This window comes from Nothobranchius furzeri, chromosome 6, assembly GCF_043380555.1.
Source record: "Nothobranchius furzeri strain GRZ-AD chromosome 6, NfurGRZ-RIMD1, whole genome shotgun sequence".
Classification (NCBI taxonomy): Eukaryota; Metazoa; Chordata; class Actinopteri; order Cyprinodontiformes; family Nothobranchiidae; genus Nothobranchius; species Nothobranchius furzeri.
In genome coordinates, this window is record NC_091746.1 from 57,526,983 (window position 1) to 57,671,161 (window position 144,179).

At 43.0% G+C, this 144,179-nt stretch overlaps 3 protein-coding genes across 7 annotated transcripts; 2 read left to right on the forward strand and 1 right to left on the reverse strand.

The window, feature by feature from the left end:
- Positions 1-13,823: 13,823 nt before the first annotated feature.
- On the forward strand, positions 13,824-84,359 carry znf462 (zinc finger protein 462). 4 transcript variants are annotated; one of them, XM_015942831.3, is made up of 13 exons: positions 13,824-13,985; positions 58,437-58,688; positions 58,845-64,036; positions 69,743-69,877; positions 71,275-71,684; positions 72,226-72,344; positions 72,837-73,034; positions 78,777-79,032; positions 79,117-79,289; positions 80,203-80,426; positions 80,659-81,061; positions 81,144-81,273; positions 83,724-84,359. In XM_015942831.3, the coding sequence occupies exons 2-13, from the start codon at positions 58,478-58,480 to the stop codon at positions 83,941-83,943; spliced, it is 7,671 nt and encodes a 2,556-aa protein (XP_015798317.3). In that variant the 5' UTR covers positions 13,824-13,985; positions 58,437-58,477; the 3' UTR covers positions 83,944-84,359. The 4 variants fall into 4 exon arrangements, with proteins under 4 accessions (XP_015798317.3, XP_015798318.3, XP_054600389.2 ...); XM_015942832.3 differs by having other exon boundaries at positions 79,117-79,256; XM_054744414.2 differs by lacking the exon at positions 13,824-13,985 and adding an exon at positions 22,343-22,551.
- Positions 84,360-91,589: 7,230 nt separating this feature from the next.
- Positions 91,590-103,110, forward strand: rad23b (RAD23 homolog B, nucleotide excision repair protein). Its single transcript, XM_015942834.3, has 10 exons — positions 91,590-91,795; positions 92,360-92,441; positions 93,793-93,872; positions 94,555-94,739; positions 94,816-94,871; positions 98,830-98,957; positions 99,204-99,360; positions 99,473-99,600; positions 102,474-102,635; positions 102,774-103,110. Exons 1-10 carry the CDS (start codon positions 91,730-91,732, stop codon positions 102,885-102,887), a joined length of 1,158 nt encoding a protein of 385 aa, XP_015798320.1. The 5' UTR covers positions 91,590-91,729; the 3' UTR covers positions 102,888-103,110.
- A 2,585-nt stretch (positions 103,111-105,695) lies between these two features.
- klf4 (Kruppel like factor 4) lies at positions 105,696-108,357 on the reverse strand. 2 transcript variants are annotated; one of them, XM_015942833.3, is made up of 5 exons: positions 108,147-108,357; positions 107,959-108,067; positions 106,802-107,660; positions 106,450-106,620; positions 105,696-106,099 (listed from the first exon to the last, which is right to left on the reverse strand). In XM_015942833.3, exons 1-5 carry the CDS (start codon positions 108,149-108,151, stop codon positions 105,924-105,926), a joined length of 1,320 nt encoding a protein of 439 aa, XP_015798319.3. In that variant the 5' UTR covers positions 108,152-108,357; the 3' UTR covers positions 105,696-105,923. The 2 variants fall into 2 exon arrangements, with proteins under 2 accessions (XP_015798319.3, XP_054600390.2); XM_054744415.2 differs by lacking the exons at positions 107,959-108,067; positions 108,147-108,357 and adding an exon at positions 107,799-107,918.
- Between the last annotated feature and the right edge of the window lie 35,822 nt (positions 108,358-144,179).

Sequence of the window (144,179 nt, forward strand, 5' to 3'; positions counted from 1 at the left end):
CTTTTTTATTAGGCTGTTGAGCCTTTTCAGGTCCCTGCTTCTGATGCTACTACCCCAACAGACGATGGCTGAAGAGATTACACTCTCAACAACAGACTTGTAGAAGATCTGCAGCATTTTGCTACAGACATTGTAGGACCTAAGCGTCCTCAAGAAGTGCAGTCTGCTGTGTCCCTTCTTGTAAACAGCTTCGCTGTTCTTTCTCCAGTCCAGTCTGTTGTCCAGGTGAACTCCAAGGTATTTGTATTCCTCAACCACCTCCACTTCTTCTCCCATGATGGAAACAGTGTTTGACTCCACCCTGTTTCTTCTGAAGTCTAAAATCACCTCCTTTGTTTTGTTCACGTTCAAGGTCAGATGATTGTTTCCACACCATGCCACAAAGCGCTCCACTGTACTCAGCTTCCTGTCCATCTCTGATACACCCGACAACTGCAGAGTCATCTGAGTATTTCTGTAGATGACAGGTCTCTGACTTGTACTGGAAGTCTGAGGTGTACAGGGTGAAAAGGAATGGTGAGAGTACAGTCCCCTGTGGTGCTCCAATGTTACTGATTGCCTGGTTTGATGTTCAGTTCTTCAGCCTCACAAACTGTGGTCTGTTTGTCAGGTAGTCTTTAATCCAGGCGATAATTGAGGCCCCCACCTGTGTCTTCTGGAGTTTCTGGCAAAGTACATCAGGCTGGACTGAGTTAAATGCACTGGAGAAATCAAAGAACATGACCCTCACAGTGCTGCCTGCTTTGTGCAGATGACAGTGGGTTGGTTGAAGCAGCTGGATGATGGCATCTTCAACTCCAACTCCATGGCGATAAGCAAACCTGCAGCGGGTCCTGATATGTCCTGTTAGCTTATTCAGGTGGACCAACAGGAGTCTTTCCCGGACCTTCATGATGTGGGATGTCAGAGCAACTGGTCTGTAGTCGTCTTTGACTAATGGGCGAGTTTTCTTTGGAACTGGAACAAGGCAGGATGTCTTCCACAGGACTGGAACCTTCTCCTGGGCCAGGCTGAGGTTGAAGAGGTGCTGCAGAATCCCACAGAGCTGCTCTGCACAGGCCTTCAGTACCCTTAGGCTGACACCATCTGGACCTGCAGCCTTGTTCCTGTTCAGTCCCTCCAGCTGCCTCTTCACCTGACTTCTAGAGACAGATAGGTGGGAGGGGGAGGTAAATGGGGCAGCAGCATCTCCTAACTTGGTTGAAGACAGATTTATAGAACCAGAAGAGTCCATGACTGTGTTAGAAGACAAAAGAGGTGGCGTGCGACAGGAAAATGTTGAATCAGAGGAGGATGGGATGTCTGATTGGCTGGGGACAGGCGAGGAGGATGCTGGGTTTGTTCCTGAACTGAACCTATTGAAGAACTTGTTCAGTTCATTGGCTGTGTCCAGGCTGCCATCTGTGCAATCCTTCCTCTGCTTGACGCCTGTGATCTTCTTCATCCCTGAACAGACATCTCTGATATCGTCCCTCTGTAGTTTGTTCTCTAGCTTCTTCCTGTATGCCTCCTTGCTGTCTCTGATCTTGATCTTCAGTTGCTTCTGTATACTCCTCAATAATTTCCTGTCTCCCTCCTTGAAGGGTCTTTTTTTTCTCATTTAGCAGATTCTTCAGTTCGCTGGTGATCCAGGGTTTGTTGTTAGCGAAACATCTCACTGTTCTGGTGGGTATGATGTTGTCCACACAGAAGTTTATATAGTCAGTGACACATCCAGTCATGACATTGATGTCCTTTTCATATGCTTGGCAGAGATCCATCCAATCTGTGGTCTCAAAACAACCCTGCAGGGCTTCTTCAGCATCCTGTGACCATTTTCTCACAGTTCTTCTTGTCACAGGTTGCCTCTGAACAAGTGGTTTGTATTCTGAGCAGAGAAAAACAAGATTGTGATCTGATTGTCCCAGAGGAGGTCTTGTTTTGGACATGTATGCATTCTTTACATTTGCATAACACAAATCCAATGTCTTGTTTTCTCTGGTGGAGCAGCTGACAAACTGTTGAAATGTTGGAGGTGTAGCAGAGAGCGAGGCATGGTTAAAATCACCAGATATAGCCACAAATGCATTGGGGTGCTGGCACTTAGTGGCAATGGAACTGATGGCATCACATGCACTTTCAGCAATGGCTGAAGGTGGAATATAAACGGTTGCTAAGACAACACTTTTAAACTATCTTGGCAATAATATGGGCAACAACTTACTGCCAAGAGTTCAACATCTGGGCTGCAGAGACGACATTTCACTGAAACATGACCTGGATGGCACCATCTGTTGTTGACAAGCACTGCCACTTCACCTCCTTTTCTTTTCCCACTCCTCTTCAGATCTCTGTCTGCTCATACAGTCAGGAATCCTGGCAGAGAGACGCTGGAATCAGGGATATGGTCCTGCAGCCACGTCTCAGTTAAACACATATGCCGATACTCTGGCTGAGTCCTTGAAAGGGCTTGGAGTTCATCCATCTTGTTGGCCAATGATCTCACATTGCCCATTATGATCGATGGAAGAGATGGTTTGAATTTCCTCTTTTTCTGTCTCCGTTTTGCTCCCGCTCTGCACCCACGCTTCTTGCGTTTCAGCTCATTTGGGATATGTGGCTTCAGTTGAGGTATTATTTCAGCCTTTCCAATGTTAATCAGCTGCTCCTGAGTGCAAACCAGCTTGTTGCCATGGTTAAGCATCATAACAAATGCTCAAAAAGTGAAAAAATAACAGTAAAAATCCTCTAAGCTTCACAGCACCAGAAACAGAAAAGTAAAATGTCTAAAAAATACTGTTTTTCTTGAGAAACTAGAAGAAAAAATGTCAAAAAATGTTGTGCTGCTGTTATCCAATCAGATGCAAGATGTTTATATATCAAGACTCCAAATCTCACTGATTGTCCCTCAGCTGACATCTACGTCCTCAAACTGGTGCACCGGAGCTTTTTTCCCCACAGAAAGACTTACACTGCATTCATTCCTACTATAGACCACTGCAAATGTATTAAAATATGAATGAAGTTGACCTTTCAGAATAAGCCACATCTTTGGCAAAATCTGGCAAGATATTGCCTTTTTTTCTGCTAATGACAAGACAAACGTGTACAGTACAGAAATTCATCCCCACTCTTGCATGGATGTGTGAATGACTTTGTTGTAAAGCGCCTTGGGGGGTGTAGAACCCTAAGGCGTCGTCGTCGTCGTCGTCGTCGTCTTCTTCCTCCGCTTATCCGGGTCCGGGTCGCGGGGGCAGCATCCCAATTAGGGAGCTCCAGGCCGTCCTCTCCCCGGCCTTGTCCACCAGCTCCTCCGGCAGGACCCCAAGGCGTTCCCGGACCAGATTGGAGATGTAACCTCTCCAACGTGTCCTGGGTCGACCCGGGGGCCTTCTGCCAGCAGGACATGCCCGAAACACCTCCCCGGGGAGGCGTCCAGGAGGCATCCTGACCAGATGCCCAAACCACCTCAACTGGCTCCTTTCGATCCGGAGGAGCAGCGGCTCTACTCCGAGTCCCTCCCGAATATCCGAGCTCCTCACCCTATCTCTAAGGCTGAGCCCGGCCACCCTACGGAGGAAACTCATTTCGGCCGCTTGTATCCGCGATCTCGTTCTTTCGGTCATTACCCAAAGCTCATGACCATAGGTGAGGATTGGGACGTAGATCGACCGGTAAATCGAGAGCCTGGCTTTCTGGCTCAGCTCCCTCTTCCCCACGACAGATCGGCTCAGCGTCCGCATCACTGCAGATGCCGAACCAATCCGCCTGTCGATCTCCCGATCCCTCCTACCCTCACTCGTGAACAAGACCCCGAGATACTTAAACTCCTCCACTTGAGGTAGGACCTCTCCCCCGACCCGGAGGTGGCAAGCCACCCTTTTCCGGTCGAGAACCATGGTCTCAGATTTGGAGGTGCTGATCCTCATCCCAGCCGCTTCACATTCGGCCGCGAACCTACCCAGCAAGAGCTGAAGGTCAGAGCTGGATGAAGCTAGGAGGACCACATCATCCGCAAAAAGCAGAGACGACATTCTCCTGCCACCAAACTCGACACACTCCACACCACGGCTGCGTCTAGAAATTCTGTCCATAAAAGTGATGAACAGAACCGGTGACAAAGGGCAGCCCTGGCGGAGTCCAACCCTCACTGGGAACAGGTCCGACTTACTACCGGCTATGCGGACCAAACTCACGCTCCTCTGGTAAAGGGACTGAATGGCCCTTAACAGAAAGCCACCCACCCCATACTCCTGGAGCGTCCCCCACAGGGTGCCCCTGGGGACACGGTCATAAGCCTTCTCCAAATCCACAAAGCACAAGTGGATTGGTTGGGCAAACTCCCATGCCCCCTCCATCACCCTTGCAAGGGTTTAGAGCTGGTCCACAGTTCCACGGCCAGGACGAAAACCACATTGCTCCTCCTCTATCTGAGATTCAACTATCGATCGGACCCTCCTCTCCAGTACCTTGGCGTAGACCTTTCCAGGGAAGCTGAGGAGTGTGATCCCCCTATAGTTGGAACACACCCTCAGGTCACCCTTCTTAAAGATGGGGACCACCACCCCGGTCTGCCACTCCCTAGGAACTGCCCCCGATGACCACGCAATTTTGCAGAGACGTGTCAACCATGACAGCCCTACAACATCCATAGCCTTAAGATAGCCAGGACGAACCTCATCCGCCCCCGGGGCTCCGCCGCTGTGTAGTTGTTTGACTACCTCAGCAACTTCTGCCCCTGAGATCGGACAGTCCATCCCCAGGCCTCCCAGCTCTGGTTCCTCCTCGGAATGCGCATTGGTGGGATTGAGGAGCTCCTCAAAGTATTCCTTCCACCGTCCGACTATAGCCTCAGTTGACGTCAGCAGCTCCCCATCCCCACTGTAAACAGTGTGAGCGAGTTGCTGCCTTCCTCTCCTGAGGCGCCGGACAGTTTGCCAGAACCTCTTTGGAGCCGATCGATAGTCTTTCTCCATGGCCTCACCAAACTCCTCCCACGCCCGAGATTTTGCCTCGGCAACTGCCACTGCTGCACCCCGCTTGGCTATCCGGTACCTGTCTGCTGCCTCCGGAGACCCACAGACCAGCCACGCCCTGTAGGCCTCCTTCTTCAGCCTGACGGCTCCCCGAACCTCTGGTGTCCACCAGCGGGTACGGGGGTTGCCACCACGACTGGCACCGGCCACCTTACGACCACAGCTAGCAACAGCCGCCTCGACAATCGCAGAGTGGAACAAGGCCCACTCGGACTCAATGTCCCCCACTGCTCTCGGGACGTGGTCAAAGCTCTGCCGGAGGTGGGAGTTGAAGACCGTCTTGACAGGTTCTTCTGCCAGGCTTTCCCAGCAGACCCTCACTATGCGTTTGGGTCTGCCAGGTCTACGCGGCATGTTCCCTTGCCATCTGATCCAACTCACCACCAGGTGGTGATCAGTTGACAGCTCCGCCCCTCTCTTCACTCGGGTGTCCAAAACATACGGCCGCAGGTCAGATGATACGACTACAAAATCTATCATCGACCTGTGACCTAGGCTGCCCTGGTACCAAGTGTACCGGTGGGCATCCTTATGTTCGAACATGGTGTTCGTTATGGCCAAACTGCGGCTTGCACAGAAGTCCAATAACAAAACACCGCTCGAGTTCAGATTAGGTGGGCCGTTCCTCCCAATCACACCCCTCCAGGTCAAGCTATCATTGCCCACGTGAGCATTGAAGTCCCCCAGCAGGACAATGGAGTCCCCTGATGGAGCACTATCTAGCACTCGTCCCAGGGACTCCAAAAAGGGTGGGTACTCTGAACTGATATTTGGCCCATAAGCACAAACAACAGTCAGGACCCGTTCCCCGACCCGAAGGCGCAAGGAAGCTACCCTCTTGTCCCCCGGGGTAAACCCCAACACACAGGCAGAGAGTCTCGGGGCTAACAAAAGGCCAACCCCAGCCCTCCGCCTCTCACCCGGAGCAACTCCAGCAAAGTAGAGTGTCCAACCCCTCTCCAGGTCTCGGGTTCCAGATCCAATGCAATGTGTCGAGGTGAGTCCGACTATATCTAGCCGGTACCGCTCAACCTCTGCCACAAGCTCCGGCTCCTTCCCCGCCAGCGAGGTGACGTTCCATGTCCCAAAAACTAGTTTTCTTGTCCGGGGATTGGACCGCCAAGGCTCCCGCCTTGGTCTGCCACCCGATTCGCATTGCACCGGACCCTTCATGTTCCTCCTGCGGGTGGTGGGTCCACAGTTGGACGAGCCCATGTATCCGGTTCGGGCTGGGCCCGGCCGGGCCCCATGGGCGAAGGCCCGGCCACCAGGCGCTCGCTCACGGGCCCCAACCCCAGGCCTGGCTCCAGGGTGGGACCCCGGTAACCCTCCGGGCCGGGTACTCCGACTCTTCGTTTTAACCGCCATGAAAGATCCTTCGAACCGTTCTTTGTCTCACCCTTCACCTAAGACCAATTTGTCATGGGAGACCCTACCAGGGGCACTAAGTGCCCCAGACAACATAGCTCCTAGGATCATTAGGGCACTCAAACTCCTCCACCACGATAAGGTGACGGTTCAAGGAGGAGAGAACCCTAAGGCACTATATCAAATACAAGCCATGTATATTTTACTTCTCATGAGACAAATTGACCTTGTTAAAAAAATCTTCATGTATTATGAAGGTACTTTATATTTGACGATGGCAATGGAAGCCAACACTCTGTGTTATCTTGTTATTTTCTATTAATTCATTTCTGACCACTGTTGTATTCACCATCATGGATTCAACACTCTTCTACCACTTCACAATGTCACTTTTTGGACCGTTTGCATTGAAGAAGGAATTGCTTGATTACATTCACATCGGACCAGCTTTCCAAGGATGGATGGATGGATGGGTGAAAGATTCCCAGGTCTGAGAGGAGTTGCAGAGTAGTTGTGGAACCATCGACGCCTGGAGTCAGAACTGTGATATTAGAGGAAGTCGGGAGGAGTTTATTTATTTTATTTATTGAACCTTTTTTTAACGAGATGAGTCGATAGAGAACTCATTCTCATTTGCAACGACGATCTGGCCAAGAGGCAGCAGCAACACACACACATAATTAGCTTTACATCAAATAAAAACAGTTAGACAAGATAAAAACAAACAAGATCAAAGTAAGATAAAACAGACATAAAGACAAAGGGCTGTTCTGATATAAAATATGTACAAGCAACCAAAAAAGGCCTCAAGCAGTCTTTAAGTACTCAGAAGCACATTGATCAGACACTATTGATTTCAATGAATTATTGAAGGTAGATAATTGGATGTAGGTGGTGAGCTTTAGTGAATTTTGAAGCTCATTTCAGTCGTTGGGAGCAGCAAACTGGAATTAGGAGCAACCAAAGGAGGTGTGAGCTTTGGGAATAACCATAGAGAAACTGGAACGTAAATCGCGCTGGTTGTTGGAAGTGACGAGGAATGAGTGAAGTGATGACAATATTCTACTGACGATTGTTTGTATCTAAATTGATACCCATGTAACAACCTGCGGGGATGGAGAGATGGCCAGAGAACGAGTGAGTACAGATCACAATGATGAGTAGTGAAAGGGGCACCAGTGATGAAGCAGATCGCTGAGTAATAAATTAAATAGAGTTTATGAAGAAGTTTTTTGGAAGCAGTCCTATAAATTATGTCACTGTTATCTAAGATGGGAAGGATTGTCATTTTGACCAAGGTTTGCTTTTGTGGGAGGGTGAAGAAACGAGGGCCCGGGCGGGATTTGATCCCCGGACTCCAGGGTGAGAGTCACACGTGCGTAGGGATGGGTACCGAATTCTGTACTTTTTAAGGTACCGACCGAATTCCACAGTACCAACCGAGCACCAATTCACTTCATTTGAAACGGTGCCTCGTTTCGGTACCCGTCCTTCACAACAAGAACTTGCCTAGACAGCTGCGCATGCGCAAGAGCGTTAAGTCATCGGTTGCTGCGAGCGAGTTGTAAACAGAGCAGCATGGTAGAAAGAACGCACGCTAACTCTTGGTTCCACTTCACTAAATGTGATGGGTAACTGGGTGATAACCAGCGACAACTATCTAAGTGAGACATCCTCATCTTAATCTGCTCCGGTAGGTAAATAAAATGTAAGATAACGTTAGCTTGATTTGTTAGCTTCCGTTTCACTAATGGTGCGTTCGCTTTCTCCTCGGAACTCCGAAATTCCGACTAGAAGAACATGAACGCGCACTAAAGTTTGGCTTCACTTTACTAAATGCGACGGGTGATTGGGTGAAGATGAAACCAGTGACAACGATCTAAGTGTGAGGCATCATCGTTTAAATCTGCTCCAGCAGTTAAATAAACTGTTTAAGATAACGTAGCTTGATATGTTAGCTTCCTATGCCACCATTGTTATCATCTAATGGTGCGTTTGCTTTCTCCTCGGAAATTCTAACTTCCCAGTAGGAAAAATCAATTGAAAAAGGACGGTAAAAGGAATGAAGATACACAGTAAATTTAGTTCACAGTAAAGATGTTTGCTTCAGTTTAATTATCAGCTTATAAAACTACAAGGACGATGTTAAAATACAAACAGTTGTATGTTATTTATCGTGATATTTATCAAATATTGTTATATATTGAGAAAAATATATATCTAATTATAAAAGAGAATTAAAATATTAAACACTCAAAAGTAACGATAATTGGTACCGTTAAGTACCGGTATCGATTCGTAGGTACCGGGAATTAGTACCGGATCAAGTCAAATGTCTAAGGTACCCATCTCTATGTGACGCGCGGACCAGACAGCCAAAGGCACATCCCCGTGGCCAAGCAGGGTGCGTGATCGATCGAGATACAGTGACGGGCCTGTCACACTTTGCAGAATGAGTAAAGGATGACCTGTTGCGGTATAGAAACCCAATTATTGACTTGACTTTAGAAAGTAATGAATTAATGTGAGTGTCAAACCAAAGTTGTTGTGAGTGCAGAGCTGGGACAAGAGGAAAAACAAACAATAGATTAAAACCCCTCATCTCATCTGGCAAATAAATTGTATGATTCTCTGGCTCTGTTTAAGACTCACAGGAAGTGCTGTGAGAGCAGCGTTTTGTACTTCGCTGACACATGCCTGCATGTAGACTTCCTGAACCTGCCTCCAAACCTGGTGTTGAGACAGTTTGTGTGCACAAGAACATCAGGCTAGGTAGTATGAGGGGTGGTGGTCGGGGGGAGGTGGAACAATCCTAGATGCTACCGTGAAGAACCATCTATGCTCACCAGACATTGAACCTTCAGTTGTGATTTTGCATCCATAATATTTTCTAAATAAGCTCTCCTATTCCACACACTTCTTTTTGTGTATCAACATCAGCTGATGGGGCTGAGCCATGCAAAAGAAGTTCTTTGTTAAGTTCCAGGGTTTTCATAGCTGTTACTGGCAATTTCAGCCAAACCAGCTTGAATTCCACCCTCCCTACTTCTAACCAGCTTGTTGACAGCACAACATGGGACAACAGAACTTTGGACCTTCTGTATGCAAATGCTACAAACAAAAGTGATCACCAGGCGTCCATTTGGTCATTTGGAGAACAACCTGGTCCTATTACCACCTGAATATCTCCCTACTGTTTAAAGTCTCTCCATCTCCACAAAGTATGTGCTGAAGCGGGGTCAGGAAGCCGGTGAGGCTGTCCAGGGCTGCTTCAGCTCCGCAGACTGGAATGTGCTCTGCATGCCACATGTAGAGGGGTGAGGGGTGGAGGGTTGATGTCAATACATGACTGCTAAATGGACTCCCCCCATCCTAACCAGGAATGTTTGCTGTTTCCCCAAGAACAAGTCTTGGATTACCAATCACCTGAAGCTCTTAAATGAGAAATCATGAAATTCCTTCAGATCTAGCAGGGTTCAGAAGCCCCCCCACACACACACACACACGCACACACACACACACACACACACACACACACACACACACACACACACACCCTGTGACCTTTATGGGCCACTCCCAACCAACCTTCTCGGCCTGCTAACCGTCATACACCCTTCCCCCTCTCTACCTAGCTGGTTTCTGGTGTTCACAACCCCCAGCTCCCATCTCCGCAGCCAGTGACCATGCCTCCTGCCTGACTCGAGCCCCTTTCTCCAAACAGGTTTAAACCAGGTCTGAGAGGAGTTGCAGAGTAGTTGTGGAGTGGGTGGTACTGGTTCTACGAAACTGACTTCTTTTGTCTAAACATGCATTGTTCTGTAAAACTGCGTTATCTTTGGTTTATTTCAGACTCAACTGAGGAAATTGGAACAAAGTGTGTCTTTGTGACAGGCTGGTTGTTTGCTACATTGTAATGTTTAGAAACAAGACTGGATCATCCCTTGAGTTTAGCGACTGTTTTACATCTGGAAGTATCAGAGGCTAAGGTACCTAAAGTAATAGATAAAATATAACTCCTCCAAATATGATCAGTTTTACAAAGACGTCAAGCTGTTTACAAGCAGAATATTTTAGAAAGTGGTTTGATTTCAGATATTTGAACAGCTCCATACATGATAATGATACACATTAATGTGTATCATACCAATATTCTGTATTGAAAAGGACACAGGATGTTTCTTTGACTTCACCCTGAATGTTTTTAGCAGCAAGACCCATAAAAACACAGCCAAGCTCCTGCAGAACGTTCTTCAGCAGCAAGAGGACGAAGAGGTCCTGAAACAGATGGCATTTCCCCCCATCCATCCACCCCCCCCAGGGCCCTCAGAACAACAACAAAGTCAGTGTGGGAATACATGAAGAGGCAGGAGCTGTTGAGGCGGCCTAAATTCACAGAGGGACTGTGGCAACGGCCTTGGTGGTTACCAGAAGAACCGACCAAGCACCCCAAGCAACTGTGTGTTCATAAATACACGAAGAGTCAATGCTCTAAATGCTGATCTTGTTAACGCTGGTGAATAGAATAGAATAGAAAATCCCTTTATTCTCCCTCAGTAGGGCAATTTTCAGCAATTGCATTTACAACAGGAGCAAAAAAGGGAAAAAAAATAGAGAATAAAGATATGTGTGCTCTTCCGAATTTAATGAAACTCATCCATCTATTGTCAATACCTGTTTATGCACGCAGGCTCACAGGGGGGCTGGTGCCTATCGCCAGCGGTCTCCGGGCATGCAGGCGGGTAAAACCTGGACAAGTTGCCAGTCCATTGAAGGGCAACACAGAGACACACAGGACCAAAAACCACACACACACACACACACACACACACACACACACACACACACACACACACACACACACACACACACACACCTAGGGACAATTTAGAGAGATCAGCACTAGTCATGTTTTTTGACTGTGGGAGGAAGTCGGAGTACCCTGAGAGAACCCACGCATGCACACAGGAAGAACTTCCAAACTCCATGCAGAGAGATCCCGGGTTGGAATGCAAAACCGGGACATCCCTACTTCAAGGCAGCAGCGCTTACCACCATGCCATTATGCAGCCATTTTAGTGTAACCCATTATATTCAAAATGCAAATTTGAATGGTTGCTGACATAAATGTTATTTAATTAATATAATCTATTTTCTTTTACTAGTCTTGATTTGATTATAGTCTTACTAAATGCAGCCATTTTTCTTTTGGGGCGATGGGGGCAGAGGAGTTAAGTACTAGTCCCGTTATCGGAAGGTTGCAGGTTCAAGCCCCGCACAGTCTGTCACTGGCGTTGTGTCCTTGAGCAAGACAATTAACCCACCTTGTCTGCTGGTGGTGCTCAGAGGGACCGGTGGCGGCTGTGCATGGCAGACTCGCTCCTGTCAGTGTGCCCCAGGGCAGCTGTGGCCACATTGTACCTCATCCCCACCAGGGTGTGAATGTGTGTGTGAATGGGTGAATGGCTGATTGTGTTGTATCTGTGTTGTAACATCAACTGCCTGATGCATTGTTGTAACTGAGAATTTTAAGAAGCTACATTGGCAAAGAAAACGCAAAATAAGGTCCACTTATTAAAAAGAATAATAAAGGAAGTGACTACACCATCACCGGCGAACTCTGAGGATGGCTAGAGCTACTAGCTGACACATGTAAGGTAAGTAAAACATTTTTACTAAACTGTGTAAGACTAAAAACTGGATTAGGGACAAAACACAGTATGAACACTAAAAAGAGGTCTACTTATTATTCCATCATGTTTCTAGAATTAAATCTGGAATGCAGTGTTTTCCTCAGTCCAAATATGGTCTTATTTAAATCAAAACTTTCTAAATTAGTGAAACATGTCCCCAAAGAATGTGTGTTTGCTTTGTCCATGTTTACAAACTGCAGATGGGTGCAGAACTCTTTTTTTACATGTTGCTTTTCCCTGTCCTCCTGATGTTGGACTCATTATGTTTATTATGTTTATTCGCTTAGCAGACGCTTTTATCCAAATTTATGCTGTAACCTATAGGGCGTGTTGTGATCTGTGGGGGAAACCGGAGTACCCGGAGGAAACCCGCGCATGCACGGGGAGAACACGCAACTCCACGCAGAAAGGCCGCAGCCGAGTTTTGAACCTGTGACCTTCGTGCTGCGAGGAAATACAGTGCTAACCACTGTGCCACCATGCAGCCCATTAGCATGATGAAAAAGGCCTTTAAATGATAATAAATCACAGCTGGTCTCACTGACTCATAAAGTGTTTCACTTGGGAGGTCTTTAGTGAAATTGTCTATTAATTGGTCCACCATTAGAATCCAATATGGCTGCCTTGAAACTGAAAAGAAATTTGGTGAGCTTTTCCAGTTTGGAGACCATCCTTAACAATCGTCTTTGGGTATCTATTTTTATTTACTACCCTAAAAATATACAATTAAATCCACAATAATAGGTTATACAGAGGGTATAATAAAACATTTCTTCATATGTCAGTCGTCAATCATTGAATGTTTGTATAAACTGCCATAAAACACTCTCCCACTACATCTGTAGGCTCTATGACGTAATTTAAGGAAAACAGCATGTAAAGTAATCTAAACACGTGTTATTGCTGGTAATAAATGCTGCCAGATGACATATTAGTGGCTTAATCCTGCAGGCAGGTATGGCTGTTTCTCCTCCACCCACCCATGCATGCCCTCTTCCTGCAGCTCAGCCCCCACCTCCAGGCACCAAATCCTTTACTGACATCCATCTGAGCAGGACCCCCACACCTTTTGTGTTGGGCTCCCCCTTTGTTAGCTGCTGCTGGTCAGAGCAATAGCCTGCAGCAGATAGATGTGGAATGACAACACATCAGCCATGTTTTTTCCTGATTAGAGCAAGAAGGATGAATAAATGAGGAGAGGGAATTTATTTGAATAAATCTTGTTTTGGGGGAACGTGATAAGTGGTTGTGGACTTTTTATTTTTACATGGGAGTAAATATCTATCTATCTATCTATCTATCTATCTATCTATCTATCTATCTATCTATCTATCTATCTATCTATCTATCTATCTATCTATCTATCTATCATCTATCTATCTATCTATCTATCTATCTATCTATCTATCTATCTATCTATCTATCTATCTATCTATCTATCTATCTATCTATGAGAGGTGAAGCAGCATCATCACCTCCAAAGTGAACTGCAGATAACCTCATGACGTGGCACACATAGTATTGAAGCCTATATAAAATTCACAGAGGATCTGCTGGTGCTTCGAGTCCCAGATCATCTGACTTCAGTCCAGATGAAGGATGAGCTTCTCAGGCGTAGACATTGTCCATCCTGCTGATGCTCCCTCGTCTCGTGGTAAACTCTTGTGCACCCTCTGGTGCTTGCTAGTCTCCCAAACTTCTTTGTGTAGAGCCTGCTTTGCAGATTGTCTTCCTTGTCTGTGTGGTTGCTCATTATTCAGAGACAGACGGATCTCAGGTCATCTGCAGCTGCAGCAAAGGAGAAGCAGGAAAGATGGCGATCATCCATTAGACCGAGCGACCGACCGGGAGCACGCATGAAATACGAGGATAACTTCTGGGAGGATCGCTTGAGGAGAACATTGTACCTGTGAGTGGTTTTGGTGCAATATAATATTTACAGTTTCGTTAAGATTGTGTCGGCTGGACTTTCAAAGGGGGGTCCGCGAGAACGTCGGTTGTGGTCGATCATGGGATATAATTTGGAGAGCGCCTCGTGAAGGACCTGGGAAGAGCTGGATTTTCTCAGTCCAGGTCCAGACGAGGAAGTCGGGCGAAATTTTTTTTCATATTAGTGACTTGAACTGGAGCAGCCCAAAGTCAAGTGGGTCTTCTCGCTTCCCACTTAATATCCCAAGCGACCATTCGGGCTTCCTCGCTTTAGCAATGTCGCCTTTCGGTTTGTTGTGAGAATGACACAAGGAAATGGACGGTGGCGGAGCTAGTGGGCTCGCCTGTTTCTAGCGGCACCGAGGCGGAGGGGGGGTTGTTGTCGCCGGTCAGGAGGGGAGCTGGTGGCCGCCGCGCCGCGCGCGTGCCCTCCTCCGGCCGTTAGCTTCATGAAGAAGCCATAGCTCTCCTCCATTAGCGACAGAGGAGCTGACTTAGCCGCAGGTCCACACACACACATTGTCTTCCACACATGAAAGCCATGTCCAGTCTGAGGACCCCCCCCCCATTCTAACATGCATTTATTTATTTTTTGAGGAACCTCATCAAGCTAGCAATTTTGTTCTCAACGTTGGAGCTAGACCCTCAAAGGTTCGTGGCATTGACACATAAACCCGCAGCTTGTTCATAGTTCTATTTAAATCACGCTTTTTTTGGTTATTTCTGCTACATTCATCGTTGTGTTATTTTTTGCTGCCTGTCACACTGGTCTCCAGTCAGGTATGTCAGGAGCTCCACGGTAAAATGGAGGAAAGCAGATGAGTCTCCTAGGAGAGCCCTGGAGGAGTAAGACAGGCAGATCCCTCACGCCGGAACAAAGGTTGTGTTTCAAAAAAATAAAAAAAAACTAGCTCGGCCACCTCTTCCTCCTCCTCCTCCTTCTGCTTCTGCCTTTACAGCTCGGGAGTTTGTCTGCTGAAGGAAGGAGAACTCCTAAAATAGTCAGCTTAGATCTTTTAGTGGACCTTTACCGAAGTGTTAGAACTCCATTGCCTTTAAAAATAAAAACAACAGTCTAGCAACTTTGCTTGGAAGACCTGCAGCTGAAACAGTCAGTGGAGAAAGATCTTGATAACTGAAGGACATGGAGATGAGATAGGAATTTTAATGCAGAATAGTGCAGTGTTTTCTACCCATGCAGGTAGTTAATGTTCAACAAAGTGGTGTCAACACACACACACACACACACACACGCGCGCACACACATCTTGTTTGTGTGTAGGTGAAGCAATGACTGTTTCTTGTAGGAAGTTCTCATGGTGGTTCTCACTTTGTTTTGAATCTGTTTTTTCTTACTTCAGTGGCTTTAAATTTCAAAATAAAAGCATTTATTTACAGCTTTTATCAGTTGAAAACCTGGTTTGTGGACATCTGGACTTCTTTATGTTAATTAAGCTTTGTGTGGAATTGATCACATGGATTCAGGTGACTTGTCCTGAAGGCATCCAGCCTTCTGGGAATGTGAAGGATACGTGAGCTGCTTCTTCTTTGAGTGTGTGTGTGGTTGTTCTCTGCTCTGCAGTTCCCCATGGCCACTGTGCGAAATCTTGCTGACAAGGAGAGTGTGAGCTTGACACACTGTGCTGCGACAATGCTGGGGCTGAGAAGAGCAATCAAAATGGTGGCGGAACTCTTTCTCCCCCGGCGTGGCAGGCAGGGCAGACAGGTTCTCAAGGAGGAGCAGATAGAGGACGACCGGGCAGGAATCTGCTGCGCTCGACACATTTCGTCTGGCAGATGGGCGCAGTTGGATCCAGTCTGTTGGATGTTGTGCAAATGAGCTCAGGGAGTTCAAACCTATAAGTGATCGGGATGTTTTGGTGGAGAAATCTCCCGATTGTCTTGGTGATACCGCAGGTTCTGTTAGCTCTTTCACCTCCGGCATTAACTTTCACAAGTCTTCAACACATTCTTTATCTGCTCCTCTATTTTTCTGCACAAGCAGGTGATTGAGATGATCCCACTGAGGGGAGGGGGTTCTGTCTGAAGCCCCTAAGGTCTGCTGGTTCTCTGTGTGTCCCTCTCTGTTGTAACCTGATGAACTGCAGATCAGCATGGGGATACACAAACCTTTTATGTATTGGGTCAAAAGCTGCTTTTTACACAGTCTGGAAACTTTTGTGTCTTAATTGTAATCTCGATCATCAGTTATTCAATAATCTGATCATCTAAGAAGATTTTGAAACGCTTATAATCGATTTGTGTTTAAAAACCAGTAAGTTACAGATGGACCTGGAGGTCTTTATCAATCAATTTTTATTCTTTGTTTATTTCATTCAAAATAAAAACAAATAAAACATATAAACAATAAGAAATACATAGCAAAAATGCAATTTGAACGAAAAGGAGCAGAATGAAGAAAAACGTCTTATAATTTCTGCCCCATTTTCCAGTAGAAATAATCAATTTATATGTAAATACCATTTGTCAGATACATACAGATTCGTTTAAAACTTTTTCCTGTTCTAAATTCCAGTGCGATCATTCATGATCATTGATTTAATTTACATTTTCTTAATTATTTAGTACACTCAATTTGGTACATTTTTTGAATATATTAAATGACAAGAGTTTTTTAATTTCCCTTTTAAGGTTATTCCATAATTTAACACCATTTACAGATATATTCCACTCCTTAATTTAGCTCTAAGTCTAGGTTTTGTAAACACATCAGTTTCTTTCAGCATGTAATTACTAGTTCTCTTTTCAAATATCCCCTGAATGTTTGGTTCCAGTTAACATAAAAACCCAAAAGATGCGTTAAAAAAATCTATACCCCCGATTAGGGCTGCAACTAACGATTATTTTAATAATCGATTAATCTGTCGATTATTTTTTCGATTAATCGATTAATCGGTTTGTTACTGTTTAGCTATTTAACCTATACAAGTGATGGATGCATTTCAGTTAAGAAAAAAAAACATAAGAGAATTGTGCAGTTGACTGCAATCTATTTTATTGCACATGAACACAGTCAGCAGTATAAAATGAGCTAAACAGTGCAAAATATCAGTCCAGAATAATTTTTTAGCATTAGCTGGAAGCCTGCTCCTTCCACCATGGATAGTGGCCTCATGTCTTTTACCAGCATGTTTAGAATAGAGTTTGTAAGTGGTATGAATTGCTGGGGGGTGAGTGTCTTGTTCCCCACGTAGTTGTCCATCGTTGCTTGCTTTTTTTCTGCATAAGAAACACAAATAGACTGAAATAAGTACACATATAAAATAAAGCAGCACACACACTACAACACTAAATCAATATTATATTATTTGAATTAATTAACAATATACAGTGATCATTTATTTTGAGGGTTACGTTCTACAAAATAGCCCGCAACAGGAGATATTCAGAAAAGTCTAATTTTTTACTATTAAAAAGCTCTGAGTAAGGAGCTCATGAGGTTTTTACTTTGAGTCGGGAGTGTTTAAATTAGCTAGAGAAATGTGAAAAATGTTTATTTTGTGTAATGCTGTTTAAGAAACATGATAAAAATGTGTTGTGAGGCGTTTTACAGCGTTAGATAGTAAAACAGCCTTTTAATAGTAAAAAAGTGACTTTTTCTGAATTTCTCCTGTATTTAAAAATTGAAAGCGTACAACTATGCTGCGTTATATTCACCTGGACACAGCTCGTCTGTATATTTTTCACCGCGGAGTTGTCCTTTTTTGAATGAGGAACATAGTTATGGGTTTGTGCTGTTTTTCTCTTAACGAGAACATTCTTATAAACAGACGTGCTAAATTTGGCAAGCGCATGATACACAACACGGAGGAGATTCACGATTGCATCTAGTCAATCAGAAGTAGAACACCGTAGACTGACGCGGCAAAAAAACATGTTTAACATCCACTATAACAAACTCAGCTAAAACACTAAGTCCAGCTTGTGTATTTTCTGTTACTTACCGGGCTGGCTCTTCCAAATGACGGCTCACTTGACCGCGGTGCTCTTCCTCTGCTGCATCAGCCCCCACATGCTTTCGTCTCAAATGTTCACTTAGGGACGTCGTGCTTCCGTGCCATGCTAGATGGTTTTTGCATATTTTGCAGGTCACCCGTCTTTTCAAGGCATCTAGAGTGAAGTGCTCCCATACTCGTGAGGTTTTTGTCCGGGGTTTCTCTTCAGTTTTGTCGCTTCTATTTTTCTTCCGTATTTCCTCTTGTTCCGCCATCTCTCACAGCAAGATGAGCGTCAGTAACGTGATACGTCATGAAAACCGAGGGCACTCATTGGCTCATTTCTTTTTCTACGGCTCCACTGGTAGATCAGTGGCTCATTACTGCCACACACTGGCGGCAAATTTAACAGCTTGTAACCGATGTCAGATTGTGGTAAAAATAGACTTTATGCGGTAAAATATGATTATTAAACAACTAATCGATGACTAAAAAAGTTGTTAACTATTTTAATAATCAATTATAATCGATTAAATCGATTAGTTGTTTCAGCTCTACCCCCGATCAGAAGCTAGATAATTCTAGTTCATTTAGATCCAGTTCAGTATTTGACACTAGAGGTCAACTGATATTGGTTTTTCTATTGCCGATACCAACGCCTATAGGTAAAGGTCACGGTCAGCCGATGGCCGATTTGTGCTGCCGATATTTAGGGCAGATTTTCATCGATTTAGACATTTTCCACCTCATTTTCATGCTAAATGTCACTAATAACATCAGTTGATTCACATAATCTTAGAAACTGAATCTGTTTATTAAACACTTAGTTTAACCAGTTGTTAAATCTAGATTTTGTGCACTGCTCAGTCTTAAAATCAGACATCTACCTGTAGTTAATCAAACAAATTAGTAAACTGACCAAGTATCAAATATTAAAAACTGGTAAGTTATAAGATATTTTAGTTGAAAATAATAGTTTTTGAGCTTTTATTAAGCAGATGTTATTCAGGAATGTAAAAATCCTTTTAAATTCAATTCTGCAGCAGCACCGGGCTGCCCAGGTGCCTGACATTTAATCAACATTGATATATACAGGTGCTGGCCAGTAAATTAGAATATCATCAAAAGGTTGAAAATATTTCAGTAATTCCATTCAAAACGTGAAACTTGTACATTATATTCATGCAATGCACACAGACCAATGTATTTCCAATGTTCATTACATTTAAATTTGATATTCATAAGTGACAACTAATGAAAACTCCAAATTTGGTATCTCAAAAAATTAGAATATTCTGAAAAGGCTGAATATAGAAGACACCTGCTGCCACTCTAATCAGCTGATTTACTCAAAACACCTGCAAAGGCCTTTAAAAGGTCCCTCAGTCTTGTTTTGAAGGCACCACAATCATGGGGAAGACTTCTGACTTAACAGCTGTCCAAAAGACAATCATTGACACCTTGCACAAGGAGGGCAAGACACAAAAGGTGATTGCTAAAGAAGCTGGCTGTTCGCAGAGCTCTGTGTCCAAGCACATTAACAGACAGGCGAAGGGACGGAAAAAATGTGGTAGAAAAAAGTGTACAAGCTCTAGGGATAACCGCACCCTGCAGAGAATTGTGACGACAAACCCATTCAAAAATGTGGGGGAGATCCACAAAGAGTGGACTGCAGCTGGAGTCAGCGCTTCAAGAACCACCACGAGGAGACTCATGAAAGACATGGGATTCAGGTGTCGCATTCCGTGTGTCAAGCCACTCTTGAACAAGAAACAGCGCAAGAAGCGTCTCGCCTGGGCCAAGGACAAAAAGGACTGGACTGATGCTGAGTGGTCCAAAGTTATGTTTTCTGATGAAAGCAAGTTCTGCATTTCCTTTGGAAATCAAGGACCCAGAGTCTGGAGGAAGAGCGGAGAAGCACAGAATCCACGTTGCATGACGTCCAGTGTAAAGTTTCCACCGTCAGTGATGGTGTGGGGTGCCATGTCATCTGCCGGTGTTGGCCCACTCTGTTTCCTGAGGTCCAGGGTCAATGCAGCCGTCTACCAGGAAGTTTTAGAGCACTTCATGCTTCCTGCTGCTGACCAACTTTATGGGGATGCAGACTTCACCTTTCAACAGGACTTGGCACCTGCACACAGTGCCAAAACCACCAGCACCTGGTTCAAGGACCATGGTATCCCTGTCCTTGATTGGCCAGCAAACTCGCCTGACCTTAACCCCATAGAAAATCTATGGGGTATTGTGAAGCGGAGGATGCAATACGCTAGACCCAACAATGCAGAGGAGCTGAAGACGACTATCAGAGCAACCTGGGCTCTCATAACACCTGAGCAGTGCCACAGACTGATCGAGTCCATGCCACGCCGCATTACTGCAGTTATTGAGGCAAAAGGAGCCCCGACTAAGTATTGAGTGCTATACATGCACATTCTTTTCATGTTCATTCTTTTCAGTTGGCCAACATTAGAGAAACAAACATTTTTTCATTGGCCTTTAGAATATTCTAATTTTCTGAGATACCAGATTTGATGTTTTCATTGGTTGTCCCCTATAAATATCAAATTTAAATGTAATGAACATTGGAAATACATTGGTCTGTGTGCATTGCATGAATATAATGTACAAGTTTCACGTTTTGAATGGAATTACTGAAATATTTTCAACCTTTTGATGATATTCTAATTTACTGGCCAGCACCTGTAGGCTGATGTTGATATACAAAAATGGTAAATATCGGTCTACCCTATTTGACATGATACATAGTTGGGCTTATTGTGTAATATTTTGATGACTATATGTTGATACATTTTCTTTGTGCTTGAAGATCTCAGCAGCTTTTTGGGCATCGAGAATCCATCTGATTGGCCAAATGCTTCATTAGCCTGATTAGCACAACATCCCACTGTAGCTCAAGGAGTTGAGTTCTTCACAATACTGATGCACTTATAGAACATATTGAGACCTTTACCAAGTATTTCACACAGCCGTTTTTAATATCCTGTTAGAAAATCAGTTTCAGATAAAAACATAAACATCTTTATTTCCATTCATAATGAACATCAAAAAGTATTATCGGTTTTCTGTCACTGAGAAAATCTAAAGTAGAAGTCAAGAAAAGGAGAGTTCAGAGGCGAAAATATGAATTAATTTACAAAAGGAAACATTCAAGACCTAATGGTTTTGAACTCGTTAAAGACACTCCAGCTCTCAAGTGCTGCCTAATTCAAAGGCACAATCTACTCGAGTCGTCTCCATTTATGTATTTACTAACTTTCCCTTTTTAAACACTCATCAAAATTAATAATGCATCGGTATAAACACACAGTCATGTAAAAAGTAGAAATCAAACAAGCTCATAATAAATACATCATTAAATTCATACATTTTACTAAATAAAATATATGTTTAGTACTTTTCCAAAACAAGATATGATGTTAACATTTCTGGTGATTTGTCTCACATATAAAAACAATTTACCCAAATAAGATTGAAGATGATTTGTTGTCATTGCACGTGTACTACAAAAGCTTTTGGGTAGAAATGATTTCAAAGTAAAATCAGAACAGGGAACTTGATGGAGGATCAAACAAGAGGATGGTCTGGATGTAGAGAGGAAATGGTCGCCCAGCTCATCGCTCGCCCTATTTAGCTGCCTCACATACGCCGGCTCCCCCTTCTCTCCCTTCTTCCTTACCTCCCCTCCTCCTTCACTTGCTCACACTGGGTGATGCACTTCTCCATTCTCCTCTACCTGGGGCAGTGAAGGAGGCCGGGGAGACACACAAAAGCAAATTGAAATGCTCCAGTGAGTGCTTTCTTGACATGATGCATGGCTCATGAGATGCAACCTGGCCGGCCCTGCTGCTACACTCACAAGAGCGCTGAAACACACAGACCCAAAGCTTCGGCCATCACCATGGCTCCACAGCTTCCTGCTGTCTGTTGTTCTCTGTTTCATATGACCTCAGAACTTCCTCTCTTTCTTCAGAGATTGTGTCATGGTGTGGAGGACAGCTTTAGGCTCCTTTGGAGAGCTCTGGGTTTTAAGTAGAACAAGGAAGTGGCTTGTAGAGGTGTCATTCCAGTTTCTGTTGACGGTTGCCACGTTACACTGCTGCAGAACTGGTTCCTCCTCTTTGCTTTCCACCAGAACATCGACAGCTGAACCTTTCCCCTCCTGGAAAAAAATAAAGGCTTGTAGCTTAGAGGAGCTCTCAGTAGTGTCTCCTTTCAATGCACATTTACTGAAAACATAAAACAGTTTAATTTAAAGTGGCTTTACTAATGAGATGGTTAGACTTCTGAGATCATTCAGGTGTTCTCAGGTTTCCTAATTTTTACATCCTTCTGCCGTAAAGCTCCCTAAACCTCTGTAAGCCTCAAGCTGCCTGTGGTGGGGGAAAAAAAAATTCTTTGGAGACGCCCGTTCCTTAGGCAGCGTGGTGCTGCCGGACAAGGCCCTCATTGAGCAGGAACAGGAGTGGTCTTGCAGACGGGAGAAGGGATCCACACCGGCTCGGCCTCTGAAACAACAGAGCTGTCCAACCACCATCAAATATTTAAGAACGTGGAAAGGAGGTCTCAGTGGTAAGTTAATATTGATGGGTCTCGTCTTTCCTTTCTTAAACCTGTTGAGTTGCCTCAAGAGGTCAGTTTGGTGGATCTTGAAGAAGAAGAAGCTCACCTCCTCACTTTTTAAATAATCGCTGCAGCGTTAAAAGGCAGATGCTTCAACGGGTTTTCTGCAAGTAGTCTAAACGTTGCACCTTGTTTCTTGTCCCTTCTCGTCTTCCTTGTTTTTCTCATGGTTGCTTTGAAATGCTCCATCCTGATGAGCTTGTAACCTCACCCACCCCCTGTAACCAAAGCAACTGCCATGTCAGGCTTACAAGGAAGTCGGCATTGCAGTGTTTTCTGGCAGTTGTCCACTGAGAACAAATTACATTAAAAACGGCCTTCTAGTCCATCTCGCTGCTCTTTATTTGGAGGAGAAGGGAGACAGTTTGGAGGAAGTAGATCTGGTTTTGACATTTGAGCCTCCAAGGAACGCTCTGGATAATATTTAGACATAATTGGACTTGCTTTGATTGAGAAGCTTTTTAGTGAGACATGGAGGGTTATATTACAGGATTGGACACATTGGGTGGAGAAGCTGACCTTGTTTGGTTTGTTCTGTTTTCTGGGATGAAGCAGATTGATTCATGTCCGGAAATGGCTGCCTAGGAGAAACGAACTTCAAGGCTACGTGTAATGCAAGGTTTCCTGGAGTAATTGTCCTCATGGAAACTAACTTCCTGGTTCTTCTGTCCGTCACTCGTCCTTGGTGATGTTCTACAAGCTCTCTCGAACAGACTCTGACTCAGCTCACATGTCTGATGCGTTTGGTTTAGTCTTGCATGTCGTCAAACATTTCTGGCCTATGTATGCCCGCTACTTAATAGAATTTCCTTCTTTTGAAGCTCAAGGGGAATATCCTCATGAGAAAACCAAATATATCCACCTTTCCTTCTCTTCTTAAATTGTAAAAATAATCACGCCTGAGGCAGTTCATTACATTTTGCACTTAATCATTTTTTGGTGGAATATTTAATGGTGTTGCTTAGGGTTGTCCTGGCTCTAATAATCCCTCACCGGGCTTTGTCCTCGCAGAAGCATTTGATCTCGTTAGGTCGCCTCTACCCTACAGAGATCTTCAGATGTTTTGGCTTTAAACAAAGCTGTGCTTCAGCTGGTGAGAGAACAGCAAGCCTCAGTCAGAGGTATCAGTCTTTGCTGTGAGCCAAACCACACATCTCAGTTCTGCTTTCTGCAGCTCGCCATGACAGTCTGCAGAGGAACCGTCAGGAGGGGAAGCTGCTTGCTCAGGTCTGCGCTCTTTAAAGTTAAACACTTCCATCTGTGTAACAAGATAGCCGAGCAGCTCCACTCTGCTGAGCAGGACAGTCAAAGACCTTGAGGAGCACAAAATGGTGGATGGTCATGCTGCTGCTGACACTCCAGCGTGATTGGCTGCATCTCCTTGGCCACTGTGGGGCCAGCTGTATGAAATGGAGTCCTCTGTGTGGAGCATTGGCCCAGCCTCAGCTCGGATGCAGAAGATAATTCTGTCAGCCCCGAGAGGGAGAGACGACAGAGCAGCCAAGTGAGGTGACTATGCTAAAAGAAGGCTGAGCAGAAGACTTTCGGATTGCTGCTCAGTAGACGTTCACGCACCTCTGATCAGGATTTCTGTAGCTATTTTTATTTGCAATAGACACAACGTAGACGGAGCAGAAAAAGATCAGCTGAGATGAAAAGGTTCATGTTTTGTGAAAGAAGCAAACAGAGAGATGTATAATAGAATTTATTATCTAACCTTCGCACCCAGGAGGCTTTAACAAAGTGATTCACCAGCCTCTTGTTTCTGCTGCTTAGTGAACATTTCATCTTCGAAGGTCACACGAATGATTCTCTGCGGACGATGCCTGAATGCAGGAGATGTAAAAGAGTGTCAGCAACAAATTTAAAGGTTTTTTTGGGGGGGGGGGGGGGGGGTGAGTTTGCACCATGACAACCTGAAGACAGCAACCACACAGAAGATAGCCCTTAATGCCTGCCCTTCCTGTAATCTGCTCAGTCATTATCATCTTCAAAAGAAGCCAAATGTTGTTACTGAGGGCTCTATGTTGCACTCGTCCCCCTTTTTCAGAAGGAACAATCCGAGCCCTTTGCTGAGCACAAAGGCTACCCTTGGAGCAAGGTTACTTGCACCGGAGTGACTGGTTTTGCTCTTCTTTTTTCTCTCTTTAAGAGAAAAACATGAAATAGGTGATTTGAGTGTCTTTGGTTGAGAAAGAAATGTCCTGGTTTGTAATGATAGACTTAAAAAAAGCAAAGAGGAGTGAGTGCAATGATCTCACTGCATGGCTAATGCCAGGTAACCCAGACTCTGTTTGACTTTGCAGTACGGATGACCCAGAAGTTGAATAGAAAATGATCTCCTTCTGAACATTATATCAACTCCAGGCCATGTTGTCTGCTCTCTTGTTCTGTTTTTGATGTGAGGACTTGCCTGAAGGCCCTAGTCAGCAGAATATTTTAAGGTCCAAAGATCAAACTCCTTCTCTGCTAGTTGTCCTCCTTTACAGAGGTAACAAGTGTTCACGTGGTGCTATGCATTAACTGATCTAAAAATGAAAATGTTTGGAGCACACCAAGACATCGCGGCCTTCTCTTCTTACCTTGAATGTTTTTAGCCTGCTGTCATAAGATGTTTATTTTTCCTACGTCTTCTGAATGAGACACGAGTGGAGGTCAGGCAGGAGACAGATCAGCGAAGCTTGCAGGACTGCATTGTCTGAAAGGCTCAGCTCCTCTAAAACAAAGTGGGATCACTGAGCTGATCTCTTGGGTATTCAAAAAAACTCCCACTTTCTACAAAGTCATTCAGTGAAACGAACATAAACGTGTAGTATAAAGAGTGGGCAGATGTTTAAGTTGTAATTAGGATTGAAATTTAATTTATACAAGATGGAAATATCCAGCGATCATGTTTTTTGGCTGGAAGTGTAAAATAGTGAACAAAAACAGCAAGATTAGTTTACCGATGGCACTAATTTTAAAATGAGAGGATTTAGAGAACTCACGTTTACCTTGTTGTTGATTATAGGCAGCTTAGGGTGTCAACTGTACTAAAAGCCTGTATCTCTGACTTGCTTTCCTATGTAATTTAGTAGGGATGTGTGTTGGTGAAATTCTGGCGATACAATATGTATCACGATAAAGGGGAGATGATACGATATATCACGATATATTGCGATACATTCACCAATATTAGCAATTTTTTTATAAACTGAATTTTTGTAGGAAAATTCAATAAACAGTTCACTGATACATAACATGTTTAACATGAGGTATCTAAACCATAATAAAGGGATTTACATTTCAATGGTGGAAACAAAACCACCAAAGAAAAGAAAATACAAAGATGTTGCATGTAAATTCTTCCAAAAATTCGATATATGACTTTTAACTATCAATATAATATCATGGGGGAAAAAATCACGATATATTGCCATATCGATTATTTCTTACATCCCTATAATTTAATAATGGCCACGTGACCAGTTCGTTCTGAGAAACGCTGCTTTAACACATCAAAAGCTTACATAGACCACCTTACATTTGCATGTTCAAGTCCACTTCAACATCTGCAATATACAAATGTTAGTGGCGGTAAGGCTAAGTGTAGAACAGCTTTTGTTCACGCTAGCCTGAGAAACTTAACATCTTTGTTAGACAAGAAGAAGACAATAAAGAAAACTGTCAGAGCACACAAGTAACATTCTAGGATCTACTGGAAATATCCAGACTAATGAATGCCAGATAGATCCATAGGTCACATGGCTGTACACAGAGTTTCTAGCTTCAGCATCATAACATTGGTGTCCTGGCCAAGTGGGCGGGGCAAACTAGTCTTTCCATTGTAGAACTTTATTATGGGGTCGTATTTGATAATTTACCGCGTCTTGTGGGCCATTTAGAGCTTTAACAAAGTTTCTATATGGAGGCCCAAAGAGCAGTTAACCCCCCCCCCCCCCAAATATATTCTTATTTATTTTGATCTATTATCTATTATTTATTTTGATAGATGGCCATCGAAAAATTTAAAGGAAAAACTATGGAGCGAACAGCAAAGCTAAAAACATCCAAAGGCTTGTATGGTAGGAGTATTTTGAAATTATGTATTAGTTAAAAGAAAAAGAAAGAAAACATTCTTTTATATATTTTTTATATAGTTCCTTAAAGTAGGTTAAAGTGTCTATGTGTATTTTTCCTTGCAACAGGGGGCAGTACATACCTAAATCATTGAAAGCAAGTGTTATTTTTGTGTTCAAGTAAGACCTTACCAACGGATGTCCATTAGGGTCAAAATCTCTGGGAGCACAACCTCCAGCAAAATGACAAGCACATCAGACTCCCTTTCATAACTGGCAACGAGCAAAGAGGTAAATGTGTAAAACAACAATGTTAATGAATGTGTGGCAAATGGCTAATGCCAGGTAACCGTCTGCCACAGGTAAATGTTTTGTAACCATTTTTTACAAATGAGTAAATGCAGTTTGTCCTCACGGGCTCCCATAGAAAGAAACATGGCATCTAATGGCATCACCCAGAGACTTAGACTAGGGCTGGGCGATATGACGATTTTGGACCGTTTTACGATCTACACATCTGACGGTCTGTCATTTTTGAGAGACCTTTTTATCACGATTCACAGCTCTGCTGTTGAAATTCTGCCTCTGAATGAAAAGGGAACTTACCCCAGGCGAATGACACGCCTTTGTTTGACCCTTAACCAATCAGAGTGAGTCATAGTAATATATTAGTGCCCCGCTTGTTTTCACCTGTGTGTGAACAAACATGGCTTCAGCCGCGGCTGAGAGCGACAGCGAGGTTTTCGTTCCGAAGAGGAACGCCTCGTCCATTATATGAAACTGGTTTGGTTTTTCACCAGATAACAAAGAGCAGTGAAACGTCATTTACAAGGAGAGCGTCAAGGCAAGACATGGCAACACCACAAACTTGTTTAATCACTTGAAAAGAAGGCATCCCAAACAATACAATGAGAGCCAGCTGGCAGCTAAAGCTAAAAAGCCTGCGGCGGCAGCGGCTAGTGCTTCTTTCTGGCAGCAAACGCTAACAAACACTCACAAAACTCACTCCCTACGACAGAGACAGCAGACGATGGAACAGCGTGACAGATGCAGTGACGTACCACTTGGTTAAAGATTTGTGTCCCGTGCAAACAGTAGGAACATGATAAAAACATTGGGTCCGCGCTACGAGTTTTCCAGCCGCAAGTATTTTTCGAACACCACCATTCCACGCTTGTACGCTGAATGCAAAGTGAGAGTTGCAGAAAATATTCTGAATGCGCAGTTATTTGCTACCACAAGCGATCTCTGGTCCAGCCGCACATCAGAGCCGTATTTGAGCTTAACTATCCACTACATGAGCAACTGGGAGCTACATAGTATTTTGAACAAGTTAATGTTTGCACAATACGTTTGCAATTGACATGTTTGCACTTTAAATATGTTTATGATTTTAATTTATGTTAAGTTACTTGAAAAACGAGAAAAACTGATTTTTGTAATTGTTTCTCTCAGGGCTTTTATCATCTCTGGTGTGAGTTTAAAATATAAGTGTGTTAGCACTGTTTTGATTATCCCTAATATGAATAAATGTTTATTTATTCAATGTTTCTCTTCTTTAATACGCAATTGAAGTTGTGCTATTCATGGATAAAAAATCGTGATAAAATCGAAATCGTGATAAAATATTGGAAAAATCGTGATATTCTATTTTTGCCATATCGCCCAGCCCTACCTTAGACCCACTCCCATGTATTTTAGACTCAATGTTTATGGTTATATGTTACAAAGCTGACAGTACCTTTTAAAATCTTGGCATCATCTAATTCATATTCAACAACATTTTGATGGATACTTACAGAGATTAACAGTAAAAACCACACATTGTCTCTTTAATGTCCTAAAAGTCCAGATTTTCAGACTTTGAAGTTCTAAACTGAGTAAAGGTGTTCATTGACCTGAGAAAGCTTGTGTGATTTTCCTTTCAGAATTTGCATGGTGTTGATCAATTGAAAATGTTTTGCATGATATCACACATTTGGATTTTTGATCTAGAGGAATCTTTCTAGTCACTGCTGTGTATCCTGGCTAATAGCTGGCCTGCTGTTTGCCTCTTGAGAAGTAGTTGTTGTCAGGTTTCTGATTGGTGGCAAGCCTCGAACGTTTTTGGCTATTCAGAGTTGGTTGACTTGTGGGCAGATCATGAATACAGAATTGCTGATAATCCCTAAGACTCCACAGCTGCAGAACTGGATTAACTCTTGTTTATTTTACACATGTGTAATAACAGCCATGTAATTATCCCAGTGAATGAGAAGGAAATTAGGGTTAGACTTGTGTTTGATTGATAAAATACACAAGCTTAAATATTTTCCAACAAATTTCAAGTGTGTTGGAATTATTGATGCATTTCAATCTCTATCATGCCCTTTTCCTTTTGGTTTTATATTGTTTTATGCTATTCTAGTCCTTTTTATTCAATCCCAGCAGCTGTCTGATGAATGTTATGACAAAACGTTCATACTGAACATTATTGATTCCTCACATCTCTGACGAAAAGACCCCGCTCATTGATCGGGCAGGTGGGATCAATGTTTCATCTCTGTGTATTCAGACTTCCTCAAATGAGCAGCATCATGTGATAATTTGTGGGAGCTCTCTGTTCTGATCGCAGGCTGAGAGGAATGAGGTCAGCGTCCATCTATCTAGTCTTATCTCACAAGGGCGCTCGTTAGGAGACAGATATGCTCATCAGTGATTCACCAACAAGATAAATATGTCAGATTCAGGTTAGTTTATTAGAATACTGGAATGATCGAGGCCTTTCAAGCCCTTCCCTTTGAGTGTACAGTCATTTGAACATTTCTGTTGAACGCTTTGGGCACTCCATCACATGCACCAATAAGACAAACCTCTTGTTGGTTCCAAATCCAGTCTGCACAATAACAACCCTGAACATGCACAGCCACAACAAAGTATCTTCAGCAGCTAGAATAAGTCCTGCAACAGATGGTATTGCCCGTCCACCCCCACCCCCACTCCATCGGGGTCCAGATCTCAACAACGTTGAGCCAGTTTGGGATTATGAAGTGAAAAACATTCAGAAACAGCCTAAATCTACTGAAGATCCTCTGAAAGACTGAATCCGATTTCTTAGCCACTGTTCCCACTACCAACACCATACATTAAACAAATCATCACTGTAGCATTTATGCCTTTGAAATGTTCTGAATGGCATTTTTTTCTCAGTTTTGTAAGGTGTTTGTAAAAGCCTGACCCATCCACCTTTACTGTACGCTGAAAAAGATTTAGGATATTAATTTCTTTGTGAATTGAATGAGTAAAGTCATGAGTATTTATTGAATTTTTTGTTTCATATTTAGATTAGTTTATTTTTGTCATTTAACAACATGTTAAGAGACATAGGAACACGGTGTTATGCCTAGTTTATACTTCTTGGTTATCCATTATAGCTCTCCAACAGGTCGGACGGAGTAGAGCCCGATTTTTCAACTTTTCGTCGAAAGCGACAGAGACTGCAAGCCTGTGATTGGTCAGGATGCCACTTCCTTTAACTTTGTCAACAGCTCCACCATCCCCTCTGAAATAAATAAAATGCTGTCCTAGTGGAGAATTTCTTCACTACCGGAGAAGTTTAAACAGAAAATGTGTGTGTGTGTGTGCACGCGCGTGCGTGCGTGCGTGAGCGCATGCGTTCTGATGGAGAAGTATAAACTTGGCTTTACTCGGGCCTGCCTTAATCATTATATTGTTGTAAGTAAACTGTGAAATACAGCTTAAGGGTCAGAGTTCATGAGCCTCACAGCTTCATGGAAGAAGCTTTGATACAGTTCAGAGTTTTGCCTGAAGGAAGAAGGGTGAATCATTCATGTGCTAGATGGGTGGCATCTGTCATTGTACTTTTGCTCTGATTCTGCATGTGTTGGTGTAAACATCTACAGAAGGCAGTGGCTGCTAATTGTTTAAGCAGATCAAAAGACTTTTTGCAGTAGGGATGCACAATATATCGGCTGATGTTAGTACATTTTTAACATATCGGTATCGGTCTAATAAGTAGCAACCAAAATTTTTCCAATTTTGTTTCCATTTGTGTGTCTGTTTCATAGGGTGAGATGGTGATGATGTGTAATTGTTTAGTCATGTGACAGTGATAGTAATCATCTCAGAAACGTAAATGTGTGTGTGTGTGTGTGTGTGTGTGTGTGTGTAATAACACATTGCACTTTATAGAAATACTTCTGTCACTTAGTTTATGATGATTAACTCTGCCATCTTACTCATTTGTTGTATTGTAGGAGAATCTGCTTGTAAATGAGATGTCACATCTTAAGTAGTTTATCCTCCTGAAAAAAGTACAAGTCATATAAATAAATAAATACTTCAGGTTGCATAATTTTTGGATAGTGTGTTGCTCATCACCGCCAGCATGTGAATCTGTTTGTGATTGGGTGAATGACTGTTGTGTTGTAAAGTGCCTTGGGGGGTTTTAGGACTCTAGAGTGGACAATAGAAGTACAGAACATTTACATAAATGAAATAAATAGATGAATAAAACATATTGACGGCAGTATATCTGTGACAGAACAACCAACATTTAGTAAATATCTGGCTTTGGAAACATCATGTCAACAGTTATTGAGTAGCTTAGCTAAAACACCCAAATTTAGGGTTTATAGTGGCTGTGTATGCAAATAAACAATTAGGAAAACACCTTCGTTAATAGGGATGTAAGAAAATATCAATATGGCATTATATCATGACATTTTTTCCTGCAATAATAAACCGATATTCAAAAGCCGTATATCAAATTTTTGGAAGAATTTACATGCAAACATTTGTGTATTTTTTTCTTTTGGTGTAATTCAAACACCAACCATTAGTTGGCAGCAGTGTGCAATGGGTTTTGTTTCCACCACAGAAATGGAAATCCCTCTATAATGGTTCAGATACCTCATATTAAACATGTTACAAATCAGTTTGGACTGTTTGTTGAATTTTCCTACAATAAAGTCAGTCTAACAAATCGCTAATATTGTCCAGCTTGATGTATCACAATATATCTTGATACATCGTAACGTCTCCCCTGTATCATGATACGTATCGTATTGTCAGAATTTCACCAATACACATTCCTAGTAGTTATACAGGTGAAACTAAAAAAGCTAGAATATGGTGCAGAAGTTAATTTGTTTCTGTAATTCAGCTTAGACTGAGAGACCATTTAAAGGCTCAGGAACCCTTTGCGAACAAACTTTGTCACCATATTCTAATTGTTTGAGTTTCACCTTTAGTGCCACATTCATTTATACCACATTTTGTCTGCCACATTCATGATAGAATACAGCTAATCTATTTTGATGAAACATAAAGACATTCATTGACTCACAACATCTACATTCATTATTTTAAAAGAAAACTTAATTACAACAAAGGCAGCATTACACTTGCTTCTTCCATCATTATTCCTTTGTGATTGGTTGAGGAAAACTATCATCATACTAAGGTCAGTCTGGTTGAAGAAACTTTGTTTAGCTGCGAACCAGAATCAGTCACAGTGAAAAGATAAAAAAACAAACCACGAGTCAACAAAAGTGTAAGCCGCACACAAGATGATGAACTGAAGCAAACCTTTTGTTTTATTTTCAGAATAGTTTCTCTTTATGGGAACGGTTTCTAAATCTGCACTCAGAAAATTCTTCATCCCACTGCTTTAGTTACATTCTCAGAAACGTCCAGCTACTAAAAGTCTAAAACAATCAGACTAAAACCTTGTATTTGATTTAGGGTTGTCACGGTATGAAAATTTAACCTCACGGTTATTGTGACCAAAATTATCACGGTTTTCGGTATTATCGCAGTATTTTTTAAACGGTATTGCATATGTTCAGAAAGCATTGATAGTCCTGTTCTACACAAACTGAAATAGTTTTGAAAAGGTTTACCAGTGTTTATTAAACCTAAAATAACACAAAGCCTTAGCAAAAGTGCAACTTTTCACAAGTAAAGGAACAAATAGCTTATTTTTCTGGAACATGTTACAGTAGTCAGTGCAGGTTTAAATGATACAAATCCAAACATTCAAAACATAAACAATATGTAAACAAATCAAAGAAACACCACTTGTTTTCTTCATTATCAAAATGAAAATCTAAAACTCCAGTCCACACTTGACTTGAGCACTGTACAAGTCCACCTTAAAAAAATATGTATTTAAAATAAATAGCCACTTTAAACAAATTACTAAAATAACTACTACACTATGTAATCAGTTCCAAATGTTCAAGTATAAATGGCATTGAATAAGTAAACAAATCAATGACAAGGAACTAATTGTATATTTCTCTTCATCATCAACAAATAAGATGCTTCATCCAGCAACAGGGTGTCCGTGACACGGTTTAAATGCTGGCAGAGGACGCTGCGGCTGCAGTATATAGTGACTCGTTGCGTTCTCCCTCAACCAAAAGTCCTCACGTCATGCATTTAAGCTAAAATGCTAATGTCAACTTACCTTGCACTGGCTGTAGAGACGTGGGTGATGGTCACTCAGATGTGCCATTAGATTCGAAGTGTTGCTGCCTTTTGCAGACACTTGTTTCCTGCACGTTCTGCAAACGGGATAGCAGTCTTCTATTAACTGTCCCTCAGCATTTTTCAGAAATCCAAAATATGCCCATACTTCCGATTAAGTCTTCTTTGAGGGCTGATGGATGTCCTGGGCGCTGCCGTCTCCTCCTTCGGCCATTATTTCAGCTTCAAAGTTTTGGTGCCGTTGCAAACTAAAAAGTGCGTGTGCGCGCCGCGGGAACTTCAGCTGAAGCGACGGTGGCTGGTAAGGGTCACCGCGCCAAAACCGCGGCCACGGTAAACCCACCGAGATAATTTAGTTTTTTAAAAACTGGACGGTTATTTTTATTGTCAACTTTTTTACCGGGGTTTACCGCTATACCGGTTACCGTGACAACCCTAATTTGATTGTGTGTGTGTGTGTGTGTGTGTGTGTGTGTGTGTATTCTCACTGGTGTGCTTGCAGTTCATTTTGGCCCATATAGGTGCGTTAGCTGATGGTACATACGTTAATTATGCTTGCTGGCTTCCATTTGGCTGTGGTTTCAGGCGCTGTAGCACCCCGTGCCTGCTCACCATAAAAATATTAAGACATCATAAATGTGAGGCACTACCACCGTGTTAACACACCCTCATTTAATTTTATCATATTATTATTTAAGCCTCCCAGCGAGGACGCGCAATGAACACAACACTGCCATATTCTCACCTTTTAAGTTGACATGACAAACTGTTGGCAAACTGTTGCTTATTTGCACATCTAGCAGCTGCAGACCAACAGTATCGCCACTTTGGAGTCATATTTTTGGGTGCCTAGTAACTCCAGTCCTTCAGGCAGTTTCTTTGAACTCCCTTTTCCAAAACCTAAAACTTATGTCTCTTTAAAGAGCAAGTCACTCTAACTCAACCTTATTTTTTTTGCTGATGAACAATAAAATGAGTGTCTAACCGTGCTGAAGAAATGTGTAGTCAATAATTTGGCACTTTAGTGCATCTTAGTTAACATTTAAATAGTCTGCCTAAAACTGTCAGTGTTGCACCGTCGTCAGGTAAAAACTCAGCACTACATTTGAATTGAAATCTGCCACATCTATTGGCTAAGAGGTACACAATGACATTAGATGGTACATTATGATGTCACAGTGCCTGTCTGTGTGCATTTGTTGGAGGCTCCGCCCTGCCAGGCAACAGCGTTTGTTGCATTTTTCAAACATGAAATGGGAGTGGAGTAATTTCTTGCAGGGGGTGACTTGCTCTTTAAGTACAAAATACCTGACAATACTCATTTTGGACATGTTCCTCATCGTTAATCTCATACCAGTTGAATGTCTCGTCCTAATGTCTTACTGAGCGCCCCAGCCTCTCTTATGTAAAATCGTCTAATCATATTTATCATCATCATCATCATCTTCATCATCATCATCATCATCATCATCATCTTTATTTTGGACACAAAAAATAGTCCATAGAAAGGATAAAAGAGAAAGATACAAACACATAAAATGCATAAAAACACGAAATAAACACAATATTCATACGTACAGACAACTCCTCCACTGTTTCCACAATTTAGATAAAAACCGAACCGAGCTCTGTTTTATATTGGTCAGGCTGACAATGATACGGTTTTCAGAGACTGATAGTCTGTACATGCATCTGTATATATGATTACGACCCACTGCAGCAAAACGAGGAATATACATAGCATACATAAACATCTGGCTTGCACTACTCGAACATGGAATCCTCAACAGAAACCTCAGCCCGTTACTGTATGCTACTTGTAGTTTTTGTAGACTGCTTTTTCTGTAATTCCACCATAAATGGGCGGTATACATGGGAGTACAAAATGCTTTAAACAGTGTTAATTTAACAGGAATGGAGCACATAGAGAATTTTCGTATGAGCATGTTGACCTGCACATATCGCTGGCAGCACTGCCTATATATATATCCCTATCATCGGACAGGTCCGCAGCCAAATAGTGCCCCAAGTATTTAACTTCATCACATACTGAAAGAATACCATCTGATAAAAGAAAGTCAGGGAAGGCGAGTTTTTTATCTTCTCTGCTCCTGACAATCATAACACTGCTTTTTATTGGAGTAAACTTGATGTCAAACTCAGAACCATATTGTGAGCATATTCTTAGCAGTTGTTGCAAGCCAGCACTGTATGGGCTGAAGATTACCAAACCGTCCGCATACATCAGGTGATTCACAGTAGTATTCCCAACATTACAACCAGCCCTACAGCTATTCAGCAACGTGGACAGGTCATCCACATACACGTTAAAAAGACAAGGAGACAAAATGCTACCTTGCCGTACTCCCATTACTCACAGAGAAGGCATCAGATACAGTATTCCCCCATTTAACTAGCATGCTCTGGTGGGAATACCAATATATTAAAATCCTAATCAGATAGTTTAGGACTTTTCTACAAAGCAGTTCATGGAACAGCTTTTCATGATTAACTCTGTCAAATGCTTTGGAAGCATCAACAAAACATGTAAAAATAGTTGTGTTGTGCGTATTATACAAGTCCAATATTTCTTTCAGTGCTAAAATACACATATCTGTGCCTAACTTAGACTTAAAAGCAAACTGATTGTAAGATGTTATAATAAATTGCTCCAGCCTTAACAGGAGGGCTGTCTCCAGCACCTTGGACAGAGTGCTGGCCAAGGCAATGGGCCGATAGTTATCCTTATTATTAATTTTACCTGTTTTATCCTTAATTACAGGGACTAAAATAACTGACAGCATAGAGTTAGGTAGAATACCATGAACTAGGAATCCTGTAATGCAAATAGCCAAAAGTGGGTACAATTTCTTGCTTGCTAACTTTAAATGTTCCACAGAGATATTGTCTGCACCACATGACCTATTTCTTTTGAGTTTTGTCACAGTATCATGAACTTCTTGCGTGGAGATAGTTGCACCCTCATGATCTTCTACATAATCTATCTGTGGGGGATTACATCCAACACAGTTGAACAATTCAAAGAAATGTTTAAACCATAACTGAGTTTTCTCCTCTGATCCATTTGCCCCATCTATATTTGTTGGCAAGGGTACTTTGCATACATCAAATGTCCTTATTTCCTTCCAGAACTCATTGGGGCACTTATCCTGAAGTTTTCTTGCCATTGGGTCATTCCTAAGCACATCTTCATTCCTTTTCACAAATCGCAGAGCCCTTTTTACATTAGTACCAGTACGTTGTGTGTGTTCAAAAATTGGGCCCCATTTAGGTTTACCTGCTTCAGCCCATAGTCTAAAAGCTCTTCTAGCCTCCACATAAAGCTCCTCTACATGTTCATTCCATCCTGGCTTTACTTTCTGCTTCACCTTTTTTATAGAGGGGCCTACTTGCAATAAGTAGATAATTTATAATTTCTTCATAAAGAATACAAATATCTAGACCATGTTGTGCATTTTTACAATTTACATCACAGCAAGTGATAACCTCTTTTGGCAACTTAATTTTGCTTAGCAAGCCATCAGTCCTACTACAATACCGATCTAGGTCCTGTCTGGTTAAATAATCCCAATTCAAGTTCTCTCCTTGCGGTACATTATCCGTGGACACAAGGGTTGGTATATTACCCACATTGATCTTGATGCAAAATGGTATATGATCCGATAAAACAAGATCAGCCTTCATACTAATATTTTCCAAAGACTCATGAGCATCTTTAGAACAGATACAGTGGTCCTGCCAGGATGTTGTTTGCCAAGCTTCCCTAATATAAGTGTAGCTATCCACAGGTAATAGTACTTCACTGGAGAGTATCAGACCATTTTCTGTACAGAACTGCTTCAGATATTGACCAAAAGTAGAATTGTTGTTTGACACATCCGCATTGATATCACCTACAATAAACAGACAGCTATGAGGGTTGTCCTGGACATAACATGTAATATAAGCCAACTTACTCAAATATTCATCTTCATTGTGTGGGCATTCATAGGGTGCATAAATGTTCAGTATGAGAAATTCCTTATCCTCACATTTAAACTCAAGATCTGTAGCCCAATCTACCCCCAGCCTGATTACTTTGATCAGCTGGTCAAACTTTTTATGCTGCAAAGAAGGAAACCTCTTTCTGGAGTTGACAACTACACTTGTAAATGCAGCTACAGTAAAAGAAGAAGCCCAAGTTTCTGTATTTTTGCTGGTGAAATGTTACAATTAGAGCTAAAGCTTTGTGATTGAATGAGTTAGGATTGGTTTGGATGTTTTCCACCTTTCTTTTTATATCCTCGTAAAATAAGCTGGCTTTGAGGTTGGGATTGGATCTACAAATATCTACGGTGCCATCTTGCATTCTGGAAGTCATCAGAATGACCCATTTTAACCAAATTGTGCCTTTTTGATGGAAGGAGTTTTCACAAATGTTTCACGTTCAGAACCGACATTACCTCTGAAAACAAAAAACATGTTTTGATGCAAAATAAAGACTTATGTATAGATCAGCGCTTTTCAATCCTGGTCCTCAAGGGCCACCACCTGCATGTTTGAGCTGTTCTCCTGCATCAACACACCTGGTTTGAGGGGTGAGTCACAGGTTTGTGAGGAACTTGAGGACATGCTGAAAAGACGATTTAATCAGGCGTGTTGGAGCAGAGAGGAACAGCTAAAGTATGCAGGGCAGTGGCCTTTCTAGGACCCTGGACTAGATTCTGCTGAATGTGAATAAAAAATATTTAGATTTCCAGTTTGGGATGAAAAGAACAATCAGCTAAAAATGTTTCTAATTTTCCTCTGAGTTTAGGCTCAGCTAAACCCTTGTGACAGCTCTGAAGGAAGTAGTGTGTAAAGATTTCCCAGAGATGTGGAGGGAGTGACTCATTTACCCTGACCCCTCCACTCATGCCTATTTCTAACTCAGAGCAGCCGACATGGCACAAGTCACCTTGTTAGTGCTGCTTTGGTGATCTATTTGACAGAACCAGTTTCACAGGGTGTGGGTAAAATATTTTGGAATCCGTCATAATTTTTCCTTAATTGACAAATTTAAATCAGTCTTTACAGTAAGTGTCGATAATTTCTGATGGAAGCCCTGTACAGGAAATATGCTTCTCCAAATCCCTTTGAGATGTCAGAACATTCTGATCCTCACATACGGTTGGTTGTTCAAGTGTTGCCAAAACAGCATCCACCCTCTAAAGCTATACTTGCTTAAGACCTCAATGTCCTCTGTGGTATCTGGCACCAAGATGTCCACAACAGATGTTCCAAGTCCTGCATGTTGAGTGTTGAGGCAGTACCAGAACCACTTGTACCAAACTCTGCTGTCAGTTAAAACACTTCAGATCTTTTGGAAGTACGTTTCTGTGGAAAAACTATGAACAATTAAAACATTAATTATTACAGACAACTGTCTCAATAACCTCAGGGTTTAAAGAAATTACAAGTATTTATGACCAAGACTAATCCAAACAAACCAGAGTGGTTTGTTGTTGTTTTAAGTTGATAATCTGAAAAATGTCTTAGTTCATCTGTCAGTTTTCACCATTGATCAACATACTCACCAAATTTCACACCAGTGCTGCATAATAGGTATGGACAATATATCGGCATCGATATCGGTGTCGGCCGATTTTAGTCATTTTTTTAAACATATTGGTATCGGTTTGATAAATAAAACCAAGCCGATATTTACAACCGATATTTTTTCATTTCATCTCCATTTGTTTGCTTGTTTCAGTGAGTGAGGGGGGATGATGTGTAATTGTTTAGTCATGTGACAGTGATTGAAATCATCTCAGAACCGTAAATGTGTGTGTTGTGTGTTCATAATAACGTAAATTCAGCTTTAATAATTTTCATTCTATACAAAATCACATGATTTTAGAAGTATCAATGTCAGCATATCGGTATCGGCAAATATTGGTTATCGTCCATAACAGCGATCTTAATATCGGATTTCGTATCGGCCCAAAAAATTCATATCGGTGCATCACTACTGCGTAACTTTAACAGCCACATCGGTGCCATATTGTTGGAAGTGCAAACACACTGGTGGTGCTAAACACATGTGAAACACAGCAAAGTCAGTGGAGGCCATGCAAAGACGTAGAAGGACTCTAGTTCTTTGTGGCTTTGAAGCTTCATTTTCCTTACAGGTGAAATGATTGAGGTTCATTTGAAATGGTCAGAGCTACATTGAAACTGTTTTGGACATGTAGTTAATACATGCAAACTTACAGACATTTTGGAATCTGCTCAACTAAAAAACACAGCAAAATCTTTAAACTTAATTCATAAATTAATTAATTTTGGTAGGTGGATCAATCATAAACCATCTGATGTATGCTGATGACCTGGCAGTCCAAGTAGTGCAGGTTTACAGCAGCTTCTCAATATCTTTACTGAATATGGGCTCCAATATGATATACAATATAACGACACTAAAAGTTATTTTTTGATATGCAGAACTAAGCAGGATAACAGGCTAAACGTTCCCTTGTTCAAGCTTTCCAATACCGTACCTACTGTGAACACAAAGGTGAAATACCTTGGTCATCATTGAAATGATCAATTGAGTGATGAAGTTGGCATATATAGGCAGTGCTGTCAGCTCTATGCTCAGGCAAATACTATTGATGGCAAGTTTAGTTTTTGCTCCTCACATGTTAAAGGTGCTCTGTTTAATGCGTATTGCACTCCACCCTGCCCAGTTGTGGTCATCGTATTAACAATTCAGCACGCAGAAGCTACATGTTGCCTGCAATGATGCATTGAGACTCATCCATAAAGAGACAATATGTAGGATTTACCGTTAATCTCTGGAAATATCCATGAAACTGTTGTTGAAAATGAATTAAATGATACCCAGTTGTAGGAAAATATAGGTGGCTTCATAACATAGCCATAAAAATCGGGTGTAAGATACATCAGAACGGGTCTAAGTCTCTGGGTGATGCCATGTTTTCTTCTGCAGGAGCCCGTGAGGACAAAACACATTTACTGATTTGTAACAAGCAGTTACAAAAGTTTCACCATTCATAAGCGTTGTTTACACGTTTACCTCCACTCGTCAGTGATGAAAGGGAGTCTAATATGCTTGTTATTTTGCTAGAGGTTGCGCTCCCAGGGATTGTTGACCCTAATGACCATCTGTTGGTAAGGTCAAACACAAAAATACCATTTGCTTACAATGATTTAGGTATGTACTCCAGGGAAAATACACATCGTTACTTTAAGGTACCCAGAGGGAAATAACAGTGTTATCGCAGTAATCTCTGAACCTACTGTTAGTTGTTATCATTACACATCAGGACTACAGTACCACTGGTTGATGCGTTTGTGTGATGTTTCTTCTTATTCACATGTGTCGAATTGTAGTGTGTTTTCTTTTATTCTCTTTTTAAGTATTTTGTAGTTTAATTAGTATATGTTTAATCTTATGTATTTTGTATGCCCATTTTATTTTTCTTTCTTGAAATTTTTATGTAATTTTTAATCTGGTATTTATTTTAGGTACTTTTTCTCTGTTTACCTGTCTGTCTGTCTAAAGTAGCAAAATTTAGAGGAAATAGAGATAAAGCGATTCACATTATGTTCATTAATCAGCATACTTATTTATTTATCAAATATTTTTGTTTAAAACTATGTTGGAACTTTTCTCAACATTTGTTTGCAACTCTGTGTCAAAATGGCAGATATTTTAGCAATGCATTGCGGGTAACATATGACATCAGCATCTTTTAATCAGTTTTGTTATTTACATATAATTCTATGGTTATTTTCTAACGCTGATACTGGCAGTAGCAACTAGCTGTTGCATGTTGGTGCATCGTGGGACCTTTTTGACATCAACTGGAATGTCCTGCTCTGACTAGTCGTTAGCTGTTCAGTCTGGTGGGTTGTTGGTCCTTGCTTCTGTCTTCGAACTCAGGTTATTTAAAGTTTTAGCTGAAATGGGTAGGGAATGAGTTCTTTTTATCAATCCCCTTTAAGGGCTGAACTTTAATAGTTTGTTCCCTCTGGTACGTCTTAGTCTGACCACTAACTGGTTTTACAAGGTGCTTCTTATGGCTGTTTGTCTTGTAACACACACTGACTAACCTTTCATGACCTTTCACCGTTTTTACCTTCAGTATTCAGAAGGTAGTGAGAGGTCGTTCATCAAAGTTTCTCTGAAACTCGATACATGTGATTTGCTTCAATCGTTGTTTATTATGATCTATTTATTAAGAGGTTTGATGCAGTACTTCCTCCACAGTCCATCACCTTCTAAAACACAGCTCATCTTCATTAAACTTCAGTAATTAAAGCTCATTTTTTATTTTTATGGGCCTTTTTCCTCAAAGCAACTCACAAATTCTGCCTAATTACCACTTTCCGCACAACGGTTTGATAAGTTAAGGCTCCAAGTCTGCTCGCTCATCATCCACCTGAAGACATGCATGGCAGGTGTAGGATGAAGTACTTGAAAGGAAAAAAAACTCCCCTTAAAACAAACTTTGACTTTGAAATTTAAGCCTTACATCAGTTTATTTCTACTTTCAAAGTCTCTCAGTTGTATCTGGTAAAGAGAATGATTAAAGCCAAGGTGCCAAAATAGATACAGCTTGCTGTGGCTTGACTTGGCACCAACTTGCATCAGCAGATGCTTGATTTCAGGATCAATAATTGGTTCTTCACATACAATAGGTTTGCAAAGGTTTTTCATACTTTGGAAAAGACAGATGTTGTTAAAATCATCTTAAAACTGTCTGTTTTTTTTTTGTAAAATTAGACTAAAGACCCCCCTCCCCCATTTTAAAATCCAGCGTTACAATAGCCTGCAGAATGATCAGAACCACATTTTTAAAACCGTGTTAATAAATGGTAATGTAATGGTAAAACCACAAATAGACTATTGAAGCTGCTGTTTGTAAATTACAATTTTTTTGTAGCCAAAAATAATAAAAGTAATAGAAGGCCTTATTTTTTCTGAGTATGTTGTTCCTCAGGAACATGAAGACATCTGGATGGTTGAGCAGTTAGTGTTTACTAAACCTGAAACAAAGCATGTTGTAACAGATGTAGGAGGGAAAATCTACACCCAACAATCCAATAATTAATAAATAGATGTTCCTATTATCAAGTCAGATTTGGCTCTTGACTCGATACTAGGGATTCTTTTGGGGGTAAAAAGATAAGAGATCAGGTAAAAGGTTAGTATGACAGACACTTTTGTGATGAACAAGTTTTAAAAGTGCTACACAAAGGAAATAATTTACTTAGGGGTATTTTTTTTGTTCAGTCTGTAAGTTGTGTAACATTCTGTTGTGTGAAAGATCTCGAAAGCTCAAGGTTCACAGTAAAATGTTTCCTTCAAGCGCCTGAAATGCTTCAACTGTAGTTAAGAACAGTCCACTAACCTATGGGGTACACCAAAAACAAAAAGAGTTTTGATCCCTCTGGGATTAATAAAGTATTTTTGAATTGAATCAGTCAGTGTTGATCAATCAGCTGACCAATCAGATTATTTATTTTCAAATGCTGCTGTGTTCTTTGTTTTCCTTTCATTATTTGTGATCATGAACTTAAGCTAAGTGCTGGAGATGAGTAATAATCATCTTTTAAATACAGTTTAGCCTTCTTGCAATTACACCACGATCACACCGTCTGCCTCGGAAGTCTGGCAGTGTTGCCTCATTCACTTAATTTAAGGCTTTTAAGGGTTTCTATTGGGTTTTAACCTTAATTTTGAGAGGGTGCTCGCTGCAGAACCACAAAGGCGGAGCTGCACCATAAGGTGGAGCTGCACCAGAGTCAGCCCCGCCCATTCACGCAAACTCAGCCTAACCCACTGACTTCCGTTTTTGTTTTCAACTTTATCGCAAACTGACCTGACCCACATGAATTACCGCTGTTACTAGTTTACAGTCGTTAATGCTATGTTCTATGCTCCAATTAAACAAGATAAATATAACTTGCTACATGACAAAGACTGAATATATCTCGAAATGAAAAGGTTTCTTCTAGCGAATATCTGCCTACAGCTGGTCTAATAAAAGTGGTGTACAACAGCACATTAAACTATCAGATTGGCTCTGGTAGTCTAGTGGCAATGTCATCTGAGATGGTTTTTGCTTTCCCCTCAGCTGATGTTGGTTCGATTCTCGGTGGGGTCATCAGCAATCCATTTAGCCAGCTGAAACATTTAATTTGTTTATATTTTAGTTGTAATGTTTATTTTCAGCAAAATATTTATGTCTCTAAAAGTTCTTTGAATTTGGTCGTTCCTAAACAGCTTTTTAGTTGAAACGCTGCACACAAATGGACTCACACTGGCTAAATAAACGAATAAATAAATAAAAAAAAACACATTATATGTTAAACGGTATACCAGTAAATTGTTGTAAACATAGCACTGGCAAGTGTAGCTAGAAATGAAGAAAAGAGGTTGTAAACTACCTAAAACTTACACTACTGGGAGGCGAACCTGCGCAAAACTGCATGTCAACCTGACTCCATAACCACTACACCACCACAACTGTTAAAAATCATGTGGCCTTACATGTAATTGTGCTGCCCAGTGTGTCTCTGAGATGGGATGTATGGTTTATTGGCGGTGTCTCAGTAGAAGTAATTTCAGAAATATTTTGTCAGAAAATTCACAGAATATCCAGATTTGAGAACCAAGACCAGACCCGCTTCGGGGGAGGAGACCAAATTGAAGCTGAGATGGGAGGAAAATGCATGAATGAGGCTAAAAATGGCTTTGGCGTGTTTCTTATGAGGAAATGACAATATAACATGATAAAAAGTTCCAAAAGTTAGATTTTTAATTATATGGAACCTTTACAAAAACTGTTCAATTAACTTCTCAACTCCGTCCTCAATCTTGCATTTTTTAGCTATAACACCCTCTTTGGTTCCAGAATGCTATCAAGTCTGACAACTGGAAGGAATTGGACTGACTCTGATGGAATGGGCGGGGCTGATTCTGGAATGGGCGGGGCTGACTCTGGTGCAGCTCCACCTTCTGGTGCAGCTCCGCCTTTGTGGTTCTGCAGCGAGCACCACTTGTTAATTTTTAGGACGTAGAAAGCAACAACTATTATTTTTTATTATTGATATGTGTATACATGATACACACATGCACACAATACATATATATGTGTGTGTGTGTGTGTGTGTGTGTGTGTGTGTGTGTGTGTGTGTGTGTGTGTGTGTGTGTGTGTGTGTGTGTGTGTGTGTGTGTGTGTATATATATACAGGTGCTGGCCAGTAAATTAGAATATCATCAAAAGGTTGAAAATATTTCAGTAATTCCATTCAAAACGTGAAACTTGTACATTATATTCATGCAATGCACACAGACCAATGTATTTCCAATGTTCATTACATTTAAATTTGATATTCATAAGTGACAACTAATGAAAACTCCAAATTTGGTATCTCAAAAAATTAGAATATTCTGAAAAGGCTGAATATAGAAGACACCTGCTGCCACTCTAATCAGCTGATTTACTCAAAACACCTGCAAAGGCCTTTAAAAGGTCCCTCAGTCTTGTTTTGAAGGCACCACAATCATGGGGAAGACTTCTGACTTAACAGCTGTCCAAAAGACAATCATTGACACCTTGCACAAGGAGGGCAAGACACAAAAGGTGATTGCTAAAGAAGCTGGCTGTTCGCAGAGCTCTGTGTCCAAGCACATTAACAGACAGGCGAAGGGACGGAAAAAATGTGGTAGAAAAAAGTGTACAAGCTCTAGGGATAACCGCACCCTGCAGAGAATTGTGACGACAAACCCATTCAAAAATGTGGGGGAGATTCACAAAGAGTGGACTGCAGCTGGAGTCAGCGCTTCAAGAACCACCACGAGGAGACTCATGAAAGACATGGGATTCAGGTGTCGCATTCCGTGTGTCAAGCCACTCTTGAACATGAAACAGCGCAAGAAGCGTCTCGCCTGGGCCAAGGACAAAAAGGACTGGACTGATGCTGAGTGGTCCAAAGTTATGTTTTCTGATGAAAGCAAGTTCTGCATTTCCTTTGGAAATCAAGGACCCAGAGTCTGGAGGAAGAGCGGAGAAGCACAGAATCCACGTTGCATGAGGTCCAGTGTAAAGTTTCCACCGTCAGTGATGGTGTGGGGTGCCATGTCATCTGCCGGTGTTGGCCCACTCTGTTTCCTGAGGTCCAGGGTCAATGCAGCCGTCTACCAGGAAGTTTTAGAGCACTTCATGCTTCCTGCTGCTGACCAACTTTATGGGGATGCAGACTTCACCTTTCAACAGGACTTGGCACCTGCACACAGTGCCAAAACCACCAGCACCTGGTTCAAGGACCATGGTATCCCTGTCCTTGATTGGCCAGCAAACTCGCCTGACCTTAACCCCATAGAAAATCTATGGGGTATTGTGAAGCGGAGGATGCAATACGCTAGACCCAACAATGCAGAGGAGCTGAAGACGACTATCAGAGCAACCTGGGCTCTCATAACACCTGAGCAGTGCCACAGACTGATCGAGTCCATGCCACGCCGCATTACTGCAGTTATTGAGGCAAAAGGAGCCCCGACTAAGTATTGAGTGCTATACATGCACATTCTTTTCATGTTCATTCTTTTCAGTTGGCCAACATTAGAGAAACAAACATTTTTTCATTGGCCTTTAGAATATTCTAATTTTCTGAGATACCAGATTTGATGTTTTCATTGGTTGTCACCTATAAATATCAAAATTAAACGTAATAAACATCGGAAATACATTGGTCTGTGTGCATTGCATGAATATAATGTACAAGTTTCACGTTTTGAATGGAATTACTGAAATATTTTCAACCTTTTGATGATATTCTAATTTACTGGCCAGCACCTGTATATATATATATATACACACACACACTGTGGGTAAAATAAATATTTGACACATCAGTATTTTTATCGGTAACAAGGATATTTCTAAGTTTGCACCAGATTTTGCCATCAAGTCAAATATTAAATTCATACAACAAAATAAGAACATCTAAGTATACATGTTGAGTCATTGTGAAGTGAAATGACACAGGGAATAAGTATTGAACACACTTTGTTTACCGTAATACTTTGTAGAAAAGCCTTTGTTCCAGCTTCTAGATGCCTCTTGTATGGAGAGACCAGTCGTCTGCGATGCTCAGGAGTGATTCTGGCGCATTCCTCCACACAAACGCTCTTTAACCCTCTCAAGCTCAAAATAAGTTTTGGTAAAAGGACGAACAACTAAGTCCTTCAGGGGTACTTCTGAGTTAAAAATGCTCATGAAATACGTATGTGGAGTAACCAGGTAGGTAGGTTTTAACTGTTGCAAATCTGCAGCACCTGCCTCCAGAGGGTTAAATCTTGAAGGTTCCTTGGGCCTCTTTTTTGAACTTTGATCTTCAGTTTTGGCCATAGATTTCTATGAGATTTAGGTCTGTTACTGAAACTTTCAAGTAAATTGATTTTCTTTCATTGAAACCAATTCATCGTTTCCTTGGTCTTGTGTTTGGGATCATTGTCTTGCTGAGATGTCTATCCGCATTTCATTTTCAGCTTTCTGATAGATGGCAGCAGATTTTTATCCAAAGTACATTTCTCCATTCATCCTGCCTTCAATAATATGAAGTCTGACAGTATCTTTTGCTGAAAAGCAGCCACACACTACAATGTGTCCACCCCCAAGCTTACCTATTGGTATGGTGTCCATGGGGTCATGGTCAGTGCCATTTCTTTTCCAAACGTGTGTAGAATGACAGCCAGAATGTTCCATTTTGGTTTAATCTGAGCAAGAATTTCAATGCAACTTCTGGTGCTACTTGGACACATCATCAGTGAAGATCCCGGGTTCATAAGGTGTTTCGGGTCTTTAATTTTCATACACCCTCATCCGGGTGACCCAGCCGGGGTCGATCAGTCCCTGGCTTGTGTCCATGTGGCCTGTTATTCCACGGATCCCCCTTGCGGATCCATAGCCACCGTGAGGCCCTCTCTGTGGCTTCTAAGATGTTTGTGGTGGCTTTTTTCAATCGCAGCCCTTTCACTCCAAGGAGTTTGAGGGTTTGCAGCAGTGAGGGGCTTGCAAAGCCTCGACACCCAACCTTGATTGGCTCGAGGCGAACTCTCCAGCCGATGTTCGGCACTACGAACTGAGCTCTGCGTACGTAGCCCTCTTGTGCTCGTGGGCCTCTTCAATGTTGTCTTCCCAGGGGACTGTCAGCTCCAGGATGGCCACTTGCTTGGTACGCTCTGCTGTTAGCACCATATCTGGGCAGAGAGAAGTGCCTGGGAACATGAGCTGTCTGCCTATGTCAACGTGAAGCTGCCAATCTCAAATGTTGGAGAGGAGGACCATACTATATTCTCCCTGTAATCCACAGGCTTCTCCAAATGCTGTTTTCCCAAAAGTCTTTGGACTCCCCAGACAGGAATCTTACGTGGAGCACCTGATTGTAGCCCCTTTATGGTGAACTGATGTTCTTTTCATTCCGGATAACGGCCCCATCAGTGCTCACATGAAAATGTGCCTATAACCATTCCCATCAGAATGCTTTTCAACGATAAGATAACGAAGATCTTGAGAGAGTTCTTTGCCTTTACCTATCATGAAGTCTTTCCTGTGTGCCTCCTGGGTAATGAGAAGCCAGTGTAGGCCATCAATCAGGACTTAAGCCGGGCGTACACTGTGCGACTTTTTCACTTTTTTGAGCCGATTTTCCAGTCGTGCGAGAAGCCACGACATCGGGGCGAGTTTTGCGCCGAGCGGTCGTGTAGTGTACAGGGGGTTACGAGAGGCGATTAACACCACGTGACCAGCCGCCGATCAGCAGTCGTGAGGTCGCAGGGACTTCTGGTGTGTTTAATATTTCGCTCGTCCCTCGTGAGGGTATCGCACTGTTGAAGCGGCGCTGCGAGCAGCTACGATCCAAAAAGTATCAGAACCGCTCACGGCGCATGCGCGCGCAATCCTGCATCAACGCCGGCCGGTCGCTCGCTATTTCCCTAATAACACACGCTGTTCGTTTTTGTTTCTACACGTTTTTTTACTCACAAAGATTGTCAAGAAAGCGTGTTTGTCGTGTTCATGTCAAATTAAACTGATCACAAAACACAGATTCACTTTCTTTATTTCGTTTTCCTCATCCAACCCCCATAAATCCCTGTGTGTCCTCCTGCAGCACTCCCGAAGAACAACAGGCAAGACAAAAAAGTCTGACGTGTTGAGTAAAAACTGCTATTTTTAGCACATTTTTAGGGCCGACGTGTTGCTACCAGACGTACAGTGTGAGCAGTCAGGTCGCATGCGAGAACTGGGTCGTGCAGTGTGAGCACATGACTCGTGAGATCTGCTCTGCGAGGAAGTCGTACAGTTTGAGCTGAAGCTGAACGCTGCGAGTGAAAAAGTCGCACAGTGTACGCCCGGCTTTAAGCAGCTGATATCTAATGTTACTGATAGTGGGTGGGGTTTCTCTCTCAATACCAACAGATAACAGGTGATCTCCCGGCTTTCTACACCATTTTGCACCTTGTAATCTTCATACATTTAATACTTTTTCACTTTATTACACATAACTCTATTTACGGACTTAAGTATTTATATGTCTTTGCTTGAATTAAATACTAAAGTTAATATTGACATGTTGTGGAAATTTTGTGTCAATAGCTCACTTAGAAGAACCCTTAGTGATAAAATAGCTGAAACAAGCCCTGTACAGAGTCCAGTCAGCTGTGCTTCTGCTTAGTCTTCCATTGCAGTGACAAACTGTCCGATGTAAAAAAATTTGGGGAGGTTTTCAACATATTTTCTTCAGCTTTTGACAGCTGCTGCTCTATTGGTTGTGAGATTAATAAAAGCAGCAACTTGTTGATAGATTTGACCGGCATCATCGTTTAAAAGTTCTGTCACTGTTCCTCAGTAGAAATGAATGAACTGGGGGCAAACGGAGACCCATCCAAGATGGCGGCCAGCCTCTATGGCAGCTCCAATACACAGTACTAGTCCACAGGGCGTCTACGTATGTATGTCTGTGCTTGCAGGAACCAGAAGAGTCTTAAAAAGATGATTTTATAAACAAACTTGAAATTTGGATAAAGTTGATAGTGATGGATGATGCTTGTTGTGAACAAAACCTGCAAGAAATGAGGCATAAATATTAGAGTTGTTATGTGTTTGTACCTATAGATGCAGGAAAGCTAACACTGATAGAAGAAAGAAAGAACCCAGGGTGTAGTCAGTGAAGATATTAAAGTTTAAATAGATGAAAGAAAGATTCAGCGAATACCTCCTAATCCATCGTGACCTACACTCCTATAAAACAAAAAGCTTCAGCTCTGAAATGTTCCTCTCAGTTCTCAGTCATGAAGATTATTAAAAATCTGTGGGTGAGCACCGATCAGCCTGAATAACGGCTCAGAAGTGGAAGTGATGTTCACAAGACAATGGGTGAAAATTCGGAGTCTGCCGGGCAGAGCTCACACTTGATGCGTGGAAGTGTTTGCTCTGTTGGCGTGCTTCATCTGAAACAAAAGAAAAAAGTTCAAATGAAGATTTCCTCCAGCACATCGTTACAATTATCTGAGCAGCACCGGAACCCGGAGAGCTGCTCTTTGCATTTACATGATTTCCTAAATGACACGGCTGTCGAAACTTTTCAACAACTTCAACGTTTTCCTGCTTTTATTTCAGTTTTTAATGCAGGATTTGTTTTAGAAGACCTAGATTACTTTTAAATATTTGTATCTCTAATAAAACATCATACCATAATACCAAGATACTGCAAAAACCAAATGCATCATAATTTACCTTTATTTTGTTTGTATTGTGATGCTTACATGTATTCTGCTTCTTTTTGGTACATTTGCTGCAGCAGGGGTTCCAGGGAAAATGGTAAATGGCCTGTATTTGATATAGGGCTGAAACGATTCCTCGAGTACCTCGAATAATTCAAGTACAAAAAATCCTCGAGTCAAATTTTCTGCCTCGAAGCTTCGTTTAATTCATGTTTAATTAATTCATGGCTTTGCAATCGCCCGTGGTCATGTTTCACCCGGACCGAAATAAGTGACGCACATACACACTGCACTGAATGCACACGCGAGTAGCGAATGTAACTTAACTTTCTCTTAAGCCATGGCAGACAACTTGAACCCCGGTGGAGTGCGAAAAAGACAGAAAAAGTCAAAGGTGTGGGACCATTTTTCACGTCGTAAGGTGGAAAACGTACTCCAGTGTAGATACTGTAAAATGGATGTAGCCTACCACAACACCACATCCTCCGTGCTGCAGCACCTGTAAATGTCACTTCTGCAAGCGGACTCGGAGCCTCTACAAGATAATGCATTTTAGCCTGTATTTCTATATATTCTGCGGACACTGCGACTTTTTCGTTTGTAGCACTCAGTTTCAGCTCACGGCTTGACCGCGGCTCACAAATGACGGCTCACTTGACCGCGGTCGTACGTCTGGTAGCAACACGTCGGACTTCAAATGTGCTAAAAAATAGCAGTTTTTACACAATATGTCGGACTTTTTATTGTGTTGTTATTGATATTTGTTGTCCCTCAGGATTGCTGCAGGAGGACAGGTATTTATGAGAGGAAAACGAAAGTAAATAAATGTTTTGTGATCACTAATATTTGACATAACCACAGCAAACATGCTTTCTCGACAAATCCTTGTTATTTTGTGAGAAAAAAAGTGTAGAAATTAAAACGGACGTGTGTTAATAGGAAAACAGCCGGCGAGCTGTTTGCGCATGCGCCTTGAGCGGTTCTGGTTCTGTTTGGGCCGCAGCCGCTCGCAGCGCTACAACAGTTATCCTCCTAGTTTTTGCCTGGCTTGCCTGGCCAGCAGATTCTCACACGAGGGGAAAATCGGCTCAGGTTGTATACTTATTTTTTGCACAGGCATTTGTTTAATGTGAAGTAAAGTTGAAGTGCTGAAGATTTGAAAACTAATTTTGAATAAAACTTGAAGAATAACTGGCAACTGCTTGCTCATTTTAACAGGTCTTTCATAATTATAACATGCTATTTGATATAATGGTTTACAAACACAAAAGGGTTTATTAGAGTACTCGATTAATCGAAAAAAAGATTCGATAGAGTACTCGATTACAAAAATATTTGATAGCTGCAGCCCTAATTTGATATAGCACCTTCTGGAATCCTGGAACCCCTCAAGGCGCTTTACAACACAATCAGTCATTCACCCATTCACACACACATTCACACACTGGTGGGGATGAGCTACAATGTAGCCACAGCTGCCCTGGGGCGCACTGACAGAGGCGAGGCTGCCGAGCACTGGTGCCACCGGTCCCTCCGACCACCACCAGCAGACAACGTGGGTTAAGTGTCTTGCCCAAGGACACAACGACAGCGACAGGCTGAGCGGGGCTCGAACCTGCAACCTTCCGATTGCGGGGTGAGCACTTAACTCCTGTGCCACCGTTGCCGTCTAAGAATGCTTTTTATTACTGTGCAAACCCTCATATCACAGGACTTGAATAGTGGATATTTACCCAGAAGGCCATTGCACACGCATGCCCAAGCTGCTGGTCGTAAACCCATTTGTCTTGTATTGCTGTGTGTTGCTCCATGTGGCTGTAGTACACTTGTGATAATCCCAGCAGAGAGTTTGGTCTGCATCTACAAATCTCATAGCCTAGAAATCTAGACGGAAGCAAAAATGGTCGCGCTCTGCAGGTAGGCCTGTGTGTTCACATAGGTAGGATGGCTTGCCAGGCTACAAATCTCATACTTTTAGAATCATTGAATAGAAAAACAGATGCAGAATTAGAGTTTGAAGACAGCTTTGTTAAGTTGATGAGAAGGTTCTTTGAGTGATCCAGCATTTTTCAAGGAGACAACAATGAATCAACATGGCTTCCTAATGATCAACGCTCTGATTTTAGTGTTGAAATTCTTGTCCCACACATCACCTCAGACATACCAGAGGAAGTTGGATAATAATGACACCGCCCTGCAGCACCCTCACAAGTTTGCTCAGCTTGAGGCTCTCCTTTGTTGATCATAGAGAGGTTTTGTTTTAAAGCTTTGGTGATTTTTTTTTGGCTGGATTTTTTTCACCAAGTCATTACGGAATCTGCTTTTGCCATGTGTTATTTTGTAGGTGAGGGATTGTTCTGCACAAAATCAGATCTGGTGTGCAGATGTCACTTTCCAGACATCTGGATGGTTGCAGCAAATTTGATCTCCAGTTTTCCTTCTCTGCAAAAAGCCAAATTCTCTATGGCACCTAGTCTGCAGAAACAATCAGATCTTCCTATCTCTTGTTTCTCAATCTGGGTAAATCTGGTGTGTGCAGCAGACTGATGCAACCTAAATTGGAAGCATCATGTGGTTACTTCTCCATTTTCTTCCTTTCTTAACTTTCTCTGAACTAAAGATGCATTGATTTCTCTCTGACGTTGTCATCTCATCTCTGCAAGAAATCGATTTCCTTGATTCTTGCTACTCGATGTTTTTCCCGGGGATTTTATTTTTTCTTTTCTCTGAAAAGTTGGCTGTCATTTTCAATCAGCTGGTCATTAATTATAGAAGCTGTGCAGGTGATGCACATCCTGTGTCATTTTGCCAGATGATTTATCAGCAGCCATGGTGCCTGTCGTGTATTAATTTTCCACACTTGAGGACTGTTCCATCATGAGGTGGTAGCTCTAACCAACAGTTAAGGACAGAACCTCTATACTACTAATCAGCTTAATGCTGGCTTATTCAAAGGGCCTCTTTCAGACCGAGCAGCTGCTGTTAGACCATTTGAGTAGAGGGTGTGACTGCTGGCAGAGCTCGCTGATGCAGAGAGACCGGTTGGTGATTAACAAATGTCAGTAGACTGGAATCTGGGGAGCCCAGTCAGATGGCTTTGTCCTACCACCAAAGGTCTTCCAGGTGGCTCAGTCATCCCTTCTTCTCCTCCCACCACTCCCTTTCCTTCAGGCTCTCTGCTGCTCTCCTCTTTTTGCTTCTTTCTGCTCCCTTTTTCTCATCTTCTGAAGGTTTAAGAGCTCTGAGATGAAGACGTTCAGGCTTGTCTTGCATTTTTAGACCCCTTCCTCCAGAGCAGTTGGCAGCTTCTACAAAATGCATCAGCTTTCTTCACATATTTCTGGTGTTTCTCACTTGCTCAGGCCTATTCTTTCTTTTTCTTGGGAGAAGGGAATCCAGCATTCTCTGAGAAATCTCCTGATGTGTGAGATAATGTTCCTGAGAAATGAAAGGACTAAGCAGAGTCAGGCTGGCGGGAGTGGGAGATGTTTTCTGCTGAGCTGTGGGCAGAGGGCTTGGGTACACTGCTGTACATCTGGCAAATAGATTTCTGTCAGCAGCTCTCCAGCGACAGGCTGCCTGCCTTTCAGGAAGAGGATCAGATCTGTGGGTCCATGTTATGTGCTGGCTGAACAGCTAAGCACACATAGTCAGTTCCTAAAATGGCTGCCCTTGAAGCTCGGCTCAGAGGAGGATCTGAGCTGCTCAGCCTCTGTCTGTTAGAGCCCCAGCTGACTAGATGAAAGCACTTGCTCTATCTCACCCATTAACTTGGTGTGGTGCAGAGACTGGCTGAAAAGACACAGCCAGCCACAAAGCAGGTGGTTGTGAAGGTTGTTTTTCCTTCTCTTCATGGGTACTTTTCTCCCTTTCTTTCTGAAAGGCTTCTCTTGATACTCATGTCAAGGAACCTGGTGTTAGGAGACAACTTAGTTCAAAGCAGCAGTGAACTGCTGAGCGAGTTGGGTGTGGACATGTGATGAGGCTGTAACCTGATCCGGGGCAACAATGGATCCCGTGGTTGCTTAGGGACAGTTTGGCTGGCTCACATGGAGCTCCCAACTAGCCAGCCAGTTGGGTTTGGGAAGTCAGGCAGAATTCCCAACTGTCTTTGTCTGGATCTACCTTGAACTTTTTAGGAGACAAAAACTGATGGTGGATTAAAGCAACTTTGCGAAATGTCTTGAACTTAAGTTGCTGGACTTTGTAAATAGAATACATCTCCAAACTATTCTCAGCATTACAGTTTACCTACTTATTGTCTCCAGTGACATCATAGTCAACTGGTTTATCTTGTTAACAAAGTTGAAAATTTAGACTATCAAAATGTACAAGAGTGGACAAAACATCTCACCCCGGCTTTCCACCGGAGCCGTCAGCAGCACGTTTCTGCAGCAGCACGTCATAGCTGCTGATAGGAACCGCTGTGGTCAACAGAACCTTTTCCACTGGAGCCGTCGGCAGCCGTCAGCAGCGCGAGTCGGCCGCGTCTCAGGAGCAGCATGTCGCGGCCTTTACGCGCCGGTTCTATTTTCTACGCGCGACGCCTCTGAAACGGGTCAAGTTCGACATTTTTGGGGAAGGAAAGACAGGAAATCGGACGCGGAAATGGAGAGAAGCTCCCGAGATTTTCAGAATAAAGAACGTACTGCCTTCCAGCTGCTTTACTTTTAAAACAGTTACTAACTGTGCGTCCCCATGAGAAGTTATCACCTAGCTAGCGGTCTCCTTTGTTTTTCAGGTCCGTATTGGCGATTATAAAACGGACAGAACATAAAACACAAACCTTTTGGAGCCATGTTGTAGTTTTCCCGTGCTTGTTGTTGTGTTTACTGACGAAGTCACTCGTGTGACTTCGTGCTCGGTCGGTGACAGCTGCTCCCCTGCTGCTTTGCGTCTCGTGGGAAGGGCCAAGCAGCAGCTTACGCGAGCAAGACGTGCTGCTGCAGTAACGTGCTGCTGACGGCTCCCGTGGAAAGCCGGGGTCAGTCTACTTCTGCTGTTCCAAAGTGAAGCCAAGTGTTTGCCTGAGCTGCCATGTTGAATTTCAGTATGTGGCACCTAAAATCCCGCCTACCCAAAACCACACGATCACAATGTGTATAAATAGCTCATAAATTCATTTAATAGATAAGTGAATATTTGAACATAGAGACATAAGGAAACTGTTTACCAACGGGAATGAAGTAATTGACAAAAATATTCAAGGTGCATGTTTTTAGTCAGAATATTATTTCACTATGGCTATATCCACAGACCCTTGGTTTAACCTTCCTGACCTTTAAGCCAGCTGAATCATTTCTGAGTCGAAGTAACGTTTGTGTTCTCCATGGCATTTGTACGCCATCGCTACAAGACCTGCTGAGGATAACGATCAACATACACGGGGCACTCTAGGATACATCTAAGACACAACAATCAAATAAAGACAAAGGTTTTAAATTATGTGTCCGCCTTCTACCTTGGGTTGCTAAATGATACATGCTAGCTCTTTAATAGCTCAGTGAGGAAAGTTAAAGTCATCACACACTGGTGAAATTCATTTCTGCATTTGACCCATCCTCGTGGGGAGTGGTGAGCTACAGCTGTGGCTGCGCTCGGGAACTATTTGGTGGTTAACCCTCCAATCCAACCCCTTTAAAGCTGTTTGTCAAGCAGGGAGGCATTGAGTCCCATTTTTAAAGTCTTTCGTATAACCCGACCGGCATTTGCACCTATCGCCTGGTGTCTGAGCTGCCGTGGCGGCACGTCGACCGTGTGCATTTTGTCGCCTTTTCAAGATTTCTTTCTTTTGGCAGCGCTATCATGGACAATAATAATTATGGCTGCGTTCAACTCTCAGTGCCGGTCAATTATTTATTCAACACAAAAATCAAAGTATGTTTGTGGGGAAAACATTCAAGCAGCACAAAAACATGTTCAGGCTGCACGCCTGGGAAAAACCTGTATTCATATATTTAGTCCCACATTTCCATCGTCTATGCAGCATAGTGCTGAATTTGTGTTTTGTTCTACAATCCCATCATGAGAGGGAATGTGAGCAATGATGGTTAAAAAAAACTATCTCAGGTTAACTGTATTTTCATGTATAAATTGGACAAACTTCAGGCACTTCATTCTCGGTTGGTGTAATTCAAGCCCTGAATACAACACACATTTCAAATCGGAGTGCTCCAGTAATTGAGCTAATGTCTGAAGGCCTAGTTATTTGTAATGTCATTCCTCTTGCAGACATGTTTGTAGCCATCTAAGATCTCCAGTTTTTCACTTAAAGGCGTGGTTGACTGAAAAAACATTTTTTTAATGATTATTACTGATTATAATCGTTAATGCGCAAGCTGAACATGAAAATATGGACTTATTGACTCGAGACAGGAAGGCTGTTGCTGTTTTAACGTCCAGAACCAGCAGAGAGTCTTGTTCAACAGAAGCTAACTGCTAGCATTAGCAACTCACTCACACTGCAGAAGCTCCTCTTGGCTCGTTATTCGTGGAGATAAAACATCCATGACCCTGAGCAAACAGAGTTAGTGGTAGAGTCATGTTTCCTTTATCCAATCCAAGGAAAGATGTCTAATATCAAGAAATTAGACTCCAAATTCTCCCGTTTGTAGCACAGCTCTGATGTTGCAGACTTGATCCTGCTGGGCTAGGGGCTTTTTCGTGCCCTGAGTTCTGCCTGCAAGGCATTCATTCCTACTAGAGACCACTGCAAATCTATTGATTAAACAAGTAATCTACACCTTTAAAGAAATCTGATCACCTTTCTTTTTCCTGTATCTACCCACTATTCAGTTTGGTTTTTAGACATCAACAAATCAAATCAAAGATACTTTATTAATCCCAGAGGGAAATTAGAGTTGGACATAAGAAGTGGAAGACCGTAAACCTTGAATCTCAGCGTTCTTCGTTGTCGAGCTCCAGATTTCATGAAATATGTCGTTCAGCCACTTAAAGCAGGACATTAGTTTGAAGCAGGCTGTTTTCATCACATGTTGCTCCTTTAATCTCAAGGCAGGCCTGTGGTAACTGGCCTGTTAGCTAAATCGCAACATCTGTCAAAGCATGTTTCCAAAATGACTCTACCTTGTGCTGACGATTTCTCCCGAAGATGACTTAATAGATATCACTACTGCACTACTATTACTTTCTTCCATTCTGCAGCTTTTTGTAAGACCGGGAGTGAAGTTTGCTCTCCCCTTAGTGGAACTGACCATTATTACCTCACAACTGTTCATTTATATTCACTAAAACAGACTCCTATCTGTTTCCTGTCTGCTGCAGAGCGCTTTCAGTGCTCCGGATGTAAAGAAAGGATAGATGCTGCCCTTGGATCTGGAAATTGAAGCCTTTTTAAAAATTACAAAGAGCCCTAGTTTGAAGATTCTTTCTCTTAAAGGATGTGATGACCATGTGTAATTGTCACAGAAACATCTTGCTTTGCTCAAAAATCTGAATGAATGGATTTTGCAAGTTAAGGTTTGAAACGGTGCTCCATAGCTGACAGGTTTATCATAATGAGAGACGATTGGTAAAAACTCTCGAAGATGAGCGGTCATGTCTGAACCTGAACAACCAGGACACCCGGAAACATAAAGCTTTCGTTTCTTGGCTGATTCATTCAATCTTTAGAGCAGTTAATACAGTCAGATGGAATCGTCTGCTCTAAATACTGAGCCGTGGGGCTGCTCCCCAGCTGTTGCTTATCCCAAGGTAGAAAAAATGGGACAAATCAAGCCATAATCCCTCCTCAGTCCCTCCATTGTTCTTGGAATAATGCAATGCTAAAAACCTCAACCTGCAGCATCTGCTGAATCCTTTCCTCTGCTTTGTCATGTTGGAGCATCAGTACCCATGAATGTACAAATACATTTGTATTTTTTAAATGTTGTAAAACTATTTCAGTATAAACCCCATTTTTTCCTTATAAATAATTGCACATACCTTTTTACATAAATCACCAATACTATAGTAGAGTTGTGTTAGTCAAACCACTGTCTTTTATTTAATATAAACCTTTCTCTGATTACTATCTGAGTCATCAGAAGTGACAACTTTGCACATAAAATTTTCTTCCAAGAATAATTTAGCAAAAATGTGAAAAAGGCGTCTAATGTTTCCAACTTTCTTTGGTGATTTAAAAAAAAACATGAAAGGTCTTTTAATTAAGGCCGGAAATTGAACAACTCCTTATTTAAATCATTTTTAAATGATCACAGCTTTGTCTTTCTCATCATTTGCAAAAGTGTGTCAACATTTAGCTCTTGATTATTCATTGTTCACAGCAGGAATCTCTTTTGTAATCATCTAAGATGATAACTAAGCTTATAGTTATGGAAGGGTGTGTTTAATTCTCCGATTTTAGCAATAAAACTGTGGTAAGAATAGCAAATGTGAGTGCCTGTGAATTATATTTCTTATTTGAGTGAGAAAAGTAAAAAAAAAAAAAATAGCCACATTCTGATGATTTCCTGTCTTTTACTTCACAGGTTTCCCTGATTTTCCAGGGAGTTCTCCCCTCTTTTCAGTGATGGAGGTGTTGCAGTGTGACGGCTGTGACTTTCGTGCTGAGTCTTACGATGACTTGAAGACCCACATTCAGGAAGTGCACACGGCTTTCCTGCAGCCTTCAGATGCAGATGAGTCTGACTCTCTGAGAGAGGAGGATGAAGACGAGGAGGAAGAGGAGGAAAATGAGGATAAGGATGACAAGGATTACCCGCCTTCTAAAGCTGGAATGAGTACGCTTCACAAAATAATCAGATGTTGCTGTTATGTTTATTTAGGATTAAGAAAAACTTCTTCATCTCTTGTTTTTCAGAGCAGAATGTGTATCTCTTTGAGTAGGATGCTAATTTACGGTATCTGGCATTTCGTGTTTTTTGTTTCTGTTTTAGGCCCCACCTCCGCTGATGGCCCCAATCAAACAACACAAAAACACACTCCTGAAACCCCGCTTCCATTTTACCAGTGCAAGTTCTGTGTCCGTTACTTTAGATCAAAGTCTTTCTTAAGAAATCACACCAAAAAGATGCATAATGTGACAGAGGATGATTCAGATGCAAGCATCTCTTCAGAGACCTTCAAGCAGCCCAGCTACACTGTAATAATGCACAATGATCATTCAAAAGTGTATTCCTGTCAGCATTGCACATACAAGTCTCCCCGCAAAGCAAGGATACTGAAACATCAACTGATGTATCATAGCAAAGTTCCATCCAAAAATGCTGGGGATGCTCCAGAGAACATCGAGAGCGAGGAGGAATCGGACGCAGCTAGCGGAACAGAGAAGGGAACTTTTCCCTGTGAATGGTGTGATTACCAAACTGACCAGAAGGACAGCTGGACTGATCACCTGAAGGAACACAGTGACAAGGTTAAGATAGTTTCCAGCTCTGAGGAACCAGAAGGGGAGCCACATGCAAACTCACCCAAAGCAGACTCTCCCCCTTCTTCCCAAAGCTCAACTATAACAAAGGTGCAATTTTCTGAAGAGGAGCCTGATAAAATACCAGAGAAAGACTCAAGAAAGACAGTTGCAGAAATCTCATCAATTCATTACGCACAACAAATAAGTGCAGTTACGCCCAATAGCACAGGTTCTTCCATTTTATCTAAGAGGTTTGCTTCATCTGATGCCCCCAATAGTGTCATAGAAATGGATGCTAACTTAGTCAATCGGGATGATTCAAGGAGCAGCTTAGATGATGATGATGATGACGATGAAGAGTTGGGTGATATAGACGATCCCAGCTACACTGGGACTCTGTCTGCAGATGCAAAACAGTTACTAACAGATGTTGATAATAAATTACTGGAAACTAAGGGAATTCCCTTCAGGAAGTACATGAACCGATTCCAGTGCCCCTTCTGCTCCTTCCTCACCATGCACAGGCGCAGCATCTCCCGCCACATTGAAAACATTCACCTTTCTGGGAAAGCCACCGTATTCAAATGTGATGAGTGCCCGTTCATTTGCACCAGCTCTTTGAAATTAAGTGCGCACAAGCAGAGCCACAACCCCTCAGATTTAGAGACACTGGACCTTACAAGTGATAGCCCAGAGCCTCAGAATGACAGCACTGCAGAGCCAGTTAATGGAGGGAGTGTTAGCTCCAGGGTAAATGGAAAAAGGACAACCAGCACATCAAGTGACCAGCAGAATCCCCATCGCTGCACACTATGCAGCTTCTCTACCACCACCCTGAAAGGGCTGAGGGTCCACCAGCAGCACAAGCATTTCTACTGTGATGACCTAGATTCTACCGCCTTTGAAACCCAGATGACTGACCAGACAGATTCTGAAGTGGAGGCTTCTCCTGTCTTTGTACAAAAAACCCAGACACCCATTTTGGGACTTGCCACTAAAAAGCCCTTAGTTACAGGGAAAAGAGCCAGGAAGTCCATCAATGACTTGCCTTTGGATTTGTCGTCAGTCAAAAAGAGAACTAGAATAGATGAAATTGCCAGCAATCTTCAAAGTAAGATAAGCCAAAGCCAGCAAGACATGATTATCAACCTGGATGAAATAGATGATGAAGAAGCAGGAGAAATAGCCAGTGCTGATGAAAGTAGAAACCACGACAACACAAATCCTATCTTTACTTACACTGTGCAACAGCTTAATCGAGAATCCGCAATCCCCAACGAAGGCAGGATTGGGAAAAGAAAAAGCAACCCCAAGTCAAAGCCTAGAAGCATCCCTATATCCTTGACTCTTTCAGATGATAGTGAAAATATTTCAGTTGATGCCAGTGATGGCACCGTCCATGAAAACTTGGACTATGCTGAGGATCCTGGAACAACACGGTTTTACTGCAAACACTGTGATTACCACAACAAATCAGCTCGGAGCGTCAGCACTCACTACCAGAGGATGCACCCTTACATTAAATTCAGCTTTAAGTACATCCTGGACCCCGAAGACCAGAGTGCAGTCTTCCGCTGTTTGGAGTGCTACATTGAGTACAATAATTATAATGATTTGCATCAACACTACATGGAGCACCACCCTGAAGCAAGCAACGTGCTCAACTTTAACCAACCACATCTGCTGTACATGTGCCGCTTTTGCTCATACACAAGCCCCAATGTTAGGAGCTTGATGCCTCATTACCAAAGAATGCATCCCACTGTGAAGATCAACAACGCCATGATCTTCTCTAGCTATATCGTAGAGCAGAGTCCCAAAACCAGCGAATCACAAACTCTGAGGGAAATACTAAATTCTGGCCCCAAAAGTTTTACCTCATCCACTTCAGTGGCGAGGTCCTCTTCAAGCCCGGTGATGAAAGCTTGTCCCAAGTCCCCTGAATCGAGTGCAGAAGCAGAACCCCTCAAAGAAACTGGGAGCAGTAACGTGGTACTCTACGACTGTGATGTGTGTTCTTTTGCTAGCCCCAATATGCACTCAGTGTTGGTCCACTACCAAAAGAAACACCCAGAGCAGAAGGCGTCTTATTTCCGCATACAGAAAACCATGAAAGTGATTTCAGTGGATCAGTCCCAACCTGCAGCAAATTCTTCCTTCAGCCCCGGGATGTTTGCATCCTCTCCAAAACAATCGAATGCGTTAGTTTATGGATCAGATGAAGATACGTACTACTGTAAACACTGTGTGTACAGTAATAGATCTGTGGTTGGCGTTTTGGTCCATTATCAAAAAAGACACCCAGAGGTAAAAGTGACTGCTAAATACATAAAACATGGCCCGCCCACCCCTGGCTTGATGAAATTAATGGACGAATTACAAATTGCGACTCCTAAACAGTTTTTGAAGCAGTTTCAAAATAATGGCCATGATGGTTCCAGTAACTCAAGTCCTAAGCAAGGCAGTGGTGAAAAAGGTGAAGACGAGCTCTTCTTCTGTCAGCACTGTGATTATGGCAACCGCACTGTAAAAGGAGTGCTTATCCACTACCAGAAAAAACACAGGGAAACCAAGGCCAATGCTGACCTTGTGCGTCGTCACACTGCAGTTGTGAGGAGTCAACGTGAGCGTGCACAGATGGTCCAGTCTGGCGGTGTTTCCTCTGCAGCAATCACTACTCCTCAAGACCCTGAAAATGATGCGCCTTTGCGTTCTCTTAAGTGCAGACACTGTTCCTTTACGACCCCTTATGTCTATGCTCTAAAGAAGCATCTAAAGAAGGAGCACCCCACAGTAAAAGCCACAGCCATGACCATTTTACACTGGGCTTACCAAGATGGCATACTAGAGGCAGGCTATCACTGCGAGTGGTGCATTTACTCTCATTCTGATCCCCAAGGTCTGTTGCTTCACTACCAAAGACGCCACCCTGAACATAATGTTGATTATGCGTACATGGCTAGCAAGTTGTGGGCTGGCCCTGAAACCACTCAACAAGGGGTAAATATGGAAACAAAACATTACAAATGTAAAGACTGTGCCTTTGAGGCTCTTACAATATGGGACATTACTAGTCATTACCAGGCAGTCCACCCCTGGGCTATCAAAGAAGACGAATCTGTACTTTTGGATATCATCAAAGGGAATGGCTCAGCTGAAAACATCCAACAACAGATTGCAAAGGAACATGAATCTCTAAATTGTCAGCTTGATGATGGAACACTAGTCATTGTTACTCCTCAAGAAACTAATCCCCACCTCTCTCATCCACGCCTTTCCATTTCTAATAACCCTTACCAGTGTACTGTATGTTTGTCAGAGTACAACAGCCTCCATGGCCTCCTCACTCACTATGGCAAGAAGCACCCAGGCATGAAAGTAAAAGCTGCCGACTTTGCACAGGAAGCGGACATAAACCCCAGCTCTGTGTATAAATGCCGTCACTGTCCATACGTGAACTCTCGCATCCACGGAGTCTTAACCCACTATCAAAAACGACACCCGCTGGTAAAAGTCACAGCAGAAGACTTTGCAGATGATATAGAGCAAATTTCAGAGTTGCATGAAGGAGAGGACAAATTCAAAACTCAAAGGCAGGGCTATGGAGCATACAGATGCAAAATGTGCCCGTACACACACGGGACTCTGGAGAAACTCAAAATCCATTATGAGAAATATCACAACCAGTCTGCCTCTGATATATTCTCAGTATCTCTGACAAATTTTGCCCCTGGTAAAGATTTTGAGCCAGTAGCTGAATGCAGTGCCAGTAACATGTCCAGCACATCTAAAGTCCAGGAGGTGAGTGAGTTGGACTACGCCCTCTCCCATTTACCCATCAATAAGCCAGAAAAACATGCTGTGTTTAAGTGTCAGCTTTGCAAGTATTTTTGCTCAACAAGAAAGGGAATTGCTCGCCACTATCGTATCAAACACAACAATGTGCGTGCTCAACCAGAGGGTAAGAACAATGTCTTCAAATGTGCTCTGTGCTCATACACGAACCCTATTCGCAAAGGCCTGGCAGCGCACTACCAGAAGCGGCACGATATCGATGCTTATTACACTCATTGTCTAGCTGCCTCAAAGACCATGAGCGACAAGCCTTGCAAAGTACTGGCACAGCCACCGTTGGAAGGGGAATGTTCAGAAATGAGCGAAGACCTACGTTTGGCTGTGGAGCGACGGCGGTGCAATCTTTGCGGCTTCCAGGCCTTCAGCAGGAAGAGTATTGTTTCACACTACATCAAACGCCACCCCGGTGTCTTCCCCAAGAAGCAACACTCTAGCAAACTTGGCCGCTACTTTACAGTTATTTATGCCAAAGAGCCAGAAAAGGTTGAAGTCAGCGAAATGGATGAAGAGGACAATAAAGTCTTGGAGGTTCCTGAACCAGAGCAGGACAGCGATGGTGACTGGCTGCCATTCAAGTGTCTGAAATGCTTCCGGTTGTCCTTTAATACAGGCCAGCTGTTATCTATGCACTATAATGACTACCACAGCGTAGACTTGAAGAGAGACTTTTTAGTAGCATCTGATCCCGAGGACGAGGAGTTGGAGTTGTACCGATGTTCTCACTGTGAGTTGAAGTTTTTATCGCTTCCTCCTCTGGCTAACCATCTTCTCAGTCACACACTGGAGTTTGAGAGAAGAGCCACGAAACAGGAGAAGAAGAGGCCACAATTCATTGAGCAGAAACCAGGGCAACTTCAAGAAAAGGTAAGCTTTAACTGCAAAACCTATAAAACACTAAACACAAGAAAAAAATAGGTTGTATGTGTATGTGTGAGCATGAGGGAGGGAGTGTGTGACTGTCTGTGTATGACTGTATATGTCAGGTGGGGCCTTTGACTCCTCCCCTCTCCTGGGGCTTCTTTTGATGCTATACATCTTCGTCTCCTCTCCCCCTGCCACACCTGGTGTGGAGTGCGGTCCCTTGGTCTGCCTGAGTGTTCGTGGCTCCCGGGTCAGGGGGTTTAAGATTTTTGGCGTCAGCCTGATCAATCCCGGTGGCTGCCTGGTGGGATCTGGGTCCCTGGGCTCTGCAGGATCCCCAGCGGGGGTGGTCGCCCCTGGGTCCCGGGTCGCTTGGTTCCGGACTCAGCCGGCTAGTGGGTGGGAGGCTGCAGGCGGGCCTGTGGGTTTGCTGCTGATATCTCCCGGGACTCTGCCGGCTGCTGGTTGTGGCCCACCGAGGCGATCCCCTGCACCTCTCGAGGGGGGTTTTCAAGGGGGCTTTTCAGTCTCCCTGGGGCCCCTGTGCTCTGGGGCAGCTCCTGGATCTCTGGGACTTGGAGCTCCCTCCATCTCCTCCACGTCTTTGGGGGGCGGATCTGTGGCCCCTCACACTCTCTATTGGACACTCCTATAGAGAAACCTTACATATACAAGCGCATGTACGCACACAGGTGCTCACATGGTGCTCTCATAAGTATGGACTTGGGCACGTTCAACACATGTCTTAAGGCTGTGGTTGGCACTTAATGCACTGTGATTTATTATCGTGATTGCTCAGTAAAACAATGTTGATTTTATATTTCTTCATCAAGTTGACGCAGTGATAGCTTGCTCCTGTTGTATTGTTGTGTGTCCCTTTTCTGCAGGTCTAGAAGTAGACCCCTGTTCAACACTGATTGTTTATTTTTGTGGAACACCCCCCCCCCCCCCCTTTTTTTTTTATGTTTTTTTTTTTTGTTTGTTTTTTGTCTTTGCCTTTCCCTTTCACCTCTTTCTCCGTGTCTGGCCGGAATTACAAAGCATTCAAAAAACAATAACAATAAAGTTTTAAGTGTCAGGCGTGACATTAACAGCAGAAGCTTTGATGCTCCACCTGAGAGTAAATCTGTAAGGTTTGTCACAAGCATTCAGACATTAATTCTGTTTGCTTCACAGCCAGACAAGACACAGGGGAAAAAAATGTACATATGAGTTTTACTTTTTGTTTTGTTTTTTTAATGTTAACTAGTGTGTACCTTATGGTAAATACTATGATTGGTTTCATTATGGGTTTGTCATTCACCGCCGCCATTACGTTTTTAGCTTTGTGCGTTTTTATTAGCAAAATTATCTAATGATATGCTGGACATATTTTCATGAAACTAAGGAATACGTGGATGTTCATCAACAAGGTTTAACTTTTGGAGTCTACCCAATTCAATATGGCCACCAGCACTTTAACTGTAGAAATCACTAATGTGGCCATAACACAGCCAGTTATGGGAAAGGCACAGCAGGTTTAATTATATAGCACATTTCATACACAGAGGCAATTCAAGGTGCTTTCCAATTAGCAAGGATATCAAGAATATTAAAATCAACACAAGAGCACAAATAAAATACACACAAAATAAATTTAGAATATAAAATTAAATAGAAAAAGACTGTTATAGGGTGAGCAGCTTTAGTGCTGAAGGTGCAGCATAAGAAACATTCATTCAAGGGCTATATGAATACATGAAGGTTTTCAATTTTGATTTTAAAGTTAAAAGAGTTGGGGCACATTTGAGGTCATGAGGAGGCTGCGTGCAGCCATCCATCCATCCATCCATCCATCCATTTTCATCCGCTTATCCGGAGTCGGGTCGCGGGGGCAGTAGCCTAAGTCGAAAGGCCCAGACTTCCCTCCCCCCAGCCACTTGGGCTAGCTCCTCCGGGGGAATCCCAAGGCGTTCCCTGGCCAGGTGAGAGACATAGTCCCTCCAACGTGTCCTGGGTCTACCTTTAGGCCTCCTCCTGGTTGGACGTGCCCGGAAAACCTCACCAGGGAGGCATCCAGGAGGCATCCTGACCAGATTCCCGAGCCACCTCAACTGGCTCCTCTCGATGTGGAGGAGCAGCGGGTCTACTCCGAGCCCCTCTCGGATGACTGAGCTTCTCACCCTATCTCTAAGGGAGAGCCCAACTACTCTTCGGAGAAAACTCATTTCGGCCGCTTGTATCCACGATCTCGTTCTTTCAGTCACTACCCAAAGCTCATGACCATAGGTGAGGGTAGGAACGTAGATCGACCGGTAAATTGAGAAATTCGCCTTCCAACTCAGCTCTCTCTTCATCACGACAGACCGGTACAATGCCTGCATCACTGCAGCACCAATCCGCCTATCGATCTCATGCTCCAGTTTTCCCTCACTCGTGAACAAGACCCCAAGATAAACTCTTCCACTTGGGGCAGGACCTCATTCCTGACCCGGAGAAGGCATTCTACCCTTTTCCGAATCAAGACTATGGTCTCAGATTTAGAGAAGCTGATTCTCATCCCAGCTGCTTCACACTCGGCTTCGAACCGCTCCTGCGAAAGCTGAAGATCACGTTCTGATGAAGCCAACAGGACCACATCATCTGCAAAAAGCAGAGACCTGATCCTCAGGCCACCAAAACGGATGCCCTCCACACCTTGGCTGTGCCTAGAAATCCTGTCCATAAAGGTTATGAACAGAATCAGTGACAAAGGGCAGCCTTGGCGGAGTCCAACTCTCACTTGGAATGAGCCCGACTTACTGCCGGCAATGCGGACCAAGCTCTGACACCGGTCATACAGGGACCAAACAACCCATATCAGAAGGCCTGGTACCCCATACTCCCGGAGTACCCCCCACAGGGCCCCCCGAGGGACGCGGTCAAACGCCTTCTCCAAATCCACAAAACACATGTAGACTGGTTGGACAAATCCCACGCACCCTCCAGGATCCCCCTAAGGGTATAGAGCTGGTCCAGTGTTCCACGGCCAGGACAAAAACCACATTGCTCCTCCTGAATCTGAGGTTCAACAATCCGACGGGCCCTCCTCTCCAGAACCCTTGAATAGACCTTACCAGGAAGGTTCACGAGTGTGATCCCCCCTGTAGTTGGAACACACCCTGCGGTCCCCCTTTTTAAATAAGGGAACCACCACCCCGGTCTGCCAGTCCAGTGGGACTGCCCCTGATGTCCACATAATATTGCAGAGCCGCGTCAGCCAACACAGCCCCACAACTTCCAGAGCCTTAAGGAACTCCGGGCGGATCTCATCCACCCCTGGAGCCTTGCCACAGTGGAGCTTTTTAACCAACTCAGTGACCTCAGCACCAGAGATTTGAGAGGCCAACTCAAAGTCCCCAGACTCTACTTCCGCACTGGAAGACGTGTCGGTGGGATTGAGGAGGTTTTCAAAGTATTCTGCCCACCGATCCACAACATCCTGAGTAGAGGTGAGCAGCACACCATCCCCACTACAGATAGTGTTGGTAGCGCACTGCTTTCCCCCCCGAGGCGCCGGATGGTGGACCAGAATCTCCTCGAAGCCGTACGGAAGTCCTGCTCCATGGTCTCACCAAACTCCTCCCAAGCCCGGGTTTTTGCCTCGGCGACCACCCGAGCCGCGTTCCGCTTGGACTGCCGGTACCCGTCAGCTACCTCTGGAGTCCCACAGGCCAAAAAGACCTGATAGGACTCTTTCTTCAGCTTGACAGCATCCCTACACCGGCGGGTTCGCGGGTTGCCACCACGACAGGCACCGACGACCCTGCGACCACAGCTCCGGTCGGCCGTCTCAACAATGGAGGCATGGAACAGGGTCCATTCAGACTCAGTGTCCCCCGCCTCTCCCGGAACATTTTGGAAGTTCTGTCGGAGGTGGGAATTGAAGCTCCTTCTGACAGGAGACTCTGCCAGACGTTCCCAGCAGACCCTCGCAATACGTTTGGGCCTGCCTGGTCTGATTGGCATCCTCCCCCACCATCTGAGCCAACTCACCACCAGGTAGTGGTCAATTGACAGCTCTACCCCTCTCTTCACCCGAGTGTCCAAGACATGCAGCTGCAGGTCAGATGAAACAACAACAAAGTCGATCATCGAGCTGCGGCCTAAGGTATCCTGGTGCCAAGAGCATATATGGACACCTTTATGTCTGAACATGGTGTTCATTATGAACAATCCATGACTAGCACAGAAGTCCAATAACAAAACACCACTCGAATTCAGATCAGGGGGACCATTCCTCCCAACCACACCTCTCCAGGTCTCACTGTCATTGCCCACGTGAGCGTTAAAGTCCCCCAGCAGAATGAGGGAGTCACCGGATTGAGCGCTCTCCAGCACCCCCTCCAAGGTCTCCAAAAAGGGTGGGTAGTCTGAACTGTAGTTTGGTGCATAAGCACAGACCACAGTCAGAACCCATCCCCCCACATGTAGGCGGAGGAAGGCTACCCTCTCATTCACTGGGGTAAACCCCAACATACAGGCACCAGGATGGGGGGTAACTAGTATGCCCACCCCCGCTCTGCACCTCTCAGTGGGAGCAACTCCTGAGTGGTAGAAAGTCCAACCCCTCTCAAGGAAACTGGTTCCAGAGCCAGAGCAGTGCGTTGAGGTGAGTCTGACTATATCTAGTCGGAACCTCTCAGCCTCACACACGAACTCAGGCTCCTTCCCCACCAGAGAGGTGACATTCCATGGGCCAAGAGCCAGCTTCTGTAGCCGAGGATCAGACCGCTAAGGTCCCCGTCCTCAACTACCACTCATCACACACTGCACCTGACCCCTTTGGCCACTCCCACGAGTGGTGAGCCCATAGGAAGGGGGACCCACGTTTCCTCTTCGGGCTGTGCCCGGCTGGGCTCCATGGGTGAAAGCCCGGCCACCAGGCCCTCGCCAACGTGCCCCACCTCCAGGCCTGGCTCCAGAGGGGGGCCCCGGTGACCCACGTCCGGGCGAGGGAACACGGTTTCCATTTATATAATTCATCATAAGAGGTCTTTGGGCTGCTCTTTGTCTGATCCCTCACCTAGGACCTGTTTGCCATGGGTGACCCTACCAGAGGCATAAAGCCTCAGACAACTTAGCTCCTAAGATCATTCAGACACTCAATTCCCTCCACCACGGTAAGGTGACAGCCCAGGGCTGTGTGCAGCATAGTAGCTAAAAGCAGCTTCACCCTGTTTTGTTCTGACCTGGGGTTCTACAAGCTGACTACATCCTAAGGATCTACAAGCCCTGCTGGGCATATACACAGGAAGGGGATCAGACATGCATCCTGGCCCAATGCCATCGAGTGATTTTTAAACTAGTAGAGGTACTTTGAAATTGATTCTGTACTTAAGTGGAACCAGAGTAGAGATTTAAGAACAGGAGTGATGTGTTAGGTTCTCTTGGTTCTTGCTAACTTCATTAGCTCTCAATATAAGATCATCTTAATTTTAAACTGTCAAAAAAGTTAGTAGGGAATATGCAGTCTTTTAAGGAATTCTGGGCCTTTAGTTAATTTATCATTGATCTGACTTGTTTCAGGTTGGAGAAAAAGACATTTTAATTCAGTTATGACAAATATGTCCTTATTAGTGAAGCACAGATGAAAACATTTGTTTTTTGTTAATCCTAAATATTTTTGTTGACTTTTTGCAAACATGGAATGAAGCAGATTCTGCTTGTGTCTGTTTGTCCTCTGATCAGGAAAGTCTTACCAACAACACCCCTGTAGGATTCAGGTGTAACTTCTGTGCAGAGATACACCCGACCCTCCGTGCAATCTGCAACCACCTTAGGAAGCACGTCCAGTACGGAGAAGCCAAAGCGGGTCATGTCAAGGTAAGCGAAGCTATTCAAACATTTCTTGGATGCTGTTGTAAAAGTAGTTTTACAAGATTAAGATCTAGTTATATTGACATCTCATAGTTGCAAGGTTTCCACTTGGTATAAGGTATCAAAAGTGCAGAGCAGCTTTAACTTATAGCTATAAATGATTTTTTTTTTTAAAAAAAGGATGTTTTGACGTTTTTAGCAGAATTTGCCCTTAGGATTAGTGAATTGTTTGTGGTTGAAAAAGAGAAGCAGCATTTGGTCGACCTCTCGTCTTGGCCTACTGTAAAAAGGTTCTGGCTGCTTTATTTTAACTAAAAAACATTCATGCTGCTATAAATTAAACTCAATCCCTAGTTTTGAATTTTTTAGATGTATCTCACCACACTGACCTTGACTTGATGACATCACAGGTTTGTTTCAATCATCTAAAGGAATCCAAATGTCAAAATCTTTAGATTATGAGATAAAGTAATCAGTAATTACAAGAAAATGGTGAAAAAATGTACATAAGAGATTTTTTTATCAAAATTTTCACGTTTTCATCAATAAAACAGCAACATTTCTTTTTCACTAATGAAGCTCCTTTAACCCTCCCACTGTCCTAATGGGTGTGACCCCGCGGGAAAGTTGACCATTGAGCAGGGTTGATGGTTTATCCCTTGGTTCCACGTGGCAGGGGTGAGGTGGTGCTCACTCCTGCCACGTGGACCTAAGCGATAAACCATCAACCCTGCTCAATGGTCAACTTTCCTCGTGGGGTCACACCCATTAGGACGGTGGGAGGGTTAAGGGGAGGTTCTCTTTGAATGTATTCTGACTGATCTTTGGTCCTACTGTGCTAAGATGATGAGAGCTAATATTTGAAACTGATGCTTTTCTTTTACCCTCAGCCCAATCACACTGCATTGTTTTCTGACTCATTCTCCAAACACTTGACTGACCTCTGTTAATGGGTTTGAGTTTGTTGCTGACAGAGGCGTCTGGGCAGCCAGAGAAGTATTTACTTTAGTTACTGGGATCCACATACAGAATAAAAGAGTAGTTTGTAGTTTGAATCTGGTCTGCCTGCCAGCATTTATGACCCACAGCAGGATCATTGCGGCTGTTTGCAACATCGTCATCAGATGGTATAAAATGTTTTTTTTACATTTGTTGTAATGAAAAGGCTCTGGTCTCAGATGGAAGGTTCGGAGTAAGGCGGGGCCTATGGATCTTATTTATGAGTGTGCGGAGTGCTGGGTCACAGCTGATCACGGAGGCAGGTGTAGAGCTTCAGTTTGTGTCAAAAGTTTGTAGTTTTGTGTTTTTGAATCAGTCTAATCAGAGCTGAGAAGAAACACGAGATCAAACGATTCCCTATTGGGTGACGATACTAAAAAAAGGTGACTTTTCTGTATTTGCAGAAGGAAGTCAGTGAGGTCCCTCTGATCCCGCCTTCAAAGGGTCTAACTAATGGAGACCTGGAGGAGGATGAGTCAGCTGAAGCCGACGGCGCTGAGACCTCCATGGCGCTAGCAGTGGCTTCTGGTGGTGACAGGGAAGACGCCACGCTGGAGAATCTGGATCCAGACACAGAACCGGTTAAGGGAAAGTCCGCTGCCCTTGTGGCCGCCGCCAGAGCCGTGGTATCGGAGGGCCAGCTGAATCAGCGCTTAGCAGCAGGGGGTCACGCTTGCTCTCAGTGTGATCGGGTCTTCATGTCCATGCAGGGACTGAGGTCCCACGAGAGGAGCCACTCAGCCATGGCTCTGTTCAGTCGGGAGGACAAATACAGCTGCCAGTACTGCCAGTTCGTCTCACCTTTCAGACACAAGTAAGTATAGCAGAGCGCCATTATAGCCACCATGCAGCACGCCTTGTTTTAAACGCACATCTTCCTGCTGTCGCCATCAAATCACCTGGATGTTTGAACCCATTTTGTTCCGAGCTCCACGTTACACATCATCCTGTTTACCCAGTTGCAGTCCCTCCTCCCAGTCTCCAATCCTCTCCGAGATTTCCTGCCTACCTGTCGGAAGGAGAAGACAACCACTGCAGCCAGACGGACATTCTGGTTGTGTGGTTTGTTTTATCCGCCACAGAGAGAGAATCCTCATCTCCTCTGAGCTCCCAGGTGTAATCCCTCTGTGCCGCACGCACTCTGACCCAGAAAGAGGCCGCATCCCCGTGCCACCTCAGAGGCTGGCATTAGAAACACAGCTAACGTCCCCTGATGGTGCCAACAGACTCATTCCCCAGAGGACTGTTAGACGAGTTATTAAACTAGTAATGTAGTTATCGGCTGTTTCCAAGTTAGCCTCACCTCCTTATCTGATGTTTTCTACTTTTGTTTTAAATGTTTTGTGTCACATCAGCCTCGACAGGCATGTGCAGTCACACCACGGTCACCACAAGCCCTTCAAGTGCAAACTCTGCCCCTTTAAATCTGCCTACGTGAGTCGCCTGAAGAGCCACTTGCATAAGGCTCACACAGGTAAACACACACACACACACACACACACACACACACACACACACACACACACACACACACACACACACACACACACACACACACACACACACACACACATTAAGTCACACCTTACAGCTGTGTTGATGAAGTTCAAACAACAACCAGCCATCTAAAGATCCTCCTGCGATCAGGAACTGTTGCGCTCTGAACAAGATGTTCTTACAGAAAGAAGAAAAAACAACAAGGAAGTATTTTCCTGCTGAACCATTTTTGGTAAGGCCATGTTTCAGCCATGGTGCTTCAGCTTCGCACAAAAAAATTGAGCAGGAACAGGAAATAAGTAGCTTTAAACCCATCCCGTGACAAGATTTTGATCAGAGACAATCAGCTGATTAAACTCAGGCTCACCGAGGTGGTTTTTACAGTTTTGTTAGTTTGAACTCTTCTTATTTTTAAAAAGCACTCCTGATTTAAAAAATGTCTAACATTTATTTTCTTGTTCTCCTTCAGGTGAGCAGCACATGTACAGGTGCCTGTCGTGCTCTTTCACCTCTATGACCATCAGCCAGCTAAAGGAGCATTCTCTGAGGGACCACGGCGAGGCTTTGACCCTCACGAAGCTACGGGCTGCCACGCAGGCCGCTCACGCCGCCATCAGGCCCTCGCGCCCGCCCTCCAACGCCGAGCAGACTCACATGGCCCCAGATGGTAAGAGCTCATGCATTTGCTTTAAATAGCTCTGAGATCAAAGGACAAGAAGCAAAACTGAGAGTCCCAGTAACATTTGCAGTTCCGATCACAGATCTTCATATAAAACTTCACTCATCAGGTTGCTTTCAGGTGACAGATTTGAGGCAGTAAAATTCATTTGTACAGTTCACTTTGATCCATTTCTCAGAAATGTGTAGATGTGATAAGTGTTGTGCGTGGTGCTTGGTTTTACAGCTCTGAGTTTTATAAAATGCCAAAATGTTTCTTTTCACTTCAAAACTTTTAGTTTTATTTCAGTGTTTAAATAACTTAAGCTTAAAATATGGCTGCTTTTCAATGTCGGAACCTTTTTTATCTGATGTACTTATGTAACTATGATTTGAAACAACTCAGATTAACTCATCTTTAACCCTTCCACTTTCCTATCAGGTGACCCCACCAGGACAGGTGGTGGCTAAACAGGGTTTAAAGTGTATGCCTTGGCAGGGGTGAAGTGACGCACCCCTTAACTCATTCACTGCCATTGATGACTAAAGTCATCATTTGCATTTTTTTTACTGTGTGGACGTTGGAACGAGCCCCGCACCGTGAGAACAAACATCTCAGCTCTAAAGCCGATCTTCATCCATGTACGTCACACGTCACGTGATCAGGAAGCAGAAAATTGATCAGGAAGCAGAAAATCCATGTGTTAGGAGATCGTTTTGGGCCGTTCCTGTAAAAAAAAGTGAGTCGCGAACTGGAAAAGCTTCTGCCGATCACAATTCAACAACAGATTATGAAAGAACGGATAACGCTCGAAACGCGCGGATTCTTCCTGATGTAAGAGGTGAGTCTCTGCTTTGTTTTGGTTGTTTTGGTGTCGACATCATCCTAGCGCGCAACGTTCTGTGACTCTTACAAAAACAGTAAAAAGGGTGAGAAACGCTGGTAGCAAAGGGCTTTACTGATCAGGAAACGGCTGGCAGTGAATGAGTTAAAAAATATTAAAATACAAAATAAAAATACACAAGAGGTCCATCTGACCCCATTAACAATGCGGGAGGGTTAAAGCCCCATTGCTCAACTTTTACACCTAAATAATGTTTTTAGAAAAGTTTTGGTGACATTCTATCATCAATTATGTTCATTTTCGGAGCCTTGATCGTGTGATGGGGTCCCACATCTGTTTACCGCAATATGCAGTTTTAGACCCGCTGCCTGCTGCCGAAAGTACTGACTGTGTTGCTTTACAGCAGTATCACGTAGACCCCATAGACATGGATATGTAAATGCCCCATTGGGTGCTGGATAGCATAACAGCATCGCCGCCATATTGGATGGGTCTCACTCTCAAAGGCAGTGACTGTAGAAAAGTCCAAAATCAATGCAGAGTGAGCAACTTGTGTCTAGGGATGCACGATATATCGGCATCAATATCAGTATCGGCCAGTATTAGTCATTTTTAACATATCGGCATCGGTCCAATGAATAAAACTGGGCCGATATTAACAACCAATATTTTTCCATCTTGTTTCCATTTGTTTATCTGATTCAGAGGGCGAGGGGGTGATGTGTATTTGTTTATAGTCATGTGACAGTGATTGTAATCGTCTCAAAAGTGTAAATGTGTTTGGTGTGTGTACATAATAACGTAAATTCGACTTGAATCATTTTCATTCTATTTCAAATCTGTTGATTTTAGAAGCAATAATGTCAGCGTATCGGTATCGGCAAATATTGGTTATCGGCCATAAATAACAGTGATATTAACATCGGATATCAGTATCGGCCCAAAAATTTCGTATTGGTGTATCACTTCTTGCGTCTGATTTTGGGAAAAAGCTTGATAAAATGTGTTTTTAGTTGGGTAGCACCTTTTCTCAGTAGAAACTAATGCACTGGAAGTGAATGGAGACTTGGCGCTAGTCCATGGGGCGTCTACATATATATGTCTGTGGTAGACCCGCAGTTTAGAGACTTAAGCAATGGCAAATCCACCAAAGAAAGCTAGAAATTCCTTGTCAGAGGAATCTAGGAAAAGAAAAAGATAGATAGAGCAAGAGCAAAGACCAGAATTAAAATTGGGCCGGCTGGAGAGTTCTTCTTGAAAGAACGGCCTGGACTACGGACTCTGACCTAGCCGTGCTGCTAATGGATAGGCAAGTAATAAATGATTTCACCGGGGTTACTGTGTTTGGTCGGGTTTAAAGTTGTTATACAGCCTTGATAAAACTTTATTCAAGGCTGAAACGCAGCTTTATGTGTTTGTTTGTGCACGCAAGTTGGAAAACTGCCAGTAAACAAGAGAAATTTGATTTTACAAAAGTGACGTTACGCAGCAAGCCTTGAGGGAGTGACAGAGAGCATATATCCACAAAGTTCAGGAATGTGTCTAAATAAGTCTTTATATTTAAGAAAAATCATTGGGTAAAATATCTTTATAACTGTTGCTCCGATTTGAAGCACGAGTGTCGAATTTGACACCTCCCTTTGGAGAGCATGTCCCCTCCAAGGAGACGCCTCTCCTGTAAGCTGATGTGATGCCATGTTTGAGGTGTTTTGGTGGTTTTGCAGCAGCAGCGTTAGCTCGGAGACTCTTCTTGGCAGCAGCTGTCACCTTGCTGCTGGAGCTGTGGAATCTTCCCTGGAGCTGAAGCAGGGCAGCATTTTTCAGTGCACCATCCGCCGCTGTCAGCTGTGCACAACCAAGACAAATGAAGCATTGAGCCAGAGCAGAGCTGACATATTGGATGTCTCCTCGTTGTGCCAGACCAGCTACCTTCATCTGAACGCCTAAGATCCAGACAGAGCAGGTGTTTGTTCTTGGTGATGAAGGTTACCCTTTCATTGCCTCCTATTAGCAGCAGTGTTTACTCAGACATCTCAAAAAGGCTGTTGATAAGCTCACCTGGTTCTCAGTCATTTCTGTGACATCTGCTACATGTTAAAGTAAATGTCTGATTGTGTACCTGCGAAACAGCTGACCCTTCTCTGTGCTTCCTGGCTCAATTACAGACTTAATTTAACCTCTTCATGTTAGCGTTGTCTGTTATGAATAAGCGTAGACGGGCTAAGTGAAGATCATGATACTGTCTCAGTCGTGTACATTTCTCTGCCTTTTCTGCAAAATCGGAAGAAATTCAGAAACTGAATCTCAAAAATTTCAGAAAGAACAATTATTAAATAATATCTTTCCCCTTTTGCCTGCGTTCTCCCACTCCGAGTGCTGAATGAGGCTTTTTTCATATGGGCACATGTTCTATTAGTGTCACTTTGGTTTATTTATTGATGTGCTGGAAGCTCAAAGTAGGACGAGGATATGAGCTCGATCACGGAAATCAGTGTCTCTGGAGGGTGGGAATGAGATGGGAAGGAGGAAGGTACTGCTGACAGTCACAGCTACACTTCTGTAGAGATGAGGAGGTGGGAGCTCTGTCAGACAGGCACGCTTCAGCTTCTGTCTCCTGTTGGCCTTTTAATAAATGTTGCAAACAATCACTCGTTGGAACGGTTTAAAAAATGCAGGTATGTGCTTGGAGGTTCAGAAAAATTCTCTTGCCAAACATCCTAATGGGGAGAAAATTAGATCTGAGGTAAAACAGCCTGCTTAGATGGTTTCAGTGTCCAGATGTTTGAGCGGATGAAAAAAATTCAAGCTGACGTGGACCGAGAGGCCTGCTGTTGTGATGGTTCACAAACCATCCCATAATTCTCTCCATGCATGTTGTAGATTTAGGCAGATTGGCTGTAAACACCAGAAATCTGAGACTGCAGGGAAAACCAGCTCACCCAGACTGACGTAGACTGGATTAACACAACTTGTTGTGAAGTTCCTCTGGTAGACATTGTTGTCGGTGCTCCTGGGAAGCATTTTTGAGCACGCTTCGGGCCCCTCCTCACCAATCAGGAATGGTTCTAATGTTCTATCTGATTGTTTCTAAGCTTGTCCACATGTTTAAGGCCATTCTAACCTTTACCCTGAGGATTTACCACCCAGCTGTGCAAAGGTTGTCTGTAGAGTGTCCACTCCCCGTCGCCAGACAAGAATCTGACTAAACGGCTTCAAGGCGTGCTTCAGAAGAAGAATGGTGGTGCAAACGTGCAGCTGACACATCTGTTGACATGATCTAGTGAAGACAGCCTGTGAAAAACACACCAAAGTGGACTTCATAGGTTTTGATAGAAACACGAGCAATAGAAGAAGAAAAATGACTTGAAATGAAAGATTTTGATTGGTTTAGCTGCATCCTGATGTGCGGATTATTTAATGGGCCAGTTTCACCTAAGGGATTGACTGCCAATCGAACAAGTTTACCTATTTTTCTATATTGCATCGGCCAAGATACCCATTTAGTTGAGCCGATTTAAAGTAAGGCGTGTCTATGGCTATCCAGATAGGAAGTCTCGATATCTAGTCTCAGAAATGAGGCGTTTGTTGCCGTAACGCCGGTTTAATTTAAATTTTACAAGAAGAGGTTCTTTTAATTCTGAGATTCAAGAGTTGATTAAATTCATTGTTAAAAATCAGATTCAGGTTCATGTTGTGCATCTTTTGTTGTTATTAGTGATATTATAAATAAAAACTCAAAGAAATGGCAGCACATCACATGACTAGGGATGGGTACCGAATTCGGTACTTTTTAAGGTACCAACCGAATTCCATAGTACCGACCGAGCACCGATTCACGTCGTTTCAAACGGTGCCTCGTTTCGGTACCCGTCCTTCATAACGAGAACTTGCCAAGACAGCTGCGCATGCACAAGAGCGTTTTGTCGTCGGTCGCTGCGAGCGAGTTGTAAACAGAGCAGCATGGTAGAAAGAACACACGCTAAAGCTTGGGTCCACTTCACTAAATGTGATGGGTAACTGGGTGATGATGAAACCAGCGACAACGATCTAAGTGAGACATCCTCATCTTAATCTGCTCTGGTGGGTAAATATAATTAGCTTGATATGTTAGCTTCTGTTTCGCTAATGGTGCGTTCGATTTCTCCTCGGAACTCCGAATTCCCGACTAGAAGAACATGAACGCGCTCTAAAGTTTGGGTTCACTTTACTAAATGTGACGGGTGATTGGGTGAAGACGAAACCAGTGACAACGATCTAAGTGTGAGGCATCATCGTTTTAATCTGCTCCAGCAGCTAAATAAACTGGTTAAGATAACGTTAGCTTGATATCTTAGCTTCCATTGCTACCATTGTTATCAGCTAATGGTGCGTTCACTTTCTCCTCGGAAATTCTTACTTCCCAGTAGGAAAAATCAAATGAAAAAAGACAGCAAAAGGAATGAAGATACACAGTAAATTTAGTTCACATTAAAGATGTTTGCTTCAGTTTAATTATCAGCTTATAAAACTACAAGGACGATGTTAATACAAACAGTTGAATGTTATTTATCGTGATATTTATCAAATATTGTTATATATTGAGAAAAAAACATATTTAATTATAAAAGAGCATTAAAATAATAAACACTCAAAAGTATCGAAAATTGGTACCGTTAAGTACCGGTATCGATTCGTAGGTACTGGGAATTAGTACCAGATCGATTCAAATGTCAAAGGTACCCATCCCTACACACAACACGCTGTGGCCAGAGACAGGTTCAGGAGTTGTACAAATGCTTAGTGAGTGGTTGGGGTTACATGACCGTGACCTCTACACATCGGCATCAGCAACAGAAAAACCCTTATGGGTTGATGTCTAGTTTCAACACATGTGGAAGAATGAGTTTTCCCCTGTTTCTGTCTTTTAGATCCATTGTACCTGGAGCCAGCAGATGTCCGCCAGCAGCTCAGTCATTACAAGCTGGCGTCCCGTGGCAACACGTCTTCCAGCCCCAAATCCGCTCTCACAGCGGTGTTCGACAGTCGTCCAGAAGTCGTCCTCACGTGCGAGTTCTGTGAGTTCAGCTCTGGATACATGCAGAGTCTCCGTCGGCACTACAGGGACCGCCACGGTGGCAAGAAGCTCTTCAAGTGCAAAGACTGCTCCTTCTTCACCTGCTACAAGTGAGACGCTTCGCTGCACGTTTGCATTCCGAATAAAGCTTCCAAACGTGTGTTAAAATAAACAAATTACTGTTTTTTAAACAGGAATAACTTCACGATGCACGTGGATGCGGGTCACAACAATAATTTACCTGAGGAGATTTCTAAAGAGCTGCGCTGCCCTCTCTGCCTCTACCACACCAAACACAAGAGCAACATGATCGACCACATCATTCTGCACAAAGGTGGGAGTTCACCCATGTTTGTTCAGGAATTAGGTAAGAACAATAGTCGTTTTTTTTTTTGTTTGTTTGTTTGTTTTAAATCTCAAAGCTGCCTTTTTTTCATTTTATGGCTCTTCCTGAGCCTCAATGCTGAAGCGCTTTAGAAAAACTCCTAAACGTCAGCAAAAATGAAAAGATAATTGATAACAAGGCAAGTTTTATCTTAGGTTATTGCAACAAAAGCCCATATTCTATAATCAGAAGTTATTTGGTGATTTTTAAGGTTTTATGTTCCTTAGGAGTCTGTATTTGTTTTATTTAGAAGTTTTTTCTAGCAGATATTTGAAATACTGCTACATTTTTGCACTTGGAGCTATGTTGCCTTGAATGGTTACATTAATAAATATGTGTGTATGTATATATATATATATATATATATATATATATATATATATATATATATATATATATATATATATATGTGTGTATATACATATATATATACATATATATATGTGTATATACACATATATATATCTATATATATATACATGTAGCCTTGCTGCTTTTACAAAGCTTTTGTATTTGCATATTTTATGATGTTTTATATAAAAACGACTCCTACTTTTTCCCTAGATGGTAGCAGAAGCTAATATTTTACTGCTTTTAATGTAAAATCCAGACGTAAACGTTAACGGTTCACTTTGCATGAAGAGTGGAATCATGGAAAACTTCTGTTCCTGCATTTTTTGTTGGCCTGGAGTCTCACTGGTTGCCTGGCAACTCCATAGTGACGTCTAGACTCCAGGAAGTCGCCTCTTCCCGCTCTTATCCACAACAGTGCATCACATGTATTCAGAAAATTTCATCTGTTGTGTTTCAATGTTGCATCCTCAGCCCATGCAGCTCTTCCTCCCCTCTCCCCCACTTACTCTCATTAATCCCTTTTTCCTGACTCCTCCTACAGAAGAGCGCATGGCTCCTCTGGAGATCAGCCGATCGAAGCTGTCTCGCCACCTCGAGGGCCTGGTGTTCCGCTGCCACAAATGCACCTTCACTTGCTCCAGCGACCAGGCGCTGCAGCTCCACCTGCAGAAGCATGATGAGATCAAGCCCTACCAGTGCCAGCTCTGCTACTATGACAGCAGCCGCCAGAACCAGCTGGAGGAGCATCTGCGCCTTGAGCACAAAGTCAGTTAAGAGAACAGACTAGTACAGATTCATCTTATTGTCTATCGTAGGCTCCATCCCGCAGATCTGCTCAGTTACCAAAAACCATTTCTAGTCCATGCAGTTGAAATTTTTGTTGTTTTAATTAAAAAGTCATGATTAAAATACATTTTTGCTGATTTTGATGTTGTCAGTCATTTAAATGTGTTCATTAAAAGTCTAAACTGAAAACGTTCGTCCCGTTTCTGATTAGGTCATCCGTAACTTTGAGCTGATGGGCCGAGTCAACCTGGACCAGCTGGAGATGGTAAACGAACAAGGCAGCAGCACAGATGATGAAGAGGAGCAAGGAATAATGGAGATAGTCGAGGATGGACAAGCCTCTCTGGAGGAGGAAGAAGAGGAGGAGGAGCAGGAAGAGGAGGAGCTGGTGGACGATGATGACGACGGGATGGAAATTATTGAAAACATGGAAGATGACCAGGAAGAGATGGATGGTAAAGACATAGAGGATGACATCAGAGAGGAGGACAATGAGGGGGAAGAAGAAGAGGAGCAGGAGGAGGAGGAGGAGGAACAGGAAGAGGAAGAGGAGGAAGTGGAACAGGAGCAAGAGGTCAAGGAGGTGGTGCAGGAGAAATCCCCCACCCAGCAAGGTTATTCAAATAAAATCTAAGTAGCTTTACATTGGACATACTTCCTGTATTCTAAATGGCTTATTTAAACTTCATTTCCCAGAAGTCCTTGCATCTCCCAGCAGCACTGGCTCTGGGCCAAACAGTGGAGAGAAGCGTCTTCCTTGTGAGTTCTGTGGTCGCTGCTTCACCAACAGCCTCGAGTGGGAGAGGCACGTCCTTCGACACGGCATGTTAGTACTCTTCTTCTCTCCTGTGTGTGTGTGTGTGTGTGTGTGTGTGTGTGTGTGTGTGCGTGTGTGTGTGTGTGTGTGTGTGTGTGTGTGTGTGTGTGTGTGTGTGTGTGTGTGTGTGTGTGTGTGTGTGTGTGTGTGTGTGTGTGTGTGTGTGTGTGTTGAAAATGTTGTCCTTCTGAGTGAATATTTGAGTAACCAGAGGTTTTTGTGCTTTAAAGAGACAATATGCCACTTTTTCATATTTTTAAATCATTTTCTTGAGCCAGTATGTGCTAAATGACCCTTTACAGCAGGGGTATTCTACTCCAGGCCCGGAGGGCCGGTATCAAGCACATTTTAGTTTTAACTCTGTTTCAACACACCTGATTTCAATCAGCAGGTGATTAACAGGCTTCTGCAAAGTCTGATGAGCTTCTGCACAGGTGATTCAACCACTGAATCTAGTGTATTGGAGGTGAAAAATCTGTAAAACATGCTGAATACCAACCCTCCAGGCCCAGAACTGAACATCCCTTCTTTACAGTGTTAATGAAAGGCCACCCAGCCTCTATCGCCCCCTGTGGCCAGAATATTCCACTCCGGTCTGTTGGAGCCATAGGTTGGAGCTGACGTACCAGGCGCTGCAGTCTGGTTCTAGCATGCTTCCTGCCTGTTTTAGATCGTGAACACAACTGATTTGTTTAAAGTTTCAGTTTTTTAGCAGATCTTTATAGATTCTGATAGACATGCACCGATTAGGCCTTTTAGGCCGATTACAATTTTTAATAATTATAATTGTTTTTCCCAGTCAGTTTCTACTGATTTGTATTAATTACTAAAAGCTGCGGTCAACAGTATACATTTTCTTCCCAATTTATGTTAAAGTTGTAAATGTTTTCTAGCTAAAAGATTCCAAACAAGGGATTTTTCTGGTCACTATACCTCTACTACACTGCCCGGCCAAAAAAAAAAAAAAAAGTCTCCACCTGGATTTAACTAAACAAATAGGTCCAAGCCTCCTATTGGATAATGCACGTATGCTGCATGGGTGATTTTCTTTCAGCTGACAACAAGTTATTTAACCCCAATGGGTGCAATGAGCTGCATCTCATTTCTTAAACAACCAAGTGGAAAGACAAATCTGGTGGTCATGGAAAAGATGTTAGTCTGTGTGAGAAGGGTCAGATCATTGGCATGCATCAAGCTGAGAAAACATCTGAGGACATAGCATAAATGACTAAAGCTGGGCTAAGAACTGTTGAACGCATTAATAAAACTGGTCTGATGAGTCTAGATGGACCCCGTTCCAGAGTTATGGTGCATCAGGGTAAGAAGAGAGGCAGATGAAGTGATGCACCCATCATGCCTAGTGCCTACTGTACAAGCCTGTGGGGGCAGTATTATGATCTGGGGTTGCAGCAGGTGGTCAGGCCTAGGTTCAGCAACAGGATGTGCTCCAAGAATTAGGTTCCATCTTCCTTGATGGCATGGGCATATTCCAAGATGACGATGCCAGGATTCATCAGACTCAGATAGTGAAAGAGTGGTTCAGGGAGCATGAGACATCATTTTCACACATGGATTGGCCACCACAGAGTCCAGACCTTAACCCCATTGAGAATCTTTGGGATGTGCTGCAGAAGGCTTTGTGCAGTGGTCAGACTCTAACATCATCAATGCAAGATCTTGATGGAACCTTAATGCAACACTGGATGGAAATAAATCTGGTGACGTTGCAGAAGCTCTTCAAAACAATGCCACAGCGAATGTGTGTCATAATCAAAGCTAAAGGTGGTCCAAAAAATAGTGTGTGTGACCTTTAGTTTCGGTGGCGACTTTATTTTGGCCGGGCAGTGTGTTTAGTATTCTAAACGCCTAATTGCAGGGTAGAATTGTTTGCATACATAAAACCAACTAAAACAGCTACAGTATATGTTGATTTTTACTATTTGCCCTGTTCATTTATTTAACTTTCAATCTTCAAAACATAAAAACATCAATTAAAGACATTTCCTGATAAATGTAACCCCCTTACAAATTTACTGACAGCTACCACAGAGTCATCCTAACCCGCATCAGAAACATGCTGTTGGCATTCATTTGCTATGTTTCTGCAATGCTGATGCCCACAGACTTAAAACAACAAACAAAGCACTTTGCTCTGGTGCCTTCCCAGACCAGCAAACAAAGAGATATTTCAGCAGAAAATTGAGATGCTCCACAAAGATCGTCCTGAGCTTGGTTGGACTTTGAAGGAGATATTTTGTTCAAATAACTAACATTTGTCCTGGTCCATGAACACATCGCCTGTAATCAGTAACAGATCTCCCATGTTTAAGTTTTGCTTCCAGACTCATCATGATTTTAAAGTTCTAATCAAAGGTCTTGAAGAGAAATCAAATTGGACAAAACAGCTTGAATGGGTAAATCTGTATCCTCCTTGCTTTGTGTCTCCCCGCCATCTTTAGGGGGGTTAACAACAGTCGCCTGGACACCAGCGGCACCTCGGCAGTGGACACCTCAGCATCATCTTCCACAGGCTCGTCTGTGCTCTCAGACTCACGACTGGACCCAGCCAGCAACAGCAAAGAGGATGAAACCACCGCTGGTCTATCACTGACAGGTCAAAGCCAGCTTGGGGAAGACAAAGAAATGCTTTACACCAAAAAGGATCACCAGTCTGACTGAACTGATCGTGGGACCTTGGGATGCTGTGCTAGGACACGAGGAACGTCAGCGCTGAGTCAGAAGGAAACAAGGAGGCTGAAACTTTAAGAAAAGTGACTTTTTCTATCAGTTGGTGCATTAGTAGATTTTAGGTGTTATATATATATAAGTATTAGGTTGTGCTGCATAGGTTGAGCTCTTTAAATGGGCAGTCCCGTTGGACAGATCTTAATATATTGGTAACCAATAGTGAACAGAACTCTTTATTGCTGACATTCTGGTCAAATCTGCAGTGAAAGATCCCACCTCAACAAAAACTAAGCTATTTATGAAGACTATTGTCCAAACTGATGAACTAAATTCAGCATTTTATTATTTCAAGCACCTTTTTACTGTAAGCTCCACCCCACTCAAACAAAACAGGGGTTCTGTGACTTCACCCAAACAAACAATATATGAGAGCATTTACAACAGCCCACTAAAGAGCTACCGGTTCTTATTCTTGGTGAAATTTGGGACTTCTTTTATCTCCTTTTATTCATCTTTGTGGTTCATGTGTGGAAATGTTCCTTTAAAGAAGAATTGCACCTTATCTATTTTAGTAAAATCACAACTAATGTTTTCTTCATTGTAGAGATTTGAAACGTTTGCCCCCAGTTTCTGTAGCAAATTGCTATATTCTACATCCCTTTATATTATACTAAGTATAAGCCTTCAACCTCTGATGCTCGGCTCGTTTTACTGTACTGTATTTGTCTCTGTCACTGATGAAACCATAGGAAAAAACCCTCCGTTTTTGTGTCATATTTATTAATCCAGTTTACCTAATCATGAAAACACTGAGTTTATCCACATCCATTCAGATTTAGCCTAGAACTGAACAGATTTTAACAGCATGGTCTCTTAATAAAGGTTACACTTGTCTTTTTCGCTGCTCTGGATCAGACTGGTTCAGTCCACCTCGGCTGTGTTTTGATACCGTTGAGTTAGTGCCTTAAAATGCAACTCGGGCCCACATAATACATGAACTTCTGTAAAACTAGTACGATTTGGGTTTAAGTATAACCCAACAAAGTTCATTTGTATCTGTGTAAAAAGTTATAAATAGTCTTACCTGCTGATAGAAATTTGAGCAAAATCTATTTCGAGACTCGGGTCTGTTGTGGCTGGACTAACAAGCTAACCCTAGCGGTGTCGAGCCAATTTTACTCCTAATTTGAATATTTTGTAGTGGTTTATGGAAACGATATTTTGCAAACCTGTAGGGTGTTTTAAAGGTGATCTTACATGGTTATATACAGTTACAGAGCTAGCTAGATGTATCACTTCCTGTTAAGAGTTTACCACTTCCTGTCAGATTTTCATCGAACTCCACAGGAATATGAAATTTAAAGCAGGTGTACAGGTTTCAAAAACTGTGTTTTCTGTAAAGTGTTTTCTGCGCTTATATGCTTTAAGATGAAAGACAGGTGATTTAGCCCGGCTAGCCGTTAGCTAATCTGTCTTGGTAGAACAAATCGGTTTCTCAAAAATGAGGCCAATTTGGGCATAAACTCGCTTAGAAAATAGGATCTGAAAAGTCCTTTTAAAACTATGGCTTCAAGAAGATGAATTTAATTTTAGACATATGAAGGATTCTGCTCCGAACCACATCAGTAGAACTGAGTGGTTTTTGTTGGTTGTGCTAACGGCTTTTAAAAGGTGCATCAGTTTCATACCAAGACGATAACGATGAAAGAATACATTTGTGAGCTTTTATTTACGAGCATCTTCTTGTCATTTGAATTTTCGACAGTGTTTGGTACGTTCTGCTGTAGCCCGCTGTCCAGTTGTCATCCACTGAAAAGACAAGTGTAAACCAAGCAGGAAGTCCCGAACATCTTCTTCACACACATCAAAGACTGACTTTTAAATGTTTTTTTTTAAATCAGCTGTTACATCTCATTATGTGTTGATAAGCACGTTCTTATCTTTTAACAATAGGTTATCTTATTGATTTATCATTTTAAATAAGCAGAGATTGTATTTGTTGGACGTTGCTGCTTGAATACCCTAAAGCCTTATGAGAAATGAACAATTCACTAAAATATATTTGAACACCATTTCAGTTTTTTAAATCGAATTCCACAAAGATTAATTAATTAGCCAGATTATCGTTAATCTGGAAAAATAAATAGTCTGATTGCTCTGGTGTGTAATTTGTAGCGGAGCACAACTTTAATGTTGCCGTGTTCTCGGTACCAAAACATTTTAAGAAGCCTGCTGTGTTTGCTGCTGTATTCGTCCTTAATGAAAAAGATTTAAAAATGAGTTTTGGGGCTGTAGAATCTTTGGATTATAGTTCTACGGTTCACACCCAGGACGTGTCTGCAGCCACGTTTAGGAAAAGAAAAACGCAACAGAAAAGATTGTTTCCTTTAGTTGTTTTAATAATATAATGATAGCTTACCTTTATGGGCTTTGAGTCCTAAATCCAACATACTGTAACTGTTGTACCACATCTGGTTAAAAATGTCTTGAGCTGAGAACGAACAGAAAAACAACGCCTGATGTGTTTGTTCAAAGCTCTACATAACAGAAGATGTACGCTGCTCTTCACTGATAAACAAACAGGGTTTTTTGTGAAGAATTAAACTGATGGCAAAGAAAGACGAGACGGTTCCTCTGGGAGCGTTTTTACCTGAACTGTTTACGTCCTCCTTTGACCATCTGGGTTTGTGCTCGGCCTTCAGATGAGATCAGAACCTACCACGTCTAGAACTTCACCTGACACTCGGCTGTCTTCTGCTTGTGACCAGAAAAGGGAAACTTGTTCCACACGTAGCAGGTGAAGATAGCACTTCTTATCTGACACCTCAGTCCTCAAAATACCTTAAAACCAGTCAAGTCAGTGCTGAATATGAAACTGTTTTTATGTTGTTTCTTTGTTTTTGTCGTTTCCTTTGCAGAACTAGCCTGTATCTCCCTTAAAGTCGAACCTTTTGAGCGTAGTTGTTGTAGAAATGAGCTTTTGTGAGGCAGCTCGTTGCCTCCAACCAGATGGAGACGATGAATTGGGACAATCTGGTAACGAAGCTGTCAGCCTGACATTCTTTGTTGTTCTGTGATCATTTTACTAAAAAAAAGACTATGAATCTTTCACTGTGTGCAGTCTCTAGACTGTAATATTCCCAGTTTACCAAACATGAACCCCCTGCTGAAGACACACTGGATACTTGTAAATATGTTTAGTTTGTTTCCAATGCATTTCTCTTTTCAGACTGTTGTCTCCTTAATTTGAAACTAGAATCTCTCCTTGCCTTTTTTTCCTATGAATTTGATTACCTGATGGTGGGTTGTGATGTTGCCTAGAATGATTGTTTACAATTTTATTCCATTTATCTCTGGATATTCTGTAAATATTGTAATTCATTGTCTTTTTTTAACTTGATAATAAAGTTATCAGATAACAGTTTATCACGCTTCTCTTTGTTCTCTCAGCCATCCTTTGAAATGGTTTGGTCTTTTGGCAAACACCAACCTGAACAAATCTAGCCACCTTCCTCTAGACCAGTAAGACAAAGGAAATGGTGATTGATTTTCAGAGAAACACTCCTCCTCACACACCGGTAAACATCCAGGTGCACACATTGAGGTGGTAGATACCTTTAAGTTCCTGGGTTTTCATTCAACAGTAAACTGAAATGGTCCCGCAACACAGATGCTCTGTATAAGAAGGGCCTAAGTTGCCTCCACCTCCTGAGGAGGCTGAGGTCCTTCAGAGTTAATTCCCATCTACTAAAATCCTTTTATCAGTCTGTTGGTGGCTCTGTTATTCACTCTTGTGGTCTGTTATGGTGCAGGCAGCTCTGACCAAGGCAGAAAGAGACTGAAGAAGCTAGTTTATCCCTCCCACTGTCTTTATGGGTGACCCCACGAGGAAAGTTGACCATTGAGCAGGATTGATGGTTTATCCCTTGAGGTCCACGTGGCAGGGGTGAGGTGGTGCTCACTCCTCACCCCTGCCACGTGGACCCAAGGGATAAACCATCAACCCTGCTCAATGGTCAACTTTCCTCGTGGGGTAACATCCATTAGGACAGTGGGAGAGTTTTAAAAAGCTAGCTTGTTTCTGGAGGACGTGTGTGAAAGGAGGATGTTGGCATAGATATCCTCCATCTTGGAACACCCCTCCACCCCCGTCCCACTGTGGAGGCCATGGACAGCTCTTTTAGTGGCAGATTGAGACACCCAAGATGAAAAACAGAACACTACCTTAGGTCATTAATCCCCTCTACAGTAAGAGTGTGAAACTCCTCAGTTTAACTGGTACTGGCATTATCCTGTTACACTTTAACAGCTATAGTCAGTATGTGTGAAATACGTGTGCAATACCCAGATGCACATTTGTATTTCTGTGTCTTTTATGCTGGAAAAAAATGTCTATATTCATTTTGCAATTGCTAAAGGGTTGCAGTAATCACAGACTGCTTTTGAGTATTTACATGTATGTGTATGTGCCACCTTATGAGTGAATTTTCCCGCTTTTGAATCTATTCTATGTAAAGAAGGGGATGATTTAGATGTAGAGATCTAAAACATTGGTCCTTTTAAGGTGCACAACACTAGACTCAAAAGGAAAATGTCACCCATGGATGGATGCATGGATGGATCAATGAATGGATTGAAGGATGAATCCACGAATGGATGCATGGATGGATGAATGAATCCATGGATGGATGCATAGGGTGCGGAGCTCAGACATTCGGGAGAGACTCGGAGTAGAGCCGCTGCTCTACTCCGAGTCTCTCCCATGGATGAATGGATGGATGGATGAGAACATGTAATGTCTGACCGAAACATCTGGACCAGCAGCAACAGAAATTCTAAATTCAACAGACATATAATTTTCTCCACACATATATTTAATGTGAGCTCCTCAAACCACCATGAAGAAAAAACAGACGTCTGAGTCTGTTTTCACTGCAGCCTGCTTTGTTTGGTACAGATGGATCACCATTTGGTGCTGATCAATCCCAGAATGATTCCATGTTTGAGTTTGGTGGGCACTTTTCTCCAACGCAACCGTTCGTTAATTTCACTCATCCAGTAAAATAATGCAGTGTGTGATGCTGTAATCCCAAAGGCTTTGTTTTAAGGGATCATTATCATCTGATGATAACAGATGGATGAGTCAACCAGGACGCTGAGCCGAGAAGACGTCAGTGAAGGTAAAACATCTGACAGAAAAGACTTTGTACATCTTCTCCAGAAATTAAAAGAAATTTTCAGTAGCACGTTTATTTATTTTTTTCAGAGACACAAGGACTGATCCCTAGAGCTGGTTGCAGCAGATTACCAGGAACAGCCAATAATAGACTGCACCTTGTTCACAGGAAATAGCATTGGGATGAGAAGGCCTCTGAGTGGCCCTCACTCTGTTCCACCCTTGGTTTCTCTCTGCTCTCCAGCTCCACTCCCTGCAGGAGCTCTGCCCACCAAAAGCCACAACTACCACCGTGTGCTTGTGCGCGGAACACTGTGGCGCTTTTCACCCAGAATATAAATCCAGGAGAACAGCAGCTTGTTACGTCTGCTTTTAAATTTTTATCAGTGCACTGGAATTCTCTTTTTACTAATATCTGCTTTTTTCTCATGTCCTCTACATGTCTTATCTTATATTTTTGAGGGGGCTTGAGTTTTGATTTCACCTGTCTAACATCATCACTTAAAAATATCTCCAAGTCACCAGAGATCAGACAGTAATCTCTTCAGCTCACCACTTCAGAGGAGGCAGACTAACGACCCCTGGAGACAGGAGAGAGAGGCACATCTGGTGGGGGTGGGGTGCTGTGCTGAGTGGAGCAACACAAGGAATGTCTGGTGTGTGTGTGTGTGTGTGTGTGTGTGTGTGTGTGTGTGTGTGTGTGTGTGTGTGTGTGTGTGTGTGTGTGTGTGTGTGTGTGTGTGTGTGTGTGTGTGTGTGTGTGTGCAAACTCAGGCCAAGGCCAGGGAGGGCACTGCTTCTTTTTTGATGACTGGATGGCGGGGGTGGACTGAGTGGAGACAGAGGAGAATGTCAGGACATGAGACAGGCAAGAAGGACGAAGACAGGGTGAGGATGGACAGATTTAAATGTGCAGGGTAAAAGGGAACGATATGAGATTTTGGGAACACAATGACATCCCTGAGCTCAACTCGACGGTTTTCCTAGAGACAATTCTGGAACATATAAAGGATGGAAGTAAACAAAGATGTTTTTACTTCTGAAACAATCTCTGCCTTGAGACAAGAGTGAAAACACACACAGCTCGGCCAAAAAGATGTCGCCACAAAAGTAAAAAGGTCACACGCTCTTATAGTTCCACCTTTAGATTTGATTACGACACACATTCGCTGTGGCATTGTTTTGAAGAGCTTCTGCAACGTCACCAGATTTATTTCCATCCAGTGGTGCATTAAGGTTCCACCAAGATCTTGCATTGATGATGGTGGAGTCTGACCGCTGCACAAAGCCTTCTGCAGCACATCCCAATGATTCTCAATGGGGTTGAGGTCTGGACTCTGTGGTGGCCAATCCATGGGTGAAAATGATGTCTCATGCTCCCTGAACCACTCTTTCACTATTTGAACCCGATGAATCCTGGCATCGTCATCTTGGAATAATGAATTTTCTGACAGTGCCTTGGACTGTCTACAAAAACAGCTTCAAAACGGAAATATCAAAATAAACCAAACACCATATAAAGGACAAAGATATAAACATTTAAAAATCAGTGAATCTTCTTCCACTTCAGGTGTTTCCCTTCAGGTATCTCCATAACAAATCATCTGTCTCCATTCAGTCTTCTCACTCCTCTACCCAGCTAATACCAACGAAGTTCATGACCTCTGTCGCTGCATCCATAAACCTCCTTTTTGCTCTTCCTCACAGCCTCTTTCCTGGTGGCTCCAACCTCAGCATCCTTCATGTCTCTCCTCTGGACATCTCAGTCTGGCCTTTGGCTGTATAGCACTAAAAAAATTGGCTATATGTAAGAATGCATTAAAGAAATAATTAAATATCCAGTGTATTCTTCTGGGGAAAACTGTTCTGAGTCCTTTAAAAAATACAAATGAACGTAATATTAACTAATCACAAATTACTTGGCTTTGGACTTTTTAAAAACTTTTGTAATAATATTCTGAAATGTAAAATAAATCACTATGACATATTTATCAGCATTTAAATACAATGAAGCTGGATGGCACTCAGACGGTGTGTTTGGCACAGCAGACATAAAAAATACAAGAGAAAATGTAGCTATAAAAATAAATCTTTACTGTAAAAAAGGGAGAAAGCTGTCCCTCAGCCTGCTGTTTGTGCTTTTGAAGCTTTAATAATGCCTACTAGACAGCAGGACTGTGAGTTATTATAACTTATCCTAGCCATCCATCAACACTATCAGAGTTGTCTCCAAAAAGACTCAGACATTTTACAACTTATTTAAATATTTTGAGAATATTTAAGTAGCTTTTCGTTGTTACTAATAAAATAATCCAACATATGGTTGTTAGTGGGTCTTTCACAGTGTGCCCATTTGTATTTGTAGATTCAAAAATGATGAAAATGTCTGATAAAAGCAGAAAAGCACGCTGCTCTTCGTAGGCACACCGCTGGGGGCGCTGCCTAGGTCGCCGGAGTCTGAATATCTTCCGTAGAAGAAGAAAACCGAAAAGTCATGGCAGCTGACAGTTTGCAATGAGCCAACAAAAAACAAATGTAGACTCTTAGAAGTTGTATTTACGAAGTTTAAACTTAGACTGGGAGTGAAACTTATCCGAAAACATGCTGATAACTTTGAAGACTTTACAACAGCAGACGTTCAAAATTGACATCGACGAAGAAGAAACGGTGAGATTTACACATTTGTGAAGGGGTGGTGTGGGAGTGGATATGTCCTGGAAACGAGGACAGGTTTTAGAGAGGTTTGTGTAAAACACGAAATAGTAATTGTGTAATTGCGTCGTTAGGTCCTGTAATATCTGCTTTCAATGTCCCATTCAGAACAGATGATTACTATTAGTGCGTTTTGAGCAGAAAATAAAGTGTTGTCAGCAGTTAGCCCTAGCCCGCTAATCAACATTCCAGATGTGGATGTTTACTTCGCCCACAAGTTTTGCTTTCATTATGCTTTTATACTGTTGTTTTTGTTGATTTTGTCGCTATAAATCCTTCTTGTATTATTAAGTAGAGCCAAAATCTATTTTATGTTCAAAAGAAATGTTTATAACCTGGTTGGATTTGTCTTATGTGTGAGAAGTACTAAGTCTGACTGGTTTTATTGACTTGTTAGCACTTATTTCACACTTTGGACTTTATTTTTTTCTTGTTGCAGTTAGACTTTGCCGCCGTGATGGAAAGGTCTGGGAACGTTGGTGTCAGAAAGGTTTATGGATCTTTTCATTTCCTTTACAGGTGAAGACATTAAAAGAGAGGATTGAGCTGGAGAAAGGAAAGGATCATTTTCCAGTCGCAGGACAGAAACTGATCTATGCTGGTAGGAGATGAGTCCTAACTGGAATAACCCTCATTTTAAATGAATAGATTATTTACTCTTTTTTTCTGTTTATGCCAGATGTTAGAATTCTCACAATAATCAGAGTAAATCATAATTTACTAAGTGTTTTCAGAAGAGCATCACAGGTTTTTTTTACCAGCAGGATCTCCTCTGTTTGATGCCTTTTCAGACCTTAAAAGATTTTCATGGCCAATATGAAGACACTGTCCACATTTCTGCATGTCACTCAGTGAATGCACAACATTTCTGAACCTAAATCATTTTTTAACCAACTCTTGAATATTCATTTTGCTCACTATTTAGTGTTTCAATCAAAGATTTAACAAAAGTTAAACAAATAAACTGGCCAGGTGTTAAAGCAACACTAAATAAGTTTCCCTGCTTCTCCCTCCTACTGGTTGAAAGTGGAATTACAACTATCTTAAACAACCCTGCTGCAGTCTGCTGTAGCTAGCGCTAACAATGAGCTTATGCTAGCAGAAGCCAGCTGATACTAAAATAAGCCACGAGTTAAAAAGATCCACACCTTTGGACAACAAACATTATTACTTACAAGTCCATTAGCAATAAGCCAGGTCACTAACAGTCCCGTGATTTCGTAGACTTCTTCAGCTCCCTCAAACTAGTGTAGGCCATGTTGATGTTCACTTTGGTTTTAGCTCTTGCCTCCAAAGTATCTCTTACTTTTACTACCATGCTCCAACATGATGCCAATAAAAAAGCACAATTTCTCTTGTGCTTTTATTGGCAGCTGTAAAACTGAAAGAGCTAACTGCTAGCCTTTATATTAGCTACCGGCAGAGTAAACGACTATTACCGTAAAGCAGGTTAAGGCCTCCCACTGGTGTTCCTGGCCGAGCCACAAAACTGTTAAAGGCATTTTCTGGTCAGCAGAGGCTTACCGAGTGGTGTCCAATGTAAAATTGCTCAAGTTTCTGGCTGAAGAACCACTGAAACCAGTTTGAAAGCAACAGCTTAAGATGTTAAAAAACCCTTTAGTGTTGCTTTAATAGACAAAACAGGTGAATAAACTGAAATGCCAGTTGACATTGCATTAGAGTGTTAATTAAGTAGATGATTTCAGGAAGTATAGGTGTAAATAAGCAGCATCACCGGGCTGCCCACAGATGTGCCGGACTTTAAATCAGCTCTACTAAAGAGGTGTATGGGCTTATGTGTAAAAATTGGTAAATATTGGCCCGATATTTCAGTGTATCCCTATTTTAGATCATAAATATGTTCTATCTGGTTTAAAATGAATCATTTTGCTTCGAAACCTGAATCATTAAAGCCAGTCAGTTACATTTAGCTCCTCTCTGTTTCTTCCTAGGTAAAATCCTCAACGATGACTCGCCTCTCAAAGAATACAAAATCGATGAGAAGAACTTTGTGGTGGCCATGGTGACAAAGGTTTGAGAAACCGTGATGATTTTTGCAATTCAGCTTTAATTGTTTAATTTTGTTTTTTTTTTATTTTATGGAAAGATCTTTAGCTTTTGACAGAGACCACTGACCGCTCTGCCAACTTTTTAGAGTCAGGAAACAGACTTCTGGAAACGATCACACATGTTTGCCTCACGCTTGACTTTTGTCCTTCGCTGCATGATCTTGCCTTCTCACATCCTGTTTAAGGAAACCTTTTCCAGGCTGTGCATCGACTCCCAGTCTGTAGCTGTGCTGCTGGAAGAGATTTTTGTCTCTAATCAGAAAGAAAAACCCTTCATTACTGCTGCTCCTTCTATATAGTATTTCTTTCATATAAGCAGCCAGGATGGTGCTTCATGTTTGTGCTGAGTCATGGATCCCCAGTGGCCATTTGGTGTATTTCAGGTTCATTCAGGTTCTTTTATATTGATTGCTAAATCTACTAAAATCATCATCTTGGGATAAAAATCCCACCAATCCACTTATTGTCAGTTTAGAATGACATAAATGCAAGCTTAAATGGTTTTAATGGATTTTGTATTCATTTTAGCTGAGTCATTCTGAAAGAGCAGACAAGCAAAAGCAAAACCCAGAATTATTATTTCAGTTACATTATGATGAAAAATGACAGAAACTGCATTTTTACTGCCTGAAATTTGTTTTGCAGCCCAAAACCACCTCCGTGGCCTCACAGACGCCATCGGCTGCTGCAGCAACTCCAAACGTTGAAGCTCCTCCGGTGCCTCCTGCTTCCTCACCCAGTGCAGAAAAACCAGCAGAACAACCCTCTTCTGACGAGAAACCAGAGGAGAAACAGTCTCCTGCTGCAGAACCTTCCTCCACCAGCGTCGGGTAAAGATCAATGGATGTTTATCTGATGGAAATGACAGTTGGGGTATGACTCACCCAAAGTGTGTTTCTCTTGTAGAAACTCAGAAACGTCCACAAGCACAAACTTGATCAGTGAAGCTGTTTCTACTCTAGGTAAGAATGCTTCAGTGCTCTTTACAGTCTAAAAATGGAGTTCAGACTTGTGTTATTGCATTTGTTTTTCCACATGTAGATGCTGACCTTTTTCTGTGTGTGTGTGATAAGTGTGAGAGGGTGAATTCTTAAACATGTGTTGGATATTCAGATGATTATTAAGCAGACTGTTGCCACTCAAATCTAAAGCAATAAATACGTGTTTCCAGCTTCTCCCTCCTACTGGTTGAAAGTGGAATTACAACTGTCCCAAAACAGCCTGCTGCTGCTGCCAACGTAGGGCTGGGCGATATGTCCTAAAATCAATATCACAATATATTGAGGATTTCACCTCGATAACGATAAATGGACGATAACTACAGGTATGCGCAGAAACAAAAGTTGTCCACTAGATGGGGCTGTCCCAGTGTCCCATGTATTAGTTCAGTCACATTTTTATGTGACTCAAGGTGGTACAGCTTCTTAAAGAGACATGAATGTTGCTAACCTACACACATATTTTGATTTTTTTTTTGTTATCAAATTTATTGACATGGGAAAAATTCTCGATAAGTCAGAAATTTTGATAATGATAAATTTTCGATTTATCGCCCAGCCCTATGCCAAAGCTAACAACCAATGAGCTAATGTTAGCACAAGCCAACTAATGCTAAAATAAGCCAAGAAGTAAAACGATCTATGCTGTCGGACAGAAATTATTAATATTTTGAAATCCAGTAGCAACAAAGCCAGGTCACCATCAGTCCATGATTTCATAGCCTCATTTAGCTCCCTGACGCTAGTGTAGGCTGCACTGATGTTCACTCTGGTTTTAGCTCTTTGCTTTGCCTCTAAAGACATTACTCTCATACTCTTACTTCCAGGCTCTGCACTGATGTCAAAAAAATAAATCAAAATTTTTGTCATTTTCCTGTTGTAAAGCAGGTAGAAAACTCCTCCTAGTGTTCCTACAAAACCACAAAACTGTTAAGTGCCGTTTCTGGTCAGCAGAGGGCTGCAAGTTTCCACCTCAAGAATCACTGAAATCAGTTTAAAAGAAATAGGTTGCACAGAATTTGTATTTATTTTCCAACAGATGTTTATTTGTTTATTATATATTTGTTTATTTTAAACATTTGGTGTGTAAACTTTGAGCGCTTGTGTTGGACACAGTTTGGCGCATTAAAAAAGAAGCAGAAATGATCAAGATTAAAATGTTTAAAGATTATTTGCTTTCTTTTAAAGTAAAATAAAAAAATACTTTTTATGCTAATGCAAATTTGTTGTTGCAACAATCCTAAACAAGGACAAATATTCTCCAGAATGTTTATGTTTGGGACTCTTATTGTGACGGGCTGAAGGAAGTACTTCCACAGCGAATGATGATGCCGCTGAAGAAAAGAGTGTTGCATTAAGAAAATGTCAAAATATTTATAGTTTACTCTAAAACACACCCAGAACCCTTGATTACAATAACAGTAATAAATAAAAACACACACAACAAATACAACCAGGTAAAAGAGAACAGTAGCGTTAGCTTCCTGAAGCTATTCTTGAAAAGCCACTTTAGATTTTCTGCTTTATGTTACGACCCCAACCTCGGTTCTTCCTCCTTAAAGGTGTAATTGACTAAATTCTGATCATAATTGATCACTCTGTTTTTTATACAGGATGAACATGAAAATAGTCTCCTACACCTATCTCCAGCATTAGCTTCTGATAGAAAATAGATGGTGAAACTCTAGGTTTTGAAAATCCTCACAGATCTACGTCACACTGTGAATTAGCATTCATGGACTCGCCAATCCTGACTCACGACAGGGAAGGCTGTTGTTGTATTACCCCGGCTTTCCACGGGAGCCGTCAGCAGCACGTTACTGCAGCAGCACATCATAGCTGCTGATAGGAACCGCTGTGGTCAACAGAACCTTTTCCACTGGAGCCGTCAGCAGCCATCAGCAGCGCGAGTCGGCCGCGTCTCAGGAGCAGCATGTCGCGGCCTTTACGCGCCGGTTCTATTTTCTACGCGCAACGCCTCTGAAACTGGTCAAGTTCGACATTTTTGGGGAAGGAAAGACAGGAAATCGGACGCGGAAATGGAGAGAAGCTACCGAGATTTTCAGAATAAAGAACGTACTGCCTTCCGGTTGCTTTACTTTTAATAAACTTTACTAACTGTGCGTCCCCGTGAGAAGTTATCACCTAGCTAGCGGTCTCCTTTGTTTTTCAGGTCCGTATTGGCGATTATAAAATGGACAGAACATAAAACACAAACCATGTGGTAGTTTTCTCCTGCTTGTTGTTGTGTTTACTGACGAAGTCACTCGTGTGACTTCGTGCTCTGTCGGTGACAGCTGCTCCCCTGCTGCTTCGCGTCTCGTGGGAAGGGCCAAGCAGCAGCTTACGCGAGCAAGACGTGCTGCTGCAGTAACGTGCTGCTGACGGCTCCCGTGGAAACCCGGGGTTAGCCTACGGTAATCAGCAGCAGATGTCTTGGCTAGTTTAAGCTAACCGTTAGCATTAGCGATTTCACCACACAGCAAAAGCTCCTCCGGGCTTCCGTTATTTGTGGAGATAAAAGATCAACATTGCAAGTCAGCGGTAGAGTTGTATTGCTGTTAACCAATCCGTGGCCAGATGTCCAAATATCAGGAAATATTACTCCAAATCCTGTCTGAGCTTAACTGTGATGTCGCAGACTTGCTATGCTGAGACAAGGGTTTGTTAGATTTTTTGTGCCCTGAGTACTGCCTGCAAGGCATTTATTCCTACGAGAGACCACTTCAAATGTACTTATTAAACAAGTATATGTTCAAGCATATGCTGTCGAGAGCCCACCTGGAGCGGGTACTGCATGCCTTTGTAATTTCTCGGCTTGACTACTGCAACTCTCTGTATGCAGGGTTGTGTCAGTCAACACTGCGTCGCCTACAGGTTGTGCAGAACAGCGCTGCCAGGTTCCTGACTGGGACCAGGAAACGGGACCACATCAGTCCAGTTCTGGCCTCCCTGCACTGGCTTCCGATTTCCTATCGCTCACAATTCAAAATACTCGTCTTTGTTTATCATTTCTTCCAGGGTGGTGCTCCCCCCTATCTAGTCACACTCCTGAACAAACATTCCCCATCACGCGCTCTGCGCTCCTCTGACCAAGGCCTGCTCGCTGTCCCTCGGTCTAGGTGTCGTACCCGTGGGGACCGGGCTTTCTCAGTCCTAGCACCGTCACTCTGGAACCAGTTGCCACCCTCAGTTAGGCTGTCCCCTTCTCTGCCAGTCTTTAAGAATCACCTAAAAACACACCTCCTCCCCTTGGCGTTTCCAGAACATGTTTGATTTTGGCCCTCTTTTATGTTGAATCCATTCCACAGTTTTCATTGGGACACTCAATCCATCCACTCAATCCAATTGTGTTTCACACATTTGTATTTTACCGGAATGTTTCATCTATCTTGTAATTTCCATTTTGTATTTTGTAATTTGTATTTTGTAATTTGAATTTCTTTTATTGTTGATTTATTCAGTATAATTACTTACAACTGTACCATGTTCAGCGCTTTGGGCTTCCTGACAGGGTTGCGGAAGGCGCTTTATAAATAAAGCTTTGATTGATTGATTGATTGAGTAATTCACTCTTTTAATCAATTAACCGATTTATTATATACTATACTTTACTAATGGGGTGCCATAGTAGAGAACATGTTAAGAATGTAATTCCTACATTCACAGAGTGTTAGTTTAATTTTTCACTTTTAAAGTGAGTAGTTACCAGAAATGTGTCTTTTAACGAGCTCCAACAGAAAAAGCTAATAGTGACAAGGTTTGGAAAGAAAAGGTACTAAGTGTGTGTGTGTGTGTGTGTGTGTGTGTGTGTGTGTGTGTGTGTGTGTGTGTGTGTGTGTGTGTGTGTGTTTGCTTGCTTGCTTGCTTGCTTGCTTGCGTGTGCGTGCGTGTGCGTGCGTGTGTTTCATGGCCTCTGCAGTGACAGGCTCATCGTATGACACCATGGTGAACGAGATGATGCTAATGGGCTATGAGAGAGAGCAGGTGGTGGCAGCAATGAGAGCGAGCTTTAACAACCCAGACAGAGCCATGGAGTACCTGCTCTCGGTAAGAACAGCTCCGATAAAGTCTCCTTAAAAGGTCACACAGCTGTGTGACCTTTGGGAAAGATGGAGCTAATTGTTCCTTCTCATAATCACAGACACCTTCACCTAAACGCACCTTGTTAAACACTTTGACTTAATCTTGGTATGCATACTTTATGGTAGATTTAAAGCGGCAACAACATCTTCGAGCTACTTGTTTATTCTGCGTGACATTTAAAACCAGCATGAGTCGTGACTCCTCCCACAGGGTGTTCCGGGCAGAGATCAGGGCCCTGCAACAGGACCCGACGCTGCTGCTGGTTCACCTCCAGCAAGTGGAGCTCCAGCCAGCAGAGCTCCAGCTGCACCTGCTGGCAGCATTAGTGGCCCTGCCAGCACTGGCTCTTCACCAAGTGCTGCAGGAGGTAAACAGGCTTTCTGTTGCCTAAAACACACAGTAGCCTTCATTAATAAACGTTTATCTGCATAATAATCTCTCTTTCACTCGCCGCTTGACACTTTGACTCACACTAACAGGTAACCCCTTGAGCTTCCTCAGAAATCAGCCTCAGTTCCACGTCATGCGACAACTGATTCAGCAGAACGCCGCCTTGCTTCCAGCTCTGCTGCAGGAGATCGGCAGGGAAAACCCAGAGCTGCTGCAGGTAAAGGACCGACAGATTTCGTCCTGCCTGAACGATATAAAATCATTTAAATACACTTGGAGTTTATTTACTAAATCACTTTTACCACCTGTTACCTGTCTGACGCTCTTTTTTTTTATTTTTATTTTTAGAAAACAGATATTTTCCTTCTTTTAAAGGGAATACTTCTGAAAACGTAGCTTCAGCCGAGGTTCAGAGTTGATCCAGCTGAAACTAAACAGTCTCTAAATCGTCTGAGCTGCGATGCTGAAATCACACACCTGCTGACACTTCCTGTCCCACGATGAAAGCAGATGTTTAAAATCTGTGTTTGCAAATACACACAGAGCACATATTTGCCATGGAGCACACAAAACCACACCGTGTGGTTTAAGATGTCATATCCCCGAAGACTAGTGCAACACTGGCCACATATTCATGATTCGCCTTATTGCTTTACAGTATAAACGTGTGCTGTGTCATTGTTGTAGGACGAATGCAACGAGTGCTCAGATAGATCCTGAGATGATAGAACCTGCAAAATACGGGTGTGATGAAGAAAATGTGCAATTAAAGGCCGGAGATTTAACCACGCTTACAAAGGCTGATCAACTCTCTCTCTCTCTCTCTCTCTCTCTCTCTCTCTCTCTCTCTCTCACTCACTCACTCACTCACTCACTCACTCACTCACACACACACACACACACACACACACACACACACACACACACACACACACACACACACAGAGTTGTAGATCAGGGGCAACACGGTTGCCCAGGGACACTAGATTTAAACTGACAGCCTCTGCTGATGCTAGCCTTCTCTTCCACCTGAGCCGCAGCCTCATCCCTTTCAGAGACCGTTGGAGAGCAGCAACGACACAAACACATGAATTAAAATTAGTTGAGCTCCTGAGCAGCTGAACTGAAATGTTTTGCTGTTGCTCATCCGTTGCGAGCTCGTTGGTCCAGGTTTGATCAGACCTTTAGAGCAACTGGACACGTTGTTGCCGGGTGGACTCCAGAGTTCCAAGAGCAGCACAAAGTTATCAGTACGCAACTTAAAAAAACAATGCAACAATGGCAGACGTGGTCATCGTGTTGAGCATTCTGATTAGCCTGTGTCTTTTTGTCAGACCTTGGGCCTCATTTATCAAACGTTCGTAGAAATGTTCCTGTATTCAATCCTACGAATGGAATTTAGAATGTTGGTACGAACAGCCCAAATCTGGTTTATGAAACATGTAGTGGCCTCTCGTACGCATGTTCCTCCGCAGTCAGCTGTTGATTAATCCCACTTGTGCGTACTCAGGTGCTCGTGCCTGTTGACAGCCATTTGCATCGAGAAACGCCCTCAATGAACCATATTTGGTCACGCTACGTCCTCAGCACATGAGGGGATTCCTTGGTTTTTTTTCCCAGAAAAGATCGAGATCGAAACGCTGGCTGCCGAAGCACAAAAGAACCAAACAAGTTACAGAGGTTACGCGGTCGGGACAGAGGAGAGGTTCCTGTCAGAAATAAATTTACAAAATGGATTTAATCAGTCGTAGAGTAACAGGTTCTCGTTTACATTTAAGGGGTCGTTCTGTTTGGATTTAGTTTTATTTGGAAATGTTGTCTGAGAGCGCAGCCTCTGAGCTGTCATTCAGTCTGGTTACCTTGGCAACGTGGCGTGTTTGATCGGGGAGCAGAGGAGGTTCTGGGGGATTCTCATAGTTGTAAAATAAAATATGAACTGTGATCGGCTTTGTGAGGTTTGTCTGTAGCGCCACAGAGGGTCCCAAATCCGAGCATTTGAGATCAGAGCACTCACGGAGAACACGTTCCCTCCAGGGAGCACGCTCTGTTAAATCCTCCAGTGACACAGATCAGCCATGATGATGTCAGATTCCCGTTGGTCACAGGTGTCTTTTATTGATTTTAGTACCAATTATGCAAAAAAGCTGTTTTTCCACTGACAAAATTACATCCTGGATAAATGAAATTTGTGGATGAGAACCATCTGGATGACTGAGACATTCGGTGTTGTGCTTCCCCGTTCCACCACTAGATGCTGTGCGTATGCACGGTCAGAGATGTTCTTAAATTTAGAAACGTTTCCACGCACAAGTACAACATGATAAATACCACACATTGAGTAGAATTGTTCCTACGCACGAAATACGCACAGATCTACCGTGACCAGTGTGATAAATGAGGCCCCTGGCGTTTTGAAGATTGTGCTACCAGACGACCTGTCCTACCTTGTGGCAATGCATGTCGCTCCCCTGAAAGATCTCGTATCAAGACGAGATGCCTGTGGAAGTGTGCATGGTGGCGCAGCGGTTAGCACTGTTGCCTTGCAGCACGAAGGTTGCAGGTTCGAAACTCTGCTCGGCTGCGGCCTTTCTGCGTGGAGTTGCGTGTTCTCCCCATGCATGCGTGGGTTTCCTCCGGGTACTCCGGTCCCCCCACAGATCACAACATGCCCTATAGGTTATAAATTGTACGTCGCTTTGGATAAAAGCGTCTGCTAAGTGAATAAACATAAACATAAAGTTTCATTTCGTTAAATGTTACAGAAGCAGCTTTCAACAAGAGTGGCACGTACAGATAACCGGACCCGTCTAGATGCAGATGAGGTGGCACGAAAGTGTTAAAATACCAGAAAAAGCTGTGGGTAGAGAGGCCGAAAACTGGATTAACCAGTGACTCCGCCCCACAACCGGAACCACATCCAAGCAGTTACAGAGAAACTGGTACCCATTACTAGTGAAAAGGCCTTGGAACCAGGCCAAACTGAGTGGAGCTGACTAGGGCTAATAGAAAACGCTCATTCGAGCACTTGGAATGACTTGTTTTTCACGTTTAGGGTTGTTGTTGTCTCTAATTCTTCCTTTACCTCTGTAGGAGATCAGCAGCCACCAAGAGCAGTTCATCCAGATGCTGAACGAGCCCAATCCAGATCCGGTGCCGGGAGGTGGGACGGGAGGAACAGGAGGCGATACCACTGGTGGAGGTCACATGAACTACATCCAGGTCACGCCACAGGAGAAAGAAGCAATCGAAAGGGTGAGGAGGAACTAAAACTGCCTCAAACGGGACCTAAAGAACCTCATATTTGTTTGTTTTTGATTTAAATACCAAATGTAGAAGGTCCTGAACAGAAACCAAATGTTTAAACTAACTCGCTGCTCTCTCTAACTGCAGCTAAAAGCCTTGGGGTTTCCAGAGGGACTTGTTATCCAGGCCTACTTCGCTTGTGAGAAGAACGAGAACCTGGCCGCCAACTTCCTTTTACAGCAGAACTTCGACGACGATTGAAGGAGCCATTTGTTTGATTGTCCCGTCGTTTTCACACTTGTTCCTCAACTTTCTGATTGCCGATGTTTATTATTATAAATGTAAAACAAGCCTTTTAATTTGCAACATGTGTTTTATTCACCACTTCCAAATCCAGCTCACATGGTAACACTGGATGATCATCAGCTGTTGGCTGCTGCACAAGAACAAATGAGAAATAAAAAACAGAAACAAAGTTCAATAATTTTTCATCAAAGTTATTGTTTATCATTATTATTATTATTATTATTATTATTATTAAATTTAACCCATCATTATTTTACTTTTAAGGGTTAACTGGCATCATAGGTGATGAATGTTTTTGTGTTTGCGTCCTTCACTCTGAATAAAATCCAGCTCATCGTCTCTTGGTGACATTTTTAAAAACACATGATTGAGTTCCAGATCAATAAAAACACATGCCTCTCCATTTTTCTCAGAATAAACTGATAAACATGTTACTTTATTCACTAACATGGATATTTTTTTCAGGTGTTACAATAGAATGAAACAGTAGATGGCAGCATAGGCCACAGTATCTTTATTTCTAACAACCTGGAGAGACTTACTGAACCTGCCTATAATAAGCTTAATACTGTTATTTGACCTAATTTAAACCTGAGCTTTTACCTGACTGCGTCTATTCAGTTTGGAGGGTATTACAATAGAAGGCAACACATTTAAGATTAGGAAGAAAATACAAAATTGTATTATTTTTAATAATCAGGCACATTTTAAGGTGCACTCAGGCTCAGTAAAATGTTTTCAAACTAATGCAATGGTTGGGAAATTATTTAAACAAGGCATTCCCTTTGGACAGTGTTTGTTTGTTAAAAAGCTAAATATGTCTGCGATGATGACGTCCCACGCCATCACAGAAAAAGAGCAGGATGGATCCTCTGGATTTCAACCCAAACATATTCAAAAATATATATTTAATTGATGAGATCATGGAATACTTTTTCATTTTGTCTTTATTGATCTTATTGGGTTGGTTTTAGCTTTCAGTGTGATCGGCACAGTTTTATGGTTGTTTTATTTAGCAGGTGCTTTTACCCAGAGTTCATCTGACATGCATGCATGGGGAGATCATGCTAAGTCCCTGTAAAGAGACTGAAGCTGGGTTTCAAACCTGCAACCTTCTTGTTGGGAAACTACAGTGCTACTAACTGCACCACCATACAGACAGACCATTAGAGGCTCAGGAACCCTTTGCAGGTGTTCTGGGTTCATCAGCTGATTAGAGTGAAACTTTGAGCTTGAACCTTTCACACAATTATGACAAATAAAGGCTTGAAATATCTGTCTTTGCATGTAATGAGTTCATCACCCACATCAGTTTCACCTTCTAACTTGAATTACTGAAATTAACAGACTTTTGCACCATATTATAGTTTTTCCAGTCTCACCTGTAATGCGCAAAATGATGAATCCTCCTTTGATTCTCTCTGAGATGCTTTTCCAGCCCAAAATTGTGCTCCCAACCTGTTGCTCAAAAGCTAAAAACAGTTTAAATAAACATAATCTGTCTTTCGCGTGATGTTTGCTGCCTTTGACCTGACAGTTTGACTTGTTTTGGAACTAATTCAAACCCCAAAAAACGAACAGAAATGTTGGCGTTTTGGAGCATTTACATTTTTATTCAGAAAATCTGAAGCTCTCTTTTTACAGAAAATCTGTTTTAACCAGCAGAGCTCTAGTTTGTCTCATCTTAGCTGAAGACAAACCAAAAGGTGAATGAATGAGTCACTCTGGCCATCTCAAACTGAATTTAATTTGAAGGCATCACAAAAACGAGCAAAGCCCAATGAAACCACTTCTACAGCAGAACCATCTGGCTGCAGCATCATCGTGTGTATTTAGAGCTCAGGACAGGACCATCAGATCTGGTGTCAGCCGGTACCGTTGTTGTTCTTCCCTTTCTTTCCCTGACAGGTGGAAAGAGAAACCCACGGAAACGGGACGTGCTAGGAGAGAGTTGTCTTTTGAAAATATTTTAAGGACATCATTGTGTTGGTTTGCCTGCGGCCCAGTCCCCATTATCAGGGAGGACACAGTGTTACGGGGTTGCTGCCTTTTAAATGAGCTCCTCTGTTACAGTAACGGAGAAATCTACAATTACTGCAGCTAATGAGACAGAAACTCAACTTTTAGTCACCATCCAGACCGTCTAGGATTTATTCCAAATACATTTTATTTCATTATACAGTGTAATAGAAAACCATAACAAAGCATTTTTATTTACAAATGTACAAAGGTCAACATTATATTACATATTCTGGCTATAAACAAAAATCTTTGTTCAGAGTTAATCATTCAATACAAAAATATGAATGCTTCATATAAATTATTGCACTTTGCAGCTGCAGTGCATTCAAAGATTGCCTTCGCCATTAAAAAATAAAAGAAAATGTTCACCTGAAGTCAGACTGTGGAAGTGAGGTCTCTGAGAAACACACCAACTCCTGCATGGCACTTATTTTTGCTTCTTTCTTTAATCTTTGGTACCTTTTTTTTTATTTATTTTGGTTTTAAAAGAAACCTTCTGAGCACCATTCTGCGTAAGTGAATGTACCTGAAATAAGATGGTATTGCAGGTGAAATCGGAGTATAAATATACTTCTTAATACAGTTTTTAACAGTGTGTGTAGTTAACGTGGCAGAAGGCCTCTGGAGATGCTGTGTCTGTTGCTCCTGGTTTCCCTGACATTTCCAGTTTAAAAAAAAACCTGGTCCACCAAGTTTTGTCGGTTAAATAAGACAACTTCCAGTTTGGTCCCCTTTCATAAAACGTTTCACAACCCTGGTTGAGTCATCTGCACGCCGTGGAGGATCGGCCTGGAGGGTAGTGCTCTTTTTCGCCATGGAGGCCGCAGCTCGTCTTGCTGCTCGACTCCAGCTCGAAGGCAAGTTTGAAACGTCAGTTTGTTCCGGTTTCCGTAAATACGATAGCTGTAATTTGTCCTCGTCTTTTGTCGAGCCTTCGGTTTGTCGTGCTGTCCTCCCATCAGCAGAGTCTCATAAGTGTCTCTTCATGTGGAGAGCAAGGTGGTCTGACCTGGAAAAGGCCCGGTCACATTTCTGACACTGGAAAGGCCGATGACCCGTGTGTTTCCTGTAGTGGCGAGTGAGCTCATCTGAACGTGCAAACTTCCAGCCACAGCCCTCCCAGTCGCAGTGGTAAGGCTTCTCCCCTAAACACACACACACACACACACACACGGTTAGCTCTGAGGTTAAAAACACCCCCAGCCGCCCCACCTCCAGGACAAAAGACGTCCATCCTGTCCTGCATCTTGTGTGGAAAGGCCAAAGCAATCAGCCTGTAGGGTTTGTGTTTGAGCAGGGATCAGTGTCAACCTGTTTTACTGCACCTGCCAGACAATTCCCCTACTCCAACCCCCACCCACCTGACCTCCATTATGATGACTCAATAATGCTACATATTTGCTCATAACTGATGAGGCCCCTCTAAGCCGAATAGCTTGAGTGTACTGAGCTGCGATCACGAACGGCAACAAGCAGAAACACCAGGGTTGCATACCTGTGTGTGTGCGGTGATGTGCCTTCAGGTGGGAGCTTTTCGTGTACGTTTTCCCGCAGCCGACATAGTCGCACGTGTGCGTCGCCACCCTCTTCCTCGGCCAGGAGCGTCTGCCGCGTTTGGGCTTGGGTTCCTCTGGCAAACAGTCCCCGCTAGAGATCATGAGGGCCTCTGTGGAGTAAAAAACCACCACCACCATACATCAACTGGCCTCTGATCCGTGTGCACATTTGCAAAACCACAGCTAATTGTAAAGTCCCGGTGCTAGTTTTATGAATCGGGTGTGAAAGTGAGTCGTATACACTAACGTCTACGATTATTATGTGTCAAACAGCTTTGCACGTTAAAATACCTGGGTACTGCATGGAAGACACCTGTGAGTAGGCGGTGTAGCCCTGAGAGGCACCATGGTGGTACCCCTGTGGAGGTATTGAGATCTGGGACACCGGATGGCCCAGCTGGTGCTCCCGGCTGAGGGGATGGTCCGGAGACATGGAAGAGGATGAGGACAGCCTGCTGCTCGTCATGGACCGGCCTCCGCTTGAGAACCCGTGTAGATCCAAGTGACTGGGACGCTGCTGCTGGGTGCCTCGGCCTTGGTTGTTTACCCCAGCTAGATGGAGGTCCATGGGCTGTGAGATGGTGCAGTTACCGGGGTTCTCCTGCTTTATCCTGTGACATGTAAAGGACGGCGACAAGCGCGAAGGAGTGGAGTCCAACACCGCGCTGACGCAGGCCTTGCTCACAGTCATGCCTTGGCTGTATTCTCCCATGTCCATTGTTGTCTTGACCACAAATTTTCCGTGGAGGCTGGTGGGCTGAAGGTATGCAGGATCCAGCTCGGGCCTCATGAGCTCTGCCACAAAGCCTCCAGAGGGCGAGACGTCGCTGATGTCTGGGATGGTGTACAGCAGCTCACTGGTAGTGTCCTGTGGGGAGGGAAGCTGGTAGGATGAGGAGAAAGAACCAGGAGAAGAAGACATGGCCTGAGCAGAGCTGCACGCTAGGGCGTCCTCCTGCTGCTGCTGTTGCTGCTGCAGGATCGAGTTGGACAGAATAAAGTCGTAGTCTAGGTCCAAGTCTGGCTCCGTGTCCTTCTTGGACATGCTGGTGCTGGTTATGCTGGTGGCAGGGGGGTGGTCTGGGTCTGAGCCGTTAGTTCCTGTTGGTACGCTGGATATCTTAAGCAGGGTCAACTCTTCCTTCCATTTCTAAAGAGAGAAAGTTAGAGACATCGCACATCACCATTTGAGTGAAACCAACTTTCTTTAGTACTTTAGAAAACAATTACATTAAAAGTTTGCAATTAATATGTAGCTAAATAAATAAATAAATAAATAAATAAACACCTAAAATGTGATTTTGCATGAGCATTTTCTCCCTGCAGACATGCTGGAGTGGCCTGTGCACGCCCCAGCAGAGCCCGCTGTCAAACTCTGACATGCTGGAAACACCCCGACTCCCCCCGATGCCCACGCTGGTGACCGCAGGGCAGGCTAGGCTACTCACTGGGTACGCGCTTCCTAGGGCTCTGCTCCGGTCAGCGGGGCCGCTGGTGAACGTGGAAAAAGACGGGAGAAGCGTTCCACATGCCATCTCGACGTCATTTGGAGGCTGCCTGGAATGAGACAGAAAACAGCGTGAAACCCCCGCTGCAGGAGAGGCTCCACAGACGGAAGGGTCTTTTAAAGTTTCACCTCATCAGTTAGAGTACGGAGTCCCTCTCGGCTGCAATGCAACTGCACTTTTAGTCAATAAATCCCCTCAGGTTCAGCGTTTCTGCTCCGTACAGCACGCCGCGCGACGGGTCCTGGACATGCCGCTGCGGAGAGATGGGCGCGCCGGGCTGGGAAGCAGCTGCTGATTTGGGTTCAGTGTTTTGTTTTTTCTCTCAGGCGGTTCCGAGGCAGGGAAAGACAGAGAGGCGACGAACAGGGGAATCCCTCCCTCCCGCCTGTTGCCGTGCTGGGACCCGGCGGCAGTCTGAACTCAGTGAGGAAACCGCGTGAGAGAAGTATCCTTAAATCACTGGGAAACGCCTTCCTGTTGCCAGGGCAACGGCGCAGGAAAACATTAACGCGGAGGTGCGGGGCGGGACGGGCTCGGACGGGAGGGAGTGGGACGAGGGGGAGGAGGAAGACTAGGGGGAGGGAACTAGGTGTAAAGCAGTTTGTTTGTTGTCATGGCAACAATACCATTTGATGTAAGAATTTGATGTAAGACGTGCTTTAGGGAGCGCGTCTTTTTTAATCATCACATTCAGACTGACGCTGCTCCTTTAATCACTTCAAATGAAATGATTGCAACACTTTTAACTATGAGTCCGGATGATGCTCAGAATAGAACAGAACAGAACAGAATAGAATAGAATAGAATAGAATAGAAAATCTCTATTGTCCCACAGTGGAGAATTTTTGGTTACAGCAGCAAATGCATTCATTTCAGAAGCAAAAAGGAGAATTAAAAATGAGAAATAAATAATTAAAAAACAAGAAAACATGACACCGAAATACCCCCAAAAGAGTCAACATTCAAAATGCTGAATTTGTGCACACTTTCAGAAACAAAAATACTGTGTTGATAGGTGGCAGCATGAAATGGTAAACATGAATGAAAACTGCAAATGAAATAATGAGTGAATGCAGGTAGAATGACAACAGAAATATGTGCCAATCACAAAAGGCATGAAAGGATGCAAAAAAGAATGTTTACTGTGCTGTGTACTTGCAGGCCTCAATGATCTAGCATAATGAATGGATGAACAAATTAATGAGTGAATGAATTAATGACACTAACTGCTACTTATTTGTTTCAAAAGCTTTCCAAAAATGTTCCTGGGTTTCCTTGAGAATTAGCAAATCAGGGTTTTCTCCCATCTCTTCTTTAGAATCCTGTTAAATTCTACACTATATTTATTTTAGAAAAGCTCTCACACACACACACACACACACACACACACACACACACACACACACACACACACACACACACACACACACACACACACACACACACACACACACACACACACACACACACACGCACACACACACAGAGGTAGTTAGACACCCTGTCTATCTGAGTGTTCCTTTCTGATGCTGACTGGGTGAACCATTATTGTGCTGTTAGCACCTGATGAGTACATCTCACACCTCTTCTCTGTTGTCATTTTTTTCAAGTCTTAGCAGATTTCTGTAGTCAGCCGATGTTTAGATGGCTCCCCATGTTTTGCACCCAATCAAAACAACCATTCCAACACAAAATGGCCTGATGACATAAGCAACTCCTCGGGGTAGGAAGGAGGGGTATTCATAGATAGTTTCAGCTCCTTAAGCAACAACAGCCATGTAATCAACGAGCACGTTGCAACAACAGTTTATATACTTGACTTCCATATTCCATTCAGAATTGACAACACTCCTCGGATGAGAAGCAAAACGTCATCAAGAAAGTCTGGTTGCCTTCATTGGGGCCCTTTGGATCTCCATCTTGAGCCTGGCTCTTGTTCGAGTAAAATGAGTCATTCCTTTCCACTGACACCACGTTTATGTTTATTCATTTTGAAGATTATTTTATTTAAAGCAAACTGACAATTTTACCCAACATGTTTGTCTCTCCATGTGGGAGAAAAAGTCACTCATGCATGAGGAGAACATGCGAACTTTGTGCAGAACCAGTGGACTTTTTGTTTTCTAAAAGCTTAGAAGACATAATTGAAAATTTCCTGAATGATTTCATGTATTACCACTGAACCTGAACTCATCACAGGATTGCATTTGGACAGACTCAAACTGAATAAGGGTTGCATATAACAAGCTTTAGACTGGACACTCTGGTTCATATGTTACCTGATCTGAGAGGAATTCTGTCACAAATTAGAGCTGCACAAATGAATCCAACTTTCATTGTTCTTGTTGTTTAGCATCAGTGCTACGTTTAGAAATTTCTGGCAGATTTACAAACAAGTAAAAAAATTACAACCCTTATTCTCTGAGTCAGTCCTGGACTTCTGAGCATTTTTATGTCATTTATTTATTTATTTTTGTTTAGTTAAAAAACATTTGCAAATTGTTTTAAAGAATAAAAAAATCAAATTGCAGTTTAAAAAAATGTTTCATCCAACTGATACAATTCTTAAAATCGTGTTTTGCCTTCATATTTTAAATGGAGAATTTGTTACAAACAATGTTGACATTCACAAACCAAACTGTTAAACAATTACAATAAATAAAGAATAAAACTTGTTGTGGTGCAGTGACTTTTTATTTAGTTTGGGGGGGGGGGGGGGGGTAACAATGGTAGTAATACAAAACACAACCCATGTATGTACTGGGTAATCCCCGGGTACCTATAGGTCGGTATAGTTGTAAAGCAAACACACCATCGCTCATGCACAGAGGGAAATCCTCTGCTGTGATCTCCCTTGCATTTTCCGTTTGCACAAACTTTCTTGCATGAACTCAGCAAAGCAATGCAAATATTTATAACCAGTTCTCATTGGTGTCTTTTACTATAAGTTTTGCTTGTTTAAAAAAAACAAGCCCATGTTACCTGCGAGCATGCTGCGTTTGCACTGAGCTCCTGTACTGTTTGCACACAGTTTGAGAGAACGAACACCAGGTAAGCTGCCAACATAATTAGACACTTTGACTCGAGAGATCATTGCAAGAGCAAACAAAGTGCTCTCCGCTGATCCTGCTGCATCCGGATGTCGTCTGTTAGGCATGTCAACAAGCATACCGTCACTCCAGCCGGACACGTTCACCACCAACGTCTGCTGTTGTCTTGAAGCTTAGAAGAGCGTGAACACAGAGAGCTTTAGTTAGCAAATAAAACCTGTGGGACGGGAAAACAAACACTACATGGGCTCAAGAATTTTGCCAGTCTAGTGTGCATCCTGTTGGGTCACTTTATGACATCTATCGTTTGAGACTTCCTATGAATCCAATCAGAAATATGCATCCTGTAACTGATTTATTGAAACGTTTGCTGAGAAGATCTTAAATAGACTTTGGTTGCATCGCGTCTCCCGTTCTTGAAGACCTGCTTCCTAAAGCAAGCAGGAAGACAATGGAGGCTGTGTCATTATAGCCTTATTCTTTATGATGGGAGATAATAGTTTTGAAAGTGATCCTGAAGACAAAAGCCTGACTTTGACAGCTGAGGTGCTTTACTTTGGAATAACGACAGGCATTGGAGGGAAAGGGAGCAAAAGCAGATAAAGGCAGTGAAGATGACACCTCTGGGTGCTGTTTTCTGTCCCTGACACAATGAAGTCATGATAGTTCAGTAACTCATACCAAATCCTTGTAAGGACCATGCTAATGCAATTCTCACCCGTGATTCACTAGACGTCGTGTTAGGACCCGGTTCACACGGCAGTATTTAAACTCTTTTCCAAACATTAAAGACCCCACACACGGTGATACATAAATCACAGCTATAACCGTTTTAGTCCCACTGTGGTGTGGTATAGTGGGGGAAAGGGGTCAGTACTCTTCTTAAGTGACACTAAGCAGTTTTAACACTTTAACCAATTGCTTTAAAAGTGAGGTTAGGTGATTGTGTAGCTAGAAACTTTACCAGCTTCACACGGGACAGCACTCAGCAGCCCTCTGCTGACCAGAAACAGCACTCAACAGTTTTGTGGAGCAGGCAGGTGCCCTACCTGCTTAAGGACTGTTAGCTGTTTATAGTGGCGGTTGCTAATATAAAGGCTAGCAGTTCACTTTTTCAGTTTGTCGACTACCAATAAAATACACAAAAAGAAAAAAAGAACTTCTTTAGTATGTTCTTGCTGTGTTGCTTTTCTAACTGCATTGTTGGTTCTTTTTTAAAACACAGAAAAGGTTTCTCTTTACCTTGCTGACAGTTTTGTTTGTGGCTGCAAACATCCTCAGGCTGACGCGGATGGTGGCGTCACTTCCTACTCCACTTATCCGCGGGTAGCAGAGGACGTTGTCGCCCTCTGCTGCCCGCTCTCCCCTCTCCGATGATGCAGTCCCATGCGCGATCCAATGTGTAAACTCCATCGTCTCTGTTCATGGTCCCACATCCACGTCTCCTTATCTCTATGGCTTCCTTTATCCATCTTTTGTATTTCTGTTGTTCGGTGTTTATGATTCTTGTGTTGTCCCAGTCCACTATATGGTTTTCTCTTGTGCAGTGATATGTTACGGCTGACTTCTTTATTGTACTTTCTGCTTCTTCTTTTGCTGCCCTTGTGTGTGTGTAAAGAAAAAAAACAACAACAATGCAGTAAGAAAAAAGAAGTTTGCTTTTTCTGTTGGTGTCATGGTGGAGCCTGTTAGTAAAAGTCAGAGAGTAACATCTTTGGAGGTGAAGCAAAGAGCTAAATCTAGAGTGAAAAAAGTAGCATCCAGTATTTTTTCATTGGATGCTAGTAGCATGCCGGCATCCAAAATAAAACAAAAGCCGTCTTTTATATATATATATATATATATATATATATATATATATATATATATATATATATATATATATATATATATATATATATATATATAATTTTCCAGCAGGAACCGGCGTAGCTAAAGGAGGCTATGAAATCACAGGCTGATGGTGACCTGGCTTTGTTGTGTTTTTTACTGGACTTGTAGGTAATAATATTTTTTGTCCAACAGAGTAGATTTAAAAACATTTTAAAACTCAGCATTTCTGCTTTAACTCTCCTTACCTGTAAGCACAGCTACAAAGAAGTCCGGAGACACTGCTGGGTAAAAAGTTAAAAGTACCGGCACCAGTGAGTGGTGCTCACTGAAAACACTGCCAGGGAGTAGGGAAATCTCACAAAACCTCTTTAGGTCAAATTTATCTTTGGAATAAACAAGCTTCACAGTGGAGGATTCCTGTCACTCAGCGCAGCGTTAATCTGTCACCTTGCGATTTTCACACTTAACAGGCTCCACACCACACACACTCCAATATCAGGCCAAGACAATCCAACATGTTGAATATCCCCGATTTGACGTTCTTCCAAGCAGAGCAGAGCAGAGCACTCTTAACCCTCTGAGGCTCAAAATAAGCTTTGATAAAAGGACGAACAACTAAGTCCTGCAGGGGTACTTCTGAGTTAAAAAATGCTCATGAAATACGTATGTGGAGTAACCAGGTAGGTAGGTTTTAACATTGCAAATCTGCAACGCCTGCCTCCTGAGGGTTAACACACCACATAAGGCAGCAGGCTCATTGATTTCAGTGGTTGGTTCTTTTCTAAACACAGAGTATGGATTTGCTTTTCCCTGTTTTAGCTGACAAGTTTCACTGCCACTGATCTGCGGTGCTCTGAGGATGGCTTCAATTTAATGGACTGCACAGAACGCGCATACAAGAGAGGGTCATTGATGTTACCAGAAGGGAAGAATCAGGTAAAAAACTGGCAGACTTAGCTGGTCGTATCAATCGGGTCTTCAAATAGTTACAAGAATACAAATATTGCAACTTTAATAAGAAATTACGTTATTGATCTCACAGTGGCGAAATTAGTTTAATGCTTTTCAAATCCCGGTTCACACGGCGGGATAATCATGATGTTTTTGACCAGCTCTTCCCCTTCTGACACACCTAAGGATGCACGCGATTACAGCTCTGAAGATAAACCCAACGATTACGTAGAAAACTCCTAAGAATCGGATGTGGTGAGACTGAGGTAATGTTGCTGCATCAGAGAGGAGAGGTCGTGTTTGGTTGTAAGGTTTTCCCCTGATGAAGTTTAGTGTCCCGAGGATGTTTTTATCTGCGGCTGTCTCGACACCCACCTCAGTGGCTGCTTTCAAGGTGAGCTCAGGTGTCATTCTTGGCCCTGATGAGAGTTTCAGCGGAAAACAACCATCTGACAGTTTAAATCAAGCGCTCCATCGTTCTGGCATTTGAGATTTGACAGAAAAGTGTGAATGCCCGAGCACGGCTCAGGATTTTTAGCTTTTCTCCTCATTGTTTGCACTGCTGGTTCTCAGTCACATTCCCCCTCCAACTGGAAGGCGCCCAAGTAAATATGAGTATCAGGAGATCATAACTCCAGATACTGAGGTTTTCTGAGCTCTCTTCCAGATGCTGTTCAGTAATTAAAAAATAGCTCTCATTCTTTCTTTAATTTGTGAAAGTTGAGTGACGCTTTGTTGAGCCTCGGCGCTGTACTTCCCCTACTTCTCAGCCTCACACCGGCTTTAATACGATTATGCATGCATGTGGGAACCTTAAGCATGTTCTGTCACCCAGCAAGAAGCTATAGAAGATTCAGAACTCCAAAGGATCAAATGTGCAGAAAAACAAAAAGCTGTGTGCTTTCCAGACCAAAAACTTCTTAGAGAATCTATAAAACAACAAAAGTTACCAGTAGATCCACGTTTTAGTCCCTTTTAACAAAAGTCCTTCTAGATTTGTTATCTGCTCATGTTGACTGACAGCTGTGTATTGGTATGAACGTGCACACGCTCGGTGTGAGCCAGTGGCGTTATTTGTTTGGACAATCTCAGCCAAGCCTTTACAGATGCACACAGATGTGGCAAAGCCAAACTGTCATCACGCCATATAATTTAGTGGTGGTCTTCCACAGGCGTAGGAAAATGTGGTTGAGGTGTGGAGTGGTGGTCGTGGTCACGTTACAAGCGTTTGTGAGTGGCTTCAGCAGACGGAAGGAGAAGCTTTAGACTGAGAGGAAGCAGAGAGCTCCAGCCGGGCGGCAAGCTGTCCAGCCTTTGCCTGCCCTGGGATTCCTCAACAGCCTTAAATATGCCAGTTATTTTTAACCAGCGACGTAGCAATGCTCAGCTCCCGCCCCCTCTCTTGGAATATTTCCTTTCTGTCAGGATGGGAGCCATGCTTCCTGGTCACATGATGAGGTCCAGGCAGCCAAGTCAGGAGACACACAATGGGGGAAAGTGGGGGGAAGCCAGTGAGGAAGAGAGAAGGAAAACAAGGCTGGTTGCTTCACACACACTCGCTCACACACCAGCCCACACGTTCACTCAGCACCTCCCTGTTTGCCAAAGCCAAAGCGCCCCAGCCAGCCAGATGAGGCGTTGGACAAGGCGGTCGGTTTTAATCAGGCCCTTGGACGTCAGAAGCTTGAGAAAACCAGAGCGGTGATTGGTGTTCGTGAGCTGCAGTGGAAACGAGAGTGTGGATACAGCACATCAGCAGACCGGGGCACTGGGAGGAGGGGCGTGTGACGTCAGGCCCCGGACCCACCAGGATTAGAAACCTCTAAAAAGAAAAGGGCCAAGATCGGGCTCCTGGAGCTGGAAAGTTTATTTCTCCCTCTGTCTGACATGGGAGATTCAGGGACTTACCATGAGCTCACCTTGTTGACACACTGAGAGCTTGGACTGCTCACAGCCCACATGGCTGTAATGTTTGAGAGATTTGTACGGTTTCCGATCCAGCATTGATACATGAAAGATCACAGATTAGCATACAGACTATTCTTGCCTTAATTTATTCTTTAAATACTGTAATATCTGTAATATATGCAGCGTGGTAAAAAAAATACATCAACAACTGTTGATCATTTATATTTTAATCATCAACTTTACAGGAACCACAAATGAACCTGAATCCAAATTTACGATAAAGTATGCAAGTAGCGTGAGAGTCTGTGAGCCAAAAAGGTGCCTGCTCCAAAAAACTGCAACCTTCAAAGTTAATGTGGAGCAAAACACACGGGTGAAGAAACAGCCCTTCGAGGGAAGGTTTTATGGGCAGATGAGGGAAAGACTGAGCTGTAGGGCCTCGGCCACCAGCAGAACATTTAAAGGAGTAAAGGTGGGACATGAATTGGTCATTTGGGTAAAAACTCCTATCAAACAGATTTTTCTTTTCTTTTTTTGGACTTGGCTGGAACCAGAAGTCGTGATTATTGTCATTCAGAATAAAAAACTAAAGAAAAACAGTGAAACTCCTGTCCGCTCTGCACCATTCCCATCTCATCCGTCTCATCTCCAGAACACTTTGCCTTCCGTGTGTTTTGTTTCACTTTGGTGCTGATTTGTTTACACCACTTCTCATCTGATTGTGATATAATGTAAAGTGTCTGTTTTTTTTTCTTTGTGTTTTTAACAGCAATTGCGGTGGCATGATTTTAAAGGTCAACCTTACCAAAGAACACTTTTTTAAATTATTATTTCTGATTAAAATCTGAGTTTTTCAATGAGAATGAACATGAAAATAGTCTCCTACACCTACCTCCTGCATTAGCTTCTGATAGAAAAAAGACGATGAAACTCTACAATGTGAAAAGCCTGACAGATCTACGTCACACTGTCACTTAATGTTCATGGACTCACCCAGCTTCACTCGCAACGGAGAAGGCTGTTGTTGGTTTAGTGTCCAGGAAACAGCAGAGCACGTCTCGGCTGGTAGAAGCTAATTGTTAGCATTAGCAACTCCACAACATGGCAGAATCCCCCAGGTTTAGACAAAACATAAACACAAAGCACACAAACTCAGTGGTAGTTGTGTTGCTGTTAACCAATCCAAGGCAAGATGTCTAAATATCAAGAAGTAAGACTCTAAATCCGGCCGCGTTCAGCTCATCTCATAGCTGGCTCACTTCTAGCTCCTGAAACAGGCGCACCAGAGGAGTACGACTTACAAAGGATTCAGATGTATTAAAAACATGGGTAAAGTTGATTGACTTGTGAGTGTATCTTATTCTATTAATAAAAGTCCACACCAGTGCTTGTCAAAAATATGTTAATACCATCAGAGTTAAACTAAAATGTGAAAACACGTTTGAATCAGAACATCCAGGTTCCATAAAGATGCTCTGGAGTTTTGTCATCCGTGTTTATTAATTATATTTGTAATGACCAGAGAGCACGGCTGTGACAGTAACTAAACATGACTGGAAACATCAATTATAAAAGACATTCTGAGATCACAAAGCACCGAGAAACGTCCCTTCATTCATCCATCAAGGTTGGGTCATGGAGGGAGCTGGTCACTGACAGAAACCCAGGCATTCCTTTCTCCAGAGACATTTTCCAACTCCTGAAGTTGAAACAACTTAGTTTTTATATGTTTACATATTTTATTGTTAGCCAATTAATTAATTAGTGAGTTAGCACCTTTAATGTTGTCTTATGTATTTTGTAGTTGGTGTGTGAAAGGACGATGTCAGATCTGATTTCATGGCAATCCATATCTACCCACAGTTATAAATAAAGTTATCCTGACAGCTTTGACCTTGACAAGAACTTCATAGGGCCGGGTTCAATTGGCAGGACTGTCATGTTTAATTTTGACCCAATTACCGTAATTGCACTGAAGATAATCTAATCAGATATTCCTACTGTGTGTGGTGTGTTAAGATCAACCTGGCCTGCTCGGAAGCACATTGGGGCCACTCCAATCATAAATCAGGGCTGTCAAACAAGTTGAGGTGATGGAAGGGTGCTGCATGCTCCTTCTCAGCCATGTTTGTTTACTTAAAAGTCACGCTTGATTCTGCAAGATTTTCTGGGATGTTCGTGTTCATGTGTAGAGCGTAATTTTTGCTGTTTTGCCAGACACCACACACAGTAAGACTGATATATCTGGGATTTTGTATCGCCACTAAATGGTTTCTGGTGTTTTAGGGGCAGCAGTAGTTCAGAAGGTAGAGTGGGTTGTTCAGTAATCGTAAGGTTGTAGGTTCAATCCCAGCTCCCACCAGAGAATGCTGCTGTTGTGTCTGCTGGTAGTGGTCAGAGGGACCGGTGGCACCTGTGCTTGGAAAGCCTTGCCTCTGTTGGAGTGCCCCAGGGCAGCTGTGGCCACATGGTAGCTCATTACCAACAGTGTGTGAATATGTGTGTGAATGGGTGAATGATGATGTGGTGTAAAACATCTTGGAGTCTTCAGACCCAGAAAGGTGCTGTACAAATACGGTTCATACTTCAGGTCTTCTGTCTCAGTTTTAGCCTAAAGTAACCCTTTTCTAGCCTGGCCTGCCAGACTCGTCCTCTGTTTAACCATTTGATGCATGAATTATGAAATCTTCAACGATGCTTTTTTAAACAATTTTTTCATTCATCTTTAGGTGTGAATGAAACAAATTTCAACAAAAATGTTTGTAACATTTAATTTACAAATGATTTATTACATGTCCACCTCAGTGGACTACACGCATTCTGAACATGAAATATGTTGGCTTGACTTACTGAAGTCCAAATGGAGGGGCTCACATGCAATAAAGTCTTCAATAGCTGTGCTTAATAACAAAAAATAAATAAATAAATAAAAACAATTTTGAGTACCTGTCCACTCTAGTGACCTTTATGCATCAAAGGGTTAATTCTGCACAGAGAAAGAGTCTGGTAACTAACAGGCAGAGAGGCACTGAGGGGCGGGACTAGCCAGTTCAAAAATAACCAATCAGAAAAAAGATGGAAATGTCGACCTTAAAGCGCGACGCTGTAGTTTTTTTTAGCTGTAGTCAAAAATGGCGTCTGGCGACAGCGCAAACATCTTTCTTTAGAAGAAAGACTTTTAGCGCTTCTGCTTGTTGTTTTTAAAGACATTCAAGTCATTTAGAACAGAGGAAAGAGCCGCAGCGAACTCCGCTTCAGTCGTCAGGTTCAACAATCTCAGCATTAGTGTGTGTGAGTACGCCACTCAGCGCTGATTGGCTCGGTTAGAATTCTCAGGGGGTGGGGTTATTTGAATAGGAGAGTTCCCAGACTCTCTCTGTGCAGAATTAAACAGAGGAGGAGTCTGGCAGGCCAGTTTAACCCATTTCAGCCTCTGGTTTCCAGGATCTCGTTCTATCGGTCATGATCCAAATCTCATGAGGGTTGGACATGGGTGGATTAGTGAATTCCATTGGTTTGCCTTTAGATTCAGCTCTTCATTCACCATGATAGACAAGAAGACACCAAGGTATTTGGATCCTACAGCGTTAGGCAGCGACGCATCCCGAACCCTACCTTATTCTGGTTGAGAACCAATGTCTTGGATGTTGAATCACCATGACGCTCGCTGAAGGTCATGTTTTGTATCTTTGCCGTAACGTTAATTTTAAGACATATAGTGAGACGAAACCACACAGGATCCATTTAGACTCAATAAATCTTTGGCTTGAATTTAACTCTGAAACACTTTAAAGTTAATGTACATACACTCATGCATTAAAGTATTACATTTCAGTGTATATGTTTACTTTAGACCCCTCCTGCACATCAGTTATAGCAGTCATCAGGCATTCTTCAACCTAAAGAAAACACTGGCATCGATGCTGAGCCAGTGAACGAGCCATCGAACCTCTCGATGCACCATGGCTGTCACACTTTGGAAACACTTGATTAGATTTATACGCTCCTGAGTTGGTCTGGAATTTAAGATGCAACATAATATTGATTTGGTGGTTTGGAATCCTACAAAAGTTGCCTGGATGCCGTTTCAGGAGCTTTGAACCTTTGTGCCGTGACATTTAAAATTTGAAACATGAAAACATTTATGTTTCATGGCAAACCTACCAAACCTCCCACACACCCTCCGGTGATGATCACCAGACTCGTTGAACACCATCAACAGAAAGGTCTGCATTACTGTATGCTGAAATTCATGTGGTAATTGCTGGCAGATTTTGGGGTAGTAGGCCCCTGCGTTCCTGCGAAGGTGTGGACTTGCATGTTTTCCCTCTGGGAGCGGTTGGGAATGTGCGACCTTTCCATGGATCACTGTTTTTCAAGGTCTGGATTAGGTCTCTGGAAACACATAATTGCCCCAACTATTCATGGATGTAAAGTGACAACAATAATCCTGAATTTTAGCTCATAGGCAATGCAGGATGATCCATGGCATGCAGGAGAGAGGAAACAGCCTCGCTGGGAAACTCCCCTCACGAAAACCAGGGAACTCCTAATAAATTTACTTTGCAATAAGAGAAGAGAAGCAAAAACGTCACCGCCATTTCTCCAAACCTCCCCACGGTATGCAGTTTAATATCCGTGCATAAATCTGAGGGCTGCATGGGCAAAGCTTTGGATTAGTTGAAAACGAAGCACCAGAACTAAGTGATTTCTTTTTCTTGCTCAAAAATCAATTTGAGTGTGAAGGCAGTTTTTCTTCATCAGTTTAGTTCCTCTGTATACAGTAACCCCAGCAACTCCAAAAGTCATGCAGCCAGCGCTTTCAGGGCCAGCGGCCAAATGGAATCAGAAATGGCACATTGTGGTAACCTTAATCAAACTACAAATCATTTTATGGCAGACTGATCGGCTCTGCTGGAATGCTGCGGGGAGAACAATGCTTGACAGACCCGATTTAAGTGATGGCTTCTCTACTCTGACGTTTTATTGACATCATGCTGCGTCTAATTGAGGAGGGGGTTTCAGTAACTCAAACCAGATGGGCCACCAGCTCATGAACTAACAGCCCCCCCATCCCTCTCTCCCTCCCACCTCCTCGTCTTTTGTTTATTTGTACTCCAAAAACAATTTGGACCGACATTACTGTAACATAAAATTACACAACGCATATGCATTGACAGGATAGAAAATGAAAGTTTTTTTAATTTTATTTATCATAAACATAGCTGACATTGGCACATTAAGTTGTTGGCTTCACATGTTGGGCCACATGGGTTTTATAGCCTCTCAGATTTTCTTTCTGGAGCAGCTTGAACAGACTAATAATTACCCTTGAGGGCAATGTTTGGCATTTTGGAAAATTGTGCTCATTTGCTTTGTTGTTGCTAAAGAAATGAAAAAAATTGTAAGCTGAGAAGCTTCACGTTGTTTCCTTAAAAAAAAAGAAATCTTCGGAGCAAACAGCAGCTCTTGCTTAAGTTTGTGTCAGATAAATTCTGTTAAATGCTAAAAATGTGAAAACAGACTCAACCCATCTGCTTTTTATATCCTTTTGTTTTCATCGGTTTTGTGCTCAGAATTTTAAGAATCAGCTGCATAACCTTTTATGACTCTTGATAAAACGCTAGAACATCTCAGCTCTGAGCTAACAAGGCTACGTGTTAGCTTCTATGGGGCTAACGTTTAGCCACCAAAGTGATACTAAGCATGTTTACGTAAAGCATTTTGTCTCTGTTTGTGATTGTTTAAAGCTTATTTTTTAATGAGTGTTTGTTGTTTTTATGCTTTTAGGTGGCCTTATGTGCATAAATTAGAACTACAGTACACATGGTTCCTATAAAGGAAAGAAAATGTAGAACTTTTTCTCATGTATAAAAAGTTGTAATTATCTCGGTCCAGTGAGCTTGCATTAGCTGCAGGTAAGCTCAGTGTTTATGTATCAGTGGACATCAAAGTGAGTACCTATGTAGCTGATGCCATTTAAAATGTGCGGAAAACAGGGAAGGCTTTCCTAAAGAGCTTCTACGGCTGTAGTGTTTTTTGTAGAGCGAGGCAGATAGAAACATTTCTATTACACTGTTAGCAAATCATGATTCTACGTTCTACATTTTTGTCCTCAATACTATCATATTAGAGCAGAATTTAACCCTCTCAGGCTCAAAATAAGTTTTGATAAAAGGACGAACAACTGAGTCCTTCAGGGGTACTTCTGAGTTAAAAAATGCTCATGGAATACGTATGTGGAGTAACCAGGTAAGTACGTTTTAACTGTTGCAAATCTGCAACGCCTGCCTCCAGAGGGTTAACGCAAAATGACAATACTGATGGTTTGACTAACATTTAAAGGGATATTTTCATTGTGAAGCATGTTTTTGCCTAAAGGTTACAAATATGTCATTCCTGGATGCCTTCAGTGCACAGAAATAGAGTTCACGTTTAACAAGATTGATGAGCTAACAGCTGGTCTGAGTGAATGCTTGCTGCTGTGTTAAAGGTGTGGTTCACTGAAAACTCATTTTTAATGATTATTTCTGATTATAATAGATCACTCTGTTTTACATGGAGATTTTCATGCAGGCTGAACATGAAAATAGTCTCCTACACCTATCTCTTCGATTAGCTCCTGATAGAAAATAGACGGTGAAACTCTAGGATTTGAAAAGCCTGACAGGTCGACGTCACTTAACATTCATGGATTCACCCATCCTGACTCACGACGAGGAAGGCTGTTGTTGGTTTAGTGTTCAAAAAACAGCAGAGAATGTCTTGACTAGTATAAGCTAACTGTTATCATTAGCAACTCCACCACACAGCAGAAGCTCCTCCAAGCTTGAGTTAAAACATCCATGTCGAAAATCAGTAGAATCGTGCTTCTGTTATCCAATCAGAGGCGAGATGTCCAAATATCAGGAGATAAGATGCCAAAACCTGCCGTCTGAAGCTCAGCTGCACCTGCATGTGAATGCCTCAGAGCTGATACCCGTAACTTCCAAAAGTGATGAGACTGCAGAAGTGGTCTTCTGATCAAAGTAACACGTGTATCAAACCGTTCAATTTGTGCCAAAAAGCCATCACTATCCATTCCTTCAGCCATTGTGCAGCATTTGTTTACTATACATTACATTTGTTGCTATAAGCTAACTAGATGAATGCCGACAGGAAACAGCGCATGGTGCCACCTACTGTACCGGGGTGGAACAAACTTTGTTTGAGAGTTCAGTTTTCTAACGTACATTTAAACTGGGAAACAGGCTCTCGGATTATTCATTTAGATCAACCTAAATCGACTTAAGTGCACATGAAAACGCACTGAGTGACATCACTCACTGCTGGAACGATATGCTGACATCTTAGCAGAGTCCTGAAAGGGCTGATTTGGTACGAAGACATGAGAGTTGAGAGGACCAAGCTAGCATCTCTTCACCGTCACCTCCCACAAATTTCCTCGGCAAATGCAGCTGCTGTCAGTTTTCACACTTGTGCTGCAGCTCTAAAATGTTATCAGAATGAAAGTGTAAATACAAACATCTGAATCTCCAGTGTCTAAATGAGCTAACATCTTAGCAGTGGCTGAATATTCAAGGTTGGTAGTTCTATAACTTTTTTAATTAGTTTGATTTTCCTTCTTTTTTCTTTTTTTTCCAGTGTTGCACAACTGTCCAAATTCTAGTTCTGAGGTCACGTCTGACATTTGAACTTGTTTGTGTGTACAAAATACGGCGGAGAGCTTCTCAAAGAGCTGACTCAGAACTTTTTTGGCATTCACTTGTGACGTCTCAGGTCTGCTTTCATGTTTGGGGTGTAATTCTTTGCCAAACTGCTGTCATGAATATTCAGACTTTAGAGTAACGGTATTCAGTCCTGGTCTTCAAGGGCCTCCATCCTGCAGGTTTTAGATGTTTCTTCTCTATGACACCAGACCGGAGTCCATCGGTGATCAACAGACTTCTGCAGTATGCAAAGATATGCATAACTGGTTGAATCAGATGTGTAGGAGCAAAAAAACAACAAAACCATTCAGGATGGTGAGTTTAATGAAAGTGGATTTGAAGCACTATTGAAATTTGTTAGCTTAAAATTCACAGATTCCTCAAATTTTTAATGCATTTCTGCAAAGTTTGGTCTCTTCTGAGCTTTGTGTTTTCAGTAGGTATTTTTGCAGCACGACTGAGTAGTACTACTACACAGGCTGTTCATTAGACACATGGAATTAATGAGTCTAAAGAAAACTGGCTGTTGGAAGGGAACTAAATTAGAGGTCCATGTGGATTTCTTTAGAACCAAAATGGGAAATTTGCCACATCAGCGCAGCGCTCGTCTTTTGTGGACATTTTTGAAACAACATCAGAGACTGTCTGATTTCATTCTAGTGGCGATCAACGGTGCACTGTAAAGCAATTAAAGTAGACTCACCAGCTGCTAATGGCACTCGTGACACTTGGCGTGGAATGTACAGTTCTGTAATCAAGCAGGCTTCAGAAAACACAGAGAAGTTCTAAAGAATTAAATTAGGTTTTTTTTCTGGCAGAACGTTTTATGTAGATGTCCATAAACATGACAAAAGCATGGTAGTTATTAAACATTGGCCACTTTGGAGTGCTCTTATTAGTTTAATGCCCACAGATTTTATTCATTTTCTTTGGGATGTATGGCAAAGAGATAAAAGAGAGGCAAATTTATCTTTATTATTTATGAAAAATGACCTCAAGACACTGGAACCAATTAAGCTTATAGGATCCCTTCATGGTCTTGTCATATTTATGTATGAATCCTACACATCTGCACATGCTAGTGGTGGAAACTGAGCTGTGGAGGTTTGGCACAGTTGATCCAGCGCAACTTCATAAAGATTTTAAATATTCTTAGTCAAAAACTCCCATCAGAACCTGAACATTAGATCATGTCAAAGATATTTTTCAGAATTGTGTGCCTTCTAACCAAAAAGTACGTTTTGTGTTGTGCAAACAACCACCGGACTTTTTCGTTTTCAAATGAAAAAGAGCTGTGTTCCTCATTCAACAGCTCTTATAAACTTTGTGACCTTGTTGCCGACTGGCTAATACTCCTTAAGGTGGATGCTGTCCAGCTTGTTCATGGTAAGGAAACGTGTGTGTGTGTGTGTGTGGACTTATTCCACGGCTCCATTATGACAAGCTGGAGTATGTATGCTTGCTCACATACATTGTAGACATGAGTGAGCTCCATCTGTGCCAAGGAAAATGTGATGCAGAGTTCTGTGCTGTCGACCTGTTATGGAACTGCACACAAAAAAAAGAAATGCATGGGTTTGCAAACACCATGTAAGCAAACACACACACACACACACACACACACACACACACACACACACACACACACACACACACACACACACACACACACAGATCACTAATATATGTGCAGAAGGAAAAATACAACTCCTTGCGCTTGCCTTGGAGGCCCTAGCAGCTATTTTAAACACAGTTGTGTATTTTCCTGTTAAATAGGTACGGGGCTCCTTCCAGCCGAGAGTAAACAAGTGCATGAGCTGGCTCCGCCGTCTGACAGATGACGTGGAGAAAGGAACAATCGGCAGTTTGTGTATCTGCTGGGGACAAGATGTCATTGGGACCTAATGGTGTGTACCTGTGACTATCCTCATCTCCTCGCTCCATGTGTGTCTCATGAGTGGAAGACCAGAGTTTTATAAACCTTGGGAGTTTATGGTCTCAGTTTCACTTCGGTGTCAGAGAATGGAACCACCGCAGGGAGATTACAAAACCGTTTTAGCAGTTACTCACCTCTAACTGCAGGGCTGCCCTGGAGTAATGTGGAAAATGGCTTTAACATAAGAAGCAATAAAACATTTCTCAGTGTTGGCTGAAAGAAATAGTTCCGCTTCATCGGTGTCTCTGTTTGTAGGCAAACTAACATTAAAACTACCGTGTGAATTTCTTAAAAGTGGGAGCTTAGATAAAAAAATGAACATCTGATCCAGATTTGTCTTCCATTTATTATTTCAACCCTCTCAGGCTCAAAATAAGTTTTGATAAAAGGACGAACTAAGTCCTTCAGGCGTACTTCTGAGTTAAAAAATGCTCATGAAATACGTATGTGGAGTAACCAGGTAGGTAGGTTTTAACTGTTGCAGATCTGCAACGCCTGCCTCCAGAGGGTTAATATGTGTGAGAAGGCACAGAGATTGGACTGTACTGACCAGTGCTAAGGCTACATTCCAAGTAAGTATTGGTTCCTGGGATTCTATCATTTTTATTGCTGCTTTTATTTTGCACCATCTACATTTTATCTACGTATAAACATAATTTGCACTTTTTGAAACACGATCGGTCACTCAGAGTTTCACATGCAGGCTCCACGTAGAAACTAGTTGGACTAAAGGTAAAGGGAGTAGCAGAAACTCTTGTTCCTGGATTTCTTGGTCCTATTTGATTAATTTGATTATTTGCATCTTCAGTCCAAATCGTCTCGTCTGCATTTGTTTTCTCTGAACTTCACCTGCTTTGGGGTTTGTGATAGTGAAAAGTGTAAACAATGAAGGTTTGACATAGATAAGTTCCTCCTTCAAATAAAGTCAAGTTCATCTTTTTTTGCTTGTTGATATTGTCCAGTCTTAAATAACAGATATGAAGTTATCTTCTGTAATCTGAGGATAAAAGACATATTTCACAGCTCCATCGGCTGTGATATAAATCCTTTCTAGTTAAATATATGTTTTAGAAGCAACGGTCATTTATTATTATAACTGACTCTTCTCTGTGGACTCAATACAAAATAAATGTTAGTGTTGTCGCTCACCAGCTTAATTGTACATCAGCTAAAAAGCATCTTATAATTAGATTGCACACAAAACAGTTTGGAGAGAAACATGTTTACAGTTTAGTTAGGCTGTGCTTCTTTTTAATTAAAGCACTTTAACCATTTGGGGGCTGAATTCCACAAAAGGAATCTGAGTTGATTCATGCTGAACAAAAGGTTTCAGCAACTCAACGGTCCGTGGTTGTCGTTATCGTCCTGATCTGTCTGTCTGTGCGAGCTTCAGACAGGCCAGTCAAGCACACACTGTCTGCCTACGAGGCTGCCTATATGTGTCAAAACGTTTCCACTTTTTCATTCCAGGATCCAACATGGCATTTGTTTGCTTCCTTAAATGTTGCATGCGTTACATTTACTATAGGATTCCACCTTGGTAGCGTCACGTAACAGAGAGAGGAAGATCTGTTACGAGATAATCCAACTCTGTTCAAAGGGCGACGCCGTGGCTCAGTGGTTAGGAGTTCGCCCTGTAACTGATAGGTTGCTTGTTTGAATCCAAGCCCTGTCTGCGTCAGTCGTTGTGTCCTTAGGCTAAACACTTTACTCTCTTTGCTACTGGTAGCAGTTGAGGAATCGATATGCAGTGGGATGCAAATGTTTGGACAGCCTTGTTAATCTTCATGATTTTCCTGTATAAATTGTTGGTTGTTACGATAAAATAAATCTCTGTTATGTAGGAGACATTCACAGTGATCAGGTTTGATGGCTTCCAGCATGGACAGCTCTCTTTGACTCACACCACAGATTTTCCACAATATTCAGTTCTGGGGACAGAGATGGTCATTCCAGAACGTTCTACTTGTTCCTCTGCATGAATGCCTTAGTAGATGTTGAGCAGTGTTTAGGGTTGTTGTCTTGTCAACATCCAGCCCCGGTGCAACTTCAGCTTTGTCACTGATTCCTGGATATTGGTCTCCAGAATCTGCTGATATTGAGTGGAATCCCTCAACTTTAACCTGATTCCCGGTCCCTGCACTGGCCACACAGCCCACAGCATGATGGAACCACCACCATGTTTTACTGTAGGTAGCAGGCATTTTTCTTGGAATGCTGTGTTCTCTTTCCTCCATGCATAACGCCCCTTGTTATTCCTAAATGACTCAGTTTTAGTTTCATCCGCACCTTATTCCAGAATGAAGCTGGCTTGTCCAAATGTGCTTAAGCAAACTTTAATGAAGGAAGAAAATGATCTTTTATATAGCGCCTCTTAAGGTTAAAATCATGAAGCGCTTCACAAGAACATAAAAATTCTAAATACAAAACAAAATCTTCAAAAAACTCACTTAAAAAACATAGAAGAAAAAAAAAGAAATGTGAATGAAAAAGTGCAAAGAAAGAGAAAGTGAATAAGAAGGAGAGAAATCAGTGGATCCTGGGAAAGGCAGAATGGGTAGAAAGAGCAGCACGAAGGGCGACGAAGGTCACACAAAACCAGCATGAACAGGTGAGTTTTCAGCTGCTTTTTAAAGGAGACCACTGAGTCCACTGATCTCAGGCTCAGGGGGAGAGAGGTCCAGAGTCTGGGGGCCACAGCATCAGATGCTCTTGGACAAGTCCAAGTCAAGTCTTTTCAGAATCACAATCAGAAGATTTTTTATTGCCATTGTCATTGAACGCAGCTCACTGACTAGGAACTTGTTTTGGTGATAAGGTGCAACATGAACACACATAAAAAACACATAGTAGGTAATAAATGATAAATAATATGTACAGTTAGCAGCAGGATACACAGTGCAAACATACAATTACAGTGACTGGTGTGTCTTTCTGAGACCTGAGTGTGACTAGAGACCAAGTCCCAGACTCTAGTCCCCCATCTCTACGATGCAGTCTTAGGCTGAATCAAACAAAATGTATTCTAAAAACCCTCACAGGTTTCCTCCTTCTTGTCATTCACCCATCGTCTTTGCTTTCCAGTTTTGTTCCTTTTGCCCTCGGTGTATTTATGGAGACACACCACTCATCAACACGTCCAGCGCCACTTTCACTGCGTTCCAAAAGAAAGGAATCCAGATTGTGCAACTGTCCATCAAACCAGTTTTTTCCCTCCTCGCTATTTAAATACCTCAGTCACCGCAAAGTTGCAGAGGGAGGGCAGACCCTCCCATCCCTGTGACTCATTCTGATTTGTGCGTAAGCAGTTGCTGCAGACCACGGAGTAGTATTCCATTACTGATGCCACCATTGTTGCCGTCACTCTCATCATCTTTGATGATGCAGTTGTTGTAGCGTCAGTTATCTGTGCCAAGCTGGTTGAAATGACAGCTGTGCTAAAAATCAGAGCAACTCCCAGCTGCATCCAGCCTTACGTCAGTATGTAGATGGCGCTACGCCGTTTATGTTATCCCCATGGAAACATTAAGCAACTTGCTCACAGTTCCCTTCTTAGAGGGCAGTAATGTTTTACTGTGAGAATAAAACGAAAATCTTGAAGCAAAAAAAAGAAAAAGTAAGTCAGCATAGATGCGCCTCAGCTGCCAAAGAATGTGAAGAAAAGAGAGGAAAGTTGTTGGGTGAGTGAAAAAGTACGTGAAGGCGAGCAGCAGGTGTGCTGGACAGACTGCACTACTCTGGGTCGGAGAAAGATCGTTTTCTGAGGGGTTTTCCAGTGAGTTCAGAGTCTCTGTAGTATTATGTCACTATTACACCTCCAGTAAAGCATAATGAGGGTGTTACTTAAATTATAATGTCACTCTGGATGCTAGCCTTATAATACATCATATATGTTGTAGCAGCGTGTCTACTTGAGACTATAAAGGCTGGTTAAGATGTGAAATGAAGGAAATGATCATTAGGGCAGGACACATTTGGCATGGATATGGCATCGTCTAACTGTCTGGACTTGTTCAGCAAGCCCAGAGAAAACACGCGAGGTTGTGAGTATGAAGAGTTAGGACACCGAGCCAAAGGGTAAATATCCACTCTACCATGTGCGTGCTGATGGGGGAGTACACACCCTCTGCCTACAGATAGAAGCAGCTTTTTATCTTTACCTGTACACACTGGCAGAGAAAGTAGTGTCACATAATGGTGAGAAAGTGCATTTAATATCAAATATCAACCATTAATGCTCAAGAAAATGGTCAAAACATGATTTTCTACAACTGTCATCCATATTTAATCTGCACTGTTTACAACAGATATTTTCCCTGTCTTGTTGTTTTTAAGCACATAGCACTGGTATTTTTCAGTGGTGTCTTGTTGAATTACGTAAAGGGTTGTTCACTGGAGTTTTTGACAATTAAAATTGCACCCACAGTTTCCAAGTTAAAAACATCTATTTTAACAACGGTAGTTTCTGCTTCAGCCCTCTCCCCCCTCCCCCTGCGCAGCGGCAGCAAACCCACTGATGTGCTGCAGCCTCTCAGAGTTCCTGCTGATCTAAACATTGAAAGAATCATTTAATTTCTGTTCCTCAATTCTAATTATTTTCAATGGTGTCTGTTTGTTGCAACCACCAGGTACAAAAACTAACTTGTTTTCATTTGACAATTTTTCTGTCCTGTCTCTGTTTATTATCTTCCTGCATCTCATCTCAATCCTAAAGAAAAACTGCTACCTGGGTTCATATATATTCACCTTATGAGGGCTGAAGCAGCTGGGGAACAGTAAAGATTTAGAAACTACTGTTGTTAAAAGAAATGTGTGTTAACTTAGAAAATGTGGGCGCAATTTTAATTACTTGTCAACTTATGTCTCCAACGTTGACTGTTGTACAAAATTAAAAAAAAGACTGCTGCTCGCGTGGGCCTCCTTGTGGCTGTGGGCCCCTGGGCCTGTGCCCAGTTTGCTCGTATTATAATCCAGCCTTGGCTGTGATTGGCATGCCACCAGTCGGGCTGCAGAGGTTCCATTGGATCGTGGCTAGATCGACACGCAGCGCAAAATCATTTTGTCTCTCTACATTTCTAGGCTAGTACCCATGTGGAAAGTTCCACAATGTAGTAATCACTCCACTCACTGTAAAGATGTTTGGTGAACTAAAGATGTGTGGAAAAGTTTCTCAGTCACATTTTTACCTGCAATCTCTTTACAATACATTTTATTCATCCTTGCTTCAAAATGCGTCCCTTTGAGGACCGCAGCCTGAGCAGTCGTGTGAGGAACAGAGACAGTTCTTGTCACTGATGGGAGCAGTTTGATGCTTATCGGTGCTTCAGTGCGTCACTTGGTCTCCACTGGACATGGTGGCCTTCTGCACAGCGAGATGCTGTAATTTCCACAAAATCCAACTTTACTCATGGTTTAATCAGATGGAGTCACCAAATGCTCCTCAGAAGTTTGTCAAAGAGAGCGTTTGTGACTTTGTCCCCTTAAAAAATCCAAACAAAACTCATAAGTGTCCAAATACAGGGTCCATTTCTTAAATACACACAAGCATGTAAGTATTGGTAGCTAAATTGCTGGCATAACGTTACGGTACAAAGGCAGCACGGTCATTAAAAAGACATTTCCTGTTTAAGTTGACTGATGCTTTGATTGATAAGCACAAAGACACGGGTTTATATCATCAGAGTCCAGGCACCAATCTAAAAGTGGACAGAGCCAGCTGTGGGAAGATGTCATAATGCGATATTTGTTCAACTGGAGCAATTTGAGTCTGACCCAAACAGATTAAATAGTGCAGGAGAGAATTATGCTCTCGATGAGGCCCAAAGAACACACTTCGGTCCACTCAAACTGAACAATGAGACGTGTTTAAATGCATCTCAAATGGCTGAATCTGAAGGCTGCCATGACGTAACCTTAGACTCAGACATACTTTCGCCGCATGACAATGCGTACAACCAAAGAGGAAGGAAAAGGCTGGAGTTTGAGCCGTGCGCAGGCATAATATCAGCAAAAACCATGATGACCTCACATGGGGCTATCAGCTCGTTGTTACGCAACAATCCCAGCGCCACCCATGTTGGCCAGGCTGAGGAGGAATCACCGAGGACATATAGATCCCCGCTTTTCCCTCTCGGGGGGCTAGGTGGAGAGACAGGCCAGAGCTCAGATCTGATTTCACAGGAAGGAAGGGAAAAGGGAGGGGAGAGCTGGATAAGAGTGCTGCCGTTGCTTTAGTCCATCCTTCCTCTGACCCAGGTCTGTGTTATGAATGCCACAGAGGTGGAGTAACAACTCTCACAAAGCCAAGCTGGGCTTAATCTTGTAACTATTCTGTTCTGTAACAATACCGGGCTCTTTGTACTGGGGCCGCATTTCAGATAAGTGAAATTCAACAAACACTAAAATGAAGCAAAAGTCATGCAATGCTGCAAGTTACTGTTGACGCTTCTTCAAGTGAATTCCTAATTAGCCTCAGGGCCTCGAGAGACGTTCACCTTTCCTTAATTCACTCATTTCTTCTCTTTCACTTTCCTTTGCTGCTGTTGACTGCTCTTCTTCTTCTGCAGGTGATCTGAGGTGCATGTCTGGGCCAAAGTGGCGCCTCAGTCTAGCTATAAAAAGACAATTACTACAACCGGAAGCTGCTGTCAGCTGGAGGAAAAGGAATGCACACACACCCATGTGCCTGCCTGTGCATACAAACACAAAGTAGCACTGAGATCTCTGCACACCCAGTGACGCTTCAAGAAACGCACCAGTCTCTCATGCCCTCCCTCATTCTTCCACCGTGACGAGGCACTTCTGCACCAGACAACATAGAGTCCCCACGCCCAGAGACCTGGAGCATCGGGGCAGAGATTAGACAGGAAGCTGGCAGAGAGAGAGAGGACCCACACCCTGCTGGCAGGCAGCGATTTAAAGCAGAGTTCACTGCCGTCAGTTTAACGGTCCGTCGTTCCCTCCACCCCCTTCAAGGGATCACCTTTAAACATCTAAACACCTTGTAGGATATGTGTTCAAACATTAAATAAAAACATAAATGTCTGAAATCACGCTAGAATTTGAATCACTTTCTTTAAGTCTGATTAATTGTTTTTAGGAGTTTTTTAAGCATGTCTTTCTGGAAGGAGGTGCCAGGGAAGGTAGAACTTGATGGAGGGACCATAAATCCCCTCTGACTCAGGAAAGCCCTGGAGTGGGGGAGCTGGATTCTCCTCATGGATCTAGCTTTGCTAAGAAATGAAAAACACATTTAGTTTAAAACCTGTTGGTATCAAGTACTGAATGAATGAATTTATATAAAATAGTTAAATTACCATGATTGCACATAAGGGGAACTTTTTTTTTCTGATCTACTGGAGTCCTTTTCTTATACCCTTCATGTCAGCCCCTCCATGATTGTCCACCAATTAAAGCTGTAATAGCAAATCTTCAAACAAAACAGCTTTTAAACACAAATAGGATCATGCAACTCACCCCTCCCATCAGTTATCATCCCAGCCACATCCACCTGATACAGAAACCTGCATTGCCAGAGGAAACGAGATCGTGCTAAACACAGTCGCCGTTTTCTACATCTAAATCTTTTGTTGTCCGTGACTTCAAATGGTGTTTTTCTTTTTGGGACTCTGGCAGATTGTCCTGAAGTTGAAGTAGCAGCAGCTGGCTGTTTCTCCTTCTCTGATATTATTGAGCAGGGAACCTCTCACACCAGTGGTGTTCTGTTGCTAAATGAGCAAGTGCATTATGTATGGAGGACCCAGGGTGCGGCAGTTTGGTGAACCCGACACAGGATGGTCCTATCATTGATTTTGGGCCAAGCCTTGTTATTGGTGGAGGTTTTTGGACACAATGCAAGAGAACCACTTCTTTAATTATATATTTTTAATTCCACAGCATATTTATAGCTACACTATGTTAGAACGTTGTTAGGCATGAAATAAAAAATGAAGCTTGCTTGTTTAGCAGATTTTATGTTGTAGCTTTAAAGGAGGGCTAACAAAAATAGTTCAAATACAATCCCAATGAAAGATAAGTCAATGTAAGTAAGTAATTGGTGAAATAAAAAGTGTCCGAATGCCTCCTGTCGGAGGTGTTTCAGGTCTGTTCTGGTGGGAAGAGGCCCCCTGGGTCAACCCAGGACACGCTGGAAGGATAACATCTGGAAAATCTGTTAGAGAAATAAAAATAAACTGTAAAATTTACCTTTTTTTCACTCTTTTTCTAGTCTCATTTATTGTGAAGAAGAAAAAGAAGATGGATTCAATTTGCTTCTGAGTTAGTTTAATCCTTCCCTCAGAGCCAGGCAGGAAGATGAAGAAAGCACAAGTGACGGTAGGGAGCACTCATATTTGGTTCTTTTCTGAGAAAATGGATTACAATCATGTGTTAGAACACTAAAAATGCACCTGGAATGTTTCAAACACTTGGCTACAGAGTAATGCGATAGCCTTATATAGAACGCACAACAAAGAAAGGAAATTAGTTATTTTTAACTCCCCGTTTCAGCTTGTTTGATAATAGTTAAAACAATTTGGCACAAGTTTCCTGGACATAAATGAAAGGATTCATACGCCGTTGAATCTGTATTAAGGATCTCAGCTCGAATTTACATAGGCTACAGAATGTCAATATGCATACATTGTTCCTCCAGTAGGGACAGGAACTCACGACATTAATAACACTCAGAGTCAACATTTCTAACAAGCTGATTTCATATCTGCAGCAAAGAACCGGAGCCAAAACAATGAGAACTCTATCACTGTTCAAACAGCCGCAGACGGAAATCAGCGTGTTTGCTGAAACATATCAGTTTCAGCGTTAACCATTACTGAACATGGAAAAGGGAGGGCACACACACACACACACACACACACACACACACACACACACACACACACACACACACACACACACACACACACACACACACACACACACACTCGAGCTGCTTTTTCAAACAGCTCCTCATAAAATCTTTTAATGCTCGTTGATGAAGCAATTCTCCAACTTTTTCTTTCTTCATGGCTGACTGTAGGTTGCTAAAGCTGGGCTTATAAAAGTAAATTACACGTCTATAAACTAAACTCTAGGGTTTGTGTTGCCATGTCTGAAGCTGTGTCACAGCAACAAAACCAACCCTGAGATGAATTATGTAACATTGATTCTCTGGGCTGTCACCATACTGTGGTGGAGGGGTTTGAGTGTCTCAATGATCCTAGGAGCTAAGTTGTCTGAGGCTTTCTGCCTCTGGTAGGGTCACCCATGGCAAACAGGTCCTAGGTGAGGGATCAGACAAAGAGCAGCCCGAATACCTCTATTATGATGAATTATTTAAATGGAAACCATGTTCCCTTGCCCGGACGTGGGTCACAGGGGCCCTCGTCTGGAGCCAGGCCTAGAGGTGGAGCACGTTGGCGAGCGCCTGGTGGCCGGGCTTTCACCCATGGAGCCCGGCCGGGCACAGCTCGAAGAGGAAACGTGGGTCCCCTTTCCCATGGGCTCACCACTCGTGGGAGGGGCCAAAGGGGTCAGGTGCAGTGTGTGATGGGCGGTAGTCGGGGGCGGGGACCTTGGTGGTCTGATCCTCAGCTACTGAAGCTGGCTCTTGGCACATGGAATGTCACCTCTCTGGTGGGGAAGGAGCCTGAATTGGTGTGTGAGGTTGAGAGGTTCCGACTAGATATAGTCAGACTCACCTCAACGCACGGCTCTGGCTCTAGAACCAGTTTCCTTGAGAAGGGTTGGACTTTCTACCACTCAGGAGTTGCTCCCACTGAGAGGTGCCGAGCAGGGGTGGGCATACTAGTTGCCCCCCATCTTGGTGCCTGTACGTTGGGGTTTACCCCAGTGAATGAGAGGGTAGCCACCCTCCGCCTACGTGTGCGGGGATGGGTTCTGACTGTGGTCTGTGCTTATGCACCAAACTACAGTTCAGACTACCCACCCTTTTTAGAGACCTTGGAGGGGGTGCTGGAAAGCGCTCCATCCGGTGACTCCCTCATTCTGCTGGGGGACTTTAACGATCACGTGGGCAATGACAGTGAGACCTGGAGAGGTGTGGTTGGGAGGAATGGTCCCCCGATCTGAATTCGAGTGGTGCTTTGTTATTGGACTTCTGTGTCAGTCATGGATTGTTCATAATGAACACCATGTTCAGACATAAAGGTGTCCATATGTGCCCTTGGCACCAGGATACCTTAGGCCGCAGCTCGATGATCGACTTTGTTGTTGTTTCACCTGACCCGTGGCCACATGTCTTGGACACTCGGGTGAAGAGAGGGGTGTAGCTGTCAACTGACCACTACCTGGTGGTGAGTTGGCTCAGATGGTGGGGGAGGATGCCGGTCAGACCAGGCAGGCCCAAACATATCGCGAGGGTCTGCTGGGAACATCTGGCAGAATCTCCTGTCAGAAGGAGCTTCAATTCCCACCTCCGACAGAACTTCCAAAATGTTCCAGGGGAGGCGGGGGACATTGAGTCTGAATGGACCCTGTTCCGTGCCTCCATTGTTGAGGCGGCCGACCGGATTTGTGGTCGCAGGATTGTCGGTGCCTGTCGTGGTGGCAACGCCTGAACTCGCTGGTGGACACCGGCGGTTAGGGATGCTGTCAAGCTGAAGAAAGAGTCCTATCAGGTCTTTTTGGCCTGTGGGACTCCAGAGGCAGCTGACGGGTACCGGCAGTCCAAGCGGGTGGTTGCCAAGGCAAAAACCCGGGCATGGGAGGAGTTCGGTGAGACCATGGAGCAAGACTTCTGTATGGCTTCGAGGAGATTCTGGCCTACCATCCAGCGCCTCAGGGGGGGAAAGCAGTGCGCTACCAACACTATCTGTAGTGGGGACGATGTGCTGCTGACCTCTACTCAGGACGTTGTGGATCAGTAGGCAGAATACTTCGAAGACCTCCTCAATCCCACCGACACGTCTTCCAGTGAGGAAGCAGAGACTGGGGACTTTGGGTTGGCCTCTCAAATCTCTGGTGCTGAGGTCCCTGAGGTGGTTAAAAAGCTCCTCTGTGGCAAGGCTCCAGGGGTGGATGAGATCCGCCCGGAGTTCCTTAAGGCTCTGGAAGTTGTGGGGCTATGTTGGCTGACACGGCTGTGCAATAACGCCTGGACATCGGGGGCAGTCCCACTGGACTGGCCGACCAGGGTGGCAGTTTCCTTATTTGGGGGGGGGGGGGGGGGGGGGGTTGCAGGGTGTGTTCCAACTACAGAGGGATCACACTCCTGAGCCTTCCTGGTAAGGTCTATTCAGAGGTTCTGGAGAGGAGGGTCCGTCGGATTGTTGAACCTGAGATTCAGGAGGAGCAATGTGGATTTCGTCCTGGCCGTGGAACACTGGACCAGTTCTATACCCTTAAGCTTGGTTTATGCTTGACGCGTCCGCGAGGTTCGCATGGCTCCCGCGGCAAAATTGCGTCATTTTAACAACCACGTCCCTCCACCGCGCCTCCGCACGGCCCAAACTTTTCGCACCCTGCACCTAGGAAATGTTCTAACCACGCCGATGGTCGGACACAGAAAAACATGGCGGACTGGCAAGAACTAGTATGGCAGAGGTTCATAAATACAGACATTTGTATGATTCCGCTCTCAAAGATCACCGTGATCAACATGTTGTTAATAATTCTTGGAGAGAAATAGCTCGCACTGTCAGAAAAGACGAGGACGATGTTAAAAAATGCTGGAATGCCATGTTGTAAACAACAGTAATTTTTACTTTTACTATGGTGTGGTGTTGGATGCATGCCGTAGAGCTCCATGCTGCCCCGTTCAGTTTGGGAAAATATTGGCTCACCACAGAGACAAGCCGCATGAACCATAAACGCTGCAAGTTGTGAAGCGCGTTCGATCCACGAGCCGCATCACCAAGCGGAAAGTGAACGCGTCAAGCATAAACCAAGCTTTAGAGGGATCCTGGAGGGTGCGTGGGAATTTGCACAACCAGTCTACATGTGTTTTGTGGATTTGGAGAAGGTGTTGGACCTCGTCTCTCGGGGGGCCCTGTGAGGGGGTACTCCGGGGGTATGGGGTACCAGGTCCTCTGATACGGACTGTTAGGACCCTGTATGACCGGTGTCAGAGTTTGGTCCGCATTGCCGGCACAAAGAAGGGCTCGTTCCCAGTGAGAGTTGGACTCCACCAAGGCTGCCCTTTGTCACAGATTCTGTTCATAAACTTTATGGACAGGATTTCTAGGCGCAGCCAAGGTGTGGACAGCATCCGTTTTGGTGGCCTGAGGATCAGGTCTCTGCTTTTTGCAGATTATGTGGTCCTGTTGGCTTCATCAGAACGTGATCTTCATCTTTCGCTGGAGCGGTTCGCAGCCGAGTGTGAAGCAGCTGGGATGAGAATCAGCTTCTCTAAATCTGAGACCATGGTCTTGATTCGGAAAATGGTAGAATGCCTTCTCCGGGTCAGGGATGAGGTCCTGCCCCAAGTGGAGGAGTTCATCTCGGGGTCTTGTTTATGAGTGAGGGAAAACTGGAGCATGAGATCGATAGGCAGATTGGTGCTGCATCTGCAATGATGCCGGCGTTGTAACGGTCTGTCGTGGTGAAGAGAGAGCTGAGTCAGAAGGCGAATTTCTCGATTTACCGGTCGATCTACGTTCCTATCCTCACCTATGGTCATGAGCTTTGGGTAGTGACCAAAAGAACGAGAGCGCCGATACAAGCGGCCGAAATGAGTTTTCTCCGAAGAGTGGCTGGGCTCTCCCTTAGAGATAGGGTGAGAAGCTCAGTCATTTGGGAGGGGGTCGGAGTAGACCCGTTGCTCCTCCACATCGATAGGAGCCAGTTGAGGTGGCTCGGGCATCTGGTCAGGATGCCTCCTGGACGCCTCCCTGGTGAGGTATTCCAAGCACGTCCAACCGGGAGGAGACCTAAAGGTAGACCCAGGACACGGTGGAGGGACTATGTCTCTCACCTGGCCAGGGAACGCCTTGGGATTCCCCCGGAGGAGCTGGCCCAAGTGGCTGGGGAGAGGGAAGTCTGGGCCTCTAACCTTAGGCTACTGCCCCCGCGACCCGACTCCGGATAAGCGGATGAAAAGGGATGGATGGATGGATGGATGGATGATTCTCTGGGATTTTCAGCTGAGGAGTTTTCATCTCATGTTGCTCTTTTTTTTAGAATGTTAACACTTTTTAAAGCCTTTAAAGTTAAAGCCTTAGTTTTCATCATCACAGACAAATACACGTAGAGGCCCTGTAGAGTGGCTCTCCGATTGGAGCTGCCGTAGTGGCCAGTTGCCATCTTGGATGGGTCTGCATTTGCCCCCACTGCTTTTTTCTACTGAGGAAGGTGCTTACCGTACTAAAAACACATTTTATCAAGAATTTTCACAAAATCAGACTCATGGTATTGCATGATAATTCAAATATTAACATAATTGAACAAAATAAATGAAAATATAAAATCCCAACAGGTAGGCTAGGAAAGTCACTAGTAATCCCATGTGATCTGTTTTCAATAGTACGCCTGTTGTTGCAACTGTAGGCTGCACAAAAACAGGAATAGTTACTCTGCATTGACAATGGAGAGTGAGAAGACCCATCCAATAAGGCGGCGATGTTGTTACGCTCTCCAGTGCCTAATGGGGCATCTACGTGTTCATGTATGTGGTCCGCATTTAACCCATCCCCGTGGGGAATGGTGAGCTGCAGCAGTGGCGGCACTCAGGAACAATTTGGTGTTTTAATCCTCTGGAGGCAGGCGTCTCAGATTTGCAACGTTAAAACCTACCTACCTGGTTACTCCACATACGTAATTCATGAGCATTTTTTTAACTCAGAAGTACGCCTGAAGGACTTAGTTGTTCATCCTTCCATCAAAACTTATTTTAAGCCTGAGAGGTTTAACCCCCCAATCCAACCCCTTAAAGCCGAGTGTCAAACAGGGAGGCGCTGGGTCCCAAGGTCTTTGGATTGACCCAACTGGATTTGAACCCTGTGACACTCACACCACCATGTCACTTAGAATGATCCTGTTAGTATAGATTCATAGTCATTTTCAAAATACCAGAGTTGATATTGTTTTATACTTCAACTAAAGGTGTAACAAAGTACAAATACTTTGTTAACTTAAGTAGACATTTTAGGTACTTTTCTGAAGTAATGATCTATTTTCTATTATCTATTTTCTCATTAGTTGACATTTTAAAAAATGGACTCCGGCTTTATTTTGGTCAGTTTATATATATATTTTTTTTTACCACAAAGACAGATGCTTCAACCTGATCTGAGAGTCTGAATGTGGCTGGACAATAATTTTAAACATCTAGCATTCCAACATTCTGTTGGTATGTACCATCCATATAGGACTCTGGGGTGTATTTACTTAGCACTAAAACATATTCATTTTTAATGGGCAAACACGTGGCTGAAATAGGTAACCTAGCATTTTCCAGATTTGTGTTTCAAGCATGTCCTGCCGATAGGAGGTCCCTAGGTCAACCCGGGACTGATTTGCTGGTGAAGGTTCTCAGTCATCCAGGTCATGGTAATCCAAAAGGGTTCAAATGTAGGAAACTGGACTTCTTTGGTTTCTTGAAGACATTTTGCTTCTCATCCGAGGAGCTTTGCCAATTCTAATGGGAACATGGGAGATTGGTGGGATTATATCTTCACGCTGGTCAAGAAACACTTTTAGATCCCTCTGATGGAGGAGTTTGCTGGAGAAAGTGTGAAAATGGAGGGACAAGCTAGTTTTCCTGTGATCTACTAGGTTTTCAGTTTTAGTTCTGCTTCTTGTTGATCCGCCTATGTTACATTTTCAGCATTTTGGTTTCGCTGCTTTTTTCTCAGCTCCTTTTTTCATTAATGAAGTAGTTTTTTTACCCATTGAGTTCCTCCGCATCTGCATCTTCATTGTCCTGCCGGTGCATCTTAGCATGTCAACGTGTCATTTAAAATTATTCCTTAAACTGGCACAACCAGTTACAGTTTCAGAAGAAAATGGTCACAGCTACTGGAGAATCATCCATGAACAGATGATAGCCTTCTCTCAGGTACATCGAACCTGCAATACTTCTGATTTTGCTTATTTGGTGTTAATGTCAGTGTACAGAAATGTGTAAAGATGTTTAAATAAACTAACTAAACAGCATTTGTCTGTTTGTCATTTAGCCACACCTTGTATTCCAGATTGTGCAAACACAGGTGAGGTTATGATTTGAGCCTGGAATCCTTGGTAACATCCCACTCCTGAATACCGGTGTGTCTCTATCTTAGACTGACCTACTTTCACCCACATATGACTCACTGCTGACCTGTTATCTGATAAAGATTCATTGTCCTTTCCTCTATTTTGACAAAACAAGTTTGTCCACCCGATTCTCTTACTGGAAAATCATCCCCCTGTCTTTCATAGCATATTTTACATGATACACTGTCAGCCCTGTAAAACTGTGAATGTTTTTCATCTCTATCACAACATAAAACTGCGGATATGTCCTTATCTGCTGTGGACTGCGTGGGAGTTTTCTTGTTGCCACAAGGAGGCAATACAAAGTCCAACACTTTTACCTGACTGACAGGCTGGAGGCAGAAAAAACAGAAAACTGCCTTCCACAGTGTTTGTAACATGCAGACCCTTTTCCTCATTACTCATAGTCCAAATCATGACATTCATTCTCTTTTGCAAGGGTTTGATGTTGGGTGATGACTCTACGTTCAAGTTGGGAAAGGCCTACAACGTGGTCTTTCGTTAGTTTAAATCAATTATTATTATAAAGTAATAATTGTTGTGTACCCTCTCTCTCTTGTATTGAGAGTTTGCTGGCTTCTAGTTATGTGAGTGATACTAAGTCTATTAGGCCCTTTTGTGCAACCACAATGCCTTTGTGGTTCTCTCCCCAAAAGGGGTTACATTTCCTTTTCTTATTTTTTTCATCCATCCATCCATCCATCCATCCATCCATTGTCTGAACCCGCTTTGTCCACGTGGGGTGGTGGTGGTGGTGGTGGTGGGGGGGTGCCTCTTTCCAGCGGTCAATGGGCAATCAGGCGGGGTACACCCTGGACAGAGAGCCAGTCCATCGTAGGGCAACACAGAGACACACAGGACAAACAATCATACACACACACACGCACATACGCACGCACGCACGCACGCACGCACGCACGCACGCACGCACACACACACACACACACACACACACACACACACACACACACACACACACACACACACACACACACACACACACACACACACACACACACACACACACACACACCTAAGGACAATTTAGACAGACCAATCAACCTAACAGTCATGTTTTTGGACTGTGGGAGGAAGCCCAGACAGAACCCATGCATGCACAGGGAGAACATGCAAACTCCATGCACAAAGATCCCAGGCCGGGAAGCGTACCCAGGACCTTCTTGCTGCAAGGCAACAGCTCTAACCACTGCGTCACTGTGCAGCCCTCTTATTTTTTTAATGGAGTATTTTTAGAGTGGGTTTATTAGTTGACTTGGTGGATTATATCCACTCACTTTCTGTTTGCGCTTTTCCTACAGGCCCGGTGGTTCTCCCTCCTTGTAGGTGCATCACAAAGACTTTCAATATAAAAGTGTTTCTTTTTTCCTATCCTGACTCGTCTTGTTTATGTTGCTGACCCCCCTTCTCCTAGCAAGCCTTTCTCGGGGTCCCTGACAGCAAGTATTGAAAGTATGTTCCTGGTTTAGAAATGTTCATGAAATCTTTGTTAAAACCTGGATAGTAAATTTAAAAAAATGTAGCACACTTGGAGTTCACATCACTTATACTGTAACTCAAGATTACACTGAGCGGAGCTGAGGTGGCTGGACGTCTTCCTGGTGAGGTTGTCCAGGCACATCTCACTGGGAGGAGACCCATTCCATACCATTTTATTTATCAAGCGCATTTCAGCACAGCATGAGAGCCGACCAAAGCGCCTTACATACGGAACAGAAAGAAGTAGTAAAACATACTGTACATCATATCAGTAAAATGGCTATTCTAAAAATGAATAAAAACCCAATGAAAATATGAATAAAAAAAACTAAAAGTAATACTTTAAAGTCTCTTTTCCATGGCCAGGTCTGGAACGCTCTGGTCTGGATATTTCAGACCGGTATGTTCCGGTATGGGTCTGGAATTTTCAGACGAGCGTTTCGATCGCAGTTTGGGCCATCACGTTGGCAGGCGGGGTTAAATGAACCATCATGCGTGATTTTAAAAGTTGTGAAACTATTCAGTATGTCTGTGCTGCAATAACTGGTCTACAGAGCTACAGACAAAAACAAAATGCTTACCACAGCCTCCACATGTGACTCCAGACTGCAGTGGCTAAGTCCAGAAGCCTGCCTCGGCCATAAATAGCATCCAGCGCGTCGTAGCAACTCCGTGTATTTCTCCCATCTGAAAAAAAATCCACTCCGGCTGTTTCTGTCCTTAACTATTAGCTATATTTATTGGGCTTTAATTTCTTCATCTTGGCCCGACACTGAGCCGACGTCCGCTCTGATCCTTCGGCTGCCAGTCCTCCTGTGGACTCTTGTGATGAAGGTGAGAAATGTATGGAACTCTGAAGGTGAACACTTGCTGCTACTTGCTGCTATTTTTTCACTTTTATGTTCAGCTAACAAAATTACAAACAACGGAACTCCGTTAGTTCTCCTGTTTGCAAGAAGTGACGTATTTCTGTCAACCAATCAGTGGACTGCGCTGTTGCTCCACCCTAACCATACCACTCCAGGAATTTCTGGACCTACAATAGAAGGGAGCCCAGAAAATCCCGTGACTGGCGCGGTCCGGGTCGGTTGTCTGGACCGGTTTTACAATCGGAACAGAAACATTAGCGACCCGATCCTTCTCATTCCATGCCAGTTTGGGCGGTGGAAAAGACCTATTATAAAACAGAACAGAAAGAAGTACTAAAACATACATCATATCAGTAAAATGACTATTCTAAAAATGAATAAAATCCCAATAAAAATATGAATAAAAACAACTGAAAGTAATACTTTAATAAGAAACAAGTCAAGATGTAAAAGCCAGGTCATAAAGTGTGTTTTCAGTCGTGATTCGAAGGCCGCAATAGAAGTTGGCTGGTGGATCGTAAGAGGTAAGGTATTCCACACAACAGGCGCCACATGAACAAAATCACACTCCCCCTCATTTTCTAGTCCACTGAGTGGGTGCAAAGCAACATATGGTCAGCTGACCTCAGTGAACGCGTTGGTACGGTGTGTTGGTGTCATGCTATTTTGGGTTAGGGCAGAGCAGCTTGAGGTTTGCTAAAGCACATTTGGACAAGCCAGCTCCATTTTGGAATAAGGTGCTGTGGACTGCTGAGACTAAAACTGAGTTATTTGGGCATAATAAGGGGCGTTATGCATGGAGGAAAAATAACTTAGCATTCCAAGAAAAACACCTGCTACCTACAGTAAAGCATGGTGGTGTGAGTTAAAGAGAGCTGTCCATGGTCAGAAGCCATCAAACATAATGAACTAGAAACGTTTTGTAAAGAAGAATGGTCCAAAACCAGAACCCAGACTCTCATCGGAAGCTATAGGAAGTGTTTAGAGGCTATTATTTCTACAAAGGAGGATCTATCAAATGTTGAGTTCATTTATTTTTTGTGGTATTTATGCATCTGCCTAATTTTGTTTAAACATTTGTTTCACACTTTCTGTCAATCCTATAAACTTTGTTCCACTTCTCAAATACCTCCGTGTGTCTCCTATACAACTAAAGAAATATAACCTCCTATTAAACTGAAACATTTATCGTAACAAC

Coding starts and splice junctions, on each gene's coding strand:
- znf462 (XM_015942831.3), top strand. CDS start 58,478: ATGGAGGTGTTGCAGTGTGACGGCTGTGACTTTCGTGCTGAGTCTTAC. Junction 69,878..71,274: donor CCAAAGCGGGTCATGTCAAG/GTAAGCGAAGCT, acceptor CTGTATTTGCAG/AAGGAAGTCAGTGAGGTCCC. Junction 79,290..80,202: donor CATGTTTGTTCAGGAATTAG/GTAAGAACAATA, acceptor CTCCTCCTACAG/AAGAGCGCATGGCTCCTCTG.
- rad23b (XM_015942834.3), top strand. CDS start 91,730: ATGCTGATAACTTTGAAGACTTTACAACAGCAGACGTTCAAAATTGAC. Junction 92,442..93,792: donor ACAGAAACTGATCTATGCTG/GTAGGAGATGAG, acceptor GTTTCTTCCTAG/GTAAAATCCTCAACGATGAC. Junction 94,740..94,815: donor CCTTCCTCCACCAGCGTCGG/GTAAAGATCAAT, acceptor TTTCTCTTGTAG/AAACTCAGAAACGTCCACAA.
- klf4 (XM_015942833.3), bottom strand. Junction 107,661..107,958: donor CCCTAGGAAGCGCGTACCCA/GTGAGTAGCCTA, acceptor TTCTCTCTTTAG/AAATGGAAGGAAGAGTTGAC. Junction 106,621..106,801: donor GTCTTCCATGCAGTACCCAG/GTATTTTAACGT, acceptor TTTACTCCACAG/AGGCCCTCATGATCTCTAGC.